General features: G+C 40.4%; 2 protein-coding genes across 14 annotated transcripts in view; one reads left to right on the plus strand and one right to left on the minus strand.

Moving 5' to 3' along the window:
- The first annotated feature begins 11,327 nt into the window (after nucleotides 1-11,327).
- SESN1 (sestrin 1) lies at nucleotides 11,328-70,067 on the plus strand. Of its 7 annotated transcripts, none has more exons than XM_015858663.2 (11): nucleotides 11,328-11,653; nucleotides 61,729-61,794; nucleotides 62,656-62,856; nucleotides 63,808-63,990; nucleotides 64,785-65,027; nucleotides 66,284-66,431; nucleotides 66,881-66,993; nucleotides 67,180-67,370; nucleotides 67,611-67,755; nucleotides 68,438-68,491; nucleotides 68,933-70,067. In XM_015858663.2, the coding sequence occupies exons 1-11, from the start codon at nucleotides 11,390-11,392 to the stop codon at nucleotides 69,017-69,019; spliced, it is 1,695 nt and encodes a 564-aa protein (XP_015714149.1). In that variant the 5' UTR covers nucleotides 11,328-11,389; the 3' UTR covers nucleotides 69,020-70,067. The 7 variants fall into 7 exon arrangements, with proteins under 7 accessions (XP_015714149.1, XP_015714150.1, XP_015714153.1 ...); XM_015858667.1 differs by lacking the exon at nucleotides 11,328-11,653 and adding an exon at nucleotides 11,671-11,692; XM_015858665.2 differs by lacking the exon at nucleotides 11,328-11,653 and adding an exon at nucleotides 34,692-35,025.
- A 2,852-nt stretch (nucleotides 70,068-72,919) lies between these two features.
- Nucleotides 72,920-144,179, minus strand: part of ARMC2 (armadillo repeat containing 2) — a 73,571-nt gene continuing 2,311 nt past the window's right edge. Inside the window, exons 1-20 of one of the 7 annotated variants that reach the window (XM_032443223.1) lie at nucleotides 132,298-132,404; nucleotides 128,477-128,542; nucleotides 127,325-127,502; nucleotides 124,165-124,386; nucleotides 123,035-123,107; nucleotides 120,636-120,804; nucleotides 119,223-119,430; nucleotides 106,555-106,625; nucleotides 106,073-106,165; nucleotides 104,691-104,866; nucleotides 101,812-101,914; nucleotides 100,322-100,542; nucleotides 96,143-96,288; nucleotides 93,642-93,741; nucleotides 82,090-82,411; nucleotides 81,067-81,189; nucleotides 79,365-79,478; nucleotides 77,819-77,951; nucleotides 76,523-76,680; nucleotides 72,920-73,284 (exon numbers count right to left, since the gene is read on the minus strand). In XM_032443223.1, coding sequence (XP_032299114.1) covers nucleotides 73,133-73,284; nucleotides 76,523-76,680; nucleotides 77,819-77,951; nucleotides 79,365-79,478; nucleotides 81,067-81,189; nucleotides 82,090-82,411; nucleotides 93,642-93,741; nucleotides 96,143-96,288; nucleotides 100,322-100,542; nucleotides 101,812-101,914; nucleotides 104,691-104,866; nucleotides 106,073-106,165; nucleotides 106,555-106,625; nucleotides 119,223-119,430; nucleotides 120,636-120,804; nucleotides 123,035-123,107; nucleotides 124,165-124,358 — 2,556 coding nt within the window. In that variant the 5' untranslated portion in view covers nucleotides 124,359-124,386; nucleotides 127,325-127,502; nucleotides 128,477-128,542; nucleotides 132,298-132,404 and the 3' untranslated portion in view covers nucleotides 72,920-73,132. Of the gene's footprint in view, nucleotides 73,285-76,522; nucleotides 76,681-77,818; nucleotides 77,952-79,364; nucleotides 79,479-81,066; nucleotides 81,190-82,089; nucleotides 82,412-93,641; nucleotides 93,742-96,142; nucleotides 96,289-100,321; nucleotides 100,543-101,811; nucleotides 101,915-104,690; nucleotides 104,867-106,072; nucleotides 106,166-106,554; nucleotides 106,626-119,222; nucleotides 119,431-120,635; nucleotides 120,805-123,034; nucleotides 123,108-124,164; nucleotides 124,387-127,078; nucleotides 127,294-127,324; nucleotides 130,038-132,297; nucleotides 132,405-144,179 lie in introns of those variants that run through there. The other 6 variants (XM_015858662.2, XM_015858661.2, XM_015858658.2 and 3 more) reach the window with 6 other exon arrangements.

Below are 144,179 nucleotides of genomic sequence, written 5' to 3' on the forward strand. Positions count from 1 at the left end.
TGTATTAATTCCTTTTCTGCTCTACCCTTTCACATCCTTTATTTTCTCAGAAGCACATCTGAAGCCTTTTTATGCTCTGTCAAACAGCGGCTTTCTTTCCTTGATACTCAAGACATGGACAAGGAAACTTGCACAAATTGTCTTGGTATAATATAAGCTCTAGGAAAGCAGACCCTTAGAGATCACTACATTTGTACTCTGTGACAAGTCATTCAAGCCTTATTTTGGTGCTTACATTGAGAGTGCTATGACAACCAAGCATGGCTTATAGGTCATACAAAGAAAGGCTACAGGTCATCTGAAGAGAAAAGGAGGAAAAGAAACTAGTTTTAAAGACACCTTGAATATGTTTGGACTTACTGATACTCTAAAAATTAGCTTTTCTTTTGTATTCTTTGCTCTTCTACTCATCTACTAATTCTACTTAGGAATGGCAGAGACCAATTCCAATGCTGCGCAAATGCTTTCATCAAAGTACAAACCCTGTTGCCCCTTACTAAGGGTCCTATCAATTCAATTTAAAGTAGAAAGAGTCATTCACTTCTGAAAGCTCTTACTAGGTCTTGCAAGTACTTGGAAGTGTAAACACAATGCCAAGAGAAGGAAGTTAAAGCACCTTTTAAGTACACCATGGCTACCTACCAAACTAGGCAACAAACCAAGCACCTCACTTGATAAATCTAAAATTTTTAAAAAATGAACATTGTATACAGCTTCAGTTGCTGGAAAAGCAGCTTGTGTGAAGGTTCAGTGATACAACAACTATGGTAGCACTCATTTTAAAGTTTAAAACGTGGCAAATTCTTCTGACAGAACAGCAGTGGTGTTGTGTTCCCCCCAGGACTTGCTTCTTTGTGAGATCCCCAAAGAGGGGGCTTCCTCCTCATGCACAGCTATTAACAGTTGCTGATTCCCCAAAAGTGACAGAAAGAAAGAATCTAGTAACAGAAGGAAGGAATCCTTACAAAAACCAGAAGATATGACAAAGAACACCCTAGGAAAATTCATTCCTACAGGGTAGGGAAGAAAGTTTTCAATGAAGGAAAAGTTTTTCACCAACAGCTCTTCCAGTACTGTTTCAGAATACATACAAAATTGAAAAAAAAAATCACACCCATCCACACCACCTCTTCAATACATGCAAGAGGTACATGGAAACACTTTCCCTCTCCCCCAGGCTGTCATCACAGAGACACTGATATCAGCATCTCTTTGCCAGGGCTTGCTTGACTTCGGGCCTCCCACACTCTGCTGCTTTTGCATGCTAGCACCCCTGGCGCAGATCCTGCATTTCAGGGTGGTCCACCCAGCACCAGCACAGCCCCCTTTGTCCATGCTAGCAGCAACCCTTGCACCACTGGCCTTTTCCAGACACCCTGGGTGGCCCTCAGCCATTTTGTGCTGGCTGCCCGCTGGGAGCCCAAGCAGCTGCCTCTTGGGGTTTGGTGGCTGTCTCTTGGGGGCACGCTGCCCTCATAGGCAAGAGGTCCCACCTGGTGGCCACAGGTAAGACCAGCCTGGTACAGTGTGGGGTACCAGCATGATTTTTCACAAAGTACCTATTATGGCACAGAATACAAAATGAGCAACACTTACCCTTCCATTGCTTCTCAATTCCTACACATTGGTGATGAAAAAGACTAACAAAAATGGTCTGTAAAAATGTGCATGTACACACACACACACACAACAAACTTCCTGCTGTCGCTGCTAACAGAGGAACACAATCTGGAAACAGAACCATAAGAAGGCCACTTTTGTCTACATCATCTGACCCTTCAGCAGTCAGCACAACTGAAAGCTCACTTTTCCAGGAGTTGCCATACTCCCCTGGAATGGACCGTGCTTTCTCACAAGTCTGCAGCTGCTACAAATCAATTAGTTTCCTCATTGCCTTCCCATAAACAACTTCTGCTGTTTCCAAGGAGATGGGTATGCAGGCAGTTGTAGGAAGGGCAGTGATCCAAAGCAAAACAAATAAAGAGGGGATAAAGCACCAGAAAATTTGAGAAATTCTAGTTGAGCCCAGTAACACAAAGGTGGGGGGACCTATTTGGGAGAAAGGGAAGAAAACAATACCTTTTAGTTTGGCAGGTGAAGAAGAATGAAAGTGAAAGGGATGAGGGCAGCTCAGCAGCCCAGTGATAGTGACCCAGCTGATCCTGTGTGGGCTTCAGCATGCACATCCACCATTTCACCAGCACAGCAGAGAGCAATGTGCACCTTGGGGCAGCACTGGCAGCGAGAGCTCCCCAAGCTGCTTCTAAGAGCAGGGACTTGGCAAAGGCTGTGAAGGAAGGGAACACTGCACAACTGAGACAGTGATGTTTGCAGAGCCCCTTCTGTGGACATAGTTATGGATGCCTTGTTTCGCCTCAGCTTCTCAGATGCAGAGGCTAGAACAGTCTGAGGGAATGGTTGCTATAGCATCTGGAGGCTCTGCCAACATAACTGCTTCAGAAAAGGTGTTCTAAAGTAGACAAGTCCTTCAGTATCTTCGGAGGTAAATATACATTATAATACCCATTCTACTCAGGCGCAACATCTACAGTCCTTCAGGCCTCAGATGAGGACCTGGTCAAATAAAAGGACCAAGTCATTTCCACCAATGAGACAGCAAACAGAGTGAACATTTTCAGCCCACTAGAACAAGAAGCTTCTGAGGAAGTAATTAAGCACCCAAAATATATTTGGATGTCAGCTGTCAACTTGCAGGCAGCAGAGAGCTTGCATAAAGGTTGCTGGAAGGTGATCATGCCCTTATTCCCTTCAACTTTCATATCCCAGAACAGGGCAAACAACTTGGAGTTTGTTACAAACATATGACCATTTCCTCATGGTCATCTAAGCACTAATGTGATTTATCTTTACACTATCTATATTTGTTTTTGCTGAATATGGCCTGCATTGAGTCCCAGAGTACTGGATTAGGCTGCTGTATAAATAACTGGAATTTCAATTACTTGCTATCTTGGGCTATCTTGCCCAAGACCAGTTATGATTTTCCCACTCTTCTCCCCTCCTCTCCATTCCACCCTTCAACTTTTGGCATTATTTTCTACTTAAGTCCAAAAATGTTTTGCCACATATACAATTATGCCACATTCCATAGAGCAGCACAGGGAAATGTATTTTAGGAGTGAATTATAACAGGCCAAGGGAATAATGCTGACCTAACACTTTCTCAAAAGATATACACTGCAGGAATAATGTGACAATGTAAGGGATGCAGCCACTAAGTTCTCCAGCACTTGTTATCTCAGAGAGTCCCTGGTTTCTTCAAATTGCCATGAGAGTAACCTTTTAGAACTAAGGAAAAGAGATGCTGTCAGAATAGATCCAAAGAGGGGAAAAAATGGAACAAATACGGAAAGAAATACAAAGATAACTACCTTTTGACCTGGCCTACTGGCATGCACAATTCATAATGTTTTTTCCTTACAGAAAAACAAAGTCTTAGATGAATTAAGGAAAGATTCTCTGTTTACCTGACATATTCTAAGAGAAATGCTAAAAAACTGCCCTAACACAGGCTATCCCAAGAAAATCCCCAAATGCTGGCTGCTGCCTTGTCCATTTGAGCCAAGTATTGTTGGCAAAAGGCTATGTTAGAGGCCATTGTCCATGATACAATTCAAATTAGTCTATTTTTTTCTCCTTTTGCTTTCTTTCAAGAACTAGGGGAAAAAAAACCTCTATCAGCTGTACTGGCTGTGCCGCAATGCTCTTTTAGCCTCATTCCTGACAGACAAAGAACAGCTTTTTCACTGACCAAAATAAATAAATAAAGTTGCAGGCAAACCGCATTGTTGTTTTGGGAACACCCAGTGTCTAGCATCCTGACACAGCCACTTTAATCAGCTCGAAACATATGACCTTGCTTGTGCTGCATCTAAGGAACTGGTACATATGTGCCTGCTTTGATCTAAACAAGTTAGAAATGCTATGGTGACAGCTGCAAAACTAATAGGAAGGGAAAAGCTAACCGAATCGATAAAGCATTTCAACCTGTCTTTAACTTCACTTGAGCCTCACTTAATATTAGTTTAGAACCAACAACTAAAACTTGTTAGAACAACTAAGGAACCTGTTGGCAGTATGTGATTGTTTTTGAAAAGCTGACCCAGGCAAGTCCAGTTGTATTCTTTTGCTTGTGAGATAGAAACAAAAAGTCTTGGAACTTGATATATAAAGGCCTGGTGCTCACTTTTTTCCTTGAGACTTCTGTACCAAAACCTATTCATTCCTGAATTTCAAGGTTCATGCAGAACTTTCATACAGTATCTTTTTTTTGGTCTTAGAAGAAAAGAAATAACATCTTGTTTTCTCATGGCACTATGTACTGTAAAGCACGGCAAAGCCTGGTACCTTAATGAACAAAATTCCATTGAGTCAGTCCTGCTAAACATCCATGCTGCTATTTCTCCAGTTCTTGTTTGCTCAAGATAAAAGAGAACAAAAAAAGAAGAATAAAGAAAATGTACTTTGGTCCAGTAAGTAAATAAATAACATGGTGGGGAAAAAACGGACCATTTTTGAGACATTTACTTTTTTTAAGGAAAGGGTTCTAACCTGAGAGTACATGAAACTAATCTCATGTCATAATGTCTTAATGAGCTTTGCTGTTTTCTTCAGTCAGTACAGGAGACCCAAATCCTCATTAAAACAGGCCTTTGGTCATATGTACATGATGAAATCATACCTTTGTGGGGAAGTTGAGCTACTGCAAACTGCTTTAATCTGTACGTGCAGATGATAACTGAACTTAACGTTCAGAGGAACAAGACTGCAAGTTCCTACCAAGTAACAGCTGATATGTTAGCATGAAAACATCTGGCCTGGAACAGAGTGTTATCAAAGCAGTTACATTTCCATGCTTTTAATCAGTCCAAAGTAATTAAATACAACCTTTTTGTAGTAAGCTTCAAATGCAAAAGTGAATATTATCAGTGGTCACTAGTACACTTCCTTAATTCCCTAGTAATTTGGTTTCTCTTATCTTCTCCTTTCATCCACCCCCATGCTACAGTTGCTTTTTCTCCCTCACTTCCACTCTTTCCTTGTATTTATACCATCTTATGCCTTTGTTCTTTGCTATTCTCCCTTTAGACTTCTTATTCTCCCACCCCCTCTTCTAGCCTTAAACTCTGGCTTGTTTTAGAATGTTAAAAAGACAATTTCTTCCACATAGGAATAACTATTTCATTTCTTCCTTTCATACTTAGGATCTGTTTCCAACAGATACTGTTTGCCTTTAGTACACTTGACTGATAAAGAAATTGATGGTGCTCTCCTCAAAAGTGTCCATGACAAATGCAAAAAAATATTTTTTCTACCCACTATTATTTTCTGCTGCTGATGCCACATGCTGTCTTTTATATATAGTTAGGATAGCTAGGATTGGTCACTTCACTTTACCAATCCCAAATCCACTTTTTTACTTATCAGATTGAAAGCAGCTTTTCAGAGAACAAAGGAAGGCAGGAGGAAATTACTGACTCTGCATACTGACTCTCAATTCAAAAATTTCAAATTCTCAATTTCAAAAGAGGAAGACCTGGCTGTTGTTGTTGTGCAAGAGGAAGGATTTCAAGGGAAACTGTCTCCAGTATGGAAGACTGTATCTCTGAAGAGGCAGAATTATTAGAGATTAGAAAGGCAAATGCAAAAAAAAGAAAAAAGAAAAATTAAAAAAAAGAAAAAAGAGAGACATTAGGGTAGGGCAGGGTAAATGTATATGTGAGTAGAAATTACAATTCTATTGAAGAAATATAATAAGGCAGGGGATAGTTGCTGCAGATACTGACTCATTCACAGTAAACACCTTTGACTGTGTGATAATTTTCACCTTCTATGTCTCAAACACTTAATGGGATCATCGAAAGATGCTTCTGAATGTTTCAATGTGCCCTCTAGGTAGATAAAACAGACAGATTGTGTCCTCACCATTTTTTACCTTTTCTTTTTTCATCATTTTTTTCTTCAGGAAAATATCTTCATCCACCCATCCTTCAACCTAGTACGGAGAAGAGGTAGGTGGTAGATTTTGGGCCAGGTAACCATAACATCATGACAGGGATGAGCTGAGAAACACAAAGAGAGTTATTGTTCATAGGATTTGTCTCCTTTTACATACTGCCACCCATACTACTTTCCTGTGCTGCTGGTAACTGGGTACCTGGCAGGGAACAAGAATTCTATTCTCCATTTGTACAGCTTGCAACCTAAGAAGGAAAAAATATAAAGAAAAGAAAAATATTAACAAAGAAAATATGTTTTCCTTCTGGCAAGAAATGTTTCTCAAAGTTATCTTTTATCACCAATAGTTGTTTTAAAGATGCAGAAAAACAGCAAGCAAATCTGAGTATAAGAACAACTCCTCAACCTTCTTTCTGAGATCTATTACGCTTAAGATCAATTTTGAATAATATCATCTACTTACATGACTTAGGATACGCATATCAACTCCAATACATCCAAATTGTGCATTCTGAGCAGGTACAATATCCTAAGTATCAATGTAAAATAAAGTTTGGATATAGAATGGCATGGTGAGTACTCAGAAATGGTGTGTAACTACTTCTGTCCTGAGTTGTCAGGGAAAACTTACAACACTCAAAGCCATCCAGCAGGATACATATGTCACATAATCCGAATATTTCAACTTCCATCACTTCAGTGATACAGGAGAAATCTGAGTAAGATGCTCTGAAATCCTGCACAATGTTGCACGTATAAAGCTAACTTAAACTGATTATAAATTAAGAGGCATTTCCCCCCTTTTCACCTGATGCAATTTCTGACTGCAAGGCAACTCAGAATGCAATTGTGGATCTCTATGGACATGATGAATTCCTGGTGTTCTACGTGACCTTAGTAAATCACAGAGGGACAGGACTGATATAGGACTGATGTATCAGGATACCTAGCCTTTCAGCCTCAGGGCTGAATTCTATGTTTGGTTATGACTGGCTTGCACTCCCTGCATGTAAAGAAGGTGCAGTTATAAGGCCAAAACAAGCAGTATTCTCAGCAGGGAGCTCATAAGAACTGTTGCAGGGAAATGCTATGAACGTGGATGTGTGTGAAGTCACTCCCTGGTGCTTGGCACCTTTCTCCTCTTGGGACTCAGAATTTGGAGCTCTCTTATAGTGGTGAGTGCCAAAATCTGTTCTTTAAAACAATGAATAAAGAGTCCCTGTAGGTCTGTGTCTTCATTTCAAATGGCTGCTAGCCACAGCATTTTTCTTTGTGTTATTACTGGAAAATACTAAAGTCTGTGTTACAGCACAGCCCAATGAAGGTGTTTGAAAGTCCTATTTGTCTGTCAGCAAATAAAAAAAATCCCAATAAGCAGCATTCATATTCTTCTAAAGCGTAGCTGGAGGAAGCAGTGTCCAACTTCTCTATGCTGTCGCCCAGCAGTTAGAGCACTGGCCAGGAAGTGGGAGTTTAATGGCTTTCCTGGGAAGCATTCATATCTCATCCCTGACCACCATGGTAGACTAGGAAGAGGAAGAGCAGGAAGGAAGCAGGGAGTCACCACCTTTTCGTTTGAAGTTATGACCCTGTTCAGACAAGCATAGAAGAGCATAGGGCAAGGAGAAGGCAGCTGACGCAAAAGACAAAGTAAAACAAGGATACATCTCTCTCCTCTAGTTTAACCACTGGAAGAGAGTCCTGGGTTTATCTGTGCATTTTTATTGTAAATAGTCCCCGGATAAAAAGACAGCACTGGCCTGGGAATGACCACAAAGGATCTCCTCTCCCAGGTCAGCACCTATGGCTACACCATACTCCCTCCCTGTACCCCCTTCCTTCTAATTTCACACCAGTACCACATGTTTGCCATCTTCTCTAACAGGGACATAATTTCAAGTGATGAGGGGATGAATACTTCCCTCCCACTTGTAGTCCTTCTGAGCACCTACGACACTTCCCTGGGAGCTACCAGGTGTTGACATAAATGCCCCTGAGCTGAAAGCTGCTTCTCTCATCACTGCGTTGTCACACTGAAGATGAGCATTCTGCCAAATGCAGACAGGCACCAAAACCAGTGGTGGCTATTGACAAAAGACCTTACTGGGGTGAATCTGCTGAGCTCAGAGAACTTTGCAGTGGGACCTCTCTCGGAGCTACTCTACCTGCTACCCAGACCACAAGTGGGCACAAACAGCAGAGTAGTTCTGGTTAATGAGAGCCAAACTCTCCCCAAAGCAACAGAGCCTTCAGCAGTTTTTCTACCAGGAGGATTTGGCCTCCTAAGAAGCTGATGGCTCACTTCCCCACCCCTGCTGTATTGCTGACCTCTGCAGATGCAGGCTGGCAGAGTTTGGTTCCAGTACAACTGGTATCAAGCCAGAACACACTGTAGATTTACAACCAGTGCTCAGAAGTAGAGTGAGGCCACATTTTCTTCTGCATCACACACTTTAGCTTGTTTCATCAGTGAGGCCAGCCTGCCAGGATGGAGCTTGGTTCTCAGCTCAAAGACAGTGCCAGAGTACCCTCTGGTCTTCTGGTGTCTCCCTGCTAAGCCTGTAGAACAGAGAGATCCCATGCTATGTATTTACTGCTCAGAGTTAAATAAGCCTCAGTGAAAATGAATGTAAATGAAAGCACTTAAAGGAATCTGATTTAAAAAGCAGTTCTCTCTGAGTTGCGCAAGTTTTACTGTGTTCATAATACTGGTTCTGCAGTACTTGAATAAACAGACATTGCAGCATCATATTTTGTGACGTGCAGAAACTGGTTAAGAAAAAAAGGTAAACAAAATATAATTCAGATCTTTTTCTAGTTCTGCAGTTGGATATAATTTACATATAGCTATAGAAATCCGTGTGTAATTAAAATAAAGGGAAGTTGATACACAATCAAGGAAGGAAACACTGAGGTTTAAACCAGCCACAAATTTGTTTTACTTCAGCTTATCATTTGAAAAACTCAAATGCTGTAATTCTGGATGAGTTGCCAGATTGTTTCCTTCATAACTCTGTCTTTCTCTTATCCATTCTTCAGGGATCAAAACCAAGCATATTAACTTCAGCCAGCGAACACACAAATCAAACAAACATTCCCCTAACTTCAGGCTCTGATTCATTCTGCTCATAGCCTTTGACCTTGATTTCCACAGTGTCTTGCAGTGAATACAGAAGCTTGACCCAGTATCGGAAAACCACAAAGATTTGGTCTGGAAAAAATAAAGCCACCTTCATCTCCATTACCAAAGCGCTACATTAAAGTCTATCAAACAAAGAGCTGAAATTTGAAGTTTGGGCCTCAGAGCCAGTTTCACAATCTGTTTCCTGTAGCCAGAGTTCATTTACAGTCAGTGGAAAAAACAACTTCTAAAAGATAAAAGGCAGTGCTGTGACTTTCAATCAATCTTAGCACTCAGTGTGGGAATATGAGCCGTATTAACATCTGACAGCAACGCTTCAGCTTTGATTTTATTTTGCCTTATTGATCTCTGATGTATGTAGGCATTGTCTGAGACATTTAGCAAGTACAAGCTTACCATGGGAAAAATGAGACACATCCAACCTCTGCAGATCTAGATCTAGATGGGAATAAAGCAAGCATTCGTGACATGCCTGTGCACAGGAAAGCTGGGAGACCATAGAGAGTGGCAACAGAACAGGACAGGAAACTGAAGTGAGAGCTAATTAAATTTAAAAAAAAGGAAAAAAAGAAAACTTAAAAGGCACTGGCAGTGTTATTTTCATTGAAAGCACAAGATATGATGGGTGGAGGCCCTGAGTGCTCAGAGAAGCAAAGACTCGCTTTTATTACAGGTAGTGATGACTTTGGTAGATATTTTCTTCACATGGATGCCAAAGGCCCAGAGGAAGCAGCTGTGTGGTTCAGCCCATACACACTATGAGCAATGGCAGCAGCCGCACTGCAGAAGGCTTTCATAGGAGGAACAGGGAAAAAAAAAAGAGATTGGTCTGCCTTGAGAGCTGCAGGTAGTGATAGAATGATGCTCCTTCTGCAAGCTGTGGAGAAGCTGTGCCAGGGTGAGGAAAACGCCAACTGAAGAAGCCAGACTGGCAGTGAAGGAGATGCTGGTTGCTGGTTGTGGTGAGCAGCCCAAGCGTGGAGCCTCTGGTCAGTCCTTTTGCGGTGCGCAGCTGGCTGGCTCTGTGTCCAACTGCAGCTTTGAGTTTTGGATTTGAATTGTGAGAAGTGTGAAATAACCGTGCCAGGTCACACAGCTCACATCTTGTTGACTTTGCCCTACCCTTGCCCTCACGCCTCCCACTCTCCATCAGCCCCAGCGCTGTGCTTGGGGCCGGCTCAGAGCAGGGAGCTGACTTGGCTGAAACAGAACTCAATCTCCCCCCAAACGCTTGTTTCCTGTAGAAAGGAAGGAAGGAGCCTGCACGCCAAGGATCAGCAGAACCAGCCCACCCAGCACTGGGCCTGGATAACAGCCCTGCGGAACATGGGAATATCCCAGGGACTGTTTTCATTTGACGTTCAAGTTGAGAAGGTCATTGTACTCCATGCGCAAGGGCTGTTTTTCCTCCCTTCTGCTGATATGCTCGCTTAGACAACTCCAAAGGCTCCTCCTGAAGTGCCCATTCGATAAGTGTTTCATACATTTGCCAGCACACGTTTCTGAAGTAAATCCTAGCAGAGCCAGAGCCCTTTGAATTATTTTACTCCTGGCTGTTGACAGACCTCTTATTTGAAAACAATCCGAGGTGACAGGAAAGATAAACTAAAAGTCAAGGACAGACCCTGGTTCATTCAGCATTGCTTTCTCCCTTACCAGCTCCCACCAACACCCCTCTGCAGGCCGGACTCCAACCAGCCCCGGGGGTCGCGTTACCCCCTGGGACGCGTAGTTCCGCCCCTCAGCCGGACTACACACCCCAGCCTTCCCTGCCTGCTTTCCTCCATTGCTCCGCCGGCTGGGAGCGATTGGCTGGTAGGGACGTCCATCATGACTCTCCCCGCGTTTGGGCGGGGGGCCAGCCGTGGCTGAGGGGCTCTTCTGGGGGTGGGCGGGCTGTGGTGGTCCGGCCCTGCTGGAGCGCAGCGGGGCGGGCTGAGGGGGCTGCCCTGCGGCCTGGGGGAGAGGCAGGGCTGGGAGCGTACCCTCCCCTCTTCTCCATGCCCGGGGCGGGGAGGAGGAGCCGCCGGCGCCGCGGGGTGGTGGCCGCCCCGCTCCCCGCCGGCTAAGGCGAAGCCCTAGCGGCTGGGCTCGCGGTCGGCGGGGCCGAGGGAGCGCCCGCCCTCCCCTCATGCGGCTCGGGCCACCGGCTCTGGGCTCGTTTTCCCGGGGGGGCGGGCCGGCTGCCCGCGGCCGCGCGGCTCCGCCATGGGGCGGCCGCGCCGGGGCTGCTGAGGCGTCGGCAAGGAGGCGCCGCGCCCCGGCCCCATGGAGGAGCGGGACGGCGAGCTGCGCTGGGACGGGCTCTGCAGCCGCGACGCCGCCACCCGAGCCGCAGCGCTGGACAACGTCGGGCAAGCCGTGCTCCGCCGCAGCCAGAGCGTCGCTCCCGGGCGGGCTGCCGGAGGGCTGCAAGCTGCCGCCGTCCGAGACGGGTTGAGCGAGGCGCTGGTCCGCCTCCTGATGCTGTCCAAGCGCTGTCCCTTCGGCGACGTGAGGGAGAGGAGCGAGGCCATTCTGAGCAGCGTGCAGGTGGGCGCCCCGGGGGCGGGGGGCTCTGAGCTCTGAGGGGTGAGTGCTGGGCGGGGGGGCGGTGGAAGTGCTGAACTGACAGCTTTAGAGCTCTGCTTCGGGTCTGCATTGCTGGGGTTGCTTCGTGCCAACTCAGGAAAGGCTGGGGGATAAGCGTTGGAGGCTGCCAATGACACAGTTTATCAATATGGGAAGTTTCTGAGCTTTTAATAGCTGCGTCGGCTTCAATGCTGTTTAAACAGAGCCTGTTAAAATACTTTCTTTTTTTCTTTTTCTTTTTTCTTCTGTATTGGAATCGGGGAGATCCAAACTCCTTTCCAGCTCAGTAACAGCCCAGCCAATGCGAGATTTACCCAGTGACCGCCTGAGCTAACAAATAGAAGTGTTACTTTGTACTCTTCTCCTGTTACAGCTTAATTATAGTTACTGACGCTGCAATTCTCTTATTCACCTCAGTTTTTTTGTTTGGTTTTTTGTTTTTTTTCCCTTCTTTTTTGCAAAAGTCCCGAAGCTGAGGCTTCAATCAAAGGGGTGCAGCAGTACTGCTAAAAATACTACAGAGTAGGAAGAGGAAATTAAGGTGTTTCTTTTGCTCGCAGTGCACACACAGAGCCGTGCCTGGAGTTAGTTCCCTGATTCCCACTATTGTGCTTTTTCTCCCTGAACGTTAAGTCTAAATATAGGGGACTTGAGGGAACAGAAATGTTTATTTATTTCACTTTAGTTTTGAATGAAATTGTCTGTAGTTCTGTGGTTTGCTCTGTTCTACTTTGAACTGGTTCAAAGCAATTCTAGCTTTGGATTACTTGGGGTGATAGGCTCTGTTTTAAGTTGTAGAACTTCTCAGTAACATACAGTACAGTTTAGGCTCTATGGGGCATTTTCTCAAGGCAAATTTGATCAGTAAAAGCTGTAATTACATGTGTATTATATGTATGGGAAAGGCTCAGTATTTATGCTGCTTCTCTTAAAAGCAAACAATAGAAACAACACATGATAAAACCCAGTTTCTTAAGTTGAAAGCTCTGTCTGGCACCTTTCAATCACTGTCTTCCCTGTTAAAGATTCAAATGGGAAGAATAATGGCCAATTCCCATTGAGGGCATGATGAGGCACTGGAACAGACTGCAAAGGGAAGACCTACTTTTATTAGGTTAGGTGCCATTTATCACTCTTATCAAAGGGAGAATACATGAAGATGTCTAACCTCAGTTTTGGAGGTCAGGCTGTGTGATCAGGTGACTATTTCAGTTCTATCACTGTGAAGTTCTTGACATGTTAAACTACAAGTCTTGATTAGAGGCTTATTTCTAGCTTTTTTTAGATGGGACAAATAGTTCCAGTTAACAATCGAGTCCACTGCTTCTCCATACAGCAAGTGTAAATCCAAATCCTATGGCCATCAAAATACATATGTGGATACAAAACCAAATGCATATACACAATCACAGTGAAGGTTTTCTAGCGGGTTAAGGAAATAAAATCAAATACAGCATTGCTTTGATAAAGTCTTTAGAAGCTGCTATTGTTATTTTTCTCCTTGGGAGCAGATCTAAAAGAAGAATTAAATATGATTACAGAGTGGCAGGCCCTAGTTCTTGTGGTTGAACTCTGAAATGTAAATGTTTATTTTACTCTTTGGTTCTGCATTTGTGGAAGAAATAGTCCAGTCCACATATTCCATTTTAGATGCTGCAGACAACTGTGGGTATAGAATGGGTTTCTGTTGGCCTTGTGGCCAGGAGGAATTCTATTCAAATGCCTGCAATGAGGATATCAGATAAGCAAGCTATTAATTTAAAAGTAATTAGCCCATAGAACTTTCAGCTCTGATTCTAAAGGTAAGTAGCTTAGTGAAATTATAGATGTGCAGTCCTGTTCAGAGCAGTGTCATTAGTTTGAGAAGTCACTTGAGTTATGTAGCCTGTCTGTGTTGGGCTACCAAAAAAAATAATTAAGTCCACAATGATACATATCATTTTTCTGCCTACACCTAATTCTGTACCAAGTTACAAAGGACAAAGAGTCCAGGACAGGATGAGGCAACTTTGAACCCAGATGTTCTCTTGTGAGGGAGAACTCTTTGAAAGGGCTGACAATAGCAGGACAAGGGGAAATGGTTTTAAGTTAAAAGAGGGAGGATTTAGGTTGGATGTTAGGGGGAAGTTCTTCACTAGGAGAGTGGTTAGGCCCTGGAACAGGCTGCCCAGGGAGGTTGTGGATGCCCCGTCCTTGGAGGTGTTCAAGACCAGGTTGGATGGGGCCCTGGGCAACTTGATCCAGTAAAGGTGTATGTTTGGTGGCCTTGCCAGGCAGGGGGGTTGGAGCTTCATGATCCTCGAGGTCCCTTCCAACCCGGGTCATTCTGTGATTCTGTGAGCCATTGCTGCCCTCTTCACGTGGGATGCTCCGTGTCAGACTTGTAGTCTGAGCCCAGACTGGATTTGTTGAAATGCAGACTTAGGAATTTTGCTTTCTTCATCAGTCTGCTCTACATCTAGGATAGACCAGTGAGGAAGTCAGATCTGAATTTTCCATGTGGCCTTATGCCATATTTCTTTGTAGGGCTAGGGCCTTCTTGTCTGTTGGGGTAACCACCAAGTATTTATCCATAAGCAGTTATGCTGCTCATCTTTGTGTGGATTTCTGTCTGGAGCAAGCTGGTAGGATATAATGTATGGCTAGTGTGAGCTGCAGGCTTGACTTAAAATTAAATGATTGCTTTAAATTAAATCCCATTTCTCTGGCTTGTATGGAGCTTGATGAGTTCTTTAGTGTAGGTGCTGCCTCATTACATGCATATCTAACAACAGGTTTTTAATGTATGAGAATGTATGTAATTAATCATTTTGATGTGACAGCTTGTTTTTGCAGGAATTATTACCAAGAAAATGGAATCATAGAATGAATCACAGGATGGTTTTGATTGGATTGGAACTTTAAATTCTATAGTTCCAACCCTTCGGCTATAGGCAGGGACACCTCCCTCTACATCAGGTTGCTCACAGCCCCATCCAGCCTGGCCTTGAATGCATCCAGAGAGGAGAAAATAGCAGCATGTTGGCTCCCATTACTCTAATTTAGATGTTCTTGCATTTATTAATGATATAAAGCTGATAAAGTCACTTTTACCCAACTTTTAAAGTTATTTCAAGTTATTTCAATTGCAGTGTTTCTACCAACTGAGGAGTTTCTTTGTGCTTTTATGTTTGAAAATAGTTGACGCTAGTGGCTTTTGACGAAAAACCCCAGATATATCACAGCTTTTTTGATGACTTTCTGCATATTCAGTATTTTGCATGTATTTGTAGCATGCTTCTCCTGCAGAATAGTGGTCTGTTCCACCTGATGTCTGCATACCAGCATGGGGGTTGAAAAGCAACGGAAGGTATTAATGCATGATTGTCAAAACTCAGAACTTGGTGTACAAAACTGGTCTCAACCTTTTTGAGAAGTAAAGATACTGCACTAAGCACTTTCATATTAGTAATGAGAAAGGACCTTGGTCTCCATTTAACATGGACTGAGCATAGGAACAGGCTGCCCAGGGAGGTGGTGGAGTCTCCTTCTCTGGAGATATTCAAGACCTGCCTGGACGCCGAGATGTGTGACGTGGTGTAGGGAGCCTGCTTTGGCAGGGGGGTTGGACTTGATGATCTCTAGAGGTTCCTTCCAACCCCTACAATTCTGTGACCATAAGAAATATAGAAAATGGGAAACCGTAAACTGCTGAGGATGTCCATGAAGTACGGTAGGAAGTTTTTGGCTGTCCTGTCTTTTGCTCACACACTGTGAGATGCGGCTAAAAGGGGTATTGGAATAAAGTAAGAAAGAAAAGATCCACAGATTAATGGATTAAAAGATGATGCTGAGGTGATTGAAATGTTCTCTGAAATGGTTAATCCAGCCAGTGTAGTTAATAGCCAGGACAAAATGGTAAACAGTGCTTGGCCTAGATTAGGGAAAAGACTGCAGATTGCTTAGATAAGCAGTGGATTTTTTTCAGTCTGTTAGGGCATAATGGCATTCATTCCTAGGTGCTTTTATGCAGCTGAAGAATCTCAGACCTGGCAGCAGAAAGGAGGAGTAGGCTGGAAAAGAAGAACAGTATGCACCTCTACAGGATGAGTTTGGTGGGGTTAGATGAGGTGGGAATGGGTGGGTCCTAATTTAGCTGTGAAGGATATCAGAGTAATGATGAAATGCATTTTCAGTGCCTAGGATAAAAGTTGTGCAACAGAATAGTCTTAACCAGGATAAGTTATTTTAAATTTAGCATTTTTACTGCTTGTGTGATGGAGTAACAGGCCTTGTGGTGCAGAGAGTTCATAACAATATGCTGACACACCAGAGTCCTCCATATTCATGTAGGATTATCATTTACAAGCTGGGGAATTATGATCTAGAAAATACTGCACAGCAAGTGAAACTATGTGGAAAACCATCCTCAGAGGGTGAGAGAGGTCAGGTAGCAAGTGCTCAGTGTGGTTTGGGCAGGTTCTGCCCTGCACCACCTCACTGAACAAAGATGTGCGTGTGTTTGATTGAAGATTACAAGCTGGCAGGGAGGGTGAGAATGCTAGAAAGCAGCCAGAGAATTTAAAGTGATGCTGATATTGGAGTGGGGGGTTGTAGTGTATCCTCTAGATCTTGGGTTTTTTCCTTTTTTTTTTTTTTTTTTTTGTGAAGAATGGTTGAAGGAATTGGTGGTACAGTCAGCTGAACAGGAGGCTGAAGTAGTATGTTCCCAGACAAATGGTGGGTGGAGGGGGCTGAAGATGACAGTGATCTGAAGTTCAGCAAGGCACGGGTTAGACCTTTTAAGGGTGGGGAGAAGACAAGGATCAGGGAAGTAAAGGCAGAAGAATCACATTCATCACTAGAACTTGTCCAATCAGTTCTTAAGTACCAGTTGGAGGTTTCTTAGTGAAAAGCAGAGGGTGGCTTTAGAAGAACTTCAGGTATGTTGGCATAGGGTTTTTTAGACCTGCTGCTTTTGAGGAGTGTAGCAGTCACCTTGCACAGGGGGTTGTATAGAGATGGGACATAGCGGCAGCCAGCTAAGTACCCTCTCATGCCATGACCTAGGCTTGTGTGGCAGAGGGTATGGATGAGAATGTTCTTTCCTTCCCAAATCTGGGCAAAATATTTGGATGAAGTGACCTTTGAGAAAGATGGTGAGCTATTTGCAGCTAGGGCAGGTGTCTTGCCCCCTGGTCCTCTACGTGTGTGGAACAAAGGAAGCCTCTGCCAGGAGGAAAGGTGTTTTTTTGCCTTTTTGTTTGTCCATAAAGGACAAAAGGGGAGTTGCCTTTTTGTTTCACTGCTGTGTATTTCTCATAAGAATGTGCTGGCTCTGCTTTGTGTGCCATCACTGAGCTCTGTGATGCATACTTGGAAACTCAGCTATGTTTCTTGTTCTCACATGGCTTATCCTTATGGCTGTTAGAGGAAGCCAACTTTACACCAAAAGCAGACAAAAGATCTGGTGCCTTTGATAAATGGCTGTGTAGTTTTGTCTTCAGTCTTCTTGAAATAACTCCTTAGTCAGCTTTAAAATCTGTAACTGGAATCTGTTAGGAAGATCTACTTGGTGGTAGGGTTTGTCTGCTCTATTTGTAATGCCCTACTGCATGACACCGATGTTTCCCTGTGATGCTCGCTGTTGGTCAGTTGCTGTAGAAAGTTGTCTCAGGCAAAATTTATCATCTGTTTAAGGCTATAAATTTATAGATTCCTAACTGGTGGTGATGCATATGACCCATCTGGAAGCCGACTGGTTTCTTTGCATAATGCAAATACCCATATGGGTTTCTGTTTCCTGCAGGACTCTTATGTAAAGTAACTGAAAACGTGTTGTTGTTGTTGTGAATTCACTTCAGTGTAAAAGTTCTTTTTCTTCCAGACATGAGGTGGAATGGGTTTAATTATGTGTTGCAGGGCACTCCTTTCAGAAACCACATGTTGCTCTGCCACATTGCTAATTTATAAAAAGTTTGTCCCTTGGCTTTCTTTGTTTGTCATTCACATGCTCTTGTTCTTCTCAATATTGGGAGAAATGGTGAAGTCATGATAGGATACACTTAAATAAGACTTATTTACAGCTTCCACTAGCCTGTAAGAACAGTAGCTCTACAGTGCTTATAATAAACATGTTCAGATCATGGGGCTGTATCATGGGTGCCTGGCAAGGCTGCATGGAGAAGTTAAGGGAGAAGCCCTAATCTTGAGCTGCCGGAGGATGGGGTGTGAACATACTTTTTAGAACTTGAATTGGTATTAATCCTTAAGTTGCCTTTTCTGATTTCCCCCCTACTGGCCTGCTTTTGAAGGCTTCATTCTGTTTGTTGAGAGATTTAAAGAAGTTTTCTGTTGTTCAGCTTGTCAGCTGCAAAATTGCCTGACCCTGAGAATGTCTTTGGCTGGAATAAAGGGCTGTTTGAATACAGCAGAGCTTCTCAAAGTGATGTGAAGTGAGGTATCTGGGTCACTTCTAATGCTGTTCTGTTGTATTTGGAGCCCTTCCATAATTTTCCATGCTAGCTGTATACCATTCTTCTTGTACGGGAATGTACTCTGCTTACTCAGCTTTTTCTTATAATTGTTTGGGATAACTCAATCTACAAACTTACAGGTTTATGAGATTCTGATTTTCAGTACATCAAAGTGGAAGTTTTCATAAGAAATACGGAGTGAAGCAGTTATTTAATGCTGGCTCGGTGGGTTTTTATTTTCTGAATGAACTGAAATGCTTTAAACTGGAGAAACTGAACACAAACACTGCTTCATCTTTATTTTCTACTGAGGTAATCAACCTCAGTAGTAAAGTAAGGGAGAGCATTTGTTGCTTATGCAAAAAAAGGGGTGGGGGGAAGTGTTGTTTCCTACATTTTTGTGTGTGTAGAGATCTGCAGAACCAGGAATAATTGATCTTGAATGCATTTTCTAAGTAAGAGCATCTCCTCTTCTGCTCTAGCAGGTGTTTAGTTGTGCTTTAGACTTCTTTTTTGCTTCTGCTTATCTCTCTAGATGTTATTGCAGAAGTTGCCTGTGCCTTTGTCTCCACAGAATCACAGAATTATCAAGGTTGGAAAAGACCTAGAAGATCATCCAGTCCAACCATCACCAATACTTCCCAGCTAAATCATATCCCTCAACACAACATCCAAACGTTTCTTGAACACTCCCATGGTCAGTGAACTCCACTTAGGAGTCTAATCTTTTCCAGCCTATGCTGATGTATTCTAATGTCAGCTCAGGCCTTCAGTTACTTTTCACATCCTTGTGCAATTGTATGGACAACCGTGATCCTTTGTACCTTTACTCTGATTTTTGCAGTTTTGTTTTAAAGAAAGTTGTGTGGTGTCACTGCCGCAAACTGAGCACTGGAGAAATGGTTACTGTTCTGGCTCTTGTCTCTGTTTCGAGTCAGGATTTCACCTTTTTAAAATAAACACGTGGAAAAGTACTGAATATACCATTGTGGGTCAGAAAATAGTTCTGAAGGCTTGAGTATATTTTCCTGTGGACACCGAGTGTTGAAACTTCCCAAAATATGATTTGCTGTCGCACATGTTCCAGTAAGCTGTTTACAGTTTAAGGATGAAAAGAAAAAATAGAAGACATAGAGCTCCCTCCAGAAATCAACTCAGATTTTCAGATCTTCTTGGACCTACATACATGAATGAAATCCAAAAAGTTAAGTGGTGGTTTTTGTTGTTTACCACTTGATTTTTTCCGACAACTTTGACTTTATTTTTTTTATTATTATTCTTTGTATGTTCTTCTGGAAAGCTTGGACAATATCCCTGCCAGAAGCTGGGCTGGGAAGGTGAACCAGTTTACTTCTATTGAAGCAGAGAAAGCAAGTAACCATTTTCAGTACTCTGGTTTTCTGTAGGAACCGAATGTGTTCTTTCAAGTTGCTTTGAGTGGAAAACACCCAGTGCTATTTACTAGTGCCTGCCTATTACCCCAAAGTACATTGGGCTGGTATTATTTTTAAAAATAGAGACAGTGCATACTGCTAATTATGTCTTGTAATCTGATATAAGTTCTTCCTTTTGTGCATCTCTGAGGGCTTGTTTTCAGTGTATGCACCGTATGAAAGGAAAGCATGGTGTTTCTGGAAGCATGCTGGTGGTTGTTCTTCAAATATTCACTGGAAATCTATTAGAAACTGTAGCTATTCCTTACTTTTAAAATCCTTTCTAGAGTCAACAGTAAGATTTTCTCGTGGTTTTGCACATCCTGAGGTGTGGGGGCCATAGTGGTGAGGCTGGTCTCTTTCCAGTAGTGCGTGGGGACAGGACTAGGGGTAATGGGATGAAACTACAGCATAGGAAGTTCCACACGAATGTGCACAAGAACTTCTTTACAGTGAGGGTGACGGAGCACTGGAACAGGCTGCCCAGGGAGGTGGTGGAGTCTCCTTCTCTGGAGATATTCAAGACCCGCCTGGACGCCTACCTGTGTGACGTGGTGTAGGGAGCCTGCTTTGGCAGGGGGGTTGGACTTGATGATCTCTAGACGTCCCTTCCTACCCCTACAATTCTGTGATTCTAAGTTTGAGACTCAAGGTATTATAATGTCTTTGTGTAATTTTCCTCCCTTGGATGTTCTTGCTTGCTGTTGGATTGTTTTTAAACAGTTTTCCTTCTCAAATGAGTGTTTTAGTAGAGGATTCTATAACTCCTGGAGCGTAAACACAAAATAATGTATTTGTTTGAAGCAGGAGCAAACCTGAGAATGGAAACTTACTGAAAGCTCCAAAGCATCTCGTCTACCCTTTTATATTATTCTTTTTTTCTTTTTTTTTTTTTTGTTTTGAAGAAGGGGAACCTCTTTTCCAAAAGATTTTTCCATTGCAGCGTGTTGCTGAGTCTCTGCTGTTTCTGGTGTTCTGGTGCAACAAATTGTCTAGCAGCAAAACGCAGCCCATTTGCCAACAGCACATTCCACTCAGATTAGCTGCTTGTTTGGATCTTACATTTGTTTAAATTTTAGTTCTAATTTAGATTTGCATTGATTTCCATGTAGAAGAAAGATGGAGGAGAGGAAAAAGCTTTTTCCCAAACTTCTTTTCTCAATTGAGTGCAGAATTATGTCTGGTACTGTTAAACAGTAAACACTTAACAGTTGCTGTGCGCTTAATGTTTCCTGAAGCTCATCATGCTATAAAGATAAGTCCTTATCAGGGCACGATTGAGATGCTTTCAATGCTGCTCTGAAAATACTGCTTCCTGTTTTATTATGTATTAAAAGCAGGTGTTGGTGGTATGGTGGTAGAGACTGAACCTTCCCACCAATATTTTGCTGTGTGACAGCAGAGGGGAAGTCTGACAAAATGGTGTCTGACATGGAAGTATAGATGAAGCAAAGGTGTGTCACTGAGCCAGAGGTCTGTGTTAGAGGAACCAGCGATGCAAAGTTTGTGACAGTTTTGTATGTTTCTAGAGCAATGCAATTCCCAATACCAAATCTTCTTGAGTAGGGCAGCCATGAGGCTCAAAATCAGTTCCTAGCAGTAAGAAATGTTAGAGATCTTCATGTACATGCATAAAAACATGTCAAGTTATCAGTTAATAACAGATCACATGGAGTTCATAGAATCATAGAATGACTTTGGTTGGAAGGGACCTCGAGGATCATGAAGTTCCAAGCCCCCCTGCCTGGCAGGGCCACCAAACATACGCCTTTACTAGATCAGGTTGCCCAGGGCCCTGTCCAACCTGGCCTTGAACACCTCCAAGGACGGGGCATCCACAACCTCCCTGGGCAGCCTGTTCCAGGACCTCACCACTCTCCTAGTAAAGAACTTCCCCCTGACATCCAACCTAAATCTACCCTCTTTCAACTTGAATCCATTTCTCCTTGTCCTGGTATTATCAGACCTTTCGAAGAGTTTACTCCCCTCCTGGATATAGGTTCTGTGTCTTCAGAAATAAGCTGTGTATGAAACAAGGACAGAATTCATTTCCAGTTAGTGTCTTCAGTCAAGAAGGAAAGATTCTTGGACTTTAATGTTTGATATTGATTTACCTCCCAATAGAGCAGCAGTGGCATATGTCCTTCAGTTAGTGTAGCTTAAATAAATAAGAATGCTATCAAGGTTGGATACTGGTGTGCTGCCTGGGGATTGTTTGGAAACCTTTCTATTGGGAGCTGACTGGACTAAATGCATCAGTACTTTGATAGAACTAGAGGGAGTGGCCTCAAATTGTGCCAGGGCAGCTTCAGGTCAAATATTAGAAAAAATTTCTTCTCAGAAAGAGCAGTGAGATATTGGAAGGACTGCCCGGGGAGGTGGTGGAGTCACTGTCCCTGGAGGTGTTCAGGGAATGTTTAAGTGTACTGAGGGACATGGTTTAGTGGGGAAATATTGGTGGTAGGTAGATGGTCTTGGAGGTCTTCTTCAACCTTGGTGATTCCATTATTCTGCTTACGTTTTCTTGATAAACCAGGGTAATGCTGCAAGTCCATTGAAGCATCTCTGACAGATGACTTTTCAGTACCTGCTTTCAGTACCTGTCTCAGTTGGCAGTCATAAACTGCATTTGTGGTATGTCTGCCTTTAACTGAAGATCCTGGCATGGGAGAATCAAAGCAATTTCTCTCAGTGGTTGTCTACCACCTTGTGCTAAAGATATATCTTTGTGACAGACTTACCTCAGGTCATTCTTTGTTAATATAGCTCATCTGGCTCTGTCTTGTGTAATGAAGTCTGACCTGCTTGTGGACGTTCTGCAGCAGTAATACTTTCCATCTCTTATTTCCTCTTTGCATGCAGAAGTCATCAGCAAGACTTCTTGAATGAAATGGGTCAGATGCCACTGGTCATCTGCCGGGGTGACCTTCACTGTGCTTTTTGCCTATCTCAGATCAGTGACTGCAGCAGGCAGTTGAATAGACAGAGGAGATCTCAAGCAGTAGGAGTTGCATATTTTTCTCCTAAACAGTGATTATCTTTTTAGAACGTTTGCCTTGCATGAGTGAGTATCTCATTTTAAGCCTGAGTAGGATCTGGACTGAACAGGAATTTAAAACCTGGTCTTCCTCATTTCACATAAGAGACCTAACTCAGTTGGGAAGGTCTCATTTGTTGACAGGATGTCAGATGGTGAAATAAGCATCCGAGGCCTTAGTACTTCCTTGGGTTAGAGGAGAATACCTGCTGTTCAGCTGTTGCAAAATAGATTTCCCTCAGTGCAGAAGTGCCTTATAGTGAAGCCTAAGTTGTGAAGGACTTTCTAAGACCTTCTGAAGTGGGACTGTGGATTTTACCCAACCAAGCAGTTGTAATAGTTTTAAGATTAATGAGGTGAGCTTAAAAAAGGTTTTGGTTAGGTCTGACATGTGATAAAATTATTTTGCCAATCATAATGTTCAGTATGTGAATAACGTGTGGCTGTTTTTAGAACACTTAATTATTTATAACTTCAGAAAACCAGGACTGGCTTATATAGCTTCTTTAAAGCTTAGCTACAGGGATTTTATATATATAGTTGTTGTGCTACGGGAGTAAGCATGTAAGAAATGTTTAATTGGAGGACTGTTGTACACAACTCTCTATGTTTTGTTTTCCTGAAGATTTTCATTTGGAACTGGAATATTTGTTGTCATAGCAGCAGTACTTTGGCCACCTTGGTCACATTTGCAATGGGAACTGTTTACAGAAGGTTACAATCTGTTCAAAGGGTCAAGTTGTGGTAAAGGAAAGAGTTTGGGGTTGTGCTGCATTGAGCCTGGAAGCATAGTATCCCTATCTCTATGGTGTCGTACCTTTTAGCAGAGCCCAGGAGGTTAATACATTGTCATATGAATGCTGCTGCAGTATTTGCAGGACCAAATTAGTTCACTGACCAGGAGCTGCCAGGTGTGCCAGTTGCCATAGCAGCAAGGAGATAAACCCAAGGCAGCGCTTACATTTAAATTAGTTTAAGCAAACTCTTGCTAAATTGTGTGCTTTTCATCAGGATACCACACACACATGATTTCATAGCAGGTAGGTGCCTTAAGATGAACAGCCTGTTACTGCTCAGCTTTGTCACTCTTCTTGGAGACTGGGACAGTAGTTGCTCAGATTCCTATCTGTACTGGGACAGGCCATTTTCTTTGAATGGTATCTGTATTCTTTTGTTTCTTACGTGTATTGTGTTTTAACTTTTAGCTAATCTACATGAATTTAAGCTGAGGTACTTGCTGCAGATAGATGTAATGAATTTGGAGGAACACTTGGGGGAGTCTTCATGTCTCATTTCTAGTTTTTGATTGCTTGAAACAGCATCACTGTGAATTGAGGCCTGTTATTATAAAGCTCTTGAAAAATGAAACTTCTGTCCCTGACTTATTTTGTTGTGCTATTTCTAAAGTTTTTGAGAATCAGAATCCTAGAATTACCCAGGTTGGGAAAGACCTTGAAGATCATCAAGTCCAAACACAGCCTAACCGTAGTACCCTAATTATATGATAGTGACTGATTTCTCTACTTAGCTATGAAAGCAATGACGAGTGATACCTTTGTGAGGTATAAGAATAGAATGCATGAATAAAAATGTGATAGCAGGTGAACCAGGTGGTTGTAGCACTTCATATCTTATAGTTATGAACACTCACTGCTTTCCTTCATATTTAAACAAACAAATTCCACACCTCCAAAATAATAATCCCTCTGCCCAACTACAGGGATGTTTTCATGGCTGAAACAGTTGGGATCAGGAAAATCAGCCTTCTTGGAAGGTATGACAGCATGTTCTGTTGCCGGACATGGAGTAGTAGACTCTTACTAATGTAAGCAGAAAATAATAGTGGAGGTACCGGGGGGGAAAAAAAGATAGACTCCTAGCATACATTAGGATCTTAACAATGAAGAATTTCAATTGAAGATATGCAGCTAAAATTTTCTGAGTTGGGAAATCACTAAACAGTAAGTAAACTTTAGTTTGTGGGTGATAAGGCAGATGTTTAACATTCTGAGGCTTCTTAGCTCACATTAAAACTGCTGAACTATGTTATCTGTAAAATCATGTGTTGCATGCTAGTGTTTGCTGTTCTTTTTTTAATCTCTTGCAAGCAGAGCAAAACTACTTCTGCATTGTCCAGGCTGAGTTTTAGAAAACTCTACTGAAATGCTGTAGATCTTCTAGAATTGTAAGGTAAGATAGTGGAAGAGAGAAGTTTGTTGCCCTTGGTGGGAGAAAGAGCTAGATTTTGTTCTGTGGCTGTTCCATTACATAGGTCTTGCTCAGATGTGCTCCAAGTGACCCTGCAAAAGGTGATGCTTCCTGGCTTCTGTGCAGTATTTTGGCTTCCCTCCTGCCACGTGACTTGATGACAAATGTTCTTCCAGCTGGAGTGGTGCTATATGAAGCTGAGTCCCAGCTATGGCTGTGACCTACCAGACCATGTGTCCCCTGGGTGTTACTACTGGGCACTAATGCATCATACCCTAGCTGTTATTTCTAAATAAAGAAGGAAAAAGTGTTGGAGCTTGTAGTTGCCACTTAAAATACTCCTCCAACTGTTTCAGTTCCTTTATTACATGGGCTGAAAGTTGGAATAATCGAGGGAGACTTAGTTCTGATGCAAGGAAATACCAGAGTGCTTTGCTTTTTCCAAATTGGTGGGTTTATAGCATAGTTTCTTTTGAAAAATGGAGTCAGAAGTCTTAAGGTTTGTGGCACTTGTGGTCAGCAACATGGGAAACTTTCTGTTTTGTTGAATTCTCATCATACAGGACAAAAGTCCTGTTGTTTATTAAGTCACTGGAAGAGAACTCTGCAGCCCAAAGACAGGAGCTGAGTTCTTGAAGGTTTATGCTCGTGCCCTGAGTTCTTCAAAACTCATGGTCTTTCTTGACCTTCAGGTAAAGTCAGCAAGCACATAGGCAGAACCTCAGCAGCCATTCACCCATGTGTGTTTCAGCTTTGAAAAGGGGCAATGGTTTCACGCTTGTGCTCAAACTCGCCCTGGATCCATAGATTAAATGGTTTCCTCTCTATCTCCTCTCGGAGCTCAGGGAACACTGTGTTCCTGCAGCATGTTTATAGCAAGCCTATCAGATGGGCTTTGCACAAAACAAAGCAGCTACTTCTCCCACTGCCAAAAAACAGTTTAGTGGTGAGAGTGTTCTCGAAGAGGGAGGACTCGAGGTTCAGTACCTTTCCTGCCTGAGGTGATTCCAAGTCCTGCCTTGTACATGCCTGGGCTCCCAGGGTGAGTGAGTTGTACTGGCTTTTGCTCTCATTTTTGGGCCACTGAACAGCTTAAGAATTGCATGTAAAACAGACCTAGTGCAGTAGAAAGTGCTGACAGTGTTGCTATCATTAAGCAGCTGAACTTTGTGTTTTAGGGAGGAGAAGCTGAAATCACTTTGGGCTGCTTAATTACTTGAACTTGGCTTGTCTTGCTTAAGCAATGTAATGACCTGACTGCTGAGGTGAATGAACCAGTCTCTGGGCTTCTGAATAGATGCAGGTGGTGGGCAGAAAGCCCCATCACTATGAGAGATGAGACTGAAGGTGCACACCTCTCTTCAGTGCTCTATGGTGGCTAAGACTTTGAGCTTGATTTACAGGCTTTTGTGAATACTAGTGAGGGTAATGCACCTTAGTCAATGTTCATGTATTCCTTAGTGATAGAGCAAAGTGCTATGTGGTCCAGGCACTAAGAGTGTTGTTGTCTAGAGTGGCATTGGACTTGTCTCTGCAGTATAAAATTTCCTTCTCTACTAAGATACTCCTTCTTCTTTTAATTACTGTTTAAGGCTTCTGCATCAGATACCTACTTCTATTTTGTTGCTATGCTGAGAGTGTACACGAAACTTCCAGTGCGCAAGCATTTGAAAAAAAAAGAGTTGAAAATGAAGATTTGTCATTTGCTTGGGACAGTCTATAAGGACAGGTGCAGTTGGGTGGGTTGGGCTTTTTGTTAAAGAAATACATTTTTTCATCAGTTAAGGTTATTTCCAAAGACTCAAGAGCTTTTCTCTTCCTAAAGTATTTCTGTCCTTCTTCCACTTCACATTCCCTCACACTTGAGGGCACTGTAGATTCATTGTTCTTTTACACTAGACTGGCTGTGGAAGGTCTTAGTGGAGGTTTGAACCAGAATCTTGAATCCTTTCCTTTGAGTTTTCTCTCTTTATCTTTATAGAGGAACATGTTCTGATCTAGCAAAGAACAGTACTTCAGCATTTCAGTGTTGTTTGTATATGACTGTTGTACAGTTTAGCACTTGGAAGGGAAATACTTCCTCCTTAGTGGACTTTCAACTTGTTTTTGAAACCCAGGTGCAACAAAATGTCAATATGTAACCTGCACTAACACAGCTAAGTGACTGAAGTGAAGGTGCAGAACCAGCATGGAGATCTGGAGGAAGAGCAAAACCACGTCAGCAAGTGCTGTACAATGGAGGGAGTTTAATGCAGGGTAAAGTTTAAATTCTTCTTGAAAAGTGTATTCTTGTTGCTGTTTAAGTTTAGCAATGCCAAGCTTTTTTTTGCTTGACTGTTCTATATGTGAACTAGATCATTACCATTAAAAGAACCTGAAGTTCTTCCAAGTTTATATTCAGGCCAAATGAAGTAAGCCTCTAGCAAACATGCAACTAGATGACATAATAGCATATAATAAATGTGCAGAGGCCTCCTTGTTTCCTCACCCCTCTAATTATATCGAACAATAGGAATTGAAATACATGCCTCTTTAGTGACATGGTGCTTCAACTCTGTTTAATAGAATTTCATTCAAACATAGATCTGTGTGCAGTTGAGTCTTGTTTACAGTGGATAGCTGCAAGTAGCACGGAACCAGAGGTTCTGTCAAAAGTTCAGTGAAAATCTGGAACCTGAAGAGCAACCAAGTCTTTCTCTGAGACAGATCTCACGGGGTATGTTGCAACACTTCCCTTCCTACTCAGGCTTTCTGAGTTACAGGTTCTTTGCTTGAGTGCATGTGAACTAAACTACACGATTTTAATGAAGTTCTGAGTAGCTCATCTGTAAAGCTGACTTTTCTAATTTGCTGTGTAAAATGTGTTAAAGGGGGAATATCCTGCCAGTTCCTGTGGCTGAATTGACAAGATTTAACTCACAGGGCTGCGGTGAATTGACTGTTTGCAGTTGTGTGAGCTTATTCTGATAAGAGGTCTTATTAATGCATATTATGTGTTAAAGCACACCTGCATGCTAAGGCATATATTCCATCATTTTCAAATATTTTTCTCAAAAGATTTTGGAAGGAAGGAAACCTAGAAAACGCTAAACATAAAGTGATGCTGCAGACAACTATTGGTTTAATTTCTTGGCACAAGATTAAAGAAGATGGCAGACGCTGGTCATTCTTTCCCAATTTTCCCACGAGACCAGACTAAGTTTCCCCCACATCCTCTAAGTGACATGAATTAGCTACACGATTCCTGGGGTGCGTGTTTAGTGTGTGCTGATTGTACAAACTTTTATGAATGTCAGAAGCCTAGAGTTAAAAATTATAGAATCGTGGAATGGCCTGGCTTGAAAGGGTCCACAATGATCATCTAAATCTTGGACTTCAAAATTATGTGAATATTTCAGAATTGTTTGTTATTAATTTTTGTTGTTGTTTTTTAATAGCTGGTATTAAAATGAAGTTTGACCTGCGGTTAGGCTATTAGACTTCCTTTGGAGTAATTCTTTTCCTCCTTTTTTTGAAGTTTTAATAACAAAATAGCAAATGAAGAAATGAGCAACAAAAACATAGAAAAACAAAGAAGGTAGTTTTCCTGTAAGGTGAAATTATCAGCCTCTTTGAAATGAGGGTCAGACTGTTCATTTCCTTATTGTGAATTGTTGTAATGAATCTGTGGAACCAGGGGAAGCAGTAGTTTGTGTAAAGTGTGTAGCAAGATTGTGCTTGTGCAATGAACCACAGCTAGTGTTTGATTTCTCTATGCTGGAAATCTGGGAATCTCTTTATCCTAGATTTTGTATGTTTTTTTAAATGAATCCATGCCATGTTGACTTGAATATCTTAGGCCCACAATGGTACATTTCCCAGGCCCTTTGGACTTGCTGGACCCAGCTGAATGGGAAAGGAGTGACTAATTTATGAGCTTTAGCTTTTTTAAAAATATGAAGTTACAAACTGAAGGAGAGGATGTATGCATAAGTCTGGCAATAGACTTCCATGGAGTAACAATCTCGAGGCAGAAGAATATGTTTTGAGTTAATGGTAGTCTAACAGTTGCACCTCTAGCTCAAGATCCAGCCTGTGGAAGGACTGAGGTATGTGAATTTCTTCATATCACTTTGGAACTGGGCAGGGCCCTGTCCAGCTGTTCTCAGAAGAGAGCAGGGATGTAATGTATGCTCCTTGCTGTGACCAGTGAAGATAGAGCTGAAGCAAGATGAAGTCTGTTTGCCATTTCTGGAGTGGAAAAGAGGCCTATGTTGGCTAAGGGGGATCAACACAGTAACTTGGGAAGTTAAGAAGATTTTTCTGTAAACTTGTTAAGAATCATCTCTTTCACCAGTGTGCTTTTTCTTTTTTACTTTTTTTTTTTTTTTCTTGAGCTCATGCTCAAAAATAAGCAGTATTTTTCAATTTAGAGCTTCATTGGTGTTTATATGGAGCAGTAAGGAAAAGTATAGGGGGGGAAAGCATAACTAATAGTAATATTGTAAATGTTCCTTGAAATGTATCCATCTTTATCTGGTTGTTGGGTGTTCTTTTCCATGAAGGGTATTCTGTGGAATGTGCAGGTTTTGGTAGGACAGGTTTTCTTTACTTGTTTTAGATTCTTAATAGTCTGATTACCAAATGATGGGGAGTTCACTCTGTGCTGGTTTGTTGTGATAACCAAGCAATGAAATGTATCACTCACACCAATTTCATGCCAGCTGCAAGATAACACTATCCTATTGGAATGAAGTAGTGTGTATATAAAAATAATCTTGCTAAGACAAAAGAGTACTTGGCAGTTAGCAATCAGTCATTTCACATCTCAATAGCCAGGTATGAGTGAAGATTGGAACCTATAAGGTTTAGCTTGGTAGAATCTGGAAATGAAAGGAATGTGAATGTTAACAACTATTCAGTAAATGTCTCTGTGCTTGGCTAAAAACAGTTCTGTGTTGGGTTTTCTTTTAATGGTTGTGACCTTGTGTAAATTCTGTCCATGTTAACTAAGCTTGTAATATGTCTTATGGCCTTCTAAGCACTTATTCTGCAGCAATGTTTCCCCTGTAACCTAATGTATATCTCCTGGTGTCTGATTTGCCTATTGTTCGGTCTGAACTCTGCATACACCAATTTCATGTTTACACTTAGTGCCTAACAACTGGCAGATCTTGAACTGAACTTTTAGTCTTCCCCTTCCCAAGCTTCTCATTATGTTCTTCAGTGTTCTCATGACTTTTGTGTGCTTACAACTTCTGCCATCATCTTAATGGTAGTGCTATTTGTTCTGTATATGCAGAACCTATGCTTAGTTCCACTGGAGCTTACAGCATGAAGCTGTTGATTTCTGGACTGCACAGACAGGACGTGTGTCACTTGGTGCATCTCTGAGGTGTGCTCTGTGCTGGGCCTGTATCAGAACCTGTCCTTTTTGATTGCACATACTTGCATCATGCAGGTCTGCAGCAATGCGTGCTTCTGACGCATGGCAGAGTAACAGAGGAGGTGAGGAAATAAGGTAAACAACATCTAGCTGTCTGAAATCACAAATGAAGGAAAATCTTTTATGCTCTGGGCAGTGACAATTTGTAAGTAACTTTTGATTTGTCTGTGGGAGATTAATACTGAGATGTGGTCATTTATTCTGTTGTTGAATTGTCATAGTGGAAAAGTTTTACAGTAGAACTATGAACTTGTCAGCTTCAAATTCTGCCAATAAAAGCTACTGTGGATGACTTCTAAGATTGTATCTTAACTTCTGAAGCTTTTGCCAACTTCTTGTGTCCTTCCATTGAAAGATTCTTTCAATACTGGTTGGTCTTATGGAGTGGAGGGAAATATAATAAGGCTTTGATCTTTCAAGGAGCTGACAAGTGAGTGTTTTCTTTGACTTCTGAGGACTCCTTATGAGGAAATCCTCCTCTGGTGTTTCTATCTAAAATGCACCTTCTTTAGCGATATTGAAGCAGACAAAGAAGCTCTGGGATCGGGTAGGGGGCAGATGAGTTAGTGCCCCATCTCAGTTTGCTTACACGTAAAATGGAAATTACTCTTATTATTGATAAGTGCTATGTTATGTGGAAGAACTGCTAGGATAAAGTTTTGAGGATATTGTTATTTGAAGGAGCAGTATTTCCAGTTAACCTTTTTTACACTTCAGAAAGCTTCTACAGTGTGACAGATGCATGTGAAGAAAATTAAATATAGATAGAACGCAGTGGAAATTGTAATGCCTGAGAGGTGTAATAATCTCTTTTAAAACCATGAACAGGCAACCTGCAGTGCTGCTATTTGCGTTTTCATTTCACTTCATTGCTGTTTCATTTCAATATAAACTTTGAATTTGCTGTAATTCAGAAGTAGCTCAAACATACTAGACTTTCAAAGGAAAATTAAGTTGGAGGAGAGGAAAAGAGAACAAATAATAGGACTTGGAAGTAACTTTTTGTTATAGCCTTTGCATCCACATTTGCCTGCTTTTTATTTTCTTAGAATCCTAAAACTATTTTTTTAAATTATTATTATTTTATTTTTTTTAGGGTGGTGATGAGCTCATCTTTTAACATGTTGAGCTTTTCTCACTTGCCATAGCAATGTAGCTAGCTTTAGGAAGTAAGGATGCTATTTAACAGAACTCCACGGTATACAGAAAGTAGCATACTGGAAGTGTACAGGAAAGCAGGATTTGACCAAAGTGGGATCTGACCTGAAAGCCTGGGCTGAACTTAATTAACTTTGTTTTTATTTCCAAGAAAAACTTCTGCTTGTCTCAGTGTATTTGCCAGCATCCTCAGCTTAGGTAATGATCTGTATTTGTAAAGCAGTCCTTTGAAATGGTGACCTTTGGAGCAAAGCAGCTGAGTGGGCATACCTTATATCTTATGCTAGCACAACCTCAGCGCAATTGCAAGACGAAAAGGATCATAGATTGGCTTAGCTTGGAACCAGCCTTAAGGGCCATCCAACTCTGCTGCCACCCATCAGATCAGGCTGCCCAGGGCCCCATTTCCACCTGGCCTTGAAACCTTTGAATGGGTAAAGCAATCTCTGTGCCAGAGCTTCACTGTCCTCTGAGTTAAAGAATTTCCTCCTGCCTTCTAACCTAATCTCCCTTGTTTTAGTTTTAAGCCATTCCCCCCAGCTTGTCCTATCACTGACTGTATAAAAAAAGTCTCTCTGCTGTTTATAAGCTCCCTTTTAAGTACTGGAGGACTGCAGTGGGGCCTTCTGGAGCCTTCTCTTCCCCAGACTGAACAAGCCCAGCTCCCTCAGCCTTTCTTTGTAGGAGAGGTGCTCCAGCCCTCTGATCATCTTCACAGTCCTCTGGACCCAATTCAACAGCCCTATGCGTTTCTTGTGCTGAGGGCCCCAGGCCTGGATGCAATACTGTAGGTGGGGTCTCAGGGAAAAGGGAACAATCACATCCCTCACCCTGCTGGCCATCCCTCTTTTGATGCAGCTTAGGACACAGCTGGCCTTCTGGGCTGTACGCACACAGTGCTGGCTCATGTCCAGCTTTCTATTCACCAGAACCCCCAAGTCCTTCGCTTCAGGGCTAAGTAAGGTTTGTGGTGTGCCTTTGTATATTTGAAGGGTATCTCTCAATAAACATGCTCTGTTTGCCTGTTACTTCTGCCGTCTTACAAGCTGCATTGCAAAGTGTGACTAGCAGCAGCAAGAAGGGTGGAGAATGCCATCATCTGGAAACCTGCTATGACTGCAGCAGTGACCACCTCATAGCTGCAAAATCATGTTGGCCAGATCATTGCTTCCCTAAAGGTAAACAGAAAACAATAGTAAACTTCCATAACTGCTTGCAGAAGTTCCCATATTCAGTTTAAGAATAGAAAGATGAATCTAAGCCATGTTTTCACTTACATAAATGTTTTCTCTTGTGCAATTCATGTGTAGTTAATGTAAGGTGCCTGTCTGACCACTGCAGATGTTTAAAATAGAAAAACAGATGGGACAAATAGAAAGATTTACCACACAGCTTGATCTCTTCCCCTGAAGCAGCCATCCATCAGCAGTGCTGTCGACACAAACAGCCCAACAAGTTTCCCTTCAAAGTTGCTACAGGGCCAGGAGAAACGGCTCTGTGCCACACAGCCTTGGGATTGGCCCGGTAGGAACACACCTCTGCAATCTGTTTATTCCCTAAAAATAAGGTACAATCTGTAGCATTTGATCTAGAGATCTTTTATCTTGCGTTCAATAGCCAAATAAGCTTGAGCAAACAGTTAACCTCTTTAGAACTGCTGCAAGACTTAGCTAAATGAGTGGAATGAGTTCAGGCTTTTCTCCCGAGCACAATGAGACCTGTGTGAGTTCTCTAGATCTATTCCTCATGTTTTTCTGGGTGGGTATATGTGTATTAAGTAACTTGTTTGCATCTTTACTGCAGCTGAAACTGTTTTTAAGACTTCATAATAATGTAATGGCTTCACCTTGTTGAGAAAGGAGTTATTCTTTTAAAGCTGTTTTATGTTCCTTCTGTAATGTTCTGTATGCAATTGCAATCATGTTTTGGTTTTGTAAATGTAGTAACTATCCCTGATCGTATTTCAGTGAACTGTAGTTTTTCTTTTCTCTTTTAATCAAAATCAATTTAAATAGGTCTAGAATCCACTTTTTATTATTTTATTTATTTGTTAAAGAAAACTTGACTTAAAAACCAGCACTTCTTTAGACTGTTGCTGAATGAGAGACTTGATCAGCTGTAGTGACTGTTCTAACTGAGTAAGTATCTGGCATAACTGAATACATCAGGACTCGTTAACCAAGGGAGACAAACAATGTGGCAAACACGTACTACTTTTGTTGTGGTTCAAATGAGATGTTCTCAGAACCAGAAGGTTGCGAAATTCTTGCTCATGAAAGAGGAACCAACGTTTTTATCAAGTGATCAAAGTTTTTATGGGCACTAAATACAGGAATATTGACTTGTGGGGTAATTGCTTTCAGGAAGAAGTAGAGACCATAGGAGAATGAGGAGAGAAAAAGGGATCAGGGAGAGATTATAGGCAAGAGAAGAAAACTTCCACAAAGTTCTTTAAACCTAAGCTTGTTTTTGTTTTCCTGAATAATTGTTTTTCCATTTAAACCTGAGTAAATGTTGTAGTTGTTGATGCTTTAATTGCTACTTTCTTTTGAATAAGCATCTATTATCCTTATGTGGATAGATTTAACATCAAGATTTTCAGAAGGCCTGCATTGTTACGTTAGTACTGGTTAGTGTAGCTTAACCCATATTGCATGTTACATTCTTAAGTTCTGCACCATTAGTGATGATCTCGTAAGCATTCAAATGATCCCGTTTAAATTCATTGCTTTTTGGAGAGAAGCAATGAGGAAATAAGACCTGTATTTGTGTGGAGGGAACTACCAGGAAATATATTTAAAATTGTGAGGCACAGGTCTATGTTCTTTGTTTAAATTCTTAGCTCAGAATGCCACTTTACATATAGCGAGCTGTATGTAAGGCACTGACATGCTGATAATGGCAAAAGAGTATCCTGCACAAAATGTATGTAAATGGGCTTCAAGTGTACTTTATTAAACCAGAAATAGATCATATGTTTTACATATTGCCTTCTGGTTCTTCAGCCTGTGGGATTCTTGCTCTACAGATTTGTTTTATTTTTTTCATTTAATGTTCTCACACTTACAGATTTTCTTACAACCTGGACAATATCTGCATAACGTATGTACTAAGTTGAGAACACTGAGTAGCGTAGCGTTTCATCACACTGACTGTATTGAATAAAATGGCCGATTGAGTAACACTCAACACAGACAAAAACATGTAAATGTTTAACCACGGTTGCAGTATTTTATAGGAATGTGTTCACACAGATTGTGAACAGCCTTTTGCAGGCTCTCTCTCCAGCCTGCTTTAGACCAAGTGTAGCCTGTGTTTTAGATAGGATTCTGAATACATCTATCTTACTCTTGTCTTAGTTTTGTATTTATCTTTTCTTCAATCTCTGCGTTTTAATCTTGGAATACCTAATGTGAATGCATAACTCAGAATGAAACAAAAGCAAATCTTTTTTAAACAGAAGAGACAAGCCTCTGCTTGTTGTGATTCATTTTATCACCTCTATTTAGCAAAGGGGAGAAACTGGAGTGATAGAAATGAAGGAAGGCATCCTCATTCAGGAAAGCACCAATCCATTGTCTGGTGAAACTGGAAAGGAAGCTGCGGCAATTAAGACGGTAAACTAACTCCTTCAAAAGGAACAGATGGAGGAGGGCAGTTACAGATGTTTGGCTGAGAAAATGGAAAGTAGACTGGTTGAAGACTGCAAGTAACTGATTGATTCCTTATGTTGAAAGGACGCTGTAATTTATAAATGATAAAAGTAAATTTAAGAGGAAAAAAAGAGAGAATTGCTGTTGTGTACAAGTATCCTGTTAAGCCTTTAAGGAAAAAATGAAGTCTTTTTTTTTTTTTTTTTTTTAATAATGTTGGATTTCTTTAGAAGGTAAAATAGGCCAAAAGTTTACCCTTGAACGAGGGAAATGTTTAGCTTAGATTATGCTTGGCCAGGATCTTTCATCACACAGCCCGGGGAATAGGCAGAGCACAAGCGTTTAGTGAATTGTGAGATTAAATTACATGTCTCCTGGAGGAAGTAGGAACATGGGCTGTTCGGTCAGCAATTAAAAACTAAGTAAAGAAATAGATTCTGTCAAATCTGCAGTGACTTCAAGGCTAACATGAACTTGGTACAGGTTTCTGAGGTCCTATGAATTAACTTCATCAGCTTCTTGCAATTACGTACCTCAGTCTAGAAGTGGAAGCCATATAGGAACTTTTGGGATAGCATGTACCGCACATGTTAGATGATGGGTCTGGGCAAAGGAAATACAGAACTTTAGTAACATGGTGTAGGGTGATGGCTGTATACATTTGTGCATGTACGTGAATGTCTGTGTGTCAGTGATCTGTGTATGGTTTGATGTAACTTGTTGGTAGTATTGTGAACAGTCTAACCTGGGGGAGTGAGGAAGAAGCTATAATACCTGAAATCCATACAGTGCTGTGGCTGAACATACAGTATAACAGTGCTTGTCTTTGGTGGGAAAATGTTCATAGCTGGAAATCTGTCTGGGTGGGTTTTTAGAGCTGTATTCCCTGCTCTCTGGGGCAGTTTGCTTTCTGAGATATCCTTTTTATCTTGTGTTTCTTGTTAAAATAAATCGTAAGCTGCTGTGATAAATAGCTGAACAGGAAACACCTTGGTACCCTCAGTGCCTTAAAATAAGAGGTACAAGAAATCTTTGCCAAAAGGAAGCTGATAAATAGTTGCACCAGCACGCAGGGATTTGGCTGTGTTAGAACGTTCTGCTTCAAGGGGAAACTAAGGCAAAAATATGCAAACAGTTTGGAGATATTATTGTGACTGAAAAGGTACTTAAAACCCCTCCCACCTGTCTTTACTTATGCAAGCAGCTTGCTGTAAGCTCACCTTGCTGAAAAGTTGAAGAAGTCCCCAGAGTAAATGTATTTAACAGTAAAGAACGACTTGAAACAGTAGGACAGGTGACAAATCTAACACTTGTGTCACGGAATCAAACCTGGAGAAGATACTGAATACAGTTTAATTTATGGAGAAGAGGTGCATAATTAAGTAAAAGGTTGGTTTTCGGATCACCTTTGACTGGGGGAGATACAAAAAGGTCAGAGTGGGCTCTGCCCTCAAAGCTGCCGGCTGTCACATAACCCTGATAGATCATCTTTTCCCCTGGAGCTGCAATGGAGGAAGGACATGAGAGTTGGGCAGTGGGTGTGAGAGTTGCTATTCACTAGAATCCAAGAGTTTGTGATGAGTGAAGAAGTTTCTGCCCATGAGTAAAGTTATCCCTGCACCTCAGGGTACCAGTAGCAGCATTGTGCCGTGGTGACAAAGCTTGCAGGAGGATCGATGTTTAGTGAGAGTTTCTGCAGGGTGCTGTTTGTATTGGAAAGTGTTTATGCACCCTGAACTCTGTCCCCTTAAGTGCTGGCATGACACCGTGTGTTATATGCTGAGAACAGCCACTCTGTGATTAAATTCTGGGAACGTAGATTAAAATTGTAGTCAAGGGCAAGATCTGCATTTCTTAGTGCTCAACTTATATCTTCTCAATTTTTTGATGTAGGATATTATGCGGATCAGGGAATATCTGGAATTGGAAAAGGGAAGTTCCTGTATTTGCCTACATTGTCTCAGATCTCTGGTGGAACTCAGTTGCATTGTTGTAGTCTATTTATGCCTTCCTGCAAGTTCTGGAAGTGCTGAAGCTGCAGAAAGCACGAGTGTGGTTTTGAGTGGCTTTACAGCATGTTCTATTTTAATCACTTTCATCAGCTTTATCATGCAGTGAGAGCTGAGTGCTGTATCTCCTCATTGTGGGAGGAGAAGGGGGAATTTAAGATGTAATTAAACCCTATTTTAATATACGGTTTGCATATGAAAATCATAAATGTAAATGTTACAACCTTTCCTAGGATTGTTTGAGCACTATGAAACAATAAGTGGTGGGGTGAACAATTCCACAACAGCAATTAAAATACAAGCCTATGAGTGGCACTTCCTTGTCCATAGTTTCAGAATTAGGTAAAAGAGGATTTTTCAGTTTGCATCTCAGATCAACAGCTTCATAACGCTAATTTAACACTATGTAGAAAACACAAATTGTTCCAGATTCTGCACAACTGCATATTTCAGCTGCCCCAGGAATTTGGTATTGGCTGGTTAAAGTAGTTTGACTAGGAAAGAGCTATGTGCTGCTGGTACTGGGACAGATACTGGGGTAAAAAACGAATGCATTGTCTGTCTGTTCTACCCTGTTTAAGATTGTTCTTCGTAGGTAGGCTGTGTATGCTCTTAGCTTCCATCTAAAATTGTAAGTATTGACCAAAGCAGATGACTTCTGATTGCTTTGTTCAGCTGATGAATAGCATGCTGTAAGAGTACAGAGGTACTGATGCCAGAGCGGCCCTTGGATAATAAATTAGCAGGAGCTTTGAATTTCACGTTCAGCTTTAAAAGTGGATATTAAAACATTAGAGGCTCAGGAACTATTAGCTAGTGTTAAGTATCTACATTTAAAAGCAGTTCTCCAAAATGCTTTTGGAAGGTGATAGTTCTGTTTGTCAGTGATTGGGTGTGCTGCTACTCAGGCTTCTGCATTAGTTATGCAATTTTGTTCTTCCCTGTAGCAAGCACTGTTTCTATGACATTCAAACGTCAATTCAACGCTAGGAATGTTTAAAATCACATTTTTAGATATTTAAGTAACCTTAGCAATTTTATTAGAACATAATATTGATTGCCAGTTGTTTGAGTGACTGTAAAGTAGCCAAAAGTTTCAAAAGAGGAGCAGAAATTACCTTATGTGAAAAGTCGCCCCTGACTCCTGACCAATGATTGTCTCCCTATGCTTTGTGCAGCATATTTTTCTCAGAACATTTCCCGTGTTTGTTAGATGGCTCAGCTCCAGCAGTGCTTTAATGTAGTCAGCCTGCTCTTTTCTTGTGTGTCTCACTGATAATGTTTTCCTTCTCTTCATTATCCAGGACTGTAATGTATGCTGTATTATTCCTTTTTCTTCCCTGATGAATGTATTTCCTCGCAGATATAAACTCTCCCATTTTCTGTAGCTTCCATGCTATGTATAAAACAAGATTTATTTTTCTGTCCTGTGAGCTCTAAATTTGATTCAGGCAGAAACTGGACTTCAAGATTGAGTAGAGCTGTACTTTTAAAGAGCACCTTTTCATATGATCTGAGGAAGCCTGGACAGGCAGCACTCCTAGTGCTATGGTATGGTAGATACACAAGATTTCAAACCCTAATTATTTTATTACAGAGGCTAATGTAAGAAAATTGTAGTTCTAACTGGTACAATGAAATCATGTTTTCACTCTGAAGAAACTTGAGATCTGCTGTTACTTTCTGCACTTGACAGCTCCAGATCACAGGTGGGTTTTTTTCCTGTCTATAGCTGTTTTCTTGTCCAACAGGTACCTCAGTTACTTAATCTGTCTCTTTCTCTTGCATTTCCCTTTGTCTCTTAAGGTTCTCAAGCTTTTGGACACTGCTGTAACATCACATCCTTCCATTCAGCTACTCAGGGACTTTCCAGCCCTCACAGCGCCATCCATTAGGGCTCCTTTCCAAGTGTTCCTGTCCAATCTTGGTTAATCTGTGTATTTCTTTGAATGTCACTAATGCACTTACTCTAAGCTAGAGAGTTTGACTGTGTTCTCTATCTCTCTCGACTTCATTTATTGTAAAATATTTTCTAAAACAGCAACAAAGTCCCAATATTCCCTTCCTTCTTTTACAAGTAAATATCTTGCCTTGGCTGCTCTGCAGTCATGTATGTGCTTGCAACACAATAAATCTCTAAGCAAAGTTTAAATTCTGTTTTCCAACCAGTGATGTGAGATTTCATTATTGCTGGGCTTTGGTTGGTTGATTTTATTTGGTTGGTTTTTTGTTTTTGAGAACATTGTTGCAAAAATCTTGATGCCTTAAGCTCAGGATCTGTAAGTTATAAGCCTGTCAAATGTGTTTTTTTGCCTATAGAAAAGAACCAGCTGTACTAGTAATTATAAATTTTCTCTAGCAGACAGGTGCCATGAATTAGTTACATTGCTGAAGTTTTCTGCTGAACATCCAGTAGCAGCCCTTGACAGTGTTTTGGAGCACTACTGGATGCATTGTTGGCCAAGGGGAGGATTTGTTCTAGCAGCAGTTGTTAGGATGGGCTGAAGGTTAAGTCCTTATGACAGTAACCATGCTTGGAAACATAATCTATGACTGGAAAATTCTCTCTTGGTTGTTAATATAGGAAAGGGAAAGATTCCTTTGGAACTGCTAATACAGTAATTAAACATTGTCAACATTGACAGTGCATGATGTACAGTGTAGCTTTAGACGTGGATTAATCAGTGCAACAGTAACAACAAAATTCAGCCTTGCTTTTTGTGACTTCCCTAACAGTAAGGTTACTTTTGAACTGTTCTGTCAGGCCTCACAGCTTATAAGGGGCTGCAATTAACACAAAACATGGCAGGAAGCCATGAGAGACTGCGGGCTGTCTTTTTAAATTCTCTGTGTCCCTGGGGGAAGATGAGTTTCACTTCTCTTTGCACGTATTTCATGCCCAGGGCCTTTTTAGAAGGGAACTTGCCACTTCTGCCTTCCCTGATGGATAGCAATGTTCATATTTCTCCTTATTTCTTCCCTCCCCTTGTGACCCTTTGAGTTTTTTAATTTGCCAAGACTTAAAGCTCCTTTCTTTCTCTGTGGAATTTAAGGAGTGGTCCATTTGTGGCTATTAGCTTTGAGGGATCTGAAGCAGTATTCTTTCTACCTGTTTCTGCATCAGGTCACTTTTGCATTCAGTCCTTTTGACTCTTTTCTGCTGCAAAATGCAGAGAGTAGGAAGCGTCATGTAGAATAGCTGAAGGAAATAGGTGTTTAGGCTGTTAGGCCAGGTTAGATAATTGTGATAATCTGATTTGATCTCTTGTATATGTAGGTCATGGAGTTTTGTTTTTCTCCCAGTCGCTGAATGTAAGCCTATCTTTCTGAAAGATCTCTTGCTTAAAAAAAAAATTGAAGCAGTGGTCCTTTTTCCATAGTAAGAGATGGTGGTGTTTGTTTGCTGCTAGGAAATGGTATCTCAAGAAGAATTTTTAATATCGGTTTCCATTCAGAATTTGTAATATCAGTTTCCAGTCACCGTAGTCTTCTGTGATTTTATGAATCTGAAAGATCTCGTTTTTTTCAGTCCATTTCTGTTTTCCTGTGATCTTAACAAGACTGGCATTGTGTGTATGTACCGAACTGTAATATGTGTAAATACATATCCAAAAAATCAAGCCCTCTTTCAACCTTCTCTATCATAACAACTTTACTTTAAGCTGTGTATTGAGATGCCTCTTGTCTTTATCAACTCCAACTAGAGCCTTAACTATCTCTCCAGTATTTCCAGATCATTGGAGACACCAGGAAAGTCTCCATCCTCTTAAATGATCTTATCAACATAGCGTGTGGAGGACAGGTTGTTTTTGTTCTACCTGCTACTCCTATTTTATATACTTGAGGTCAAATTCGCCTCCTGAGCAGCTGATCTGTACTGTAAATGCGCAATGGAGTCTGGCAGTTCCCAGTGTTCTTTTGATAGTCTGATTTCCAAATTACTTTCCCATGCGTACATGTTATATTTTCCTTACGTGTGGGATAGCTTGCTATATTAAATTATGTTTTCATAGAACCATAGAATAAGGAAGATAGGAAAGGATCCAAAGAGATTTGTTAGATATGTCAGCATGCCCCAGGGAAGACCCAGTTACGATATCTAGGCCATGCCTGAGAAGTTCCTCTGACTGGCTTTAAGACAACCATCTGTCAAGACTCTACAGAATCTCCTTTTTCTTCTTTGTTTCCTCCTCCTTAGGTTAAATGTCTGTAGTGTTTTGGCTTTACTTCCTGTTCCCGATCTTTCTCCATCATCTTTTCTAGGCCTCAATTCTTGGTGAGAGTACAAGGTGTTGTATTCAGCTCACATCTTTGATATACATTGACCAAAATGATGGGGTATTCCTGCTGAGCAGAACAGAGGCTGGCTTCCTCTGTCTTGGAAGATAAGTTACTCCGTATGAATCACAGTACAGTATTTGGGGCTTTGTTTCTTTCATGTTTACCTCACCATGCCATAATCCTTGATGTTTCACCCTTCAAGCAGAGCGTCTCTAGCATCTTGTTTCCCCTTCCTGTCTTTGTAAGTAGATATATTACACTTCATTAGAAACTATTTCTTAGCTGTCTCAAAGTCTTGATGCTAATGTGCTCGCTCTTCCTTATTTTCAGACCCGCTGTCCTGTAGAAGAAGGCAGTTGAGAAAGGTTTGTTGAGGATCTGTCCTCACGTGTATGTCAAACTGATTTTTGGCTTTCACTCAGCTGTATGTTATCTTTCAGGCAGTTACAAACTGCTTTGTGGAATTTTTGTCAGTTTTGTTTTGTTTCAGTTTTTTTTTAAGGAATTGAAATTCAGTTGGTTCCTTTTTGTTTCCTTCTTTAAATAGAGGCACTGCTTCTTGTTTCTCTAGGTTTGGATCCTTCTCCCATTCTCTGTGGATTCTTGAAACCAGTACTGGCCAGTGCTGACTTCACTAGCCAACTGACTTGAGTCAGTTCTCTATGCATTTAAAGTGTCATTAATGAAGCTCTGCCAAAGATGTAACTTAAATTCTCTCTAGCCTGACTTTCCCTTTTCTGGTCTGATACTTCATGTCGATGTAGAGCTCTGGTGGTTAAAATAGGAAATTCAGATGGTTTTGTATGAGTAATGTTACCCTGTTATTTTCCGCTCCGCTTATTATCTCACTGCCAAATTTCAAAGCTTTTGCTTTTAATTCTAGGTTAGGAGGACAAGAGATGCTGAAATACTGAACCTGATGAATTTCTGAGTGTTTGGCACCTCTCTGAATTTTATCACCTTTTGGGGTTATATAAATCTGTTTTTTGTAATATAGCCATATAAATTATGGTGCCTACATCACAACATCTTGGTATGTCTTGATTGTGCATGTGAGTCAAAAGAGCAGCTGTAGCAAACAGAGTGTTTTTGTTTTGTTTTTAACCATCTACAATATAGACCAAAAGAAGATAAGCAAACAATAATAATGTATCTAATTGGAGTATGGACAGATGATCCAAATGAGGCTTATTGGGATAATAACAGGTTAGCTTGGCCTCGATACCTGGACTCTTTAGCTGAATATTAGATGGCTCGTAGCAGTGTTTCCCTGGACAAGCAGGAATGTGTACTTTTATTTGCCTTGACTTATTTGGATCTAATGCAAGAGCAGGAAGTCAGTGGTGGCTTTTGTTGCTGAGACCAATTTCCTTGTCAGGAAAATGCTTTAATTTTAAAAATACATGCAGTGCACACACATGTGCATTCTGGTATAGCTAACACAAAAACGTTTGGCTGCTCAACAGGTTTAAAACCTGCATGTAAAATATAAAAACATAAAGTATAAGAACTTCTGTGGTATAAGCTTTTTTTTTTTTTTTTTATGGAGAAAGGACTTCTCGATCTATAAATGTGAAGTGCAGTACCTGAGTGCGTCCTACCAGCGCAATTATCTTCCACTTCATTCATTTATATCCCCTTTTTATCCGGATTGAAATCCTCTCTAACTGCTCTGTGGTAATTTTGTACCTGGGTGTACCCAAATGAGTCATACTCTTCAGCAGTCAAGTTGTGTGGCCCAAGACTGGACCAGAGGACCGAGGAGTCTGGAGGCCTTGTCAGTGAGGTTGATCCTTCAACCAGTGAAATATCTACTCACAAACCATGTGCCCAATGGATGGTATTCCTGGGAACAGGCTGATTGGCATGGCCATGTCAGTATTAAAGCACAGTGGCAAAATGGGTGAGTCAGACCAAGCTTAGTTATGTATGCAGTAATTTATCATCACTTTTATTTGTTTAAAATTGCAGCGTGGTTGTATTATTTCTCTAGGGGCTCAGGTAGACAAGACCTGAATTTCCAAGCTTAGCAATTAAAGCTTTTTTACCTTTCCCATGCTTTTTAAATGGGGAAAGGAGAACACATCACATAGGCTTTCTCCACTGCTTTAAAACTTGTCTCACTGAGCAATGCAGCACATTCATCTTGAATAAGAAGATATAACAGATGTCAGCAGATAAGAGCGATGGACTCTTGTATTTCTTTCCTGTCCTCTCCCACTTATGCTTAATGTATGAAAATCTCATTTCAACAATAAATTGACATCGGCAGAATTTTTTGAATGCCTTTACAGGGAGCTGCTCAGTAAGCCTGGATCACAATCAAACAGCATGCAGATATTTGGATTACATGTATACTAATTTGCTAATTTGGAAGCTAAGCTTTTCATAGACTTATTGTCTGACACTGGAAGGAGGGAGTGAGGTTTGGAATGTTCGGCTCTCACAGTATTGGCAGGTAGAGTCAGGTTCAAATACTTGAGCTTTTCAGACTTGTTTTCTTGTTGAAAGCCCTGAGTTCCTGGCACTTATATCACACAGGGCTTTTGTTTTCATAGCATATTCATTAGAATGAAGATTTGAAACTGAATTATGCCTTTATTATAATATACTCCTACAGTGCCTCTTATCAGATCTCAAAATGCTTACGCTTTCACAAGGAAACCGCAGCAGTAGCTGTTCTCAGGCTGACTTGACAGCAGTGCATGGACAACAGACAGCGTGTGTGCTGCAGGAGTCTGTTTTGCAAATGGTCTTCTGTACATACCCAACTCATTGGTAAAATATAAGCGAGCTTAAGTCCCGATGTAAATACATGTGCGTTGCTTATAAAAGCTTCTTATTGATTTAGTTTTATCTCTTTCTTGTTTAAGCCCTTTATAAATAGTGTTGGAAAAGGCACGCACAGTTTGTGACAGTTTAACCAAAGGGATTTTAAATAATTGGTGGCAGTTTAGCTGTATGCAGTCCTTCTAGTTAAGGCTAGGAAGAGGATGCTTCCTTAGGAAATCTCATCTCCTCTCACCATGTAGTTACCTGCTGAGCACAGCAACTTACATAAACACTCACTGCCTATAGCTCCTCATGGCTCTATGAGCTGGGTGAGTGATTTGGGTGGTGGTGGGACAGGAGTGAGAAGCATTGGCAAAAGCCAGCCGGGTTGCTTGTAGTCAGATACCATTTTTAGATGGCATAATTGCTAATAAACTGAACAGAGTGATATTGCACATATGGGTCTGGGCTGCGACTTGACCTTCACTATGGTTGGGTGTCTGCCAGGAGGTGCAGGCCTGTTTCTCACATTAAGAGACACGGTTTATTAGCTCTGAAATAGTGACAGCAGTGCTGTGATTGTACAGTTTCAGGGCCAAATCTGGCTTGTGTTCAGGCACCTTTGTTGCGCTGGCACAGTCCGTGTCAGCCTGCTCTCTGCAGACATGCCCCATGCCCTTTAGACTTTTGAACCAGGTGAATTGGTAAGCTTAGCTGTATAAGTTTAAAAAGCATTTGTAAGAACTTTTGTTTATAGGCTGAGTGTATGTTATATGGGATCACTGAGATGTAACGCAGGGACTACCTGTTAATGCTGCTTGAACAAAATTACATTTTAAATTAGTAAAAAGAACTGTTTTAGACACAAACTGAATAACAAAAAGAGCTGCCCTTGGTAAACTTCTAGTTTTGGTTAGATACAGTGCTTTGATAAATTAAAAACAACGTAAGTGGTTAGGCCCTGGAACAGGCTGCCCAAGGAGGTTGTGGATGCCCCGTCCTTAGAGGTGTTCAAGGCCAGGTTGGACGGGGCCCTGGGCAACCTGATCTAGTAAATGTGTATGTTTGGTGGCCCTGCCAGGCAGGGGGGTTGGAACTACATGATCCTTGAGGTCCCTTCCAACCTGGGCCATTCTGTGATTTAAAGAGGAGAACAACAGTGACAAATCTTTATCAGATATTTGTACAGTGGGGCTTCACACTGAGCTTGATGACATATGTAAGCATTTTTCCTTGGTGGATTAGTATGCTAATTCATATTACCGTTTCCAAACAACAGATTTCAGTCATTTTCCCTAGGTATTCATTTGTTGTTGTTATGTTACAGCAGCTTCCAAACATTGCAGTCATTGATGGGGCTCCCACTGTAGTAACTGCTCCAGCGTGATGTTTTCTTTTTGCTTTTCTCTGATGAGACCAATAGCTTGTAAGGGAGAGAGGGGGAGGGAAGTATCTTTCTAAGACTTTGTCTTCATGGGAAGTTACTCCTTGTAGATTGATGTGCCTGACCATCACCTAAACGGTGGGTCAGCAATTAACAGAAGTTATGAGCCATAATGATGAATGAACAGCCAGTTTAACAAAGCATTGGTTCACAGATAAAAGAGAAAGACACTGTGTGCTACAGAGACCTCCAGTTTTCTTAGAATGTTCTTTCCCCATCTTTGCTCTGCCCTTGTACATGTATCCTCTCCCCAGAGCAAAAGTTCATAAGTCAGTCCAGGACTATGCTGGAAGGAAAAAGTACTCACCTGCATTACACAACTCTGACCGAGTATTCTTTCTTATTTTTTTTTCCCCTCCCTATAAGATTGATTTTGTTATTACATAAAGGGTCAGCAACCTGTAGCATCCCTGAGCTACAGTATTCAGGCAAAGAGTATGTGAGGTGTGTGCTGAAATGTGTCAGCCCAGCTGAGTCACCCTCAGTTTCCCTCCCTCAGCAGGCTGTCCTATCTCTTTCCCTTTATTCCTACCATGGCTTTCATAAATCCAAGCGCTTGGAATCTTTCATAGGTGTTTACTTTAGACCATGTGGCTTAGCTCTCTGTGCCTCTTCCCTAAGTATCTGACAAGCTGTGCTTTAGAAATTTTTCAGACGTGCTTCTGTTAGTGGTTACCCGGATTAAATCATTGACAAATGCATAATACTCTTCTGTCAAATTGTGTTCCCATCAGACAACCCAGGTAGAGTTCAATAACTGTATGTTGAAACTAAACAGCCGCTCACCTTCCTATGTTACCACCAAAATAGCAACGCCCTTGGCTAAAGCTCTTTATCACTTGGCTGACACAAAGTTTTTCTCTGGAATCCTACTTAATCCAGAGCATCTATCTCCAAAATAGTATTTCTTCTGCTTTGGTGCGTATAGCAGTGCAGCCTTCAAGGAAATAATTAATTGCTGTTTTGATGGGGGGGTGAGGGGGGAAAGCATCTAAAAGCTTTTAGCAAATGTTGTAAGCCTGGTTTTGGTGGGTTTTTTATTATTATTATTTAAATAGAAGTAGTGTTGTAGCTGTGATAAGAGCAGCCCAGACTTGTGGGGAGAGGTAGTGGCTTTTCTTAGATCAGCTCATACAATTGGGAAAAGCAGATAAGCTTTTAAGCCTGATCCGAAGCAGAGCTTGCCCCCCGTGGTTTTCCAGCTACATTAGTTGGTCTAATGGAAGACGTTCCTTCTCCTGATAAACCTTATTTACTCCCAGGTGGTATCATTTTCTCTCCACCTGTCACAGATGTTTTTCAAACCAGCGACTTCATATTCAGTGAAGGAACTGATGTGTTTTAAGCATCGTAAATCAGGATGGGATAAGAACACGAGAAGTGGCTTCTGCTTTCTAAGAAACGCTGCCCGTCAAAGATATATTGAGCCATAGTTCACATTCTTCCAGCTGTTTTCACGGACTTTTGGTTGTAAATCTGTCACAGTGAAGTGTCAGCATAGGATCTCAAGTCTTGATTACACTTAACAAAACATGCCATCGCTGTGGTGTTTCTAGGCAACTAACATGCACTTCATGTTGTGAATTTGCTAAAGGAGCAGCTCGATTAATCCTATGGCCCTCCTAGAGATCTTTAGCCCAAACTTAAAACCTTTGGGTTGGGGAGCTTTTGTTATAAGTGTGAAGGATTTGGATATGAGTTTTAAAAGTTTTTACCAATTATTTTATATTTAGAAGACTGGGGAGTTTCTTTTTTTTTTTTTTTTTGTTTATTACTTTTGTTATTATTTTTATTAAGATGAGATTTCATTTCCTTTCATCATGGCAAGGTAACCACAAGTCAATGTCCACACACCTCTTGGTCACTGTATGTCATTTTGTATTTTGGGAGGAAAGGTGCTGTTTTGGGAAATGCTGTTTAGAAAAGTTATTCTTCAGAGTACGGGATGGTGATCTACCACAATAGCAAAACCTTTCTTTGACAGGATTCTTGTTCTTTCCATAAATTTCAATTATGGAAAATTCTGTAGTGGGGTGAGAAGAAGAAAAGGGAAACTCCCATAAGCCCTGTTTGTGTGTTTCTGGGCAACACAGTAAATATTCTTCATAGAATAACCTCAAGTACTGTCAAAAGCTTGTCATATTTATGTCTGTGCTGTGTTTACTCAGGCTGCCTAGGTGAGATCACTTCTGTGCTGTGCGATGGGTACGTGCCCTGCTATTAGCAGCTCTCCTGCATGAGGACCGGACTGTTGACCAAAGCCCAAACAACATCATGAGGTTACTGTGACAAAGCCAAACTGCACTTTTTTAGCTCATAGCCCTCTAACTACGTGCACTGAGGCAGAGGGCCTGTGACTAATACTCAGCAGGAGTTTCAGTAAGGTAGCTGCCTGAGTGCATTCAAATGCAAGTCAGTATATAAGGTTTAGATCGCATTTCATATCCCTTATAGAATGGCAGTCCCATTCTTTTTGCTGCCATATAAACAGGTAAGGGCACTAAGGAACAGAGAGATGTGACTTCCTGACCTACACTGACTCTGCAGCCAAACAGAACTAAGTACCAGTAAAACCATCTTTTTTCAGCAGCAGGAACTCTCAATTAAAAGGGTGATAAGCTCTACAGAGGAATTAGTTTTGCTACATTTATTTTCATCTCCTTAAGGTAGATTGCCTGGGTTTGTCCTCCAAAGTAAAAGCTGGACTTAAAGATGGACTTTAACCATGTTGCTGCAAAATGAATAGTCACAAACATGTTTTGAATGACCACGTCAGTGTTACTCTGCAGGATATGAACCCGTACTTGTAAAATGCAACGATTAACACGCATGAATGCCAAGGGGACTCAGTAACTAGATAACAGTTGTGTGATGAAATCTGTTGAAGGAGGCATGCAACAGTATTAAAGAGCTTTTTCTTTCTCGCCTACATGGAGATACAGGAGGTGAGAGAAGTTCCTGCTAACACAACAGTTTCACGCTCCAGCAGACCAGTGGAAGCAGGGCTGTGCTGACTTACAGTAAAACTGCATTTAGAAGATTAGCTCTGCGGTCATCAAAGTTAGGGAAGTACATCTCCATCAGAATCTGAATGTTTTCTGTGGTTTACAAAATGCAGTAGGTAAGCTGATGAGCCATTTGAATCTCCCCAGGGCTGTTGTACGCTGATGTTCTTCATTTCCGCCTAGATTTGCATGGAGGCAATGTACTCGCAAATATCCACAGCTTGTTTGTTTCTTGAATACGACTCCACTTCCCAGTGGAATACTGTATTCTTCCATAAGCAATATTCTGGTTATGTTTATGTAATTCCTTGGAGGAAAAAAAAAAAAAGAAAGCATCAAATGATAATCATCACAGATAAGCAATCAGAATATGTTTACAGCGTGTTTTGTGGTGCTGTGTTGGGCGCACCTGCACTAGCTCTGGCAGGCAGATCGGTGCAGGGAAGGGCTGCACAGGGATAACCTCAGGTCCCAGAAGCTTGGTTTTGCTGACTTGCACCACTCCCCTGAAATGGGATGCTGATTGCAGGGCCTACTTACTGAGCGGTGCTTCTCGGTGCTCTGTGTCACGGCTAAACAGACTGTGCTCAAGTCAATGGCCCAGATTTTTGTGAGGCTCTTTCATAAAGGTCTTATTGTACCCTGGATGAGACCAAAGGAAGCAAATGAAATGTTAAGCTGTGTTATGGGCTATGGGAAGCAAGACAAGAAGTGGTATTGTACCTTCTCACCTTGAATGCTCCTTAGCTTTGGCTGTCTTACAAAAGGCACATCAGAAATAGGCAACTTCAGTTACCAGAACAGGCTGGAGTTTGGAGCAAAGATGAGAAAGAATAGCGGAGGGATTAATGGAAAAAAAGAACTAGCTGTATGTTCCCATCTTCTTATTCGAAGTAGTGATGCAGAAACTGAAAGCTTTAACAACTTTTGTCTATAGCAGAATGATAGGGGATGCTTCTGAGATGAGAAAAAACATTAAAGCCGGCTTCTCCTCTCCTACCCATTGCTCCTCCTCCCAGAAATCCCCACTTGCCTCCCCCAGTGTCAATATTTAAACTAGTTCAGTTGAGGGTAAGCAGTTACAGAAATCTGGCAGAGAACAGCAAGATCATCTGTTACATAAAGGAGGGAAAACACCGAGTTTCGTGGCATGTCTGGACACACTCTTGCAATTTAGCAACTCAAGGAACTGGGGCTGTTTAGTCTGGGGAAAAGGAGGCTGAGGGGAGACCTTATTGCTCTCTTCCAGTATCTCAAAGGTGCTTACAGTGAGAGCAGGGCAAGTCTCTTCTCACTGGTGACAGGATGAGGGGAAATGGCCTCAAGTTTAGGTTGGATATCAGGAAACACTTCTTTACAGAAAGGGTTGTTAAGCACTGGAATAGGCTCCTCAGGGAGGTTGTTGAGTCACCATCCCTGATGTGTTTAAAAACCATTTGGATGTGGTGCTCAGCGACATGATTTAGTGGAGGGTTGTTAGAGTCAGAGCACTATGGACAGGATGATCTTTAAGGTCTTTTCCAGCCTGAGCAATTCTGTGATTCTAACTCATGCCTCTTTTCGGTATCTGTTCCTGATTAGAATGCTACATGATGATTTTTGAGTAAGTAGCTATACAGGGGGAAAGGGATGGGACAGTATAGCTCCAAGCACCACGCAGGCATTAAATAGGCCTAACTTGGAGCCTGCCTCAGCAGCTATGCCCGCTGCTTCTTGCCTATCAAAAGTCTTTGTTTGGGGACTTAACTGCTGGTGTTAAATGGTGTTAGCAGGTACTGCTACATCATTTATCACTGGCCTGCAGTGTTAGGTTGTGGCATTTTTGTGTTGCTAGTGCTGCATGAACCTGTTATGTAACCAGCTGGAACTGTTCCAACCTTGGGTGAGTGTTTGTCCAAAGAGAAAGAAAAAAACAAATACAGTAGCCACAGTGCAAGGAATAGGCTGCCGCTTTTTTTTCACGTTGAATTTGTGCTATTCTGTTGGCCAGCAGCTCAGCTTCATGACAAAACTCGATAGCTCGGTTCTAAGAACTGCATCTATCTGCAGTTTACTTAGCAAAGCTCTCAGGCCACTGGGAAGGATTTAGTTGCAGTTTGGTCGCACAAATAACAGCTTGCTTTTTGTGAAACCCCTGCCCCCTACCTTCAAACTTTCACCATCTGAAACCTGAGTGAAGTTGTTCTGTTTAGCAGTCACGTAACAAACCTCATCCCCACAAACTGCTTCCAGTCTGAGGTGCTTAGTTTCCATCAATTGCTGATGCAGGACATGACAACTCACGCAGCAGCTGTTCTGGTGAGTGCTTACTCACCTGTACTAAGGGAGTGGACCGTCCCTAAGTCAGACAGGTAGAGGAATGCTTCTCCTGAGGACTCCTTAGCACAAGATGCTCTTCCTTACTCTTCCCCATCCTTCAGTTTCATAATCTGCCTTTTGCCCTCACTGACCAGCAGATCCAGCTGCCAGACACTGACAAGAAGCACAGCCTTATTTCTTCTTTGAAATGTACAGAATGCAAAGGGAGAGTTTTTAAGCTTACCCTTCAGAGGCAAAAGGAAGTTGTGGTGTGATGCTGGCTGAAACTCAGTCTGCACTTAGTGACCTCATGCCAGTTTCAGATTCATAATAATGTGCTCAAAGCCAGGGAAATTCTGACAGACTTTATGTTTTCTGGGGCAACTCAGACGTTCTCACTTTCTGAGGGCTCCTGATAATGAACCACCAACAAAATAACAACCTGTTCTTGTAGTGCAAGAGACCTCACAGCAATAGCAGCAACTTTTGGCACAGCAGACACCAGCCTCTCAAACCTTGCAGCAAGGTGAAGTTTAGAGGGGTGCTGGGGGGTCTGCTTTGCTTGTGGGCATTGAAGCTCTAGTATGTCACTTCATTTCCTTTCACAGCTCTAGTTCTCTTGTCATGGAAGAGCTGAGATGTCCTCATTTGGGAGGAAGTGAGGGCAAGAGAGCCTGAAAACCATAAAACATCAGAAAAATGTTATCCTGATTTATGCTGGTATTGCCTGGTTTTGACTGACCAAGCACGGCTTTACGTTTCTGTGCTTGCTGAAACTTGACTGTGCTCTGCAGAGAGGGGAGCCTCTATTCTCAGTGTGGCACTACCAGGTAACCACTGTGCTCACAGCAACAGAGACACAGTGGAGAGAGAGAGGTGAAAGCGAAGGAGGAGATGAGGTAGGAAGGAGAGAGCTGAGAGGGAATTCAGCTTGCGACTGAACTGTGGTAGCATGCGCTGATCTGAACCTAAAGCCCAGCTGTTCTATGGAGGTTTTCATCCCTCTTAGGTGTCTACTACATGAACTGTCTTTTCTGTTCTGAATTTTGTGACCACATTTGCAAAACCAAGGAAGAAGTTTGTGTGCAAGCCATCGGTATCGTCTAAACATAAAGTGTTCCATTATCCACAGCTGATCCACTCTTGTCAGCCTGCTCTCCGTGTTTGGCTGTACTAGGTGCTTTTCAGCAATGCTGAGCAAAGGCAAAAGCTGGAAAATAATTGCAAAGCACGGAACAGATGTGCTAATTCCTAGAAGAAGCAGCACAGAGAAATTAACCAAAGACCTTGGAAGCGCTCCTTCTGGGCCTTTCCACACCCACTGTAACTCTGTTCAGTCAGCGTTCAGGCTGGGGTAAGGGCAGCTAAGATGGCTTCCTCAGCTCGGTGTGAACTGCTCCTGATAAGCACCAACCCACAGAGGTGAAGTGTTTTTCCACCTCACAACCTGAATGCTTTCCAGGGTAATGTACGCGTGCACATTAACATTGGACGTTGTTACCAGACTGAAAATATGCTCTGTTTCTCCTGGCAGCTCACTTAAATCTTCAGATCTGTTTTGTTGACTCCATGAGCCTTTCACAACACGCTGTTGGCTACAAACTCCCTGAGAAGCTGCCCACTCCCTTTGCCCCATGAGACAACTGGGAACAACAACACAGGGTAAAGGTTGGTGTGATCAGCAAGTTCACAGTAGTGTCATGCAATAGCAGAGCCTCATGTTTTTGTGAGGAGAGGAGGGAAGCTGTGTTTTTAGTAAAAGAAGCTTGTATAATACATATGGGAAAAGTACATGCAGCTGTATTTCTGCACATTTGATGGCGATCGAAATAGAACAGTAAATGCAAGTAAACATCTAGTGATACTGCACTGTTTGACAAAGAAAACATGAAAAAGGAGTGCAGGAGGTATTTGCTTGCCAACTTCGGGCTTCTGTTTCTCCTGCAGCTCTTGATGATATCCCAGGCTTTTCAATGGGCTGTGGTCCTGCCCATGCCCTAGGTGCTGAGGCTTGTCTGCAGCTGTTCTTGACTGAGAGCTGTGGATCGGTAACTCACAGCATGAAGGTGATTGCTTGAAGATTGGCTTGAATGCCTTTGCATGCACCATTCCTTACTGGTGTGCTTTTTTTTTCTAAGAGTTTTGCCTAGTGACTTGTTTGTAGCTGTTCTGTTTTAAGAGCTGAATACATGTCAAAAAGCTGGCGTGCAGAGCAGTGCAATAGCAGGGCTGTAGGATGACTGGAGCCTGCACCTTTCTGTCATTCTTATACCCAGAGGCCTTCTCAACTCGCCCTCTCTTAGAGAGGAATCTTGTGATTCTTCTGCAGTCAGACCTGGCCTCCTGCCATCTATTCCATACATGCTGGTTGCTTATTGCCAGGCAGGCTTGTCTGTGCTTGAGGATTGTAGCGTTCCTCTCTTGGGAAACTTGTGGCCAGTAAGGCTTTCTTAAAACAAAGGATCATTTGTTGATATATACAGCAACAATTCAGAGGCAAGAATGCTGAGCCAAAGAATCTAAATGTATGTTTTGTTTTACGTGAGCGTCTGTCTTGTTAAAAGGCAGAGCAGACAGTTGTGTTGGTTTTTTCTCACAAGCAAATGCCCTCGCAGAAAGTTGGTCTGGTCTTAGGACCCCATAAATAGCACTGACATTACCCACATACATTCCTGTCCCTTCTGCCTCTTCTTTCCTCTCCTGTCCTGGATGATTGTATAGACAGGGGAAAAAGGAATCTGATCGCTTGTGGCTTCTGGTAGTTGGTTGGGAAGGCTCTGTGAAATGACTACTGTGTGCATACACCCAGGCCTATGTCTTCCTTGTGAAGGAGCAGCACTGATCTCTCTGGTGACTGACAGAACCTGAGGGAACAACATGGAGCTGTGACAGGAGAGAGTCAGGTTGGGTGTTAGAAAAAGTTTCTTCACCAGAGGGTGGCTGAGCCCTGAAACACGCTCCCAGGGCAGTGGTCTGGACGAAGCTCTCAGACATACGGTCTGAGTTTTGGGTGGTGCTGTGTGGAGCCAGGAGCTGGGCTCCTCAATCCCTTCCAACTTGGGATGTTCTGTGACTCTAGGTGTCACACACAGACCTACATGCAATAGCAGGGTGGGCAGGCTGTGCCCTGTGAGCTACGTGCGTTCTGCACGCACTGGAGCTACTTCTTGTGGCTTTTGTATTCCCAGAATTTGTTGAGCTACATTGTGTATGCTTGGCTGCCTGGGCTGTGCCTGCATCCCCCTCCAGAAACACAGGGCCTCTATCCAATGACTTTATATTGAGTCTCCCCTTGGGAAGCAGCTTGCCCTGGCTTCTTTCTTCTTCCCTCGGTCATTTGGAGCAGCTACTTTTAGGAAGTGTTCACAGCTGTGGAGACTTTGTCCAATTGGTATCTGTGAAATAGAGCGAAGTCCATCACTCCTAGTATATTTGCTGTACAGAAGAGGACTTAGCATGTGTAAGAACAAAGAAATGGTTCTGCATGCAGCTCAGTGGCAGGCTGGGTTGTCTTGGGCACTGTGAGCAATCTTTCCAAGCTCTGCAGAGCTCTGGGATCTACAGAGATGTTGAAACATTGCTGCGCTAAGCAGAGTTTAAGTGTATAACCAAGCACTCATCAGTAGTGTTTGGAAGCCCTCAGTGCCCACCCTGGGGCTCCTCAGAGCTGCCTCTTCTACTGGGTGCAGGGCAGGGATGGTCCTCAGGGGGCAGGCAGCTCCCTGCTGGGCCCACAGGGACCTGGAGCAATCGTGGGTGGAGAATAATTGGGTTTTTTTAACTGCCATAATTAGATAAATGATGTGGGATAGCCTTCTAGGATTATGCTGCTTCATTTTTGTGCTTTTTTGCCAAGATAATGTTCTACATGAGTTGATAAATCCTATGGTATTGCTGTACTTGGCTCTGTATATTAAATACAGAGATGGAATCAATCAGGCTCGAGGAACTGAGAACCTTACAACATCAAGATAGGTCAGAAGATGCTAGGAGGAATGCAGCTTTATAGGCATATGGATTTTTGTCCTAATGAAGGTCTGATGGCTTTCCCAAGCTCACAAACTTAGATAAATATCACGCGTTGTGTGGTTCACAGTTAGACCATGGAAACTGAAAGTAACACGACTGATATTTGTTTTCCCGTCTGCTGCTCTGTTAAGACATGTGCCTTACAGTGCAAAGTGTCTGAAAGCCACAAAACGCTTCCCCAAACTGCTCTTACTGATTTAAGGGTCCCTGAATCTCTAGGAGTGCTTCCTATATTCGTTTGGTACCGTTTCATTTGATTTTATCTGACTTTAATAATCAAACTCTAGAAAAACAGCTGAGAATCTGGAAGCGTGTTGGATGATGTGACATTCTTTCACTGCATTCTGTCCTTGTCACTTGTAGGTTTTTATGGCAGGACACTGGCACCGCATCTGAGGCTATTTTGGGGGTCAAATGCAGTTCTAATGAAACAGGGAACTAATCCACATAGAGATGATTCAGCCGGCCTCCTCTTGCTTTGAAGGGGCGCATTTGCATTGTGTGAAAGGTTTTGTTTGCAGTAGATTGCCCGGAGTGATAAGGCAACTTCCATCCATGTAGGACAGGCGTTCCAGCAGCATCTTCACACAAACAGTGGTGAAGAACAGCCTGACAGCATTCCAAATAGTGTAGCAAATAAGGTATTGCATTATCTCCTTGCTCTTAATTGGATCAATTACAAGGACTTGGAGATGCAGACAGTTCCCAAGGGTGAATTTTCTCTCAAGCAAGAAAGGTTATTTGTCTCCTTAAATCCTTCATCTCAGGTAGAAAGTGCCTGAGAAAGAGCAAAATGGATCCCAGCCCCAAGTGTGTGAAATGCCATGGGTGTTTCTGTGGCCTGGCAGTCTGGAGAGACCAGGGACCTCTGTAGGCTAAACCTGGTCAGCTATATGTTTCATTTAAGAAAAGGAAAATGTTATAAACTCCAACTACCCTCTTTTACTAAAGTAAAGTGAGGGGAGGTTAAATCTCAAAGTTTATTTACTCCTGAGAGAGTGTGCAGGGCAGTTGGCCTGTAGAAGAGCCCATATTTCTGACATGGAACGTTCACAGCGAGCCAGGCAAACAACTCCTGTAGCTCAGTTGCTGTTTATCAGCATCAGAGGAGCTGTGTACATTCACACACACACACACACAAAAAAAGGGAAAGAATAATCTAGTCAGGCATTCTTTCAATCTGTTAAGCTTTAATCTGCCTATTTGGAGTAGTCTTAGAAACCATAAATCTGTTTTTGTCTTTGCCAAAGCCTGAATAATCTCAAGATCTCAACTTCTTGTAGCTCCCTAAATTAAACCTCATACTCTGCTACCTAATAGCTGCAGAAGGGGAGGTTAAGGGAGGGAAAGAACAGAACAACGTGGTTTAGAGATGAGAGCTGTAGCAATCTTAAAGGCAGAACAAGCTAGAAGAACAACTGGTCTAAGAGTCCTGAGTGGCCAACCAAGTAGTTCAGAGAACAGATAAAGCCACTGGAGTTGCTGGAGCATGGCGGGTTGGAGTCGGTCAGATGTGAGAGCAGCTCAGAGGTGACAACTGAGCCTTGCAGCCCTAAAGACTATAAGATGGAACACTTCTGTGTGCTGCTCCGAACCTGCCACTCAGCATGGCCCATTTTCAGCCCTTTTTCCTCCTAAACAACTGGTTTTTGTCCCTGCTCTAAGGGTGTCAGGTGCTGTGGCGTTCCTCAGAGCTGGTTCCTTTTGACACACACAGTGAGAATTTAGACTTATGTTTATCTATCAAATGCAGTTGACCCTCCTCCCCGGAGTTATGTACCACTCCTAATAACAGAGTGCATGTTTTGAAGACTGACAGATCAGAACGTTAAGATTATATAAAAAGGAATGCTTTGAAATTCTGATCATTTTTGCTTGACCCGTTGATGGAACGAGATATTCTTCTATTTAATTTCAATCCTTTCATCGCTGTAATGAACGGTTTAATTGCTACGCCTCCCCTGCTGTTATCGCGATAAACATTTCTGCTATTTTAGAAAGAAGTAAATAACAAAAGGGATAGGGGAGATGAGGAGCAGTTTGCTATGAAAAGGGCAGTGGCTGTGGACGGGCAGGAACGAGAGGAATCCACTAAGCAGCTGTGGGGCTGCTTAGTCACAGCTGAAGCACCAGGTGAGCTCATCGCGGCGCAGGCTTAGGTGGGGCTGTGCCAGCTCTTCTGCTGGCTGAGGAGATCATTGCCCCCATGCTTTTATTCCTGCTGCTCTGCTAGAAGTCACTGTCCCCTGGGATATCTAAGAACTAATTCATTTACCTCAGAGTAGCAGGGAACCACTTGTTTTTAGTGCTAGGTTCTTTGTGGGGAAGAATCGTCTGATCATCCTCAGAGATACTGATGTGATACGTGGGTCTTTGCAGTAACAGGCATTTAAGTGCTCCTGCTTGGATAGCTTTTCTGTGGAAAGAATGTAAGATGCTGGTTTGCCAGTTCTTCAGAGCCATCTGTTTGTGCTGAACTTTACTCCAAAAGTCACTGTTAGGCTGAAATGGCACCACTCTCCAGTGACAGAGAGGTTGTGGATGCCCCGTCCTTGGAGGTGTTCAAGGCCAGGTTGGACGGGGCTCTGGGCAACCTGATCTAGTAAGGGTGTATGTTTGGTGGCCCTGCCAGGCAGGGGGGTTGGAACTACATGATCCTTGAGGTCCCTTCCAACCCGGGTCATTCTGTGACTCTGTGATCCTGCTTCAGGGACATACCTGGGCATGAGCAGAGCTTGCAGACCCAGGCTCTATGGGAGAGCTTTAAGAACACCCTTATTTGTTTGTGGCAGCTGCGCGACTTCCCCTTTGTGCATGCTTGTTCTGACATGTCCGCGTCTCCATCTCTCCTGATGCTGTTTGGTCGGGAGGAGAAGTCCCTGGGATGGCAGCAGAGAACGATCTGCATCTGCCGTGCTCCTCATCCAGGTGCTGCCGCGGAGCGACGGGTACTTCGCGGTGCACACGGGGCGGGGCGGGCCGGGGTTGCCCCGCCCGTTGAGGAGGGCGGCCCGTTGGCGTTGTGCGGTGCGGCAGAGCCGAACTGTAGGGCAGAGCCGAACGGGGCTGTACGGAGCGAGGTGGAGGCCCGGCCCTTGGAGCCGGTATGAGGCTGGGCAGGTCGGGCCCCCAGCAGCAGGTACGGAGGGTTGGGGGGATGTAGCCTCGCGCTTCTCGAGATGAGCAGCGTTATCTCAGGGAAGGGATAACTGCTCCTGGGAGTCCGCTTTGGGAGCTCCTTCAGTTCTGCAGGACGGGGCTTGTATCGTACCGCGGTCGGTGGGGCCGTGTCGGTGCATGTGCGGGCATGTCTGCTGCCGGGCTGTGCCGCGGGGCGGGGGGATGCGGAGCTTTCTGCCGTCGTACCGACTTCGTTGTGCTCCGAGATGTGGCAGCTTTAGGGTGGATGCTTTAGGGGTAGGTAAATGAATGGAATAGGGAAAACAGGCGGTGCTGTCAAGCGCCGTCTTTAGAAATGCTATAGGGGGGGCTGGGGGATGTTTTCTTTGCCGTTTGAAAGACAAGGAGTTGCAGTATTTAATCCATTCTCTCTTTGCTTCCGGATGTGTTTATTTCCCAAAGCTGCCCGTCTGCTAAGGGAGCCCCCCGGGGCTGCCATGTCGGCACAACCCAAAGTGCGGCTTTCAGGCCAGTCAGCCCGGAGATGATAAGAGGGTACGGGGAGATCGAAACAGCAGCTTATCTTTAGAGGCGAGGGAAACTCCGGCTCCGTGGCCCGCCCATGGCACAGCACGGAACGGACAGCGAGGGCTTCCTGAGCCTTAAGAGATGATTCCCTGCTCCTTGGAGATGTCAGGGAGATGCAGCGTTTGATGCTGGTGCTGACTGTACGTGAAGAGAGCGGGTTGTTAGTTCAGGGCAGCCTGAACGTTGTGCATCCTGGTCAGCACTGAGAATTTGCGCTTCAGTGGCCATCGCTACTGATGCTCCTTTTGAAGAGGTTCGGAACCAAAACTGATGATGTTCTGTTCCCAGCAGTGCTGAGGCGCGTTGTTCTTCAGGTATCAGATACACCCCTTAAACGTTTGCCATTCGGTTTTCCATCTGAAGACTTTTTTTCAGTGTGTTAGCACTGCTGTTCCTGACAAGGCATTTCAAAACCTTCCCCGAAAATGGGCTTGATTCACAGTCTTAAAGATACAGAAAAGTTTCTCTTCTCTTGTTTTCCAAATGGGAGATCGTTCCCATGCTGTATCTCACAGGAGTGCTGCACAAATAAAAGAGGTGAGATGCACAGATATGGCGGTAGTGAGGGATGTGGAGATTCAGACATGTCAAGCATCCAGCATATGTGGTCCCAAACAGTGGCAATACGGAGATGTGAACTGCATCACATAAGCCACCAGGGGTGGCATTTCTCTGATCAATGAGGTGATCTCCTCTGGCCTCGCAGCACTGTTATGGCCAAAGCCTCACTTCCTTCCAGTGGTGCCACTTTGGTGTGCAACCAGATGGCCTGGAATCACATTAAAGTCGCTTACGCTTTTGTAATAAGCTGAATAAATAGTGGCTGTTTGCAGTTGCTGCTCAGCCTCGCTTGGCTGAGTGCGGCTTTTGGGGTTGCATTGTTATGGGAAGATTTGGATGCTGCACCCTGCCTTGGCCATGGCATGCCTGGGAATGGGGTAGGCTGGGAGTGGGGCTCCTTGGGCTGAACATGTTTGGAAGAGCAGCTGTAAGCATAGGAATGCAGTATAACTAAGGGGAGAGCCTCTGGGTGCACTCTGAGAGTTACTGCTGTGCTGTTGGTATCGTATGGAGATGCTGAGAGAACTTGGAGGTGTTTTGCAAGGGTGGGAAAAACGTGGCTAAATGCTGATTCTGGGGGGAAAAAGTAGTGGAAAAATGGTTTCTGAAAGGTCTGTTGTAGGAGCAGGTTGCCCAGGGAGGCTGTGGATGTCCCATCCCTGGAGGCATTCAAGGCCAGGCTGGATGTGGCTGTGGGCAGCCTGGTCTGCTGGTTGGTGACCCTGCACATAGCAGGGGGTTGAAAGTGGGTGATCATTGTGGTCCTTTTCAACCCAGGCCGTTCTGTGATTCTATGAGTGACTGTTTTCAGAGGACTTCTGATGGGCCAGAACTTGTACAGCCCCATGGCTGTGGCAGCCAAATGCCCCATATCGAGGTGTATTTATTTCTGCTTTCAGCATTCAGGAGGATTTTTCACCCCCATTTTGCAGGTTGGAAACTGAGGCAGTGAGCCGTGCAGTGTTCACATATCCTTTGCTACGTCCCTACCAGAATGGAGGTGCAGATCCACACTTCCTGAGAGCTGGGCTGGTGCCAGGATCTATGGACCAGAGAGAAAGCAAGGCAACTTCCTCAGCCCCCAAGAAAGCACAGTGTCACCCTGTGGGGGCCGGGAGGTGGGCTGCTTTCAGTTCAGCCTTTCTGATGGAGCCATCACATGCAGTGTGCTCGTTGTAGTTTGGGCTCTTCTCTGGGGCAGAAGAGTAAAATGTACTTGTCAGGAATCAAACTTCAGAGTGTTCCTCTTGGAGTGCCGAAGCTGGCAGATGCTGCAGCCCACCTGCTCAATGGCAGCGTGTGCACGGATGTCTCCTTCACGTCTTCATGTGAGATATCCCTGATTAGTTGGTGCCATAGCAGCTGGGACAAGGAGCTGTACCAGAGCTTTGCAGAGAGGACGTTCTAGATGCCATTCCACAGTGACAAGCGGTCTTGGCAGCTTAGCAAAAGCAGTTTGTGAATGTCAGGACCCTAAGGAGGAAAACTACCTCACGGGCCTCGCAGTCACGTGGAAAGGCGAAGAGGTCGCAGTAGGAGCCATTTGTGGTCTCCATTTATTCTGGTGGAACTGGAGAAATGAGGGCACCTGGCTGGGGACCACTGCAGTCCGATGGGCTTTGGCAGCTCTGACATAGATATGCTCAGATTGTGAGCTTTTGGAAGCTGGTTTTTAATCTTAGGGGAAAGTTCAGGGGATAGTGACTGATTAATAACATCTCTGCTCGTGCAAATAGAAACCTCAGCTAAAGAGAGAAAAAATGCAACTTTGAGTGAGTCTGGGATTTCTTGCTTCTAACAGCCTTTATCTATGTGGGGAAAACGTAGCTAAGTTTGGCAAGCGGCTGTTGGGGGCTCAACAGAGCCTGGAGAGCTGTGGCTGCTCTGCTGTGCCCAAAGTGCCCCAGTGCCATATGTGGGTGCAGCCCCAGCTGGAGCAGGTTTGGGTCTGTGTCGGCTGTGGAGTGGGATGGTGCCAGGGCAGCATGCAGGGAGCAGCCCCTTCCTCTGCCAGCAGCCACTTATCACAAAAAGAAAGCTGGTGGAAACACAGAGCGTGTGCTTTTGGCAGTTCAGGACCTCTTTGAGGTTGTGAAAAAAACGATCCGATGAGGGTTACAGCTGTTTGGCTTCCTGACATGCACAGCACCGCGCTCGTTCTGTATCAGTGGCACAACCACATGGCGGCCGGCTGTGTACTGAACAACGTGTCCTGGACACCCTGCCAAAAATGCTCTGTGCAACTTTGCTGTGAACCAGGTTGGGGCGCATGTGCGTATGTATATTTGTGTATGTTTTCTGCAGCTGACAGGGCCTTTGTTGTTGCACTTCTCTGTTGTGGGAGCAGGGCTGTGAGCTGTAAACAAGTGCGCTCCTTATGAAGCACTTGGAGGAAAATAATTAGCATTTGTACAAGCGGTACCAGTAAAAGTTCCCATGGCAGAGGACCCGAAGTACCCAAATAAGCTCTGCTCTGAATGACATATTCCTTTCTTTCTTGCAACCGCAGCTAAAAGCTGTTTATAACCCAATGCTGAGATGGTGTGTTTTTCTTTTCTAGGAACTCGGCATAAGAATTCCTAGACCACTGGGACACGGACCAAGCAGATTCATCCCAGAGAAGGAGGTGCGGTGGTGTTTTCAAGTACACAATGAACTTTATGCTTTTAAGGAACACTCTTTTAGTAGTAACCCACACTTGGTTTCAAGATAGCTGCCGAACTGCGGAATATTTTCACTTGTGTTCACACTGGGTCCTGGTGAGATTTTGGCCACGGTTCTGATATGCAAAAGCAGTGAGCCCTGGAATGGTTACAAAACATCCTGTTCTGCTGCCTAGCAGTGGAGAAACCCAATACTGTTCTGGGGAGGAGCATCTGTTCCCTTGTTAATGTCTGGACACAGTTTCCTACTGGTCCACGAGGTACCTGCCCCTCTGCTCTGGGGTTAGATTTTCTTGAGCTGCCTCTGCCATTCCAATCGTCTGTCAGACTTTGGAGAGCTGCAGCCGAGCATTTCTGGTGCTGCTCATTGGCTGGTAGGAGGATTTGGAGCAGAGGAAAAGTTGCTGATGTGCCTGTGGTTTCCTAGGAATTCTTGAGCCTTATGCTTCAGTCTCCTTTATTTCTTCCTCACTGTCCTAGCTAGCTTCTCGTTTCCATCCTTTTTCCCTCAGTGAGGTTGTTCCTTTTTGGCTAGCCTGCTGTTTTTATAGAAAGCTTGGATGAATTTGGAGCATTCAAGACAGTGAAGGTGAGAATTAGAAATGAGGAGTCAGTCAGTGTTGCAGGAGAGGAAGCAAAGAGGCAAAAAGTCCCTTTGCTGGTGGTATCAGTGTTTGGCATTTTGTGTGCTGATTTAGTGCTATTAACATCTGTCTCATGTAATTCCTTTCACCGGGGCTCTGGGTGCTGTGGCAATACATTTGTTTACTGTTTCACTGGCGCCCCTGAGACAACATTGCTAATTGTTCTTTCTGTTAAATCAGACCGTTCAAGTGGGAAGCGAAGACGCCATGATGCACACGCTGTTTGCAGACTCTTTCGCTACGCTGGGCCGACTGGACAACGTTACCTTGGTGATGGTTTTCCACCCACAGTATCTGGAAAGCTTTCTGAAAACTCAGCACTATCTGCTGCAGATGGACGGCCCGCTCCCTCTTCATTACCGGCACTACATCGGGATCATGGTATGTTGGAGCACACGGCAGCAAGCAGAAGCAGCTGCTTTGGCAGTTATCTCTGATCTCTTTACTAGCAATTCTTACTGTGTTGTGCACTTTCTCGTTGGTGAGGCATTTCACTAGAAGCTGAGGGGAAGAACAGAGTAGGTTTGTTCCTGTCTGCAGAACAAATTGTTTTGTCAGACTAGTACTTGATGTTCTTGATGTTCAGAGCTTCGGTGCGAATGCAAGGAAGAAAAAAGTGTTATAAAAATATAAACAGTTGCTTACTTTTGGTTTCCTTAGTATCTCAGAAGCTGGTTCTCAAAACAGCCTTTTTTGGGGTGCGTGGTCCATCAGATGCGCCTCCCTCTGACTTCACGGTCCCATCCTGTTTCTGAATATCTGTTCTGAGCAAGTTGTCTGCCCAAAGGGATTGAATTTGTCATTTCCATTCTGACAGTGCAGTGGCATTCACCTGCTGAAGTTAAAGTATTGTTCTGCAGCTTAATTTGATGGGCAGAGCATCACTATTTGAGTAAATGGCACTTTTCTCTGCTGCAAAGCTACCATTTAGTTCTTCTTGCTCCATGTGTTTTTAAACCCACTTTAGTTCTGGCTGGCAAAGATCCATCTAGAAGCACTGTTGTTTCCTCTGCTCTGGAGACCACTGTGCAGTGTGGCACTCTTACTGCAGCAAAGCAGTGAGTCTATGCTTGTACTTCTCCCTGGGTGGAGGCATGTTGCATCTGTGGCCAGCATCATTGGAGTGTATACAGACAAGCAATATTTATGGTGTGAGAACAATCATCAAAACAGGCAGATGTGTCAGTCTTTTTAGTCTCTCCTTTTTCTTTTTTAACTCGATCTTTGAACCCTGCAGTTCTTATTCTGTAGTATTTAGAAGATGACTTACTTTCAGTAATTGCCATTAAAGCACAAACTTACTTTGTATCACAATTGTGATTTCCCTTCTAGGCTGCAGCCAGACATCAGTGCTCTTACCTTGTTAACCTCCACGTGAATGACTTCCTGCATGTTGGTGGAGACCCAAAATGGTTGAATGGCCTGGAAAATGCACCGCAAAAACTGCAAAATTTGGGAGAACTGAACAAAATGTTGGCTCACCGACCCTGGCTTATCACCAAGGAGCATATTGAGGTACATCTTTCACAGAGTAACACGAACCTATGCTTGTTTTTCAGTAAAATGCAGTCACAGATTCTCAGGGCTAAGAGCCAGACAGGATGAGGGATGTTCTGTCCTGACGGTGGCTACTGGAGCAAGTTCTCCTCCCCTGCCCTTCCCTCTCCCCCTAGCACAGAGGAGGCAGGTGCTGGGGCTTGCTCAGTGCTGCCTGCCAGGTGCAAAGTGGGGGAATGACAGCAGGCTTGGGGGTAGGATGCACGCTGTGCCAGGAGGCCCCAAACCTCCCACACTTTCCTGCCTGAAGGGGAAGTGGGGGTTAGAAGCTTCTTGCCAAATGTAGAGCATTCCACCCACAAGGACGAGACAGAGCCCAGCCCTGGTGCTAAGTTTTAACACAGCTGGTTTGCCAGGAGTTGCCAGGGTTTTCCAAGTCTCTAAGGACCAGCAGAAGAAACGTGAAACTCTTGTGGTTGCATCTTCATCAGAGGTGTGAAATTTCAGCACAATTCAGCCTGGCTTTGGTGCAAACCATACGGTGCTAAATAGAAACTGCAGTGGTTTCAGTAGCTGTTTAGGGGCTGGGGAGAAGAATGGAGTCATCTGTGTGTGTGTGTGTGGCTTAACCCCAGGTCACCTGCAGCTGGGACACAGAGCACACTAGTAGCAGCAGAGAGTTAGGAGGCAACTGTGGATACAGGGAAAATAACTTCAGCGGGCAAAGACATGCGCTAATAAATTGGATGGAGGTGGAATCATCTGAACCCTTTTTTAAAGTTAGTGCTTTTGTCTTGCATTATTTTTTAAAGCAACTTCTGAAGACAGAAGAGAACAGCTGGTCCCTGGCAGAGCTGATCCACGCTGTTGTTCTGCTGACACACTACCACTCCCTTGCTTCCTTCACGTTTGGCTGCGGAATCAGCCCAGAGATCGACTGCGAAGGCGGTCACACCTTCAGGCCACCTTCTGTCAGCAACTACTGCTTGTGTGATATCACAAATGGCTACCACGGGGTGGATGACATTCATGCCAGCCCGGCTGCAAGTATTCCGGTAAGTGTCTGTCTGAACAAACAACCTCTTTCAGTAGCAGTAGTTTCTTTGTGAACTGAATACACCGAGGATGCCTTTCTGTTCAGTGAGAGTGGGATGGCTTAGCCTAATCTAGATGAAGAGCAACCAGTTGAAAAGAGACATTTAGGAGGTGCAGAAATGACGCTGCGGGAAGCCACCGAAGGAAGAGACAGAGATACAATCTCTCTGTTGTCGTCTGCTCTTTATGTCTCGTCTGTTTGCTTAACTGAATGACTGCTGCTGACCTCAGCTAGACTGCGATGCATGGCCTGAGCAGCTGTGACCAGGAGTGCTTTTTTCTTTTCCACGTGTACACTGGAAAGTTGGCTCTTCCTTCGAGTGCAGCTTTTGATGCCTTGAGGTGTTTTTGATGCATCACGCACCAGATCTTTCACCATTTTCTGATCCTGTGTCTAAAACAGTGCTTCCTGCCTGCAGCACTGTGCTCACTGATGTGTGCTCGCTTCCAGTTGGTGAGAAGCATGATGTGAGTGTGGTGATATTTTCAGCGTGGGTTCCTTGCGGGGTGAGACTTTGCTGTAACGGTGCAGATGGCATTCAGGTTTTGTCTGATGAGCTTGCTGGTTTTCTGAAGGAGCAAACTGATTGCAAAGGGCAAAGAGGGAAGGGGGAAAACAGCATAAATTGAAGATAATTTCATCTTGCTTTGTACAGGTGGATTTTTACAGAACCAGATATTGAATTAATGGTGTCTTGTGGTGGTGACAAAACAACTCTTGTGAAATAAGATTATGTCCCGCTAGCTGGCCTCTGAGATTTCATTGCATTTACACTTACACTCTGACTGTTCTCCTCCATGATTTCTTCAATATGTGGGCAGAGGAGGGGAAAAAATAACAGTTGGGCAGTAAATTGTGATTACTTCCTCTATCAGAATTTCTGTTACAGCCCCTCGTTTTTCAGTTGCTAAACATCTAGATTAAGTAAGAGAAAATACTTCAATTTTAGTACAACAGCCGCTGGTTTCGAAAAGCTGAGGCTTCTCTTAAAACCTACCAAAACCACCAGGGGTCTGACTGAGAAAAGATGATGACTAAAGGTGAACTCTGAGGTCGGTGCAGATCTCTCTCAAGAGCCGGTTTCCTAGAAAAATCAGTATTTGGAGATGTAAATGCAGGACACAACTGTTTGAATTTTCTGGCTTGATGATTTTCTGCCATACTCGTCAGTTTGTGTTACACAGAGAAATGAAATGTCCGTGTCTCTTTTTCAAGACTACAGAGTCGGTCTGTGAAGTTGAAGCTCTTATGGAGAAAATGAAGCAACTGCAGGAGTGCAGAGATGAAGAGGAAGCCAGCCAGGAGGAGATGGCTACACGTTTTGAAAGAGAGAAGAGAGAAAGCATGTTGGTGTGTTCTTCAGGTAGTGCAATGTGGTGTGTCTGCATGTTTACACTGTTCCAAATTGCTTGAAGACATGCATACCATTGCAGAAGGAAAAAAGGTGTTAGATGTCACAAACACCGTACCATTGCTTTGAAGGGATTGAGATGGGGAGTGCCTTGTTTTCTTCTGGAAATGCTTAAAAAAAAAAAAAAAGCGAAGTAGTGCCAGCACTGAAGATAGGTATGTATGTAGAAGAAGGGAGAAAAAATGCTTGTCTGTAAGAGAGAATCTGGATGTTCTTTAAGGAGCTTCCTCTAGGGAGTCATAGGTGCAGCCATACTAAGCCATACCAAAGATTTTTAATCTGGGTAGTCTGGTGAAACTGTATTTATGTTAAAGAGTACAGAAACTCCCATTTTGCTGTAATAGTTCCAATTCCAGTTTGATGTTACTGAAATTGTGTGGAATTCTGTTTGAAATTAACAGAAGATGAAGAATCGGCGCCAACAAGAGATGTGTCTCGTCACTTTGAGGACACCAGCTATGGTTACAAGGACTTCTCCAGACACGGGATGCACGTGCCCACCTTTCGAGCTCAGGTAAGCAGGATGGAGCTGCTCACAGGACACTTCAAGTGCTCTCCACTTGGTGCACTGTAGTTTACTGCCCCATGGGTGAGAAAGCAAGCAAGCAAACAAAACCCTTACAGTTATCTGCCCTGAGATAAATGACTCTAAAGCACCAGACCTTCACAAGTTCACGTCTGCATTTGTTCTTCTTTTAAGGATTACTCTTGGGAAGACCACGGCTATTCCTTGGTTAATCGTCTTTACCCAGACGTGGGACAGCTACTTGATGAGAAGTTTCACATTGCTTATAATCTGACTTACAACACAATGGCCATGCACAAAGACGTGGATACCTCAATGCTAAGACGAGCTATTTGGAACTACATTCATTGTATGTTTGGAATAAGGTCAGTTTGATTCCTTTGTTCTTACATACGTCAGATTTGCTAATACTGGCTTTTTTTTTCTAACTGAAGCAGAGCTCTTATTAAGCAAATATGTGTGTGTTTGCTTGCTTTTTTGTTCTCTTTTTAAACATCCAATAGTGGTACAAATTACACATGTATGTAGGAAGCTACAAAGAAAAAAATGCAAGTGAAATAAGTGCTGCTTGAAAATGAAAGTGTGTTTCTTTCAATTCCAAACAGATACGATGATTACGACTATGGTGAAATTAATCAGTTGTTGGACCGCAGCTTTAAAGTTTATATCAAGACTGTGGTTTGCACTCCCGAAAAGACCACAAAAAGAATGTATGATAGCTTCTGGAGGCAGTTTGAACACTCTGAGAAGGTACAGTGCGCGTTCGTTCTGAAGGGTGGGGGTGGGAGATCTGTTAACCCTGCTACCAGCGCACCTACCCAGACAGCATTTGGCTAACAGCGGTACTGGGCTTCCGCTTGGATTCCCAGACTGAAGTAATTTTCATGATGAACGTTTGCTAGATAACAGCTTAACTCCTTGTGAAAATAGCTGAGATACTCAGTTATAATAGGGGTACTATACGACTTACTTAAAGGTGGAAGAAAAATAGTTCATATCATTTTTTTTGTTACATTTACAAGCTTTCAAGCACACAAACCCTTCTTTAAAGCCCCAAACTTCACATCTCCGTGCCCAAACCCAAGGCCTGTACACATACACAGTAGCCGTTCCCACACCATCCTTATGGAAGTGCTGCCAGGGCAGCCAGGCACAGCCATTACGTGTGGAAACAAACATTTCTCACCCCCCACCACCGCATGGCTCTTTATCACCCCTCCGCAGAAGTGCAGTGCTTGCACTGAGAGATGGGCTGGGCAACTCAGATTCTTGCCTCTGGTAGCAGCTGGGAGCCTCTCCCTCAGCAGAAGCAAAAGTTGTATGGCATGTTAAAGATTTCCCCTGTGCTTCACTGCTGCTTCCCACCCCCTCATTGTCCAGGCAATAATTACCTGTGTCTAATTAGCTGTGTGTTTCTCTCTCTGACCCACAGGGGCAAACGACCTTACCACCTCTTCCTTTGCTAACAACCCCCTCCGCTCCACAGGTACCAACCACCCTTTTGCCTTCAACTAATTAACTAAATCAAGCTAAACTTCCACAGTCATTTCCAAGCTGCACGTAGTCAGCTACTGCTGAAGGGCTTCTGTGCTTGAAAGCTTGTCTGTTTTTTTCCAGCTAAAGCAGTTGGCCTAACTACAGGTTACCCACATCTTCTTACCGCCCTGGCCCTACTTGAACCACCCCCCACCCCATGCCCCACTGCTGAGTTGCGCTGCAGCAGTGGAGCACCTCTTAAATCTTTCCTCCTGCAGCAAGCTTTACTGATAGAACTAATGTAGTTTCCTGGGTAGCTGAAGCACGCAAAGCTCTCCCCCACTGCTAAGGCAAAAGCTAATCTGAAAACCACAGCCCCACAGACTTCCTCTTCCTGAAGTACGTTTCTGTGAGCACTGTGCTCAAGAGTGACTTCTTTTCCTTCTGAAAGGTCCATGTAAATTTGCTTCTGGTAGAAGCTCGGATGCAAGCCGAACTACTTTATGCTCTGAGAGCTATTACTCGCTATATGACCTGATGTCTCCGGCTGCCTGTCGACGCTGGAATGTTCCACAGCTGCAGTATGGCAGAGGAAGATACGAAGCCTCAGGACCAATGGTAGCTATAAATTAAGATGCCCGTTGTGCCATAACTCCCTTAGTTTCAGCTCTTTCCACTTTTGGAATGTCACTGCTGCCACGGGGCAGCAAACGCTTGGCAGTTGAAAAGACGGGGCTGTGCTGAAGTGCTGCCCGATGGGGGCGGTTTGGCTTCAGCCAGCACGGGACGCTCTATGGACTCGTGGCAATATCGCAAACCATAGCTATATAGATCTTGTAAGGCAAATGCAACAGGAGTTGGAGCGTGAAAAGAAGTGGGACTTGACGACATTTGCTTTCCCCACGAGAATAATTTTAGAAAAATCTCGATGCTGCTATTTGTGCTGGTGGAGCAAACAGAGGCTGTTCCAGCTGAGCTCAAAGTGAAAGCGAGCACTGCTATTGTCTGAGCCTTTATCGCGCGTGGTTTCCAAAAAGCCTTGTTATTTAGATTGATTTTGAATCAGAACTACACCTCCTCTGTCCACACCGATGATCTGAAAGATAGCAGTTCATTTTCTCAACTAGTTTAGCCTTAAAGATGCTGTAGGACGTTTGTTCGGCGTCATTTGGTGAGCTCCAAAGTGCAATGGTCTTCCTATGGAAAGAACAGGACGTGGTCCTTAGAGCTTTGTGCATATCTGACCGTGTCCGATGTCGCGCAGCCCCTCCTCCTGCTTCTCCAGGGTGAGCTGATCCCTGCTCAGGGGCTGCCACATGGGATGGGAATGTTGTTCTAGGCTGCCAAACAGTCCTACTGCGTTACATGCCCAACGCTGGTCTTACTGATTTTTTGCAGTTGCTTAAATAACTAGGCTAAAAACCATCTATTTTTAGTAAATTCAAAACATGATTAAAATGCTGACATTTAATATACAGTGGTTTTGGAGAACACATGAATACTTTTGTATGAGTGTGAATTGCTTTTTAAATATGTCAGTATTATTGGTCTTTTTTTAAATAAAGATAACAACTTTTTCCTCCTGGTGTTTTTGCGTGGTTTAGCTTTGCGTTTCTGCTCTTCCTGGTTTAGACTGGTTTTAAAGTGCTTGAAACGGTAACGGAGCAGTGGTTCAGAAAGTGACAAACCATGGCTTTTCCAAGTCTAAACCAGGGGGGAGGTAAAGTTTAAAAAATGAAGTTCTTCACTATTCATGAAGACCTGCCATCCATCTGCCCGCCATCCTCCCTCCTTCTTTCCCTTAGTTCTCTACCTGCTATTCAGGCGTGCTCTGCTCTATGGGGTTTTCTGTTTCCTCACAGGTTTATCTCACAGCTGGGCAATGTGTCCAGTAGGATACTGGGAGAGAGGGATCCAAAGGCATCACAGAAAGTCACAGAGCTGTGACAAACTGCTTTGGACGCACTCCCACAGCTGTGATGGGGTTCTAGTAACCTCGTGTGTCAAAACTTACAGTAGTAAGGCAGGAAACAAATGGAGGTACCCAGTCCCACCAGTAGAACTGAGCTAGCTCAGACTGGTTTCTGCTGCTGCAGGACATTCTGACAGCAGTTTTAGGCTTGTAGTCCAAGAAGCTGAAATATCTGAAATGATCTAGGGGAGAAAGATTAATAAACTGTCAAAAATGGTGACTAACAGGAAGCATCTGCTGTTTCCTCTTCACTAAAAATACAGGATTTCTAACGTTCCAAAAACAGAGCAAAACTTTCCTGTCTAAAAATCACAAAACTAAGCTGTGACTAAAGACGTATCAAAAAAAAAAGGTGTCTTCCCACTTTGGGAATTGATTTTCTGCAGCATCTGTTGCTCCTGGTGATCATTTGTTGGCTCAGAGGTAAACACGCAGGCTTCCATGAAGCCTCACCTGTCCATTTCCAGCCACAAGCTGGATATGCAGGCGCCCTCTTCCTTTTCAAAGAGCAAATTGTGTGTATGCACAGAGCTTCTTCCTGCCACACTTTCAAACAGTGCTCACAGCTGATCCTAACTCCACACAGAGCCGCTCACCTGAGAGTAAGGGGTCTGAAAACATTTGGGTTTTCCCATGAATGGTGTTCAAGGCATTTGAGGTTTTAAGAACAAGAGGAGCAAGGCTGTTAAGAGGCAAGGAAGAAACCGCGACACCTCTGCAAATACTAATCTGTGAGTGGCTGCTGTGGGCTGTCAGCCCTGAGCAGCTCCTGCAGTGCCTCAGCCCATAGCCATGGAGTGCAGCAGCTTCTGTGCATGCAGGAACAATATACCTCAGTGCTCCCCACACACTGTGGGCGCATAGTGGCAGCAACGCAACTCACTCCAAAAGATGTAGGTGGGGGAAGCTGTTCAAAAGGCCATGGACAGAGACTGGCTGTGGCCTTCCTCCCAGGACAGCATCAGCACACCCGGTCTGTGCGAGCAGGAGGGGTGGGAGCTAACAGGTGGCTGCCTGCATGGGCCCACATGAAGCACTAATAAAATAAACAACAAAGCCAGCATTTTCTTCTCAATCTCCACTTACTTATAGGAATGTGACAGTCTCATCTGCCCATGGGCAATTCACAGTCCTCCCTAGCAGCCCCTGGCTTTATATCTTCAGAGTTTCAGTTCAAATTCACACGTGTGCATGAGAACACACTCTCCCAAGGCAGAAAAAATAACCAGTGCAAGAGGCTGTGTGCTTGTTCTCTAAAATAGAAATGGCTCCTTAAATCACAAGAGAATCCCTGCATTGAGGTTTGTCATAAACACAACCACATGGTAGAGGATGCTATAAAAATACACCAAAAATTCAGCATTCTGGGGCTTGCAGTTATTAAGAGTTTTGCTTAGAAAAAGACACAGACCTGTGAGGCTCCACGGGTGCTCTGAGGCCTCAGCTGTCCTCTGCCAGCCTTAGCATTACAATGTGCCTCTTCCTGAGTGTCACAGAACAAAGATGGGGACAGAGGTAACACCCGTGGGCTGTCCCAGCTTCCCCCTCCAGTTTGGGACATCCCGTTCTGCTGTGCTATAGGACACCCTAAACTGCTGAACTACTTGAACTTGAACTACTGCAATAACTCGCATTTACTGAAATAACTAACATTTTCTTTGAACTAATTTTAATTGCCTACATTTCTGCCATCACAAGGACTTGAGCAAGAGGTCTGTTTCAGGGCTGCCTTCTGAGAGACATACACTGAGGATTTCTCAGTTCTGATTAGAGCTTCTGACAGGACTTAGCCACGAGGTCTGTTCGCTGCATCCCCACCCAGCACCGCGCAGCATGGTGTTCTCCTGCCTTCTGCCTTGATGCGAATGCCAAGAACAAATGCCTCCAGCGCTCTCTTACCCATCCTGCTTTCTTTCATATCCACTCTTTTGGCCAACGAGCAAATGGGGCATTGAAGCTGCTTATCTCCCCTCTCAACTTTAACCAGAAATTAAAATGGCAAAAGAAAGAAGAATAAGAAGGAATAGTAACAGATGTGAAGTACTGATTCAGAAAGGCTCCTTACCTGCAACAGCTGGCCTGCATCCTGACAGCACCGCCACAGGAGCTGGGACATTCCAGCCACATGGCATCAGGTAAAGAAAGGGAGACCTCTGAAGAACAACTTTGCTCCTGACTGTGAGAGCCTTCAGTGAGAGGAATTGATGCTGTGATGTAACACTCCGGAATACCTACCCTAGCACTTGGGCTGTTCTGCTGCAGGATGTCATATAAAGTGTGTCCAAGTCTTTGAGTAAGAGATAGCTTCTAATGAGCAATATTCCAGTCTTTGAGTAAGAGATAAGATTCTAACGAGCAATATCCTTTCCAGTACATAAGATCCAGGTACCCACCTTTTAAAATGAGAGGTTCTGCAAACAGCTTTCTTTCATTTTGCCAGCTAAGAAAAATGTTACCAAATGGGTGCTTGAGAAACTCAAAATATATTCTAAAAGGTAATTACACATGTAAAAATTTCAGACAAGCCCCTTTAAAAGATAGCATCCCTTATATAAATACTAGGCTTTACCAACTTTATAAACATTAACTTCCCGTGCTGTCCAACACGCTTACCAATGGCAACATATATTGGAAAAATATAACTGTACAATCTACATCACAAAAAAAGCCCCAAACAGATTAAAACGCAGCAATGATCGCAGTGGAAACGGAGGAGCGATGGGTCTGAATTCTGTCAAGAAGTTTTTCTGCCACAGGTTTGAACTCCGTTTCCCAGTACAGTTTGTGGTGGTCCCCTCTGTCGAGGCTGTAGCCTAATGCCAGCTCTTCATCTGTAACCAAGCAAAACATCCTCATCAGTTTTGAACGCATCCAACGATGTCTTTTATGACTACAGCACATACAACTTATCAGCTGTTGATGCTCATAACTTCAAACCAGCTCTACACTTAAGAAAAAATGGAGCATCACTGTCTGAAGGACGCAGCTTTACTTGGAAATGAAGGATGTTGAAGCCAGAAAAATGGCAAAAAGCACATAGCAGGTTATAGCCTTTTCTCAACACTACAACTCAGCTGTGGCTCTGAGCCCAAGCATTTGTTGTGACTATCAGCCTGGAAACTACATCAGTTTTAGCATTACCCAAAGTAATTCTGCTAGCATCAGTAATCCTATTCATCGAACTATGGCTCTTTTTTTCTGAGGCACAAATTTCTTTGGCAGTTTGGTTTCTGAAGACTTTATCAAGCTACATCCACTCTTGTACTTAAAGCATTTGAACCACACCAGTCAATATATTACTGATGGCTTTCCTAATTCACATACTGCATCAATAATTGGGAAGACTTAATGGAGACATTAATTGCTGAGTTTGGAAAATCTCCAAGAATGGAATCTCCACGGTCTTTGTGACCAACCTGTTCCTCTGCTCGGCCCTTGACAGAGTTGAAATTATTATTTTTTAACTAATATTTAATTGGAATTGTTCTTACTACGGCTTGTGCCCTTTGGCTCCTGCCTTACTAATGGCACGACAGCCCAGCATATGCAAAATGAATCTCTGCAGATGAGCAGTGAGAGATCCTGAGGAGAAAGATAAGGGATTATGGTTTTTTCTCTTCAGGCAGAATTGCTTTGCCTGCTCCTGAAATTACTTCCTACCCAGAAACTGGCTGTGTCTTTATAGGTCTAAAAATGTGGAATCACTGAGATCAGCCTACAGCAAGAAGGGGCAGAACCATTCCAAAGCTGAAGTGTTAAAACGAAACAAAACAGTACATTTCTCACAACAGAACATGAGTAATGCTGGGGATCAGTGAGGGCCAGTGTCCCACATGCAAGCTGTGCATCTTCAGATAATAGAAGTTTCCCACGACCCTCCTCAAAACAAGCAAAATTGGGTACTGGCCAAACAGCATATGAGCTGGCTGCACGCCCAGGAACAGGACATGCACACTGGGTCCACATGCTACAAGGAAAGATGAATAATAGTGCACAGACTGGTCTGCAAGGGCTCCCCGTCCCTACAGCTCCATCAGGACAGGGGCTGGGAGTCCCGGCCTTGTAAGGATTCACAGGTACAATGACTCTAAAATAACCTCCTGGAATTGAGAGGGGAGGTACAAATGTGCAGAAGAAATGTCTGTAAGAAGAGAGAGAGAAAGGAGACTTCACTGAATGATCAGACAGAAGGATGTTCTCAGGATGGAGACTCATTTCCATTGCTAATCCTGAGGGAGCGGGGCAAGGCAAAGCCACTGCATGGGGCCAGGAAATGCCAACTGCAAGGAGCTCTGAGCCAAAAGAGTGACATGAGATTCAAGAGCAGCTGAGAAAAGCAAATGGCAGAGTTACTGGAAAGCTCTGCCATGGCAGCTCAGGCTGCTGGGAATAGGCAGGGAAAAAAGAAAAGTGATGCCTTTGCTCCACTTTCTTGGTCCTCACATCTTTTCATGCTATTTCCACTCCCCTTTGGCTCGCTCCTATCTCCTATCGTCTTGTTCCAGGTATGGAAAAGAAAAATAAAGAGGAAGAGGTCAAGCCCAGCAGGTGAACAGAGGTATCTGCTTTGCCATGCGGTACTTGTTCAGCTTCCTGAGGGTGTGCCAATGCTGAAGTACAGTCCACTGCCTGTCAAAAGCTGCCTCCTGCTTCCTGAATGATAGAATCAGAGCAATGACAGTTCAAGGCTGCTACTGGATACAATGGGAGGAGGAAGATGTAGGACAATAGTGGCCAGATGCTATTACTAAAATTTTGTTGAGATATTAACACACAGAGGAACCAGATCCAATGAGCAAGATGAGCTGGCTCTTTTTTTCCTACAGCTACTCTTCTGACTACAGCCTGCAGGAAGACCAGCCTTCTGATTTACTTCTCACCTATTTGCAATTAATTGCTGCTACATTCTGTAACTGGAATGGTGATTGTACACAAGTATCCAGTTCCTGAAAGCCATATTCATTAGTGAGAGTTCCAACTGCTACACAGCCTGGACTCTGCAGTCAAATTCATTGCTGGAGTAAGCAACGTTAAATGTAGAGGAAGAAATATTTCAGAATTATCCAAAACAAAGATATATTTTCACTGCTGCATGCCGGAAAATTTAAGTATGATTATGGATGTAATGTTTCCAGTTGCATTGCAGTATGGGAAGCAGAGCACTCATGATCTTGAGGTACTGAGTATTTTCAGGTAAATAGATGAAATTGTTGCTTGTATTAAGATACGCTATAAATATCACAGCAAGGCATCCAATGAAAGCAATGGCTTCTAAAGGTGAATTACAGTAATTTTGCTGTAACTGAAAAAGAAAATCCTCACAGAACCACCCACTGTTCTGATTGTCTAAACCAAAATATCGTGGGGATCTCAATTCATATCTGGGTCTCACATACAACCTTCTCCACAACAAGCATCACCCCTTACTGCACTTCCCCCTAAAATCAAATCAAAACTAATTAAGGCCTGCCTCAATTTCCTTTGCATTTTAAAGATGTTTTTAAAGGTAATTTCAAATGACTTACTTCTAATAAAAACAGTGCCAAAGTAGTGTTCATAATGTAAAGAAGGAAGAATAAGAGTATTAAACTGCAAAATCTGAAGCAAAAAGCTCATGGAATCATATAATCATAGAATTACCCAGGTTGGAAAAGATCTTGAAGATCATCAAGTCCAACCGCAGTCTAACCAGTACCCTAACTAAAAACCCTCTGCTATATCATATCCCTGAGCACCACATCCAAATGGCTCTTAAACACAACCAGGGATGGCGATCCAACCACCTCCCTGGGGAGCCTATTATGATGCAAAGATCTGACTAGGTAAATGAGTTCAGGCCTTAACGTTCACTTGCAGGCACCTTCCAGCATATGTATATGTGGAGAAGGAACACACCCTCCCCAGCTTCATGGAGCACATTCCCCAGACAGCCCAGGAGGTGCTGGACAGTCTATATTGGCCAACCCACTTACAGATGTATGACAGACTTCCCATCCAAAGGATACCACTTTGATTTTGTGCCTTCTATTTCTCTTATTAAGGAAAAGACATCAAGAATGTGAATCTCACCTAAGAGTGATGTGAGCAGCATCAGCAATGTGTCAGTATCTTCTCCAAAGCACGAGGCTGCACTTGTGATGTTTTCACTGTAGTTCCACAGGGTTTTGCATATCAAACAAGCCAGCTGCAAGTCTGCTGGCCCAAAGTCTCGTAAGCAGTCAACTAACCTGTCAGTATCAATCAAAGACAGTGTTTTTAAGTTTATCCCTCTGATGAGACCAATTCCTTGTTTTATTAGGAACACTCTATACAGTATGAGAACCTAATTTCCAAAAATCCATAGGGCTGTTTTTCTTAAGGAGGTCATCCTGACCATGTAACCACTTGGTGTGTTCTCTAGATTCATTCCACACTGTTAGCTTTTCCTTCCCTCTTCTCCAACTTTCAGACAATTCCACATTTTACATAATTGCACGTAACAGAAATTCTACTAATTCCATTTTATATAAAATTCAATATAGTAGGCATTTCTCACATTTGTTCTTCAAACAACCTGTAATTTATTTGTATTCCTGCTTTCCAGCTTTCAAACTCTGAAAGTTAACCAGAACACGGGAAGGAAAGATAAGCAGACAAAAAGTCTTGTTTACACTGTGTAAAATAAGTAATTATGTGATGTATGAACAGGAAAGCATTTCAAAGTTTGACATATTGTTTCATAAATGTGGGTTGTATCAGCTGCTTTACAAGTGTAAGAACAAGATCTTTCATGTTGCTCCAGTTAAGCTGGATCCGCTATTATCTGAACATCAAAGCCACAAGTGTTGCATCCACGGTGCTTTTTCAAGATCTTTTCACTTATAGTAAAAGTGCCTGAACAATGAACTCTCAGAGAGAGGAGACACAGGAGCTTTGTTAACCAAGCATGGATACCTCAGACTGTTCTCTCTGCGGTATTAAGTAGTTATCAAAATTACAAGAGACCATGGGGGTACCCTATTTCTTTCACAGATACGTACTAAAGGTGTCTATTAATTGTATATTTAACTCGCATAGGATTCAGTTAGGTCAATCATAAGTGGCTACTGTATTGCCATGCCTTAGTTATTGCGCTGTACACTCCTGTATATACCAGGAGGATCACTGGAAGATTATTCTACTAGTCTTGGCACTGTAGTTGGCTAAAGCACTCCAGTACCCTTGCAAAAAAACATACTGAAGAATATGAAAGATTCCCTCTTGAAGCCCATTAGACCTTTGCAATCTTACTACAAGTTCTTGGTCCCAGTGAAAAAGATTCTGATTAAAGATCTTTGACCAAACTACTGGAATGTGTCTTTTGGTAAAATATAATCAGGAACTTACTTCCCAATTCCTCCTTCTTCCATCAGAAGAGCTCGTCTGTCCTTATTTACTGTGAGATTGAGCAAGACTCCACAGGCAGAAAAACAGACATCTTGATTCTTGGCATCAAGTAAAGCAATCACAAACTTGTGTACTGGGTTGTAAAGGAAAAAAGACAGCATTACTGAGGAGACAGATCACCATGCAAGTGGAGGTACTGCATACTTGCTAAAACATGCACACTCACAAAACAGTCAAATATAGGATATCCAACCCCAAACTGTAACCTTGTAGCACACTAGTGTGAAGTTATTGCATTAGGATTATGAAACAGGATAAGAGTCATTAATACAAACTCAACACGATATACTTCAACACAACACCTACAAAATTCCACATCAAACTACCATGAAAATCAAGTCAGAAAAAGTTAGGCTGCCCAAGCTGAATTACAGGTAACTTTTTAGAAGTATCACTCTCATTTCAATTGCAGCCAGAATAAACCACTAGGATTTAGTGTCTGGCACTCACAGAGGGAAGTTCTAACCTCCACATGAGGCAGGGTTGCCTCAGACTGCATCAGATCCAGCTGGGACTGCTGCAGCCTGGGGCTCCTGCAGGAGGTGGGCAAGAAGTAGATGCTGGGCGTGCAGTATCTCTCAGCACTTGCTGAATCTAAACTCAATAAGCAGTGGAAGGCAACTTCAGCCAGAGTCAGTCCTGTCTAGAGGAGCAGCAGTCTCCCAGCTCCTCCTGAACTAGGCATGTCTCACCAAGGTGTAAAATTCAGTCCTTTGACTGAGACAGCTCATAAGCAAGCAGCTACTAAGTGTCAGTTCTTTTGCAGATACCTTTGCCTCCACAAACCTTTATATATTCATCCTTGAAAGAAGGAATTGTATATTGCTGCAAATCACCACACTTTGGACGCAGGCAGGTAGACAGAATATAAAATAAAATAAAAATAAAAATTCAGTTAATTGGTTTTTAATTAAACTGATTTTGCACCTTCTCTGTATAGCAAAGATCTGCCATTTTTCCCCCAAAGATCTTCAGGCACCAAAGCAAAAGGACTTGAGAAGACTTGTATCCTACTTCACCCTGGGGCAAAGAGGAAGCCTCTATTGAGGCAAACATCTTAACCGCATGTTACAAAGCACTAACAAGCTGTTGAACATGGGAATCAAAAGATTATGAACCTAAATGAGAGTTAAGTTGGATATTCATTTTACATCAAATCAGTACAAACCTGTATGACTTCAGGAAATGAAGGAGCAAAGGGAAATTCAAAATTACAATCTTTAGGGAAAACAGAGGGCTTCTTGTACTATTTGCCTTTGTGAAGGTAGACCGTGGCACATTTTTCCTACTCCAATACTTCCACCTTAATGAAACTGAAATAAAACAGTCTTTAAAATGACTACTGCCAGACTCTAAGATTGGCATAATATGCAAAACTTCAGATAAGACTGCTTCTGCCCTTTAACTGAGACAGCTGATCAAGAAACTTTTTCTTTTTAGAACTATGGACATTTAAAAACAGGACTCCTACAAATGTGAAACTCACTCTTTTTCTGTACGATGAACTCACAGATCTCATGATCCTGGGAAAGATTGCCAAAGACTCTGACAGCTTCCACAACTCCATCCATACTGTTGCTCATCAACAGCTTTAAAAGCACTACAGGTTTGCAGAGAAATGAAATACAAACAATTACTTGTATATCAGAAATGCGCTTGGCTTTTTATCAATAAGTATCAGAATGTAAGAAGCAACAGCAATACACGTAATAAATGGGAACATTTATCTAACAGTCTGGTTGCAGTGAAGGGGATGAGCAGATGGTAGAAAAAGAGCTAAATTGTGTAAAGCTTTGAAGATGAGACAAAGAGCTCCAATATGGGGCTAAATGCAAAGGAACAGATGAGGAGTTATGAAGATAGCCTACAAACAGTTGTAATAATGGGAACCAATCTAGCTGTACAGTTTTGAGTGGGCTCATGTGACAATCCAGGAAGACAGAACAAAAAAGTTGTAATATTTAAGAAAACTGATTTACATCCTGAACAGATGGTCTTATGGTGGGGTGCCTCTTTAAAGAAAAATTATTTTCTGACATTAGCTCTATTTTCAGTCAGTGCTGCTCCAACAAGCAAATACATTTTCTCTGAACAGCTACTTAATATCGCCCCTGGTCTGAAACATTTATTTGCTTTCTGCTATCCTGCTTAGCAGATTCACTTACAATTAGCATCAATCTTCAGTGGATAAAACAAGGCCTTCAGCATTGCCTAGGAAGAGCTACCATCATTTAGATTTTTGGTACGTGGCAAAGGAATTACGCTACAGAAAGCACATTTATCAGCCTTCTGTGAGGAAAAAGTGAATCACCGAAATCAGTGTACCACATAAAAGGTCTCAAATTGGTGAACCGTTCACCCTTCCACCACAGAAAAGTGAGAAACACAAGATGAGAAAAGAGGTTGGCTTTATTCCCATTACTTCCTTCTTGGAATGTTACAATACCAAACGTGTCTTGAACTTGTCTTAAAGAGATAACAGAAATGATTTTTTTGTGTGTGCATCTTTGGGATCCACACATTTGTATCAAACAGCAAACATGCTCAAAGTGTCCTGAAGGAAGCATGCTGGTCTTGTGTTAAAAGGTTTTCTCTCTCCTCATTCCTCACAAAAGAAAGGTGATGGAACTGCTTCCACATTTTAACAGTAAGAACAGAAGGAGAGCAAATAGGACTGAAAGAGAAGTCATTTGTTTCCACATTTCTCTGACCAGCATTAAGAGAGAACTTGCTTATGGGAGATAAAATCAATTATGACAGAATATCAGAACTGTTAACCTAGAGATGTAACTCTAGGTTACTACTACTATGTGTAGTAGTCAGGGCACTAAGTAGAGAGACATAATACCTTTTCCTACACCTCATTCTGCAATTATTATTTTGGCATACAGATCCAGAACGAGTCTAGCAAGAGCTGCTAAACAGAAAACTTCACAGCAAATTCATCTGGGGAGGGAAGGAAGGGGCTCTGTCAGCAACCTAAATATTTTCCACACAAGTAATATGATTTATAATTCTAAAAGATTCTAAAAGAATTATAAATCACTATGGGAGTAATTTAGCCCTACAATCTTCATATTCCTACAATATAATGCCACAATACCCTATCAGTGTCTTCATTTTCTGTAGTGAAAAAACACAGCGTGCATAACTTTCACTTTCAAAAGGCACTGTTTAGAAGTCCTTACTTTCAGCAATGCGTAGTTTCTTGTCTTGAACTGCAGAACTCTTCACTTTGTAGAAAGCTAAATTGTTGATTGTTGTTGCAGTATTGATCACCAACTCCTCGCAGACGTCAACTGACTTGTATTCTAATATATACAAAAAAAAGCACACATATATATGTATATGCACATATTGACACATAACTTAGAAGCATATTATAGCTCAGAGGTGAACTGAATTGTAGTTAACATGTAGTTAACTATTAAAGTTCACTTTTATTTTTCACTAAAAGGATGCAGAAAGTCATGCTTTCTGACTTCATCTACAGAAACGATCGCGATTAACTTAACATGTAAAATCCAGTTAAAAGATATTACAGATCCTATTTGCTGCTTTAAGTTGGAGCTGAAAAGGATTTGCATGCAAAAACAGGCCTGTATTATAGCTATCAGACTGCTGACAGAGAACAAAGACTATTACTAAGCTACTACAAGACATTAAAATAAAAAAAGTAGTCTTTAACAATATCTGAGACATTCTATCTCTTAAAGAGCTCCTGACAATGTTACTGATGTGCAGTTTCCTTTTACACTAGCAAGTCTGAATTTTTCTGAGGTTTTTGTCCTCAGAAACCAAGGGTAAAGGAAATAAAATTTTGTGGTAAACTGATACAGAGCTCACAAAAAGAAGAGAGGGTCAGAGAGAAGCTTTAAGGCTCAAAGGTGCTTACACAGTTATTACGGCAGTTCCAACCCTGGTAGCTCCTACAGGGCTTAAGACAGACTGGATGAATTTGTGAGTCTGCCTGTCTCTAAACCGCAAGCAGTGGCAGGTCAGACTTTGCACAGACAATGAAAAGTCAATGCTTTCACTGCCCCAGACAGCATTTTATATGATACAGTTTATGAATACCAGAAAATTGTCTTATTTTTGCTACAGAATCCATTTAGGTATGGCTCAATCTAGATAAAAAGCTTAAGCAGAAATATTCTAAACTCCTCCTGCAGATTGAATGAAGCTAACTCATACAACATAGATTTTATTACCTAGTACTGTAACAAGTAATTCTACAACATGATGAGCAGCTGCCAGAGCTGCTCCTACGCTGGGATGAACGGACAGATTGGCCAGAACACGTATCAGCTTTATCAGAACATCTTCTGCTTTGGAAGGATGCTTTGGATTTTTTTTTTCTTCCCTTTCTCTTTCATGTTGCCATTTCTCTTCATTCAAATCAAGTTCGTGGTAGGTTTGGAATAATGACATCAAGGTATTAACACTTCCTTCTTCTTTAAAAAACTGCTCACGGGCCTGGTTATTCTTTGCTGTTAAATTACCAAGAACAAAGATGATACGGATAACCAAATCCTGCAATAAAGTAAATAAACTGTATTTATTTAAGTGAAAAAGTCAGAAGCGATCAGCTGCTTAAACAGAAGGCAATAATTTGTTTCAGAGTTCATCTAACAGAAGGTCCCAAAAAAATGGAAGAAATGGCAAATATAGCAAAAAGTAGTAAATTGCTCTGCTACTATTGTTCAGAAATCAGTTTACAGATGAAATTAAAAAAAAAAAAAACAACAAAAAAACAACATCTGATAGATCTACCACAGCAATGGGGCAGCTCATCAGTAATAGAATATGCTTAGTTACCTATTTTTATCAAGTCCGTAGTAATTTTAAAACATCATTTTATACACCAGAATAATCTTATGAGCTAGGTCTTACTAATCTTACAAGCAAGCAAATGCCTGCCGTATGGCCAAAGACCACTAACTTCCCTTCATTGGGCCTGCTGCCCTTCACAGAGGTTAAACTACTTGACCTTACTCTGCTACTGTTAAATCCACATCATTGCCTTGTTAATTTCAATTGCTAAGAGACTGCCGAATTACTTGCTCCAGACTTTTTAACCAGAAATATGATTGGTTTGTTGTTCCCCATTTCCCCCTTTCTTCTTTCCCAGAGAGGTGTCCTATGGCCTTGATATCCCACATAACTTCTCTGGAACTCCAGAGACATTAACCCTTTCTCCCCTTTCTGCCCTTCAGTAAGTACCAGAAGTTAAATTTATTGAGGTCTACCTGATCTGAAGACACTTAAATACACTCTACTCTAGCTCATTATTCATTGATAAAAGAACTCAAGCTGGAATGGAGATTAATCATTTGATCATACTTAGACCATTTAGAAAAAGATTTAAAAAAAAAAAAAAAAAAGCATTCCATGCTTCAGTATTCTGAAGCAATTGCTTCCTTATTTTCTTCTTGCAATTAATATTCTACAGTAAGTTCTCATGCTTCTTTTTATGTCCCCTTCTAGTTGTATCTCATTCTGCGCTGTTTTTTTCCAAATTTGATTTTAAATGTTCTTGCCACCCTCTTATTTTTAACATTGCTAAATGAGACCTACTTTCTGTTTATAGATAGTATCTCGAGATCTCATGATTTAACCAAATTGCTCTCTTAAAGCATTTTCTATCCTTGCCCTTGAGTGGGATACTGAATTGCATCTCTTTTTGCTTCATTTTGGTACAGACAGAGCTACAGCTATTTTTTTCCAAGACAAGTGGATATTAATTCAATGCTATTCAACACTCCCCCATCTTTTTCTGACCCACCTGTATGGGAGAAGCAAAAAAGATTCTGAAAATCTGAACTAATCCAAGTACAACTAGATAAAACATATTATTCAAAACCTACTTATTTTCAAACAGTCCATAGCTGTATCAAGCAGAGGTAAAAGAACAGCATTTCTTCAGGTATAGCACAGCCAGCATCTTTTACCTGTTAGACTGCTGTATTTTAACTGTTAGACTCAGTACTTTGGTCATTCTCCTCAGATGCAATAGCTATAATCACAGACATTCTAACCCTTGATGGTATTAATAATGCAAGTTAACCAGACACTCCAACTGAAGTAGACTGAAGGAAAAAAAGACATGTAAGCAGCAAATCCTTTTTTCACATGTTTCCTCATCAGCAAATTTCAGGCTCCAAGCCCCTGCCACAGAAGCTGATAAGAACATCAACCAAAGGTAAAGACAAATGCTATCTCTGAATTCAAGAGGCAGTTTCCTAATGGAGACGTGATCTCTCTTCCTCGCTCTGTATAATGTGACCACTCTGTAAGACCCACTTCCACTTTTTTTTTTCCTCTCACTAAACCAGGCATCATATTTTTGCTAGCTTCTAAATGTCATTGAGACAATTTTTTTCTGCACGTTCTTACTGACTAACCACTAAGAGCTTTCACCTTTGCTGGCACAGCCCCCATTTCACAAAGGCTGTAAGAATTTGAAACAAACAACAGATGAATCAGAAGAGAGAACTGAAAAAAAGAAAAAAAAAAAAAGCAAAAAAAAAAAAAGCAGGCAGTCTCGTTTGACTCGTTTATATTGACTTTCTAATTTTGGTCAAAACAGTAGCAGCCCAGCAACAGCCCTACCCAATCAGCAAACAGACAAACAGGTATAGTACAGCAATCCATCGATATTTTGAGCAGTGTGATCTCAACTGTTCTTTCCACCTACAGGCTAGCAAAACAAACTTCTAGAACATAACTTCTTTCTAGCCAAGCACATCTGGTTTTAATTGCATGTTACTGAACTTTCCTTATCTTCCAGTGACAATTTAACTAGAACAGTCAAAGAGAAAAGCATGTACAACTTATCTTGAGTAACACGAGGCTTTAAGGTTCATGTTACTTTTAGCTCTTTGTGTTTAAAATGTTTTTAGGTAAGAGCTGTTAACACTGGCTTAGAGCTGCTCTGTAAATAAATGCATGTAGAAATGAATGGCATTTTGAAACTGCTTGCAAGACTAAGCCTGTAAAAGGCCCAAGGGGACTTTTCTGTACATGGTGAAAAAATAATTTTTTAAAAAAATGTAAAAAATAAAGTTATTATGCATCTCCAAATATTTGGAGTATTAACAGCATACGGAACTTCAGACTCTTGGACATCTGCAGAAAAATTACATACTAGTCATCTTCCTACATTCCCCCTGGCTCATCTTACAGTATTTGTTTATTTATTATATTCATGTATATAATATATAGGTTTTTGTATGTTTGGCATGAAAGGCAAATTATAGGTGGGAATTATACTCAGTTACTTCATCTTTTTATATAGAGGCATTCATGTGAGAGGCACTGCTCATAAAGGGCACCCAAACTTGATGGAAAGAATATATGTGAAATCACACACAGCTTCACTTGGAAAAACAACTCTGAAGAAACCTGTCAAGAAGAGCTCCAGAAGGGGAAGTGATGCTTTTCTTTTCTTCCAATCTGTCAAGAATCTGTAGTATTTTCATATTTCAAGGGGTAAAGACACCACTTACTCCATCAACATCTAACTCCTGATTTTCTGACATGTGGAGTCATATAATTTTATTACTGGTAATAAAATCTCTTTATTTCTCTAACTCTAAAAATCTATTCCTTGCACTGTGCTAGTACCAAAGGTACTCAATGTACTTGCTGAGTCACAGAACTTGACAGCAGTTTATCTTAGCAATTAAGATGTATCTGCCTTTCCACGTATATCATGATGAACAGACCTACAAATAGCACAGGTTTGCTAATTGGTAAGAAAGGACAACCAATTAGATCAGTAATTTCTAATTAAAACAAGAGAAACAAGGGAAGGAAGTCCATTCTAGAATCCGTAAACATTGGCCAAATACCTGTTAGTCCATCTGGATCCATAAGAAGAGGAGGGTTGGTATGAAACAAGAAATCAAGATGCCAGCAGCTCCTATTAGGACTCCCACTGAATCTCCAGCTATATATGAATTATGTTTTTTCATATAACATGGAATTAGTAGCAAAAATAAAAAATTATGTCACCTGCCCAGCAGTATCACAGAATCATAGAACAGTAAAGTGTCGGAAGGTATTTTACAGATCATCTGTGTCCAGTTCTGGGCTCCCCAGTTCAAAAAGAAGACAGGAATCTCCTAGAAGGAGTCCAGCAGAATGCCACAATGATGATAAAGGGCCTGGAGCATCTCACTTACGAGGAAAGACTAAGCAACCTGGGTCTGTTCAGCCTGGGAAAAAGATGACTAAAGGGGATCCAATTAATGTTTTTAAATATCTAAAGGGGGATCAGAGGCAAATGGATGAAGACAGGCTCTTCTCGGTGGACAAAGAGTAATGGCCTAAAATTTGAATACAGGAATTTCCATATAAACATGCAGTACAACTTTATGGTAAGGGGACAGAGCACTGGAACAGGTTGCCCAGAGAGCTTGTGGAATCTCTTTCCATAGATGGGTCTTCCATTCAAGACCCATCTAGATGCCTACCTGTGCGACCTATTGTAGGGAACCTGCTTTAGCACAGGCACTAGATTTGATGATCTCTCAAGGTTCCATTCAACTCTGTGACCTTGTTCCAACCTCCGTTCCATGGGCAAGGACACCTCCCACTAGACCAGGTTGCTCAAAGCCCCACCCAGCCCAGCCTTGAACACCTCCAGGGATGGAGCACCCACAACTTTTCTGAGCAACCTGTTCCAGTGTCTCACCACACTCACAGCGAAGAATTTCTTCCTTATATCTAGTCTAAACCTACCCTCTCCCAGTTTACAACCATGTAAATGCTCTATTGAAAACATATTTCAGAAATCACTAACTGAAAAAAGCTGAGAACTATATTCCCCATAGTATTGCTCTAATGATTACTAACATCCTTGGTTAAAACCTTGCTTCTTATTAGTTTGAATTTCTACAGCTTCGACCACTATTTCTTGCAATCACCTCTCTAAGCTGAAGGACAAATTGAAGAAAAATGTCTTCCTTTACAATTCTATCCAATAGGCAACTTGCTGATGGTCTGATCTTATACATTTATTAGATTTCCAAAGAAAACACCCCACAATTAAGCAAATAAATTCATCATCTTTATAGCTCTTTTCAGAGTTGTTTGCAAGCTTTCAGCACGTTTTAAGAGTATCTGTCATCTAAGCTGTAATATCTCCTTATCATCTGTTAGTCTAACGTTCACATATCCAGTGATTACATTTACACTGCTGTATCCTCTGATACACCAAAACATTTTGTTTCCATTCAGTACATGCCAACGAAGGCTGCTTGACTACAGAGTTGTAGACTCCTCACCATATCACATTTTCTGCGTTCTACTTACCTCTTTTTGCTTTCAGATCAAAACAAACAAACTATAAATCATGGAGTACTATGAAGATACAAATAAACTATCAACTCAGCACACCGTCACAAAAATAGTACTATAGAGAATGATCTTATGCGGTCATTCAGATTTGTCAGCAGGTTGCCACAATGTTTATTCTAAAATGGTTATTTCTTTCTTGGGAAAATATTCAGGAAAGAATGAATGATTGGTTACAAATATGCAGGAAATCTGTGGAAAATCAATCTTATACTTTCTTTTTCCAGTGGTGAATTTCCATATCAATATCATGCCTTCATTTATTTATTTATAATTTCCAGGACACTATAGTAGAGCAAAGATACTGTTGGGCAAAAGGAATACAACTGAAAGTTATTTGTAAACACAGCAGAAAAGTACCACATTATCTAGAAATGCATTTCATAGGATTACCTTGCCAAGCATTTCAGCACCCACTCTACTTCCCATTTGCAGTTTGGTTCCCGCCCCATGTTGTTTCCTCACTATTTGTGATTGAGAAACTATCTGTGTGGCTGTTCAACAAACTAGACCAGGGAATGACAAATCATAACCCAGCAAAGGACTGAGGTTCTTTTAGTATGGCTTTTTTCCCCTCCGTTCTTAAGATTATTAGAAACTGTGTTGGTTCTGAGCTGATGCATCATACACTCATACAAACAGCTGTCCTCATCTCAAACCAGGGTTAGCACAGAGCAGAAAAACAACTCACAGAAGCTCAATAAACACAGCAATGAGGCCATTTCTTTAGGGGCAAAGCTATTCACACAAAAATACAAACATACAAACATACACCCTAAAATATAGAAATAAAAATAGAAAAATAAAATATAGAAATAATTAAGGAGAAAAAAAAAAAAAAAAAAAGGAAAATCTCCAGTATCTCATAGGATAATGATGCCACTGAGCAGAAGGCCAGTAATACTCCCAGAACATTTAAGAAAAAAAAAATTGAAAATTTGAAATAAAAATGGCTGCATCATTGGATTCTTGTTAAGAGCGTCTGGTTGTATGAAGTTATTAGGTTATATGACTGACTGAAACAGATATTGAGTTCCTGGGAGCTCATCACAAAGCCGTCCAAAAGCCAGGCAAGAAAAAACCATCCAGAAACGTCAATCAGGGCATGCAGATAAGTCTTTCCCTAATAAATAATGCTAGAAACAAAGCAGAGAAATTCTCTGCATTTGTAGGCCCCATTTGTAGCGATCTTCCCAACTGCTGCAATCCTAAGAGCAAGAAGGACACTCAGAAGCCCTAAAAGCACAACTTTTTTTCAGAGGGAGACAAGAAAAATTCTCATAAGCAGAAGTATGCTTGCTCATGAAACTCATTTGATACTTGCTGCTTGGTAGATGCTCTTGGGAATAAAACTATGCAGATCCAGGCAGAGTAAACCCAATAACTGTGGACATCTCCTTAAAGAGGATGACAAAGCAATTTCAATCTATTCTTCATTTAACAGAGTAAATTGTTTGTGACAAATTGATTGTTAAATCAAACAGGTAAAACAGCATGCAAATTATAATTGTAAGTTAGTCCAGTTCTACTGGCTGATGCAAGAGATACAAAAATAATAACAAATCATTTCATGCATATCAGGACCAGGACGTTTGCCAGAATTGGCAGAACTAACTGATGATCAGTAGCATCCAGTGAAGAAAATGTAATTCCAGAGAAGCTAGATGAGTTCCTTGCATTGATTCCTGCCCACTATGGAAGAAACGGAGATCTCAATGCTGTAGTCTTCTCTGGGGAAGACTCATTAGAGAATCTGATGAAAACCAAAGTGACCACAAACAATTCTAAAGAAAAAAAATGATGAAACAAACAGTGACAAATCACCAGGAACACATAATCACTGAAGAGTTCTAACTCATTAACTAAATAGCTTAATGACTAACAGTGATGAGCAACCTCTCACTCAAAGCTGCTTTGATTTCTTAGAACTGGAAAGGTAACAAACATGAAATCAACTATTAGAAAAGGAATCTAGGATATTCGAGTCTGATACTAGATGAATCTGAAGAAACCACTGAAAAGAACAACACAATTAGTGAACAGTCAGATACACGCAATCAGTTTCAAGATTCCCGAGTCCTGACACTCAACCATTGAGCTCTCTGAAGAGATCAACAGATATAAAGGAGACCCACTTGACAGAACCTACTTCGCTTCCCAGAAAACTTCTGACAAGGTCGCTCACCAAAATCTTAGTGAAACTAAGCAGTCATACCATGAGGGGAATGCTCTGTATCAGTAAATGTTCAGAGGATGGGAAACGATAAATTAATGGTTTCTGGAATTGCAGAGCACCAGCAGAATTCCACCAGGTTCTGTGACAGGACCTATTTTCTTCAACATGTCCATAAAAAACACTGAAAAGTGAGTGACAGCAGTGATACAGTAGATTTTGTTGATGATAGTAAGGTACTCAAAATAGAAAAGACAAAGGCTGACTGAAGAGCATAAACTAGTAATAAAATAACAGATAAAATTCAAGTGTGGATAAACATGAAGCAGAACAAGACAAAATTACAGCCTTTGAACCAACCATAAATACCTGGAGGGGTATTTTGCGGATTCTCCTCAGGGTTGTAGTACACACAGAAGGCCAAAGAAGCAAATCAAATTTTTAACTTCACTGAGAAACAAATTCATGCAAGCATGGAAATCTATGATCTGGTCATATCTGAACAGCTATGTTCTAGTCCCCTCATCTCAAAAAGATACAGGACTAAAGATTGTAAAAAGCTCAGAGAAACACTATGTGGATGCACAATGATATGGAATATATATCACAAATCACTAAGCAAGCAAAAACTCTTCAGTAAGCAAGGAATTTTCAGCATGGAAAAGAGATAAGTCAAAGACTGTATGACAAAAGTCAAAGAAGTTAGGAGTAGTGTGAAACGAATGACTAGCGATTGAATTTTTCTCAAAACAAGAAGCAGAGGGTATAAAGATAGAAAATTCAAAAGCAAATTTAAAAAACTTATTTGTGCTACAGTTAATTAGTACAGCAACTCCTTGCCAATGGATGCTGAGGAATTTAGTTTATGTGTGATATATAGTTCTATAACAATTTCTGCAGGGGAGACTAGAACTTGAAGGAAAAGGCCACCACTGAATTTTATTTTGAACAAAGAGAACCACATCTGGCTAAGGAAATCTCCAATCTGGAAAGAGCTGGAAGTTTGGAAAGTTTGCATGTGAAGTATCACATAGTCCTGTTCTGGTTTTGCTGTTCTCTAGGCATCTGATTTTCACTATTAAGCATCGATACTAGCTAGGCTGGGTGAACCTTTCATGAGACTCAGTGTGATCATTCTTTTACTTAGTAGGCAATTGCTGCATCTAGTGATGGTACACGCTTCACAAATGTTTTCTAATTAGAAAGAATAGGCTAAACTGAAGTATAGACTCTTTACAAAAAATACAAGATCCCTTTCATGCAAGTTTTAGCATCAGACTCTGCATTTGTGCACTCAAGAATGAAAACAGACTCTTAACTGTATACTTATAGAAGACAACAAGTGCTGGCAGGGCTCTGCTATGCCACCTAAGCTCAGGCAGTATTTGACCTACTGACAGAAGCTACTGCCCTAGTTAGGCAATCTCCCTGTTCCAAAAGCACAGCCTCTTCATGAGTTGTAACATCAACCACAAACTGAGAACACTAAACTTTACATTGCTTATCTGAAAAGCTTGCGGATGATAATGATCTGGGTTAGGGGAACAGCATCTTGTTCAAAAATTTCTGGAGATGGGCAAAACACCAGACTACAAAGCAGAGTAGAAAGTGAAGCATGCAAAACTCACCCTACAACATAGGTGCTCTATAAGAACACTTCTGATAGCTTTTATGATATCTGGCAACCACCAAGGACTTTTTTGTTATTTCACAGAAGTCAGCTCCAAAACTGACCACAAGTTGGTCTAACAGAACATACTTTCAGATGCCCAGAAAAGCACTGCTGAACTCCCAAGTGCTACCTTGCAGATCCAAGTTTTCTGATCTTCAGTACTCCTCTCCTTACCTTATGACACACGGAATTAAGTAAGTCCTGCCAACTCAATTTCAGTCTTGCTCACAGAGATAAATTCCTTCTCTCCCATTCCTTCTGCCTCTTTTACTCAAGGGAGTGCATGAGCTGAACAAAAAGTTAAATAGACTTGGAACTGCAGCATGGTGAGAAGAACAGAGACTATTTGGGTGGCAGCCATGGAATTTAGCATATAGTGTTGGAGCAAGTCATTAGTCCCATTTCCAATGCTCACATTTTTATTTTCACAACATTTAATGCTTATTTTTACAGTCGCAGTTATTGAGAAAGTACTTGAGAAAGTCTTTTTTTTTCCCCTCCTTTATCCCAGTATGTTCCTAGCTGTCATGATTGCCAGTAAATAAAAAACCATGAACTTTGCAACTTTAAAATTCAAAACACATACATACTTCCTCTTTCTTAACATATCAGTTTTCAGTCCTAAGGATTTTGAATGGCTTGAGCTAATAACGCTGATTTATTCCCCTCTTTACTTCTTCCCACAGCAAACAATTTTACCCGCACCACTGTTAGCTGTTTACTTTTCAACAGACACCAACTCATTCTATAACTCACTAGCTGTCAGCATTTTACAGGATTAACAGTGCCAACTGTACCCCAGGAAAAGCACTCATGCTTCTCACAGCTCAAGTGTTTATTACTCAGTATAGAAAAAAAAATGGTGCCTTACATTACCCACGGCCCTCTTCTTGATTCTGCAGGGCTTCACTAAGCTGAAAAACTGCAGTTCAGAAATAACTATCCTGAAGATATTGCAAATAATCATCATAATGTAATAACCAAGTTGTTTTAATATACAAGTTTGTTTTTCACTAATTTGTACTTCAATAGAAAGTTTAATACAAAAATCAAGGTTAACCTAGTGACAAAACTACTTTAGAAAGCAGACAAATGAGAAGCTATATTCTGACAACTACCTGAAAAAAAAACCTGAAATTATATATGAGCCTAGAATTCATTAAAACACAAAGCTATTAAGTCAACATTTCCTTTTAAAATTACAGATGAAGGCTGAAAGGAAGATGTTACTCGCTTTAAGCTCCTTACTCCCAGAGGACCATCATTTGTTGAGATTTTAATACAGTGCTCACAAGGAAGCATAGCTACAAATCTAGTAAAACATCTTCCAGATTTCTCATATTATTTACGTAGTCCTTTACTAAATGTCTTCATAGACTACACAGTGCAAGAGCAGTCTGAACCCAGAAATATTCAGGTGTGCTGCTGAAACATTAACCAACAGATGAAAGTAATTCAATCTTCCCCTCTCTTTCATATGCACTATCACAGAAAACAGAGGTGGGTAAACGGAAAAGGGAGAAATTATTTTTGTATTTGGCAAAAGAAGGAGTAAATTGGTCAGCAGATGATATCATTACCTTTATTAACTGCCTTTAACAATAGCAGCAAAAAGGATCTACCAGCAATTGATCACATACTACTAAACTTGTGTCAAATTGTGTAGGCTATTTTAATGTGCTCAAGTCAGTTTAGATACTGGAGCAGGTAAGAAAGTTCTTCACTTTTAAAAATAATCTTTACGCTCAATGTTCTGAAACCTCATTCAACATTTGAAACATTTATGCTTTACAAAAACATTTTCTTCATCTCACCTGGCAATACAGCTTTGTAATTTGCCATAAATGGGGCGCTGCACTGTTACCAACATGTCAATCTTTCAAGCTGTGATCTTACACCAAGTTCCCAGAGCCTAGTGCTCCAGTAAACATAAGAAAGATGCCTACAATAGAGCAAGAAAATAGAGCAAGAGACCTTTCAAGTTCTAATGAAGCTGGTAACAAGTATACTCATATAATTTCAGCTAGTAGAATGAGGCATTTTAACAAGTTCTAAACATTTTTCTAGGTGCAAGATTCAAATGCAACCTTACAGGCATCCAGTTTTCTCTAACAGAAGAGAGGCATTGTGATACCTCATGCAGTTACCAAGGAACAAGTTTTCCTCTGCTTTGAAACTGTTCAGCTATGGAAAATGTACACTCCTTTTGTAGGCGAGGAGGGCAGAAGAAATCCCTACAGTTTCCAGCTATCAAACACACAAACTATTTTCTTTTAGAAGTTTACTTTTATTTTTTTAACAAAGAAAAACAAGTATCTAGAAGATATATGTGACCGATAGATAAATGAATCAACTGCCTACCCTTGGTATTGCTTTGAATACTTAATCTAAGTGATTTCATTTCAATTATTTACTCCTTTAAATTCCGTCAACCACTTAAAATTTTTATTTGGAAAATGCCTAAAAGTAGGTCATTGAGAACAGGCTTACACACAATAATGCACAGACACATCAGAGGATTAGAACATAAAAATGGAGAGATGAAAAAAAAAACTGACCTGCTGCTGCTGGTGTTTGTTTAGTAGAGCTAAAAATAAGATGTAACATCTGGAGCAGTCTGCTAAAGCTGCACAGAAGTCATCGTACGAAGAAAGTTTGCTATAAAGGTACAAAAATAACATATAAGTGAATGAAAGCACTTTTTTTCCACAAAAGATTAAAAAAAAAAAACAAACAAAACAAAAAAAAACAACACTCTGCTATTGACTCTTATAGCCCCATTTTCCAACATGTTAAATGAATGCCAATACTTCAACTTCTAATAGAGGCACACGCAGTTATATAAGAGTGTAAATAATTGAAAGAAGTAAACATGGGAAGTTTCCCAACCTGCCTGCCACTATCACAAAGCAAGCCCATAGTATAACCAATACGCTTAAGGTGAAATGTGAAGTGAGACTCTCTTCCTAACATAAGGTAGCAGATTCTAGCAACAGCACCAACAGAGGACATCTGTCACCACCAAACACAGAAATCAGATATTTTTGCAGACACAGTATTACCTCTGCATTTTCCCTTACTGCTCCAGTCCTATGTTGCTCATTTTTAGCATTACAAAAAAATAGAATCTGACATGCTTCGGTCATACTAGACATATTGCAGTAACTATGGTAATGTCTTACTTCCCATGTAGTCAAAACCAGCAAACATCTGTGCTGATGTTCAATTACCAGCAAGACTTATAAACCTGGAGCAATGAAGAATTTGAATAGATTGGAATGTATTCTCTAAGGAGAAGCTGTGTAAAAGTTACTGAGAGAAGAAAAGAATAATTATTCTGTATTACTAGGAGACAGAAGAAAATTTAAATGTGTTCCATACTGCATAGAACAATTATTTTCCTATGAGTACAATTTCCAGGAAGCTAATTAAATGGATTGTGTGGCACATTTTTATCTTCAGAGCCTGCAGTTCACTGAACATAAGAAGAAAAAAAAAAACACAAAAAAAACACACAAAAAAACCTAGGAACTGAAGCAGCAGGAAACTTTAAATAAGACAAATTACTTTTGCTCCACATTGAATTCTAGATCAAGTAAACCTCCTTGTCAGAATTATAGTCCAATTACAAAACCATTACCTAACCAGCCACAATTTCCATGGCATTTTACCAAGTTAAAGAAATGCCCTCTCTCTGGAAGGAAATATGCTGAACGTGCTGAGATCTCTGCTAGAATTCAACTCATTTTCAGGAGCAAATTTAGAAACATAAGTGGACAAGGTGGCAGGGGACTGAATCACAGAATGGTCTAGGTTGAAAGGGACTTTAAAGCCCATCCAATGCCAACCCACTGCAAGGGCTGCCATCCAACCTGCCTTCAAATGCTACCAGGGATGGGGCATCTGCAGATTCTCGGGGCAGCTTGTTCCAGTGCCTTAACACTACAAGTAAAACAATCTTCTCCTAATGCCTAACCTTAACTTCCCCTTAGATTGAAAATATTTCTAATTTTCCTATTATGTTTTGCTCCTGTTTGTAAACTCCCTTTAAGTACAGGAAGCTCATCTGAATGGTTTACAGGGAGCATACATGACAAAGACTCAGACTTAGCTTGCTTTTACCTGAGAATAGGAAGGAATGAGAGACCCTTACACAGCTGCTCTTCAAAGTGCAGCTCAATCTCATCTATCAAGGAGAATGCAACAGATGATTTGGAGGGTCTGAATAAGGGGAAGATTCCATAGCTGGGCACCTTCTCAATGCACATAGTTTCACAAGCAACAGAATTCAGGTAGGGAATAAAGCAGCAATGACAAATATTTCAACCAGAATGGCACTCATAAATTGTGTTCATAATCCAGCTTCACCTTAAATAGCCAACATCTAATTCCACTGCTTGTACAAAATCCTCAGACTGTTATCAAGTCCATTTAGCACTGGGTATTGCAAGTTTGTGCTTAGTAACTGGGAGCTTTTCAGCTTCAGATTACAAAAGAAACCTTTGGGATGATTCACTCATCCCAGTCGCCCTCTAAAAAGCACATGCTGGGAAGAAGTCACTTAGCTGCTCATAAAACAGAGATTCTTTCAGCACTTCCATCTGCACACTCAAGTCTTGATCCTACAGATTAATCTCAAACACTCTGTAAAATTTCAAAATTATGAACATGGATCATATTTTTCCCTTGTGAATTTTACACCACACAGTCCCCCTAGAAAACATGGCCTAGAATAGGATTCGTATCTAATCATTTATGCAGTTCTAAAATTTAAGAAATGGCATTTTAAAAATCTGAATCTATGTGAATCAAGAGTGACACAATGCAACAAAACATTTTTACAAGGGACAATGACTCCAAGTTGTATGCCTGCAATAAAACAATTCTGTCGCTATTAATAAAGGCATCATTATCATATGAAATCAATCAAAATTAATCCAATGAATGCAAATAAATTCTCCAATTTTAGTGCTTGATCCTGCTCTCTTTGAGGTCACCTGATGCAGAAACACTGACCCGACCGCAAGCTGAAGTCAACAGAACTGTATTCACTACACACCTGAAAATCCTGACAATGTAGGTGCACACATCCTTGTCATTCATACGCTGCTCCAGCGCCACACAGAGCTCAGAGGCTGCACCACTGCAAACGAGCTGGCATCTTGCCTGAGGTAAGTCGGCCAAGTTTCGTAAAGTAGCTGTCAGCTGCATATAGAATATTTAAAGATTCATTAACCACGGCTATTTCCTACAGAATCCACATTGTTTTGAAAATGTCATAAAGCTCAAATCTCATTTATAATGCCTCAGGCAGTCTGAATATCCTGTGAACATTCTGCAGGTATGTATTTATCAATAACTCTTAACGGAAATGTGTAAGTGAAAAAATAATGCATATTAAATTAATGTTTGAAAATGAAAGATTGACCAGTCTTTGCCTGCATGCAAACTCTTCCTGTGAGGAAAACATCATCTTCCACTTATTTTAAAATCTTCTATTCACATATATGATCATATACCAACTGGAAATTAAGTGAAATCCTGTGGACAGTTAAAGAGATATTTTGCTTAATGTCTGATCTTGTAAAGTTACATCTAAGCCTTGTAAGTTATACTGACATTTAACACATATTTTGTTAACTGTGAGTTACAAATGATGAAGAACTGATTTTAAAAAGCAATATAATTTATTCACTTCGATTAACGCATTTCAAAGTTAACCTAGATCAGGAGAAATCTAGTGTAAAATCAGTATAGAAAATGAAAAGCTGAAGTTTAAGTTTATTCTGGAGAAATCAAAATATTTTCAGAAGAAACAGTTCTTTTTCAAGGAGTTTCAAACAGGAAATATTCTATCACCTATACACATACACAGCGAGTCAGCTGCTGCATATTTTGAGATGCTCTGGTTCTCTTCCATAACAAGGGTATTCAAATACCAATGCCAGGCAAGCAATGACAGGTAACAGTTAATCTAAACCAGAAAGTACAAAATTAAAGCGAGGTCAAGACTAAGTGTTCCAATTGTTCTCAATCACATAAAACTTGATATGTAATATACCGCTGAGCTGCACTGATTATCTAGTGATAAGTAATTCATCATTGTACAGGAAAATCTGTCAGAGCAGGTCACGTTGTTGCTATTGAGCAGCTTTTGCTCAGAGGGTACTATGCGCTATGCTACCATTTTTCAACTGCTTTTAAATTTTCTGTTCAGTTTCAATACACTTGAAAAATGCATGTCTGCAGTCACCACAAGTTTCAGGAAACAACAACCAACAGTACAGACTGCACAGAAAGTGAGAAAGAGCTCGAGGGCTGCTAAAAGTAGCTGAAGTTGAGCAAGTTAAAAGGACCTCTTGCTCAGGCATGTAAGAAGTAGATGTGTTCAAAACCAGCCTTCAGTGATCGATGCATATAAAACACTTTACTCCCTTCAAATCCTATGGGCCATTTATTTTTATTAGTACAGGACAAAAATCAAGGTAATAAACTATCAGACTCCACAAAGATCCACAGTAATTACTTCTGTTAAGGGACCATTTGTGAACCTCCAGATTTGCAACACTGAAATGAAAGACTACCTCAAGTAATTCATTCTTTAAAACAAAAAAAAAAGGGCAAATCTACAACAATTCAGACCAAGGCTGAAAGCCTTCTGGAAAAGAAAAACATAAGAATTGAAAAGACTTAGGAACCAACCCACACTTTCAGCTCTGAGACTGACTCTCTAAACCTAACGTGAAAGGTCTCTACAAAAATCAACATACTGCAACCATCCGTCCACTATGTTCCAGTCCTGCTGGATAATTACCAGGGCCTTTATCTGCACTACGTCCACAGCTTTGCACATCTTCCTTTACTCAGGTGATATTCTGTTATTATTTTATTAGAGCAGTTCCTTTACCAGTATCATGCAGCCTCTGCATGGCCTAGGAGTAAACTCTACTAAATGCATGAAAAATACAACAGTAAAGTAAGCATATGTGCAAAGTTACTGAAAATTTACTCCCATTTCTCCTAACACTCGATCAGGGAAGCTCAGACAGAACTATAAAACTACCTTAGAAAGTACAGTAATGGCCAGTTAGAAAAAACAGCTGTATAGAAAGATGGCGCAGGTAATACAAAACAACAGCTGGTACATAAGTGAAATACGAAGACAACAAAGCACAAAAATAACAGAAGCCAGGCAAACAAATTCAAGAACTACTCTAATTTCTTCAAGCAGACAACATAATTCATGGAGAAATGCAGAACAACTGACTCTAGCAAACTCCACCAGCTTTCTCATGTTACCACATGAATGATCAAATTAATGTAAACTGGAAATTTAACAGCAGATAAATGCTATTTTTAAAGGGAAAGACATTTTAAGTGCTTTTCAATTAGGGAACACAGAGTACTTGTTAAGTCTTGTCAGTGAAACTTCAAAAGCTTTGGCTTTTGAATAAGTATTACCATAATTCATAGGAATATGATCAGCTGCAGCAACTTGAGTCAGAGATTGTCTTGGTTTCTTGTCTTCTATTAAGGAAAAATACATACTACAAGCATTTTTTCTTTTTGTATTGTGGAACTTCTGCATAATAGATACTTCGTAGAATGAAGATATCTGAGGGAAAGTTTATTCCCATAAAAACAAGCTGGCAAGATTATGTATAACACTGCCATCTGGTGATTGTGCAATTATACAGTTAAAGAATGAAGGGTCAGTCCCACTTAATTGAAACACTTGAGTTTTCGTGATTTAGAGCCAGCAAAGACTCCCTCAGAGATCATCATGGATATTTAACATGTTTTTCTCCTCCAATGTAATTGTCCTCCATTCCTGAAAACCTATTTCTGTACAACACCACATATTTAATCTTTTGCTAGAAGTATGGCACAAAATTTTCTTTACTCTCAAGATGTGAATCATTGAAGACGAGGCCTTTGATACCACAATCCTGAAAATTGAGCAGTTCCTGTATTTATTACAGTGACTGAACAGTTAATTGACACAAATAAATTATGCACATTTATGTAGATTATGTAGATTTGTTAAAATGGCATGAGAAAGTCACAGAAAAATTCCATAGCAGCAGGAATCGCTGTGCTGCTACAGAAGACATACGGAATACAAGTTACAAATAAAGAAAAGGCAATCCTGCAAAGTTGCAGGGAAGTTCAGACAGCAGGTCAAGCAGCTGAAAACGCTCTGATTCATTTGTTTTGCTAATTTGCAGCTTGCAAACTCACCCAGTCTGTTTATGTTTATCTAAAGATTATACACACTGTTATGGAGAGACATCGCTCCACTAAAACAAAGAAAAAATCAGTAAGGGTAAGGTGATGGTATAAGCTATTGGTTTTCTCATATAATTTCAAGTACCAAATCCCACATTTGTATGTGATAAGATAAATCTGTCATTTGGCATAAACATTGTTTCAAAAAGCCATCCAATCCATTTCCCTGTGAAGGGCCAGTAGTTTACAGTTACCTCACTGGCTAATCTTTACCTCAGACTTCACAAATCTAGTTGGCAAATTTTCAACACATACATAAAATACCCATAAGCTAAGCATAACTTAAGACATACTTACCAATTTTATCTATTTATTTTTCAAAACACCTCAGTTTAAACAGTTTCAAGGCAAAGGAATATTTTTTATAGTCATCACACACTAAGATTACCTTACCAAAATAATTTTAGGCCTGCTGCCTTCAAAAAGTTGCTCTACTGTTAGCTTTTATATTATGCACCTTTTCCTTAAGTTCTATTTCTGGAAAAAAAAGCACTTCGTCAGACTAATGGAGATGTATTTTCCTACTTTTTTTTTTTTTTAATGCATTTTTCTTGTAATAAAAGCTTTTTTTTTTTTTTCTAGCATAACAGGTTTTTACTTATTACTGCAATTTAAAGGATCTACACAGGAACACATTTTTATCTGTTTACTATACAAACCAGAATGTTGTCAGCACCACACAGTAATAATGAGAAATTTGTTATATAGAACACCTAAAAATATTTATATTTATTCACAACTTCCAAAGCCATTAACATTAACTACAGATAATATGTGCAATAATTCAGTTTTGGTGCTCAACAACTTAATTTAAGCTTGTTAAAAATAATTCTATCCAAATGCAGGGACAACTCTTGTCAGTGGTGCAGAAGGTTTGCTTATCTCCTCTGATTCAGTGTTTTATTTCCCTGTGAAATGTTTACTTTTAAAAATGAAAGTAAATGCTAACCTGGACTAATAGGTGGCCCAAGCTGGAGAAATGTGAGTCGTTTTCTTTTATATTATTAATCTGCTTCAATAATTGCAGCAACATTTCAACTGCTCCTTTGTTGACCATTTCATTAAGGAACACTGCATTTCCAGACATAAATTTTATAGCTCCCAAGCAATAAAGGAGAGCTTCATTGTTTTTTTGTAGATCTTCAGTTCTCAGGACCTCCAACAAACAATCTAAAACAAAAATTGTCAATTTTAGGATTTCTGAGTAATATTTTAATAGTTGATATAGTTCAGTCAACAAAGAGATTAACAACCGAAAAAACAAAAACCCTCTTGTTGAACTCCTTACATACTTTTCTAACAAATGAGTTAAAAAATGGGTATTTGGATTAAAACCAAGGAACAATTATTGATGAATAACAGAATGGGCCTAACTGCTTTCTCTCCAGACTTCAAGGTCCAGTGTCAGTTGTAAACAAATTGTGGTAATCATTAAACTCTTCAGTCAAGATTTGAAAAAGTGTGTATGCCTGAAACTTTGTGTATTAGACTTGAGACATTCAAAGGGGTTTATTCTTATTACTTGCTGAAAAAATCAATTCAGCATTAAAAACCACAGATAAGCAACTCAAATCCCACACTTGAAGCCTGTCCGTAGAATTCTTAGCATTACTTCCTATGCAGATAAAGTTACTGTATACTTTTGCCTTTTGACACCATTGACAGACATCTGTTAAATGAACACTTGTTAGTAAAAGCCTAGTGTATCTTTTCAAAATGAGATATTCTCAGTTTGGTGGGTGTATTTTAAATAAGTAATTCTAGCCAATATCATACTTTTGAGCTTCTAGTAACTGACTGAAAGCTACATATACTTCTTTCTATGTTCCATCCACTTGAACAGAAATATTTTCCCTCCTTATTTGAGATTAGAGATTTCTAAAGTTCTTCTGTCTGCACTGGGTTTACACTGCAAGTTTCCAGTAGCAGGGATGCTGCAGGAATGGCCTGTGTGGGCAAAACCCAGCACTGCCCCATGCTAGATCTAAGCCAGCTCCAGTTGCTCCAGAAGGGACCCGCTGCTGCCAGAGCTGAGCCATGAGTGATGCTGGGTGTGCTCTGGGAGAGCAGATTTAAGAAAGAAAAACTGCTGTGTGACAGCAGCTGGGAGAGAGGAGTGAAAAATGGGAGAGAAACAGTCCTGCAGGCACCAGGGTCAGCACAGCAGAGCAGGAGGTGCTCCAGGCACCAAAATGAAGTTTCCAGGAGAGGCCCCTAGAGGATAAGCCTGTCCCTGTGCAGCCCATAGACACTGTGCAGAGTAAGTCTCCACATGCAGCCACATGGAGGAGCCTGAAGAGCAGGTGCAGAGGGCGACCATGGAGGAGTGAAAGAAACGCAGTTATGAATTGCTCCATTCCCCTACGCTACTCAGGGGCAGGAGGTAGAAGACAGCGGATGTTTCAACATCTAAGATATAAATAATAAGAAAATGCATACCTAGTAATGTATCGTTTTGAACGAGGTAGTCATTCATTCCATTCCTGCAAACTTTAAATGCCAGCCTGCAAGCTCCGAGAAGACTTTTTCCATCCACTTTCATCTGCAAGAAAAAAGTCTGTAAGAATCATAAGAATCACAACTAATACCTATGTACTAGTTCAGACACCGCATTCTCACAGTAAAACTTAAAATCCTGCTAAAACCCTAATAGGATACAGAGCCACACTGAAAAGTTTGCAAAAATAAAAGGCACTGAAACCTAGCTAGCTTAAGCTCCCTTCAGCAAACTGCGCAGACTGACTTTGAAATAACAGAATATACATAAGCTTTTTATGTATTTTCTGCAGGTAGTATATGACCGTACATCTTTTTTTCTTTTTTCCAATTCACTCATCTAAAGAAATTCCACACAGTATTCACTGGTTCTGCCTCAATGGCCATACAACAAAGAAATCCAGTGCAAGAATATATTTTGTAACCAAAGTTATTCTCAGATATCAGAAAAGATTTTACAACATGCTAAAGGTCACTGAGAGAAAGGAAAGCAAGAGTTACATCTGTAATGCCAGTCTCTTCCTTGTCTCTGCTTCTGAAGTTTTGAAGGGCAAATTCCTGCTGCTCGAGATTTTTAAAAGACAGAAAAAGGAAAGGAAAGATGGAAAATGTGAAGGAAAAAATGTTTGTAACAGAGCATGTTTTTAAGCATCACATAACATCTATATGGTATCTACACTTATATCTTCTGATTGAAATAATGTATATCTACTCAAAGAAGAAAATTCCTAATATGTATATAATGCAATGCCAGCTGTTATCACTTCAGTAGTGATAGTCCATACATACTTTATAGAATTTGAACTAGAAGGTTTAAGAACATCAACTTAAGTGAGAGTCTTAACCAGCAATATTAGGAAATACAGTCAGCATGTTATGTTGAATCTTACTACACAAAAACATTTTGATTAAATTCAGTTCTTAAAAATTCTCAGTCAGCAGAGATGTACTAATTCCTAAGGTAAATCACATGCCTGAAATTATATAGATTATTAAGGTTCTACATATAATCTTTCATATAATCAGACAAATAATCAAATGCTGATTGCTACTGAGGAAAAAAAAGCAATCAGTAAGGGATGAGAGGACAGCTTCTATGGAAATGGGTATGTTCAAGCAAGATCACACTATACACATACACATATAAATTATGTTAAAGCTAAGCACAGATTTCAATATTTTTTCCATAATTTTAAACTTCTAATCTATTGATTATACTCAAAGACATAGCATGACTGAGATTTCAATGTATAATATTGATGTTAAGACTAAGTAACCATTTTAGTTTCCTGCTCCTTGTAAAAATATTGTGATTCTGTAAATCACAAATCTATAAAAAGAAAAGGAATCTTAAACAGAATGGAATATTGCAGAAATAATTATCAACTATTAATTAATAATCAATTATTGCAGAAAATATTATCAAGTTTATTAAGTACAACTACATTGATGAAAGTACTGGGACATGGAATTCTCCTTCGATCACGGCACCAGGTGATTCACCTTACCATGAATGAAAAACAGATAAAGCTTTTAGAAGCATACACCTGTTGTGTCACACTTGAATCAGAGACAACTTGTCACCACACTGACATTGCTAGCAACAAAAATGATGAATTCAAAACAACCACTTATCAAACCTCTGACTCATACCAGTGCACTCTATAAAACTGAGCACTTGTCGACTTCAAATTCTACTTACAATTCAGTCTTACTTTTATATTACTTCTGATCTTACACCTTAGTTTTAGCATTAATTGAAATTATTTATTTCAGACTCAATACATGTGTCTTAAAAAAAAAAATCACTTAACTGTGCTTTTGGATACATCCTGTTCTTTCTGTTGCTTTTTTGGTTTGTTTTGTTGATATATTTATTTTTAATAAAAATTGCTAGCTCTATCTTAAAAACCTTATTTTAACGCATTCACAACTCTCACAATCAACCTGTGCCTCCAATGAAAATCTCTGAAGTCTATCCTAGATACCCTACGATTCAGCATTCAGCTCTTCCACAGAGATTTTAGAAGAACAATTTATTTCCTTTCTTTTCAAAAATATTTGAAGACAGTTAGCATGTACCTTTCTTCATTCTACTCTACATCAGACAAACTTGATAGCCTCTATTAAATGCGCTTTTCAGATCTCTGACTATCTAAGACATACTTGTAGGCTTCTACTCATTATGTACTTTAAATGACTTGACTTCACTTTGGGTATAATTTTCCAGCTTATGTCCATCCCCCTTAATTATCAGCTTCATTTAGACCATGTTTCCCTAGCTCACTTATACAAATATCTCACAAAATGATAACAAAAGCTTTAGAAGTGTGATTCAGCATGAGGGCTGCCACTAACATCACCTCACCTTGGAAAATGTCCTTGGCTACTCTAGCTTTTCACAAAAATAGGCAGAATGATACTTAGTTAAAAAATAAAATAAAAAAATTAAAAAAATTTTAAAAATCAATATTTTCAGATAAATGTGTTTAGTAAAGTCAATCAAAACTAAACTTCAACTCCACACCTAACTTCTTAAGTTGTTATTTTATTAAAATCCCAGTATATATATCTCAGCTTAGGACAACACCTCTTTTCCATGCATAAGCAAAATACCAGCCACAATACACCAACTACCCTACTTCGAGTCCCTATTTCTTTTCCCAAATGCAATATAGGCTCCAACAGGTGCCCATCTGAATGAATGGGTGCATTTGTAAGGCAAGAAACAGCAATTAACAAACTGGATGAAATGAAAATACAAGTTGTAATCCACAGTTTTGATCTTCACATTCTACCAAATAGCATTTTGAAACACTTACAGACAGAATAATCTTTGCCAGCTTCACACAAAGTGGATCCGAATCAATTTCTACAAGTTTATATAATGTCCTCAGAAGCATACGTCTTCTTTTAAATCTTCTTCCAAGCATATTTCCTTCATTCAAGACTTGATAGAGTTTGGTGCAAGCCAAACAAAGACTTTCTACATTGTCTTCTAATTGAAAGGAGTGGGAAAGGAGAGAAAAATACAAAATAATAATCAGTGTCATCTTTTCCAGAGCATCTCAACAGACATTCATAAACACAGGATAACAAGATAAAGAACGCGTTGCATAAGAACAAAAATAAGGCAATCAATAAATCCTGAAAGATGATAATGCTGTTCTCAGAAACAACTGTATGTTGACCTTTTAAAAAGAAAAAAAGGGCCAAAAAAAAAAAAAAAACAAACCAAAAAAACCCAAACAGAACGATTTTCTGTAGTTCCAGTCATTTCACGGGAAGGATGTGATTAGATTTTACCTCTAAATAATATTTTGCTTACCTATAAAGAACATGTCACTATGAAAAAGTTTAATTCAGCAACTCACATTTCACCGTATCAGCACTAAGCAAGGAAAGGGGGAGTTGCACAGCTGTTTTCAAGTTCTCTGACAGCTGCCTTTTCTACACATCAGTTACAGGTGTTAGAAAGAGAATCCTGCCTTTCTACAATGACAATTTGGTTTGGAATCACTTAGAACTGTACAAGTGTTTCACACTCCTCTACATCTGCAAAACTTTGCAAATAATGATAATAATATCTGTAGCATACTATATAGTGAATGCTGCTCAAGATGCTGTAAAGTAGAATCAATCCCTTAATTCGACATTTACTTTTAACTACTTGTAAAAATAAAACTACTTTCTATATCCTATATAATGTTTATACAAGGCAACTGAAAAAACCTTGTTAATAAAACTTTAAAATGGACTTCAGTGTTAAATCTTCCAACCCTTATTTAATTTACTCAATTTTGCTTCATTATTCTGGGTCACTGTACACTTTTCTGAGTCATCTACACTTTAAGCACAAGGGGAAATTTTCATTAAGACTTCCTCACTTTTCTAAACTTAGTTTAGACTTTCAATACAGCCCACGCTTAAAATAGTGAATCTATGAAGTACTTTATTTTTATAACTATTACCTCATCAGAGACTGTTAAACTGGCAGAGCTATGACCTCTAACACAAGCTAATTTAATTAGACAAGATGTTCTCTTAACCAGCGTTTTTTATTTTGCACTGCTAAGTTACTGAACATATTAAAGCATAAATGACTATAATGTTCAACTACAGTTATTCTTCTGCAGTAAACGAGTCATGTCACCTCAAAGAAGTAAAATAGAAAACACATACTTTCAACAACAGTGTTACCCACCACTTTCCAGTTCATGCAGAATTGGTAGGACCTTCACATGCCAAAAGCTTTTTTCCTCTTCTGATTCATCTGCTCTCGTGTCATCCTCTAATCCTTCAATATAATTCAAAACAGAAGCAAATATTGAGTGAAGATTTCAACTTCTACACAAATAAATCATTATGAGCGCTTCATTCATATCTCAGGAAAAACCACAAGCTAAAAATGTCTGATTTTGTTACACTCTGGGTTATTCTATCAATTCAAGCTTTTTTTGTTTGTTTGTTTAGAATTCCTCAAAAGAAGTTTCAAGAAAAAGAAAAAAGCAGCAGCTTTAAAAACATACAAATAAAAATAAAAATCTCCAAATCATGATATTTATATCATTTATATTTGAATGCATTTCAAATCTGCAATCAACAAAAGGAAAAGATGTGACAAAGAAAAGAAAAAGAAGTTTATTGACCGAAGGTTTGGAGACTGAAATGCTTTATATGAAGTACCTGTTAATCTTCTCTTCCAGCCTATGCTCCTTGGCAGTGATTCAACAATGCCGTGTTTTTTCATCTGGTTACTAAAAGACACAACACATGTGTACACAGAAAAAGTACATCAGAATACAATGTCCACTTCACATGCAATATAAGGTCTGTGTATTAATAACTAACTGGAAAATATACATTATTTTTACTAATGTGTTAATTACCCGCTCATTAAAAATGATACATAAAAACAACTTTCTCCAGTACGTATTACAAAAAGCTATTTCAGAACTACTGACTTATTTACACCACAAGAGGTCACCCTTATGGAATACAAGCTAACACATTTCCACTTGAACAGTAAGGCTGAAAGCTAACCAAACTAAACTCAGAAATTCAGTTTTTATCATCACTTTCATTAACTGAATATGAGCTCAACCAATTTTAAACTGCAAGTTCATTTGTTCACAAGGACAATTGCTTCTTATGATGGAACTGACGCTTCTAGGAAAATTAATGAGAAGAATTTTCAAAGAAACAAACCCCTTGATATACCTTAATGTAAACATAAGAATTTTCAGACCAGCATGTGAACTGTTTCTAACCATATAACAGTCACCGGTTTTGTTAGTAAAAGAATCATGCTATGTTGTATGTTGTATCCTTTTCGTTTGCCTGTTTGTTAGCAATACCATAATCTAGTTGATTATATCATTAGTCTTTGGACAAAGGAAACTACTACGTACACCTTTGACAAATTCATTGTTTGTCTAAGTAACAATGATCTAAATACATTATTAAATATATTATTAATTTGCTATTAAAATAGAAAATATTCTTCCTTTAAGTTATATAGATGAAGTCTTCAGTACATTTTCTATTCTCAGTGTATGTTTAATTTAGCACTCCCAGTTCCACTTACAGTCCATGTACCAATGCAACCTAATCCCCTAAATTTCCTTCTAAGGCTAATAGAAGCGTGTTAGCAACATTACTTCAGTTTTTTTAACCTGTTAATTTAGTTGCTACAAAGCTTAAAGCTAAACTGTTTTTTAAGTGGTTTGCTGGATTGCCGCCTAAATCCTGTCTGCCAGTCCAGACAGAGCTGTAAGTCATCCTATCAACAGATGGAGACAGAATAAAACACAAAGCTCATGTAAGATCACTTCCCTACCAAAGAGACTGGAAAACTGACTGCTATCAGTCAAAATTTCCCAAGCAATCATATTACAGAGGAACATTCACTTCATTATGGCTAGCAGTGAGTCATGCTTTCCTTTACAGCACGAATATTAAAGTTCTCTAAAATACAAACGCTTCTACAAACTATCCTGACATTCTTTCATCTCCTGTATGGCAGTTCATAGTCAGCTGAGGAAGCAACACTTGAAAGATGTGAGGAAAAAAAAAAAAAATAGACAAGCATTTGTATCCCTAAAACAGACCAACATGTATAGATACATAGTTTAACAAACATGGTTCTATAGCATATGTAAAATACAATTTAGTGTATTAATACAATTCAACACTTGGTTTCATTGATGTGAGTTGTCCTACAAACCTCAGAATTTTCAGTAATGATCCTGAGGTTTTACTTACCCTGAAATGAAGACTATAACCTCGGCAAAGGGCACCAAATAAGATAATAATAACTACTTCAGTCATCTAACACAGATATACCCAGAAATCGGTATAATAACAATGATATGTAGGCATAGTGACACTACCTGCCTATATGAATGTCTGAGCTTGCTCTCCTCAGAAAAAAAGTATGAAACTTTATCCCATCCACGTCTCTTCCCCTAAAACATGAGTCCATAGGAAGAATCTAGAAAACTTTGACAGAAACAATCCTACAAGTTTTGTAGGATATAAGATGAACTGAATAGAAGGGATACTGAACTGAATAGAAGAGACACTGAACTTGTCTCTTGAACTTGGGGAGGGAGGGGTAGGAAAGAAAAAAGAAGTTTGTTTGGAATCTATGCTTCCTTAAACAATAGTAGGTTTAAAGACATAGCATGCATAAAAAGAAGATTGCTGCATTGTCAGTATTCACAGCATCACCAAGATTGGAAAATGTTTCCAAGACCAAGTCCAACCATCCACCTACCACCAGTATTTCCATACAAAACCATGTCCCTTAGCTCTACATCTAAATGTTTCTTGAACATCTCCAGGGACAGTGACTTCACCACCTCCCTGGGCAGCCTGTCTATACTTTTGAGAAATGTCCTCATAAATTAATTAGCTTACCAGGAACTCTCATTATTTGCAGAAAGAGAATAACCTGAATCTATACATAAATGCGAGCAACTAGTGGGCCTGCTTGTCTTCAGGGAATATGTACAATTCATGAGTTTTGTGAAAGTATAAAATCACTTTTATGTATCTTTACCATGCTGTCAACTCCATTTTAGTCAGAGACTTTTGCTTCTTTGTTACCTTTCTACTTCCACTAAGACTGAAACTTAAGTAGCAAGATCTTGTTAAGAACTTTGCAGTTAAAATGTAATCAACCTACTCCAAAAAATAAGTTAACTAATATTGAAGGGAACTGGCTTGTCAAGAGAGTGGTTGCCTTGGAAACAAAGTCAATTGGCAGAAATCTGATCAGCTGAGAAGGGACTCATCAAGAAAATCAACTGACAGACTTTGATGATTTACAGAAGAGAAATAACTTGTCAACTGGTTTGTCTATATCCCTTTCATACAAGGGAGATGATAGCATTCCCTACGAGGAACATTGCTTTCTTGAATGTCCTCTGACTATGTTGACTTCCAAAAAGAACATGAGCCAGCACTGCAGCAGTGGTATTTTTCCTCTGCAGAACAGTGTACACTGAATTGAAAACAGCATTCGTTCAAAAACCATGTTTATGTGTTTGCTTGCTCTTTTTAACTGTGATCCTTTGTTAATGGTATTCCAAGAAATAGTACATTTCTAATAACTGCATCCTGAAGGCAAAGAATTAGGCTACCTCTCTCTAAACATGCTGCTTATGTCAGCAAAGTCTGGCTCACAAATGTAAGAGCCCAGCAGAGAAACAGTGGTTGGACACCTTCCTCATACCACAGGACTTTATACATCTCAGAAACTGGTTGCCTCTTTTGCTTGTAAAACAAAGGAGTCTGGCACACAGCACAACACTAACATACATTAGTGCTTCTCTCCAGAAGAGAGCATGTCTGATCTGTGAGGTACCAAAGCACAACTAGAAAGAAAACTGTGATCACCTCTATTTATTTTAACCTGACAGCATTTCTCTTGGACATCACCCTCTCGTCACGATGAAGTCCTTGTAACACCTATATATTCTTAAAACTGTGGTAGACAAAACTAAAAGAAATATGGAAATGGAAAAAGAGAGGAGTACAGTAACTGAGGTAATGCAGTAAAGGATGGGGGATGAGGGTTAGTGTTCAAAGAGTAGGAACACTCGGGAATGAGAAAGAGTGGGTATGGAAAAGGCCATAAGCCCCTCACTATCCACTTCTGCAAGTGCCAACATCTCATGCATCTCTGCTCCCCTAGAAATTATGAGCCTCTCTTCTTGCACCCATGTAAATTATCTCCTGTAAGACAGAATCTCAACAGAGCCTTGTGAAGGCAGTGAGCTATTACCATACATACAGTACATAGATAGCATGCACTGGGCAAGTGCTGTAAGGGAGTCGCACAAAGCTAACACTAGGGGTAGGGAAATATTTATTTTTTCCATTTTTAATCAAGGAAATTAAGATGAATTATCAACTTACGTGATCTGGAAGATAACTAGATCCCACAGAGCACCCTTAACTTTGCATTTGTAAACATCTTTGGTTGTGAATTCTATGTGGCTGCATAAGAACGGCTCTTAGGGGACAGGAGGCATGTGAAGATTTCAAAAGAACCAAACTGACTGACAAAAACAGAAGGAATTCACATGCAAGGAGTTTCTGGACACTGACTAACAAAACAGTATTTCCCTCCCTCTGCTCCATATAAAACTTTTGAAATATTAGTAAATCTCAAACATTAACAACATTTAGTCTAGAAAAGGTAACTTAGAAGAAAGCTTGGAAAGACCAACACCACGCTGTCTGCTCAAGGTGCCATCTGCAGAATATACAGTAATACTAAAATTTATAGAACAAGCATTTTACACACATTTTATAAAAATATGAAACAAAATATTATCTAGTTTGTCCCAAGGCTCATCTTCAGCTACTCTTTATAGTATACGAGAAGACAACATAAAACTTGTAAGTATGGATGCTCACAGAAAGACCTCATTAAAAGTTATTTCCTGATAACAAGCCCTGGTCTATGTTGCTGCCTCACAAAAGATCTCTTATCACCCATAAGCTTTCATTGGCCTCGGTGCTAACCTACAGTAGCCAAAACACTGTCTTCAAATATCCATAAGAAAAACAAACTTTTCTCAAGGCTCTGAAAGTAGAATAGGGGATGAAATAAGATGCTGACTGTTTATAGACTGAACAAACATATGGTATATGCACTGGGAAGTCTGGCTTGGTATAGCTAATATAAAAACCAAGAACCCTTGGTTCTAAGTAATGAGAAGAACAGATTCAGAGCAATGCTAAGCAGATCCTGGCAGACCATTCAGGCAAGCCAGAGGTATCAAGAGGGCTATGAAGCACAAAGGGATTCCTGCCAGAATAGATCACAGCTATCTCCTCCAACAGTGGGTAACCCATTTCAGCGAGACTGTTTGACATATCATTGGCCTATCTGTTCAGAGAGTGATTACATCTACACTATAATTCAGGTTTAATTTTAATGCTAGCAGTATATAGAACAATATACCTCCTACTGATGAGGATAATTTAAATATTTAAGCAAGTCTATATTTTCCTTTCAACCAAAGATTCCAAATTTCTGTATGGGCTATAAACGGAAAAGCTGTAAAGATATGCTGTGAAAGTAATACAAAACCAATAAGTTATTAATAAGAACATCCATGGGTAAGTAAAGTAAGTAAGTAATAGTTTTCTTCTTTTGAGTGCCTGTCATACCATGTGTGATTTCATAAAAGGAGTCATACTGTGATGATTTCCACAGGCATAAAAAATACAATCTAGACTAGCATCTCAGTCTCTGAGTCTTCACTCAGCTGGACAACATTACACTGTGAAACTTCAGAAAGATCACATTGCCTATTAAAATATGTACAGAACAACAGAACTTCTTGACAGCAACAGAGAACTCATCTACAGGCATGCAGTTACTTGCACTGTGATTGAAAAGACTTAGCTAAAATCAGGATGGTGAAGGAAGAGCTCTTATCATACAAACCAACAACAAATTCCCCTGGTCAAGTCAGTATTAGAAATAAATAGTGCATACATCTGACATAATTTCCTGCTTAGCTGCGGTACATCAACAGAAAAACTGAACACTTTTATCAGATAAGGACCTTAAGACTTCAAAACACAAAAATGTTCCCTCTTTATCCTACGGGAAGGGCAACTTTTTTAAGGCTTCTGGATGTCAGGAAAATTGAAGGGCTACAGCTGTACAAAACATTAAGTCAACAGTTGCAAATTTGACTCAGAAGAGATGATACAATTTTCATTGAGTAAACATTAAGAAAACAAGCAATTCAGAAGTGTGTGTGTGCTGCATGCTTATTTCACACATGGCTCAGAGTCACAATGGCTATGAACAATACTGTCCATCTGTGCTAGAATATTCATTAAATCTAAAAGTTACCTTTTGAGGCAGAAATGGCTTAGACACTAAACAGTCCAACACTGCTCTCAGAGCTGGTGATATTTATAGGGAAACTAAGTACCAAGTCTTGCAACAAACAACTTAAGAGGTTAAGATGCAATACAGCAGTTTTTCCATTGCAGCGGAAATTACAGCTGCTAAAATTTCACATTTTGAGTTTGAAGCAGTACCACTCAAATCACTCGGATAGAAAAACAGTAGTCGGGAGGACTAGACCTGAAAATGATACAAAGGGAGCAATGTGGGCGATCAGTATTCCAGCAACAGAGCACCAATTAACATCCGTAGTTCAACTCAAATTTCACACCAGTTGAAATACAATCAGAATTTGACGCCCTGGGAAAAAAGATCAATCAATCAAAAAAAAAAAAAAAAAGCCACCACTCAAGCAAAGCAAACAGTAACTACAACAAAACAGGGGAACACAGCACCACACACCAAGGCACTCAGTTTTGCTTGATCAAGACTCACACACACACTCTACTTGGAGCCTTTTAATAACAGCAGGTGTACTCCACAGTGGAATCAATCATTCAAACACTGTGAAAATTACAGACAAAAAATGGACCAGAAATTCAGCCCGTCACTCCAGCCATGTATTCTGCTGTAATTCTTGTCTTAACATGAAGAATATATATAGAGAGAGAAGCATTATATATTATATATTATATATTATACATTATATATTATATATTATATATTATATATATAATAATGCTATATAGAAGCATATATATAATAATGCTTCTAAAAAAGTATCTGAAAAACAAACAAAACAAAAAAACCAACCTGAAGAGTAGGAACAATTACATAGGTTCTTAAGAAACTACTCAGATTATACATGTAAAAAACACTTTATGATATGCAAATCTTGCTCATTAAAAAAAAATTCAGTTGATATTTTGAAACTAAGCAACTTATAGGAATATCTCCTGGTAAAAGGAGGAAAAAGGAGTATTTTGCCTCATTACTCAATCTGACAGAAAAAAAATTGCCATATACCAATTAATATTTGCATTTCCTATTAATCTATTTATTATTACTTAATTATACTATCCAGATATTTTATGTTGTCAAAAGCTTTCTGTGTTGTCACTCATTGGTTGAACAGGGTATATGGCTTTAATTTGTTTTATTTTAAAGAAGGTGATTTCTTCATGACAGTACTTAAAAGCCATATACAAGGTGCTACTTCACTGAACTACTTATGAGAATGCATTCCTGTTTAGCTCAACTACTGAACTTTCTATGATGTCACCTCAGGAGACAAACACTGTGGATATAAACACAAGAAAAAAAAAACAAGTAATAAATATGCCTCAATGAAAAAAAGAATTTTTTCTGCCTGATTTTTAAAGACTACTTTTCTTTTAGTAAACATAAAGGAGACAGTGCATTACTTGCAGACATATAAAATAAGCATAATTTATCTAATTGGTTTAATACTCTAAATCTCCAGTCTTCTTGGTTACGATTTTCAAGAGCATACAAATAATTGAAAAAGTGTACTTGATGATACAAATGTCCTGAAATTATTTCACCACCAGAAAAGACAAAAGAAGAAAAGGAGTGAAAACTGGAACTGAGATTCTGATACCATTGATATGAGAAAAGATAATAGTACAAAGGTAACATAATTTGCAAAAGTACATTGACAAATAGGCCGACTACACTGAGTCATCCTGAAGATGAACAAATAACAATTCCTCTATAAAAACAATCAAGAGCATAGTCCATTACTTACGACAGATCCAGCAATAAGAAGAATACAGCATTCTGTTTATACAGGCTATTAAAGAACTTTGTGTACACGTTAAGTAGTATGATTTAAAAGAATAATAGAAGATGATTAAAACCCTTTATCCTCATCTTTCTTATTCTTTAGTCTTTGCATTTTATACCTAATATAAAAGATACTCTTCCACAAATAGATACTGTTAAGAGTATCTTTAAGCAAGCAGACAACTGAGAGATGAAAAGCCTAAATATATTTCAGTCTAAAAAGCATGGCATCTTTATCTACCTAACTTCAATCTTGCATAAGCACCCTTATTCTAAAGAAAATGTCAATCTAAATTCATTATTATTAAAGCCTTACCTAGACTGTAAATTGCCATTCCTTCCTCACTCCTTCCATGGCACACCCTTCCACTCTGGCAACTCAATTTCAATTAGTAATAAGGACTCTCAAGACCTAGGTTTCCCAAATCTGGAGACTAACAACTTTACCCTGAATTTAAGGACTAGAATGGAAAGACTCCTTTTGTACTAGGCAGCGAAAACAAGCCTAAACTCTGCTCATTTGTGAGTGAATATCACGGATAACTGCTGCTTGATGCTCTTTTCTTCAGCAATCTATACCATTTCTGTTCTGAAAAAAAGAACTCTTCATTTCTAATTTTCTCTCAACATCTTCTAAAGCTATATAAAAACAGATACCTTCTTGAAGGAGGAAGCATTACACTTTCTTTGTTGAACACTTGAGAAACTCCTGTGAAAGTTTTTGCACCACTTTATTATTTCCCTCTTAAATGGTCTTAACAGCCAGTGGAACTGAAGCACAACTAGAAAAAGATTATTAAGCGGTAGAATAGTTTCCTGTTTCCATGTCTCCATAAGAACACAAAGTTGAGGACAAACTAATGAGAAAAGACAAATGAAGGAAGTCTGGATAATATGCAGCAATATCAGCTAAACTATACAACATGCTGATATTCATATGATGTTATTAATGCCAAAAATTCAAACAGAACAAAACAGATTTCTTTCCTGAAAGAAGTATCCATTCTACCTCCTCTGCAGAATTCCTATTCCTTGAGGAGAAAAGGAAAGAATATTTGGAAGCCAGTTTAAGCTATCAAGTAGAAATTATTTCCAGTATTAATTTATCTACAATATTTTTTGTTTTTAGGTTTTTGGGTGGTATTAAAGCTCACAAGAATTCTAAAAAGCACAGAAAGAGAAACTAATTGTGCAGAAGTTGTTGAATACATCAGGACTGTGTCAAACTAAGGGCATTTACTATGGACAGCAATAGTGATAGAAAATAAGGCACGCTACATCTTCCTTAGAACACCTTCCAATCCTTTTGTAGATGCTTATAGAAATCTTTAGTTAATAGAAGCACAGATCAGGCCACTTGGAAGTAAACTGTTTGCCACCAAGCTCTTACTTGCTGAAGGCATCTATGTTTTTAAGGAGCCCTTAAATGTCATCTAAGCTTTCAGAGTATTGAGAAACTAGAGGAGGAGGAAAAAAATATTCATCTTTTCTCAGTAGGGAAACATTTGCTCTTCATCAGCAAATCTGCCATCACCAGTTACACTTTTGCTGAAATAAATGAATGCAGAAAACATTTTGTAAGTTTCATTTCTATAGCAATCACAATAGATGGCAAGACACAATACCTGGATAAAGATATAAACAAAACTCAGCTTCCTTATGATTGTCAGAAGTTCCTCCTTCCTTGTTTTCCTAAGGCAACATGTCAAAATGTTCAAATCTGCTTAAATTAATACACCTTTTCTATTATAACTAGATGGTTATTCAAAAAACAGTATTGCAAACCAAATGGCAAATAACTCTTCCCTAAGAAGTCTTAGGGTTTCTCATTTGTCGCTGTTGTTTGTTTAAAGCCTCTTTATAAAGCTGCAGTGACTTCATTAGTGCTGCTGCTTCTTTCCACCAGCCCTTGGGACAAAATAATTTGAGATGGAAAGTGAACAATCCTCTTGCTTGAACAAAAGACTTCCTGCTTGTTCCCTTTGAAATAAGTGAAATAGCACTAATAAATGGGATCTGTCATACTATTTTTGCATGCTTTACAGTTTCATTATTAACAGAAAAACAACTATTAGAAAAATTACTCTGGTGCATATATAGGAAAAGAAGGCAAACGCTAATGAGGAGTCTCAGACACCTTTTCCTGTATTTCCTCATGCTTAATTCCTGCAGGGCTTCATAAATCACTAGGTTATAGAATTGAGGCTTACACAACTGCTTAATACGACAGATGACAGGACTAATAAAGTTTCCACATTCCTGTAAGTTCAGTCTACTCCTGAATATAACGTGCAATATATCGTTTAACTTTGTACAAGATGGTTTAACTATGTATGACACAGAAGTAGCTGCAATCTTACCACAGCCATCACCTAGTAGATATAACATTCCATTGAGAAAGAACACCAAAACCCTATTGCAATGATCCCTCTATGGTAATGCAACCTTGCAAATACAACTCCTATCCAGAAGAAACTCAAGGAAATATACTGAGGGACTGATTTGCAATACCTTTCAACTGCCTTGCCAGATGAAGAATGATATCTCTGAACTGAGAAAAGGATATAGATCAAAGCCTGCCTGGCTCATGTAGTATCATGTGAGTACTGAACTTATGTGTTTACTGGCATAAGTCTTAGTAATTACTTCGAATGTATGGAAACAGCTGAGATTACCTAGAGTCACTCCATCATAGAATGGCATGAACTGCTTGGGCTGATACATTTGGGAAAACAGCCTGAGGGACATTTGTACTTTACTAAAGGAAAAGCACCTGGTATTATTTTCACACACATTGTAGTACTGCAGGTATGTCCGGTAATCAAAACCACATGAGCTCCTAAATATTCTTAGCGACCTCCATCACAGGGGCATAAACTGCATAGGCAGATCTCTTAGACTGCATTGGCAAAAATAATCTTCTCAAGTTCAGACAGCGTGCACAACACAAAGCATTCCAAAACACAGACCTTGTGTTCAACACAGAAAAGAGGGAAGGATGTTATGATATTTTTCTGTTTTGAAGAAAGGAGATCTGGAAAAATTTTAGGACAATATTAGAAAATATTTTTTTGTACTTGATATCTATCTAATTGAAGCAATGTGTTAGATTCGACTACCTTAAGTATTATTCTCCCTGTCATGTTTGAACACAACACATGACAAGCTAGAAGCATTTGAAGGCCACTTGTTATAGTTAGAATCATTGGCATCCTAACTATAAGAGTCAGAAAATTACGTAATAAGTCATAAAGAAATTAAGCAAGTGGAGCTTATGAAAAATGAACACTGATAACCTATCCTTCAAATGTGCATAAGAATATTTGAAGAACTGAAAACACAGCATTTTCCCCTTTCTATTTTTTCTGTGTTCTCAAAATTCTCTCACACTGAGAATCTGAACTGAAAACATCCATAAGACATTGCAAGGAGCAAACTTGTCAGCAATGGGCCTTTTTTATGAATTCACAAAAATATTTCAAGAGAGAAGCCAATAATTCTCTGAAACTATTTGCAAAGTAAGAAAAAAAATCACAACATTCTGTGTTTCAAACTACTGGAAAACTCAATGACTATGGCACACAATGCCATATAAAAGGGATAACTGTGAAAAGCATAAGTACCAGAAACCCAAACCAAAAACCTGTGGAGCTCTCACAAGCAGATATTTTATGAGCAGATAGCAGAAATGCACAGTAAGCTCTAAATAACCTATTTCAGCAGACCTTAGAGATTTAAAATTAAAACTCAGAAGAAATGTTATTGTCTCTAGTTAGTAAAAGCAGCAAATGACCTTTTCTTATTAGAGTCGTTTGGACACCATTAAGTAACTATCCGTTTCAACTGCTGTACCAAATTACTTCACGCTACAGCTTTACTAAGTAGAAGTCAAATTACAGTAACTCATGTAGTGTGATAATTCATACAGTCTTTAGCTAGAAAGTCCTTGGGGTCACTGATTATAATGGGAGAAAGTGATTTCACACCAAAGCTTTCTTTGAGTTTTACATATATTCACTCACATTTTTTCCATCTCAGAGCTTTCATCCTTCTCCCTTCCCTTATAATCATGAAACCTTTTGTTTCTTCCTTCTTGTCTCAAGTATTTTAGAATATTTTTTTCTTATTTTGCTTTCAGTTTAATATAAAAGAAGAACATTAGATAGCCCTGCTACGTATCAGTTCCTATAACATCTTCAGCAGACAGCACATTCTGAAGTATTCAATATCATCACCATGTAAATTAATGAACGGCTTTTTATTTTATAACTTTAAAAAAATTCTCCTTGATAATGAAGAAGTGTTAGAATATCCAGAAAAATTATTTCTTCATAAACCTAATAACGAGCTAGAAAGAAGATATTCACTGGCAAGTATTTATTTTTAATAGTGACCAATAGTTTATGGGATGTGTTATGAAGTTTAAGTGTTATTTATTCTTTACTTTAGAGACTGTTAGATCTGTCAATATTATTCACAGCTGTCTGCCCAGCTACTAACACAGCAACTAATACATCTACTGATCACAAAGCGTAACGTTCCTCCCTGTGCAATAGTTCAAATCTGAATTAAAGAGAGAAAAAAATGACTTCTGAATTACAGAATGGATGTAATCTAGGTTCAATAAAATGAAACATAGTAAATGCAAATCTCATTAATCTGTTGCAGCTGCTTAATCACAAAAAAAAAAATAAATAAAAAAATTCAAAGCCCACAAAAATAAAAATCTGCCTGCATTTCCAATGGATTTAAGCTAATTTTTGTGTATGAACATATATCTTCAATACTAGAACTAAAATCTTACCTCTACTCATCAGCAGAGATGAGGCAAAAACATGTAGTATATTAACACAACAGGCTTGAACTAGGAAAAAATTGAACTTGAGTGTTCTGTATGTGATTACTAGAATACTTAGATTTGAGATGATGAAAAAAAAATAAAGTTTTGTACACAAAGCAACTCCTTATATACAGTTTTCGGACAAATTATTCTTTTGACTATATAAACTTAAGAATATTTTGTCTAGTAATGCGAACAAAGTTTTGTTTTAATGTTTTAGTGCTACCTTAAAATTCCATCAATTCTGAACCTCTTGATACACAATAGAGTGGCTAGAAAGAAAGGTTGTGTGGAAATTGCACAATACCATACTCAAACAATACTGACCTTTCACCTGTTAGTTGAAATAAAAGTCTTCCTGCTGTGCCTTTTAGAACATCTTCCCTTTCCGGTTTAGCACTGTGCTCATTACAAATTAATTGCTCGCTTTTGTCATTAAATGCTGTGTACGCCCTTTGCTCTGTTAAGCAGTTATCATTAGTTCTGTGAAAACTACTCATCATAGCTGGTGCTTCACAATCAACCTTCTCTTCATCTGAAACAGACAAGGAGAATATATTTTGTAGGAGTGTTCTTACACAATAAATACACAGGAGGGAGCTCAAAATGAACTACTTGTTTCTCATGTTATAGTATCAAAATTTTCTTGCATCAGCTTGAAGTGAGAGCACTTGAGATTACGTTCAGCAAAGCATTCAAAGTATTTTTAAGAACATCAATCCTTTAAGGTTTAACTTTATTTTTACTTTATGTTTTCAATCTTACAACTTCTTTATTACCCCCTTACAGACAGGAAGATTGTACCTCATAAAAGAAGTGATTATTTTTCAGGATCTGAATATTATGAAAGCAAGCAAAAGGTAACTGGCATTCTTGTACCTCATATCTACCCATTACGAAGAGAACCTGAAGAAATCAAAGGCTACACAAACACTCACAGGACACCAGAATGGCCAGAAGAGGCAATAAGAGCTAATAGCTACATTAGGTTCTCAACATCTTCAATTAGTAGCATCAATATATCAGGGCTAATGGCTTCTTGTAAAAGATGTACACAGTAACATAGTAAAATTTAGTACTTTTGTATAGGACTTATTTTGCAATAAGATTAGAAAAGTGATATTCCATTTATCATATAAAGTAACAATCCCAGGCAATAGAAGAATTGCCATTTTTTGTAAACGAGTCTTCATTAAAGACAGAGTTATAGCACATTCCATAAGGAGTTAGCGTGCAGGAAATCAAGAACACAAAAGTAATTTTCTTGCAGATGGAAAATGACTGAAGCAACATGTTTAGTGACCTTTATTAAGTCTCCACTAATGAAAGTTAACACTAAATATGATGTAGCTGGAGACCTGTCAAGACTTATTACTCCTATTTACTCTTCCTTTTATGCTCAAGAATCCATCAAAGAATCTCCTTAGAAGATGCCATCTCATTATCTCCTTAAATATTTCAGCATTTACTGATCATTTAACCCACTGAAGAAAACTTTCAGAAAAAAACCTCTGTTACTTAAAAACTCATAGGAAAAAAAAGGCACCTCAGAGTCTTCCAACTTATACCAGCTTTCATTTCTGAAAATAATTCTTGGAAATCATATTTTCAGGACTGGCTTTAAGCCATTCAGTATTTTTAAAATTTACTTTGAAAGGACAGGACGGCTCTTTAATGTGATAATTAATACTATATCAAACCACATCAGGCAGTTATAGTTGTAGGAAGTAAGATTCTTACGGTGATCCAGTGGAGCCATGCTAGCAGGAAAGGCATCTCCCTGAGAAGTTCTTCGAAATAACTGTGCCCGAGCATTGCTGACTTTTCTAATCTCTGCAGCATCCACAGCAGGCTTTGGAAGGGAAACAGAAGAATCTTCATCTTCAGATGAAATAACTAGTATTGGCTTCTGTCATAAAGATAAAAGAAATGTTTATGAAAGCAAAACATTAAATATATATATATATATGCAAAGAGATATATTCAGAATAGAATAGCAAGAGTTACATAGGTTTACTCATGAAGAAAGCACATCCAAAATCTAAAGATAACATTTCACTGAACAAGCCAGAGCACTTCTACTAATATTACCCCAGAAAGCCATTTAAAAGCACTCAGGGGTGCAAAAAACAAACAGAAACCAGCCAACTAACCTATGCTGTTCAGCAGAGTAATTGAAACTTGAAATTCTCTCCCTCAGAAATACTCATTTAACATTATCTGTAGTGTGTGACTCTAGAGACAAATCCCTTCTTTATGATTTCCTTTTGAGACCTAAAGTAGCATTTCCAAAACACTTCAAACATGTTCCTATCACATATACCACTTCCTATCACACTGTGACAAGTCATGCAGACCCAGAAACATGTAAGTTCTCAATATCTTCAATATCTTGCATCTTAGAGTATACAACCAACGCTCCAAACATCTAAACATTTTTTCATGCTTTACATAAATATATTACCATCCAATACCTGGCTTCTCTACCTTTTTTTTTTTTTTCTTTTTTTCCCTTTTTTTTCTAATAAAGAATCCATGTGAAAGTTTTCAGTTCAACCCTCTGGCGCTTAAATGAAGACAGCCCAAGAGGTGAGACCCCACTGCCAACAGCAACTGCAACTACAAGCTCTACATTTACAATGTGTGAAAAAGACAGCTTAGCTACTAATAAGATCAACGCAAAAGCCTTCCTTTTTTCCACTCACTCGCACACAAGCTAAACAAAAATTTAATACCAGCACTTAAATCCAAATTTAAATACATTCCTTTTCTATGTAGGTATGGTATTTTTAATCTTATTGATGTAAACACTCTATTACTTTATCAAAATTGTTGAGGGTTTTTTTCTTACTAACCCAAGAAATACCACATTTAGCATACTACCTAAGAAATGATATATGCAGCAAGCATACTTTACTGTTTTAGTGCACTTCCTTCTCCTGGATGTGAAACATATGATTGTGACAGTATTATATTTAAAGATTAAACGTAGAAGACTTACAGAGAAGATTCACTTATAAATGAAAATAATTCAAAATTTTCATGGAGGGGAAAAAGGGGGTTTTTTACAGGTACCTCCACCCAATTTTTAAATAAATGATTATCAATTACAGATCTATATAGATTTCAGATGTATATAGATTAAAAGATCAGTTACAGATGTGTAGTCAAATACAAAATACAAAATTAATTGACTTTCAAGTTACTGATGATAGAATCATGGTTGTGACTGGAGTGGATCTCTGGAGGCCATCTGGTCCAATCCCTTCCTTATGCATGGCCACCTAGACTAGCATCACCCAGTACCTTGTACATAAGATTATTCTGAATCTTATCAAGCAGGAGACTCCGCTGCCTCTCTGGGCAATCTCTGCCAGTGCTCTGTCACCTGCCCAGCACAGAAGTGCTTTCTGATGTTCAGAGGAATCCTTCTGTGCCTCAGTTTGTACCCGCTGCCTCCTGTCCTAGCATCACTGGTACTGAGCATGACTGAAAAGCAACTGGCTCTGTCCACTTTGCACCCTCCCTTTCAGGTATTTATATACACTGATGGAAGCCCACTGAGCCTTCTCTTCTCTACACTAAACTGTTCCATCACTCAGCCTTTAGGGTGCTTCAGTCCCTTCATTACATCTGTGGGCTTAACTGGACCAGCTCTCCAGATGCTCTGTATCACTGGGTCCAGCCTAGAACTGGACCCAGCACTCCGGGTGCAGCCTTGCTAGTGCTGAACAGAGGGGAAGAACCACCTCCCTCAATCTGCCAGCAACATCCTTCTTAAAACAGATCAGAATACCACTCAGCAAGGGCACACTCCTGACTCATATTGATGCTTATGACCTTTTGCATTTTAGTAATCTTAAATGAGAAAGCTGACAAAGCTCCATCTTCTGATTCTTGTTAATGTCACTTACAATTTTGATGCAATACAGCAATATTTATATAATTGACATTACTTCCAGCCTCATTTTTTAAAAATGACAAAGCCGACTCTATACGTCTCAGATTAATATTATGACAGGCTTCTTTTTCTCTCCAACCCATTTCAACAATATCAAATTCCAGAATTACATTGCACTGCATAAATTCTGACTTATTTTTATGTCAGCATTGCATAGAGTTACGTCCAGAGTACTCACATAATCCAATGGGCTAAGACGAACACCAGAAGCAGGTCTTGATTCAGCCAAATCAAAACTGGAAGCATGAAGACTAGGATAAAGAAATTAATCATAAATGAATAAAGCAGATGCATGCTTGCCACAATACAGTTTATTTAATACACATCTATAACAGATATAAGCCTAACCTCATGCACAAACACAACCATGGTTAGCACCCAAGCTATCTGACATGAGCTGCAGAACACTGCAGAGCAGAAAACTCAGGCTTGTACAGGCATGAGCACACACCTTGCTGTAGCACATACAGAACAAGCATGGATGCCAGCCTGAGCTATCTTATTACCTGATCATCAGTGAACAGCCAAGACATTCTCAGGTTCTTGTCTTATGTAAAGACATACTACGTAACATGAAACATAAGACACGTAGAGTGCCTGAAAACAGTATGGCCACTGACTGACTTGTACCATGATTCATATATTGTTTAGCATCCTTTCTGGCATGCCTCAAACTTAACATTACAAATAGAGCTGACATGCCCTCCCCATAGCCATTAAATAATTGTCATACAAGGAGGGCTAAAAAATGACCAAGGAAACAGATTTTAAAAATATCAAAGATTCCAGAGCCCAACGCACAAAAGTTTTTTCTTTTGCAACAAGACCGACTGCATTCTGCAAATCGTGTTAAGTAGTAAAGTCATACACAGGTAAGAAAGAAATACTGAAGTACTCTGTTTAAAGGTAAGCATTATTTAATTTCAAGGGCTACAATTTTGTATTTAAGGGATCTGAGAAAGTGCTGAAACACAGTTTATGACAAAATAAACACACTTCCTCAGTTTCTAGAGAAAATACACTTTCCATTTTTAAAATATTGTCTTAAAAAGAAAGGTGTGCTACAGACCATGGGTTTTTTATACTATTCTCTGCATATAAAACTAGTGTAATGACTGCTACTGGTAGCTCTAATCCACAGCAAGTTCTGGGGCACACAGATTAACACCAACAGTAAGCATCATTAAAAGAAGGCAAAGGATGCGATTAGGAGTACAGATTAACACAGGAGAAAAATCACCAGAAACATAATTACAGATTCCAATTGTGCTGCTAAAGGATGTTTGAAAAATCTTAAAGTCACAGTACCTAAAAACCGAAGGTGGTCTGTTTTGAGGAGCTCGTGAAGATTCAGATCCAAAAAGTTTCCTCTGAACCTCTGCAGGTGTAGACGGCCTCTGAGTTCTTAGTGTTCGTAGAACACTTCTGGCTTCATTTATAACCTCAGAATTGGTCTTCTGCTTCGACACTGGAAGTCTGTAGGATGGCTCTGGCTTTTCCATGTTCCCATTCTTTGAAGCTCGACTTCCTCTGTAAAGTAACATTCAGGAAGAACAATGAACAATAGGTAAAGGCAGAGAATGCAATGCAACTTTTAAGTTACAAAATATTAATATTTCTTCTACCTTAAGGTATCACCACAAAAAATAATAAAGTCTCAGACAATAACAAAGTGGTGGAAAATAAGCAGTTCTTGATACTATGTTTCTCTCCTAAATTCTCAGTTTTGTAGGAAAATGCAGAAGCAGAGCAGAAAGCATCTGACATGTAGAACCTTTATTTTTCCAATGGGAACTAAAAATTGCCATGTTAGTACCATAGCATTTTCTTGGCAAAACAATGTATTCCCAAAAACAACAGAACATTTGTTTCTAAACACCTGCACCAGCACTTCATCACCTTTGCAGTAAAGATGACTCTTCCTACCACTACCCTAAATCTCCCCTCTCTTAGTTGAAAACCATCCCCTCTTGTCCCACTACTATCGACCTGCTTAAAACATTAGTCCCCCTCCAGCTTATAAGCTTCCCTTAAGTACCAGAAAGGAACCATGGAGAAAAAGCCCTATTTCTCTAGTTTCTTTCTCTAGTTCATTTCTTCCTATACCACAGTTTTAAGTTTCCAGCTGCCTCTTCTGTTCTAAAAGCAGCCTGTCAGTGCTTTAAGAGCCTCAGAGCATTGACATTGGAATGTCATAGAATCATGGTGGTAGGAGAAGATCTCAGATCATCAAGGTCAACTGTAAATCATCATCACCATGTCCACTAAAATGTGTATTATATTGCATTTACACCCATGTTTTCCATAGTTGTATTAAGAAGCCACCTGAGAGTATGAGTGGCAGCTGGCAGACCTCTGCTTTCAGGCACCCATCAATAAGGTGGCTTGGGAGCTTCATGGGGAGAGGGAAGCCATGAGCACAACTTAAGCTTAGCACCGATCCCATGACAGCATTAATTCCTCCTAATTTTGGCATACAGTACTATTATGCACATTCAGAATTGTACTGATAGGATACAAATGTATTACTAATTGGTATCCCATAATTATTAGCCAGAAAAATGTAATAAAGCACAGGGAAACAAGTAAGCAATGTCATAAAATAGAAGTAAATGTACATGATAAGATAAGAAAGGTTATTATCTCTTGCAAGCAATTAAGAACCATGGAAATTCTTTATCTGAATTTGGCTGCCATGCCAACACGGTGTGCCATCACAAACAGTACAACCACCGTCTCTTTCTCAAAAGGCTGACAGAAAGATTTATATTCCCTATTTTATCATGCCTAAGGCTGAAACATTTAAGTATCAAGCAGCTGCAGCAGTGCTCTGGATTGAGCAAGTACCAAAGCTAGTTACATTGTGCCAGTTCCCTTCTGAGAAAAACACAAATCAATGCAAGGAGTAGAGAGTAGTAACACAGGATGAAGGAAGGATGACTGCACCAGCTGCCTAGACTACCACCTAGTTTTACCCTTGTTGTTTTTTTTGTTTGGGTTTCTTTTAATGACACTATTTCTATTTGTTCTGTGCCTCTTTCTGAAAATCGACCAACATTCGCATTTTGTTCAGCAGGGACACATAAAGGCAATGTTGTAGACTCAAGGTCAGCATAACTGATATGTGGCAGATCTGGTCCCTGCTGTTGTCACCATTTTCCAGGTAGCCTTTAACTTGCACAGGTGATGCTGCTCTCTGTTTCAAATCAGCCTCCAAAAAGCTGTACTCAGTCTCTCCCCTTTTCCTCTCACTTTCTTCCTCCAGAGGTCTTGTCTTTACTGCACAGAAAGATTTAAAGCAGCAGATAACAGCACAGAATCAGAGAGCCCCAGCTCAACAGAATATGGTTCAGATGAGACCCAGCTATCACTAGCAGTGATATAGTTGCACCCTCACAGCACTCTGGGTCAAGTAGCAAAGCCAAGCCTGGCTGAGTGCACTAGGATAGCAGTCAGTGTACATATAACTCAGATCTCAGAAACAGGACCATTTAATCACTAAAGTACTCGCAGAGCTCACAGCTCTCCTAAGCACAGCATTGTCTTAGACCAGTACCAGCTTCAGGCTTAAAAAAAGCACCAAATCACCACAGCAAATAACCCTCAGTAGACACCAACCTGATCTGGAAGACCAAAAGCAGCTCCAAAGCCCAATAAACAACCACAGTGGATAAAAATGAGATATTGCAATGGGTTTTGGCCATTACTTACAGGCAGCACTTGCTGCCTCACCACACCAGTGAGGAGAAAGCCTGTGCTGTAGCTATCAGAGCTCTCATAGGTGAACACTGAACTCAGTGTCAAATCAGCCAGTGGGTTAGTTAGCGCCCAGATGGGGTTAATAAGAGTGAGCTATGAGGGAGGATTATTAGACAGTTTCACAGAATCACAGAATGACCCGGGTTGGAAGGGACCTCAAGGATCATGTAGTTCCAACCCCCCTGCCTGGCAGGGCCACCAAACATACACATTTACTAGATCAGGTTGCCCAGGGCCCCGTCCAACCTGGTCTTGAACACCTCCAAGGACGGGGCATCCACAACCTCCCTGGGCAGCCTGTTCCAGGGCCCAACCACTCTCCACTCCCCTGGTTTAAAAGCAACCATTACCCATTTATTACTAGGATTACTACAGCAGCAAACAGCTGTTCACAACCGACAGATTCTCAGCTCAGAGAAATTCCCAACAAGTCGTTACCAATAAAAAATAAAGACGAACGAACCCAGAGCGAGGCCTGGTGATGTCCCCAACCTGGGAGCGAGACACTCCCTCCTCAGCCCCTTCGGCAGCGTCCCCGCGCCCCGGGCCGAGCATCAAGGCCCAGCGGGGGGGTGGCTACCGCCGGCAACAAGCGCTGCCCCGCTGGCTCCCCTCCCGCTTGCCGGCTGCTCCCATGGTAACCGCACACATCATATCATGGCCGCCGAATCCGGGCAGCGTGCGGGTGGCGGCCGGGCCCCTCACTCACCAGCAGCGGGGAACGGCGGCACCCGCTGCGGCCGTGACGCCCCACTCGCTGCCCTCGGAGACGACGCGGGTGCACAGACGCCGGGACGCTTGCGTGGGCGCATGCGCGGCACGCCGCGGTGGGTTGAGGATGCTGGGATGCTGCTCTCATCATCAACATAAGCCCATGGTGAAGGATGCTAAGGAAAGGATAAATCAGAATGGTTTTTTGGGGAAGAAGACATGGCTAGAGCAAAAATGAGATGCAAAGCCCCTTAGGAAGCTCCCCAAAAGCAGGTAGCTGATGTAGGAAGGGCATTTTTAGGAACAGCAGTTCCAAATGAGTGAGTATATGTCTTCAATAAATTGTTCTTTCTGAATTATAGCCATGAAATCTAAGACAGAAGTATCAGCCCATGTGCTGCCCAGCACATACACAGGCATGCCAGATCTTCAGTGCATGTGCTAAGCAGAGTATCTGTGAATGTGTGATAAAATGGATGTGTCCAGAACACACTGCACTCACTGGGTGCATGCTGCCTGCCTGCAAACAACAGGTGCTACACGTCCATACCGTGTTAGGGTCATTGTGCAGGTGCTCTGGTTACATGTGTGGCTTTCTATGCAGATCTGCAGGTTCCACACATGCCTATGGTCTCTAAGCTCTAGGTATCTTCCAGCCATCTATATATTCTACATATCCTACAGATAGGACAGAATTGGATACAAACCTTATTTTCTGTTCACCCACAGCTAGCAAAGTCCACTGTATCACGTTCATCTCTTGTTTCCAGTATGTTGCCCAGCATGAAAAGACCGTGCAGCAGGAAATACTTAACTTTATATACCTCACTGGAGACAGCCCCCCAGGTAATGCCAAAATGCCCACATCAGCACAGCTTTCCAAAAAGTTGGCACCTCCTCGTTCTCCTGTCTCCTCATTAAGCAGCTCCTAAATCAGAGTGGATATGCTGGCACAAGTTTAACATCCAACCCTGAATGATTCTCTCTTCCAGTGCTCACAGTATGGCCCAAAAATACAAGTTGTTCTTGTGAAGTAGTTTAGCTAACACTTACTGCAAATAGTTAGCTGCCATTCCTTGTCTCTTATGTTCCACTTGTCCCCACCACCCGATACTTTAGGCTGCTCCTTAGATAAGAACGGAATACTTACATCTGCCCTAAATGAACAAGAGAGTGATGCTGTTTGATACAATCTGGGGTTCTGGCAATGGGAAATCTGCAATATGGGAAAACGGCACATGTAAAAATAGGTTATTGCACAAGACAGAAAATTTTTTGAAAATCTGACCCAATATTTACACAGATTTTATGGTGTAACTGATGGTATCTCACAGTATACAACAGCAGCTCCACAATATGCTGCAAGAAATTACCAGAAGGCAATCTACCAAACATTGCACGAGGTAATCTGGGTTAGCCTTCCATAATGCTGTCATCTCTGCTGATAAAAGCCTGATGCTCTGAGGACATCTTGCATCGTTAAAAACAGCCAAACGTGAGTGCATCCTGCCAACACAGCAATGTCTATAAGTACATGCTAGCAGAACTTCTGCCAGTAAAACTTTCTAGTTCAAACAAGGCCAGCAATGGCCAAGCACATGGCATCGGGACCATGGTGGGCAGGCATCTTTGGGGCTGTTTGTATAGGCACAGCAGTATAAGAGTCAAGGAGGGAGCCCTTCTCACCAGCACCCTACAGATATCCCCATAAACCTCTCTCTCCGTGTGCTCTTGTTACTGGCCTTGTTTGAGAGGAAGGCAGTTTTACTGGCAGTTCTGCTAGCACAAACTGCTGACACTCAACAGTTGGTCTGCAAAGAACTTCATCTTTCCAGTTATACTGGTATTACATAGCACTTTTCTCTGGGCTGCAGTGCAACTGTCCAGCTTTGCTGTATTTCCTCTATGCTACCAGCAGCTCTCTCTCAGCAGCATTGTGCAGATGCAGCAAACAGAGCTTGCAGGAGGTCATTCCCTGCTAAATGATAACAAAAGGCCATTTACAGTCTTTCAGGAAAAAAAATGAGCTTGCCTTCGCTCTTCTCAGATTAATTAGCAACACAAATGTTGCGTTAAATGCAGCTGAGATAGGTATAAGCTTCAGTCGGTGTGCAATAAATGAAACTTTTATCTGCAGAGCTTTTTGACTAAAGACCATGTACTGCAGTGACAATCATTTTGCAAATAGCATAGGAACAGAAAACAAAATGTATCAATGACAATTATTCAGAGATTTTCTTTGATTTTGCTGACACCAAGCTAAGTGGGAAAAAAGGTAAGACATGGGGAAGTGTGAACAAGGCCGTGAATCTCGGTCCAGTGTTTCCTGCAGGAAGAATGATGTGGCTGCCCAGAGTAGGGAGATTAGAACTTGAAAATTCATATAGGGTAGAAATAGACAAGCAATGTTGTCTCAGGCTTAGGGATCATCTCCAGGGAAGCTGTGCTTTTCTGAAATAGAAATTAAATATAAGACTGGCAAAGTAGTAAAACTGACTGCAAGGGTAAAAATCACTCTAACAGCATCCTTAACAAAGAGAGTGAAATGCTAAAAAGTAATCAAATTCATCACCATACCATGAGTACAGTCCTTCCACTTACAAGTTTTTGTAGCTGCAAAAAGATACATAGATGGAATTGGGAAAATATTCATTCTACTATTGTAAGTAGCTGTTACTAAAATTTAGGCAGCTGTAGGTATTAAATAGTTCAGAGTTTAGAAGACAACAGTTTCAAAAGTTTATAACCTCTAAGATCTGAATTTAAGTTCTTCTAGGGCTGAACTGCATTTCCTGCAAGTGTGAAATGGAAGAAAGCAGTTCCTACAACTGTGAAACCGAGTGTTGGGGGTTATTTTACTAAGAATTCCACAAGGATACAACTTCAGTTGTATTTTTATTCACTACCTTAGAACAGGAAATGGAGTTTGTTAAAGAAATTTGCTGATGACACAAAAGTGAGTGACATCATTGATATGGAAGGCTATGGCAATATGATACAGGAAGACTTGAATAACCTTGAGAACTAGAGTAATAGAAACAGAAGGAAATTTAATAGTGTAAATTGCAAATTTGTGTCCTTGCAAAGTAATACAAATTTCTGTCATAAGTTGCAAGGTCATCAGTTTAGAAAAAAGAATTTGTCAATTGTTCCTAGATGTACAAGTTAATCACTGGTTTCAAATGCTAAAGGGATATGAAAAAGGCAGATTTGATCCTTGAGTGTATTTAGCAAGACATTTCCACTAGACAGTGCAAGTGTGACACTGGAGAAAGAAAGAAGGATGCTAAGACCCTCTGGAATGCCATGCCCTACAGAACACGTGCATTTAGACAAGAGGGATCCAGATGAGATGGGTGCGGAGGAGGGTCTCAAGAGTGATAAAGGGAAAACCTCCCACTGCATGACACATGGCTCATTTTTCTCTACCAAAATGACTGGTAAGAGGCACTCTCCATATCTTCACTTCAAAGACATGAAGAACAGTTTGTTCTAAATGACAATGTTGATTCAAGAACAAACAGGCATGCTGACCTGCAACATACCAAATAGCACTTTTGTAAGGGTTTAAAAGAGTTTACAATGGCTGGAGAAGTAAGATTTTGAAACAGCCTCCCAGGAAGACTGGAGGAGGTAAAAGCCGGACTGTATTAAAAGCTGTATATACAGAATGGTGTGAAGCAGTTACCTGAAGTAGCTGAACGCAATATTCCTGTGATCGACTTCACAGACATTTAGTAGCCATTAAAAAAATGCTCTACATTAGCACAAATTAGACTTTTTTAATTGGTAAGACTATTTTAATATTACTATTATTATTTTTTAATACACATAGCAGTACCATTTCCAAGGACACACTGAATACATGTGGAATTTTACATCTCTAGTTACAGGAAAACAAAAGCAAACCAACCAACCAAAAACCCCATTAGTATTATTTCCCACTCAGGTAATACTGAAGTTCTTATAGCATTACTTTTTTTCCCAGCAGATCATACGCTGTAGTGCCAATGGCCTTTCTTAGGCAATGGCACTGCCATTTGCAAGCTCAGGAACAAGGCAGCATAACACAAAGGGCCTTGAAATGAAAGCAACTGTTTCTGCTGTGTGTCTGTGTGTTTTCTCTGTTATGGTTTGTTGTGCAACAGCAGTAATCTCTACTGCTTTGTAGCATATTCACAATAAATGGCTTTTTAGATTGATTACATGCCTCAACTTTGCTTTGGCTATTAATCAATCTCAGCAGCTGTTTATTGCTTTGTATGCTACAAAGCAATAAAGATTATCCCTTAAAGAGCTGTTAATGCCACATGGAAAAGTTTGAAAACCATTATTTTTAGAAATAGTACTGCTGATATATAATTTTCTGGCTTTTCTTTCTTCCTTCCGTGTTATTTTAAGAAAGCTCATTGCTTGTGAAACATACAGCCATGTGTCTAACCATCTTTGTTGCTTTATTTGGATTCTTTTATATTGCTTGCCTGTCCTTCCTGAATTGCTGAACACAGTGCTCCATTGCTGACGATGGTTTGTGTAATGGTCCAGATTTGCTCTGAGTCAGCAGTGGATTCTGTATATAGAGGTGGCATCCCCAGGACATCCTAGTATCCCACTCTTCCTCAGTGATAGTTTTAGGACTTGTCTGCGCTAGAAAAATGAACTGGCGGAAAATCAGGCAAAATGTAGACTTCATAGGTGGACACTTTTTTACATCATCTAGATGTAAAATCTAGATAATCTAGTCCAACCGTCCTCCCATTACCATGACTACCCGTGAATAGTAAAGTAAGGATAAAGGTATTATTTGTTACTTCAGAACAAGGGCAGATGTCTGGAGAGTGCCATGTCCAGAAATAACCGCACCTGTAGAATCACACTGGCAAAAAGAGAATTTTTGCAGAACATGCAGTTTAAATACTTAGAAATATTCAAGTCATATTTGTGTGACCTTGCAATGTGTGCTAAGCCCACCTGATTTTGAAAACCTGCTGGTGTGCTCAGTACCACCTCTGAAGAAAGCTTGGGCTGCACTGTACCTTTGAAGTTGATGTTTTTCATCACTTCTTGTATTCTACAACCTGGCTTTGAACACACAAAGGAAGGATCAGGTGAAGTAATTATTTTGCCATCTTCTTTGTCCAGCAAACTATAGTCTGGTCCATCATTTCTCACCTACTGCAAATGATAACTACCTGGGAGATTCATTGTTAATGTTAGACCACAAGCTCAGGTTCTGCAAACATTTTTATGGTTCTGTCAATGAAGTCTTTGGTCATGATGTAATCAAAACCATTTCTGGGTCACATTTAGATATTACTTTTTCTGATGCAAGTATCAACAAAACCCCAAAGCGCATACAAAGTTTTGTAATAATAGTTACCAAAGAATTGACTATTACCTGCCCTTTGCTATCACTTATGCTAAGCTGTTTGTTGATGCTGAACTTGGTTCCAATTATATTAATGATGAATAAGTGTAAGTATTCATTTAAGTAAGACTGCAACATGACCATCAATGATAAAATATATGTATTTAGAAAATGCCTAGAAATAAATAGAAAGGTTTTCTCATATGCAAAGTAGAGAAAAGGAGAAAACAATACTGACAAAAAGATGAAATTGGCAACAGAAAGCTTATTTAACAAATAAAATGGAAACAGTGAAGAGGAGGAAATAAGTATAAAAGAGTGGAAGGAATTCCTCCCCTTGTAATTTTACCTGACATCTATCCTAAGGATTTTTTTAAACAGTCAGAATGTCTTTGGAGGATACATGTTTTGTTAGTAGGGGCACTCAGGCCATTCATCTTGTAAGCCTTCAATTTTGTTAAAGTAGTTACAGAATTAGATCCTGAAGACTGACACATGGGAGAGGAAAAGACTCAAATAAGAAGGGCTGCTTTTAATAGCTATGTCAAGTGGAATGGATAAATAAAGTAGGTAACATGCCATGATGTGGTGAAACTCACATGCATTTAAAGAACTTACTGTAGACAGAGGGTATATAGTGGAATGTTACTTATCTTTGAGGCATCATCTGTCATAGTCCCTTTGTTTGAGAAAAATACAAGCAGCACAAAAAAAAAAAAATTGCTCTTAAATGATGCAAACATTCCTGTTCAGCAAGGTTGAATATAATCAGAAAAGCCAGCATTGCCAAATGCTATGAAACATTAATAGCCAGTGTTTCATAAACAGAGCTGAATTCTAGACTTACTCTTTAAATGTAGCTGAAAAAATCTCACTAAGTGCGATGGAAGTAGAGGAGGTGCAAGTTGCTGAAAGCAACACAGCAATATGATCTAATTTACTTCAATTTCAACAACATAAATACTTTAAAAGTCCCTTGTTTTGAAAAGGAAGGTTATGCTTCTTATGGTAAGTACTGGCCACAGATAATGAGCTTTCATTCACAGCTGCAAAGTAGCCTGGTAAGAGGGACACTTCTAGCAATCCAGTGAGACTGTTGACAAAGATCAGCACTTCCTTTTGCTGTACCCAAGGTGGTCATGAATTTCTGTTTCCTTAGTGCAAAAATCAAGCTGGACCCTGGTATCAGACTGAAACTTGCTTGCTCTGCACCACTGGTTTAAAAGCGATAGAGTCCTTCATGAGTTTAAAGGATTTGGCACAGATTCAAGCAATGAAAACTCATCCAAGATGTTTAATCTCTCCAGGTACAAGAGGTCAGTCAGTAACAAGAGTCTCATTAAGTGTACTCCAGAGTCACAGTAGAAAAATGACCTTTCCAGTTTGGCAGATGTTTAAATGCAGTAGACAGACAGGAAATAAGATAATCATACTCTCAAGAGAGTCTTGCGACTGCTGACACTTTCATTCCAAAGCTGGAGTAACTTTGAAAGGTAGGCATATTTGGCAAGATAGACTGCGAGAAGCAGATGAAATTAAAGGTACAAGAAACAGAATTGCTGGGTGGGAGTCAATTTAAGAAATCCTTTATTTCTTCTAGCTGCCTTCTTTTTCACATCACTTTCAGCTATTAATTTACTACTCCTGAAGCAAGCCAGCATAAGGAAAGAAACAAAGAAATTCTGTTGACCATCTCTTGAAGGCCATGAACATAAAACAAAGCCAGAATGATGCACGAAGAGGTTTGGATTCCCCATTTTGTTGTTTTCATTACATTTGAATGTGAAGAATGAAATCTTCCCCCAGTAAAATCAAGTCAGAGGGAGATTCTCCAGCTTACAGCCGACATAGAGCTATTCCTTCCCTCCTCATTATGCAAGATGCTTTGATAACTACCCCATGATCCCAACACCAAGCCTTTGCAAAGCCCTTTACAGGATACAAAGAGCTGGAAGAAATAATATTCACAAAAAGACTTCTCTCACCTAGCAAGCACCTTAGACAAAACTTGCATAAAGTTGGAATCCATCTGGATTCTTGGCCTGTGTTGACTGGCTGCAAATTATTTGTGAAAGCAACAAATATCTCATATTTTAAACATGTGGTGACAACTCCTTTCATAATCCACATTTTGGAAGATTCCTGTACCCCTTTCTCTATTGTCTGCTTCATCCCTGACATCTAACATGCATGAATTTGTCTCTCACATCTGCATGGAGCCTAAGCAGTGCAAAACTTCTGCAACATTTGATACAGCCCTGTAGCACAAAGATTTGACTAAAAATGGTATTTCTCTTTTCCTGTCCCCAGAATAATACGGCCTACTCAGCTACAACTCCTTTGTAGTAGCTCATCCCAGCTATTCCCAATAGCAGCATTTCTTCTGTAGTAATACTACACTGAAGTGAAAAATTATCTAAATGTACCATACTTTAAATAATTTCAATTATGATACTATCACTTCCTATAATGGATGGTACTTCAGAAAAATAATAATCCATCACTGAAGCGATGTAAAGAAATTAATTGTGATTGGGTGAAAAATCAAGTACTTTTCCTATGATTTAGGAAGTTGGAGACAAGGTTTTCCATATAAAAAGTAAAAATTCACTAATAAATCTCTAAAAACAGCATTTAGACATGTGCTCTATACTTTCATTAATACACTTTCTTAGATTAGTTGAGTCTTTTTCTGTTTTGTAATTAACTTATCAAGGAGTAATAGCCTAATCTGAAAAAGCTGAATGGATGACAGAAATACTATTTGTTCTAAATTGAAAATATTTCAGCATTGGCCAAGATTAAATTCCCTTAAATTATCCTTTAAAAACATTGATTTCTAATACCGTATTTCCTTTTCTCAGTAAAATAGAAATATGTGTTCAGGGAAGCTGTTTTTAAGGAGACACTGCTGAAAAACAAAGCCATTCCAGTAATTGCAATCCTTCCTTAATGAGCAACCAAAAAGACAGCTTCTATTTAATGCTACAAGTTTGGTGGGTAGTCTTTTTTTTATTATTATTATCTATCAGACAGAGACTCTTAAATTAAATGTTCAGCAATATTCATATAAATGAAGAAAACTCCAGAGTTCTATACTTTGACGTAACCAGGCCACTCTAATATCTTTATATAGATTAATTCTCCCCCCAGTTAAAGCCTGTTAAAAACATATGGTATGTTGTTTATCAAGAGAAAGAGTCATATAGGAGTTAGTTACATGCACAGCATATAACCAACACCACATGAATAAAGCCATTTGTATATTTAAATGCTATTATCAAGGGGATAGGGAGCTAGATGTAATGTTTGAAATATCTTTTACCTGTGCTAACCTCATACTATGTGGTTAGTACTAGAAGTCTCATTAAAGCCATTTACTCAATTGGAAATCAGAAGTTAAAATGTACATAAGCAGACTAACCTCAAAGCTTGGCTTCCTCTTCTCCACAATGGCCTATCTGTGAATGCTCATGAAAAGTTCATTAGACATTAAAATTGATATTTTCCAATGATATACTTTAGTTCACAGCACTTCCAAGCTGGAGAACCCTCACTGTACAATAATCTTCAATGGACTTATCTCCCAGATCTCTTTGATTCCTTTTTTTTAGCTCATCACATATTTATTAGCCTAACAGAACATGTATTCTATATTCAATTCTATATTATGGGAAAAATAACTTCCCTTTGTTTCAAACTTGCCATATGAGAATTTTAAAGACTCCCATTCAATTATTTTACTGTACAAAGCTGTACACAACTGCTTGCTGTCTGCCTTTCCCTATACCAGTCATTATCTTCAAAGGTCTCTTTCACAGAGCCCCCTAAGTTATCAAACAAAAAAGTGTTAGTCTGATAGTAACAATAGTTTAGAAACCATCATTCTGTATTGAAAAGTTAGGATTTTCTGAGATCAACCCAATTCTGCCCATTTTTTTCCCCATGTAACTTACTCATGGGGTCCTTCTGCAACACTTTACAGCTGGTTTTTGATTTTAGTATCCTAAAGAACTTAGTATTATTGCTGAAGTTCATAGTCTTGTTCCTCACCTTTTTGACATCACTTAGTAATAAAGTAACAACATAAATCCCCAGTGAAATTGTAGCAAACCTCTGCTGGGAAGAACAAAACAACAACAACAAAAAATAACCCTGATATGCTTATCCATTTCTTTTTAGCTTTTAAACAATTACTGACCTGTGGAAGATTTTGTCTCATACCTAATCATGATTTCTCTTACCGCCATCAACATTTTTCTATAAGCCTTCACTCTTGGACCCAAACAGAACTCTTTTGGAAACCAAAGCGGATCACTCTCAACTCCTTGTTCACCTTTATACATCCATTTTTGCCAAAACACGCCTCTGTCAGGGAACTGATGCAGGTGAGCATGTAAATGTAGGACCACAGGTGATGCTGGCTACAGCTAGCACAGGAGAAGAATGCAGCAAAATAGACTGGGGTCAGCCTAGGCTAATTGCAATACTGCATTCTGATACTTCAGCTGGTGGTAGTTTCCTGTCATTATAGTCATTTTTGTGCATTAGGAAATTCCAAAGAAACCCACACCAGTGTAAGATTTAGTGGTCCTCCACAAACAGTACCACTATATATACATACATATATATAGTATTCCTTCACTCTCACAGGCACAAAAGAAATATACTTTGTCAACAGCTGAGAAAAGTGGGAACAATGTCCATTCACCTACTCATTCAAACAGGATTAGACAAGACACTTTGAACAGGTTTGGGTTCATTGTTTTTTTTTTTGTTTGTTTGTTTTTGGGTTGATTGGGTTTGTTTGGGTTTTTTTTCCATCTTCCTGAATTCTTTAGGTAGAAATTGAATCCACCTTAGCAGAGCTCTCAAGGGTTGCATGGATACTGAGAACAGCATTCAAATAAAAGTCTCTTTCTACTATTTTAACATTCCTGTAATTTTAGTTATAAAAAAACCCTGCTCTTTCCACATAAAAATTCTGCCTATATATGGGATGTTTACTGTATTCTGTTCACTGGCCTGCTATTTACTATCTGTAAATAGCAGTTCACCTCACATTTGCTCAGGCATGCATACACATACCTGTCCTTTATAATACACATGTGTGTACTTTGCATACATATGTACTTCTTAATTATATAGAAGTTAGATGTAGCATACATCATCCAGATGACAGAGTGCTGCAGATCATCTTAAATACCAAGTAACATGTAGTATGACTACAATAGAGTCCCAGATTTAATGTTTTGCTGATAAAGCTATGAGATGGAAAATATCCACATCCAGTTAAGTTTCAATCACCCAGGAAGACAGAATTCCTGGGATAATTCCCAGGAAGAATCAGCCACTTTTACCCTGAGGAGACCAATCAGAGATAACCCCTGAATAAAAGAGTATCAAAAAAGTGATGGAAACACAGCAAGAGAGGATAAACCTAAGTGCAGAAGCCATGGATGCAGAAACAAACGAAGAAAGGCTGCTTACATTCAGAAGGCCTCAAAGAGGCAGGGATCTCCAACAAGACACCCTCACCTCCACTGCCAGCCCCTAAATGAGCTCTGTGAAGGGGCTCCTGGCTCCACCCCTTCCCATCACTCAGGTGCACTACATACACCTGAGCTCCCCTGGGTTGGCCCTGCCTTCCACCAGGCACTCAATCATAGTCTCAAGCTGTGACTTAGCATTTCCACTACACTATTTAATAAAAAGAACTGTGAAAAAAAAAAAAAAAAAAAAAAAGTGATTAATATTGCAAAGAATGCTACACAGTCACAGAGGAATGGTTACCACTACTACCACTTTCTTTGCTGACAGTGGCTGTAAATAGTCAGGAAGAACAGAATATTGTGATGACAACAGCTGTGCAAGCTTGGTCCCAGCTATCCCTGAAGGTCCCTCGCAGTCAGGTGACCCTGACAGCAGTTTTATGTTGTTTCTCTGTGAGACAAAGAAGATGAGTTTTATGAGTTGGTGGTCCACTCTGAAAAGTTGCTTGCTGATTGGTTTAGCAAATCACTGGGCAAGTATTCTTCCATAATGTTAGTTCTGCTGCTTCTACCAAATAAGTTTTCTTCATAATACCTGACAGATTGTGCTTTATCTGACCAAAGTCACATCATCTGCCATCAGATTGGCTACTTGAGTGACATCAATTCAGTAGGCCAAGGCAGGAGCAGCTGAATAATGAAAGAGGCACTGCCTTCATCTTGGAATATAGAGCTTCTTGTTCTGGCCTAAATGACCCTTACCCACCTTCTGTCTCCTCTTTGCTTTGTAACAGGAGTTGCCCCTGGCATCCAGTTCTTTTAGGCAGAGAATAATTAGAAGTTACAGCAAAGCCATGAGGAGATTTTTTTTCCAGGCAGAGTTGAGTTGATAGAGGAAGACAGATATAAGGAGGAGTGAAGGGAGAAGGAGATGGCTGTGGGCTTTGGAAACAAGCTACAAACTCCAAGAACTTGAGGAGCCACCCTTGGGGAGAAAAAGATGGGGCAGGCTGAGATAAGAGAAAGATGCTGAGTTCAGATCAATAACACCCTTCTGGCTTTTCCCAGATTCCTTTCCCATCCCTACACACCTCTCTCAGTTACCTCACAAACACCCTCTGAAATTTCCCCTCCTATTCTTTGGAACCTGCTCCACTGCCACAAAAACTGAAGAAAAAAAAAAAATAATGCATCTGCTGCCAAGAAGCTTTAAGTTGCAAATTTCTATTAGCATTCTTACCTGGATGCTTGCCCTAAGCCATAGGTCTCAAGAACTTAAGCCAAAGATAACTCTGAAACCAGAAACAACATTGTTTGACAGCTCTGTCTGTTTGAACTACAGAACCAAGCTGAGAATTGAAACTCTTATCATCTTTAGTAAACCTCATCCCCTCCTGCTAGCCACATACAAGATTATGAGGGACTACAGACATCAGCATCTGCAGACCACAACAGCTGAACTGCATTTAGTGCTTGTCTCTGTGTTACAGCACAGCTCGCACTTTACATGTATTTTAGAAATACTACAGATAAAATAATTGGATAAGCAGGTCTGCCGTGCTAAGCAAACAGTACTGATACACTCCTCAGTTTCTCACACTATGCCACAATGATACACCCCTGTTCCATCTTCACATGCTTATTCGTTTCTGCCTCACTCTGTATCCCTCTGCCCTTTTTCTTAAGAATCCTCTTCTGTCTTCCAGTTGTTGCAGTGTTTACTCCAATTCAATGCCATTAAGATCCCCTTCCACGGAGTCCTTCAAATAACCTCAAAATTGCCACGAAACAGCACTAAATTGTCATAACAAATAGAAAATAAAAGTTAACATGAGACCAAGCATTCCACATTGGGCTGTTCAGCAATCACACAAAGGCAGAGTCTCTACCACGGCTCTGTCTTTGACATTTGAATTTTGCCTAATCAACAGCATGTAACACAAGTTTATATACAATACTTCAGCTAGTTTGAAGATCTTCACAAGATTTTCTAGCAACACATTTCTCTGCATACCCAACCAGCTTGTCTTACTGTGCATATTCCACCCACATCTACAGCCTGTCCAATGTTTTATCATAGCTCATTTATTGATAAATTTGTTTAAAGAATATCATGTGCCCTTAGATTTCTGCAGGGGACTATGGCTTCTTATTGCTTCTTCTTTCTCCTGAAGATGTCAGACAGATGACTAAGTAGGACTCCTGCAATCTTAACTGGCATATTCTTTAATATGTATGTAACATATTATCAGATATTGAATGCAGTGCATTAAAGCAGAGTACCATAGTATTATTAACACCAACGTACCCATAAATACCTGTTTTCTCTGTTTTCCTTTTTCCATGCGGGTACTTAGATATTAAAATTACTTTCTGCTCTAAGTCATCATTCTTGCCAGACAGCATGAAAAGGGTACTTCTCCCTTCCACTACTGTATGGTTTGCTGTCTCATAAAACCTCCTTTAACTTATCTATCATAAATACTGTTATGTGTATCTATTATGGAATAGGAGCCATTTATGCAAATGAGTTACGATCTCCTTGGAAAAACAAAAACAAATCAAGACATCACTCAATGCACAGACACATCTCTTAAACAAATAAGTAGTGCTGGATTCCCCCAAGGGTTTTTGCTCTGTCTAAGGACAAGTTAACCCAGTAGCTGCTTCTAGTTCTGTATTGCTCAGGACAGGAAGCCATAAGCGATCTTTCTTACAGGTGTTGCTTCATGAATAGCTGCCAATTCCACTTCAGTCCGTAAATTTGATATGCAATTCCCCTGCATGCTGAACTACAGAAATCAAAAAGCGACAAGTGACTTACAACTAGTGGCAGAAAAAGTATTCAGAAGATGCAAAAGAAGGTGCGGTAAAATGTGTAGACATGTGCAAAGATGTACATTTTAATCTCAGAAGTTAAAGAGAATCTAAGGATATAGAAGAAAAGAGATTTTCCTTTCTGTCAACTCAGGAGTCAAACACAACTATAGTTCTTGTGTCAAAATTATACCTTACACCAAAATTGAATTCCATAGAAACTAGCAGAATTTAGCATTTTAAGCACTTGTAGAAATAAAAACATTCCCCTGCAAGCATGGCAGAGGGTAACCATCAATTCTGAAGACCATGGAAAAAGCTGTGCTATGATTCTACTTATGCCGCTGAGTGATAACTCTCATTCAGTAAATGACAATTGTCTGAGAGCTCTGAAAGTCTCATTTTGGTAGCAAGTGCTATACTGGCCGACCATTATGCAAGAGCTGTGCAATAACCATCTCTGCTGGCTTACATTCTTGACTGGGAAAAGCTCTGTTTTGAACTCGTTAATCTCCATGTATGCTAAAAATGCATCTGTCTCCATAAAGCCATTCCATGTAAGGTTGGAATGGTGTCACAAATAAGGGAAGTATCTGCATATAAGCAGGGATGGTTTAAAACTGTAAGAGGGGAGGTTTGGATTAAATATTGGGGGAAATTTTTCAGGTGAGGCACTGGAATGAACTGCCCAGTTAAAGTGTAGCTGCCCCATCCCTGGAGGCATTTCAAGGCTAAGTTAGATGTGGCTCTGGGCAGCAGGTGGCAAATTGCCAACAGCAGGGGGTTGGAATTGGATGGGCTTTAAGATCCCAAGCCATTCTATGATATGGCTGATACGCTCATAGGATAAAGAGGCAATGAGTGGTTTCTGTGCATTTGCTTTCTTGGTTGGAACGTGGTGCTTAAACCCAACAAAGATAATACTGTAGTAACAACAGATACATAGGCATAATGCAGAAAGTAGGTTTAATAGCAGAAATTTTAAGGAAAGAGTCTGTATGAGATGTCATGTTGAAATTTACTGTAACAATCATCTCTGGACTTGCTTACATTCCATTCTAGCTATCGAGGAGGCTGTTCTTTGGGCCTTTGGGGAGAAGGAAGATGTTAAAGGTTTAAAACATTTGAAAACTTAAAAACAATCTACCCTTTTTCTGAAAATGATGCAGATTAATACTACCTACTGACATGATAACACATCTTGATAGGCTTAGTTCCAAATATAACAATATTTTAAAACAGGCCAACAGTTAAGAAACAGACTTCATTATATATGTGTAGATATCTACCATTAAAGAAGAAAGTAAAATTTTACACTGCTTTAAGAAACCTGTAACTAGGAAAAATCACATAGAATTCCTCCTTGTGCTATTTTGAAGACATTCTAATCGCATTCTTTGGTATTCCCACTATGTGGTTCCAAGCTACTAGAAAAACAAATAGCAAGATACTAGTCATGTGGCTTTGCTGCAACAGGAAAGCTACAGTTCAAGACAGTTTTAGAAATAGTGATCAATAAAGTTTTATAAGTCCCCTAAATCTTAGCGATGAAAAATAACCCTTCAGTTCTTCATAGATGGGTTGGACTATTTTATACTTCTCCTTTATTGTGACTGAAATGCATAAATGGTAAAGCATGCCTGCATGTCATTTTCATCAGCATCACTCTCAGCAACATTTTGGAGATAGAACAGCTTTTGCAAGCCACAGTGGGGATGCAAGAAACAAGTGTATCAACAGTTTGACTGCCAGAATGGAGAACGTGCTTTATTCAAATCCTTATCTCTTCCCTGCAATCCTAGATGGCCTAACTGGTGATCTGGCCCTTCTACTGAGTACCACCACAACCACCCTCTTAATAATCCCAGATGGTCACCAGTTCCTACATGTTTGTTTCTGGCAAACTAGTAGCAGGTTTTCTAAAGGTTTCGAAAGATGCTTGTCGCTAGAGCTAACAGGGCAACACTATAGAGGAAGCTGATGGGAGCAAAATATACAGTTGAGACACAGCGCATTCAAAAAATATTGTGCACAAATAATGGCTTTATGTGTAGCAGAGATAAGAAAAACTGTATTAGCTTTCAAAATAATGGCTGTGAAATTAAGCAGATGACTGTTTACAGCTTTGACCTACTGACACTACACCAAAGGAGGTGACTTAGATGTTAACTTGCACTCTAAGAGAACTTTTGTATGTTGTAGTCATATTTAGTTAATTAACACTTGTCTCTACACTCTAATCTAAGCCAATTTCTTCAGGCAGAGGAGTCCATGTCTGCGTTTTTGGCATATTAAAGTCTCCCACTGACTGCTAGAAAGGCCATTGGTTCCAACACACATAAAGATTGAAGCATTTTATTCCTCCAGGAATAGTGTTGCCAACTGCATTGCTAGAAGTACAAAACTGTCTCAGAATTCAAGACTTGTCTCCAAGACAGGACAGAACAGCTTTCAAGCAAAACAGACACAACAGTTACCATTTTGTGTTGCTTTTGGAGGCCTGCTGGTGTAGCCTGCTGGTTTCTGAAGCACTGAGATGTACAGAATTGTCTGCAGCAGAGCCATGAACATGCTTCTAATACAACCTTCCATTTGAATTCAGTCTCAACAAGAAGAAAAACCTGCTCATCCAAACGAATTAACAGCTGATTTCATGCTTCACTCCATAACAAGACTCATTACTGACTTCATTTCTATGAGGAAACAGTCAAAACCAAACAGGTTTTTGTGCCAAAGCCTGTTTTAATACAATTAGTGTCCAGCGGTGCCTAAAACTAATTCATCCAACACCAACTTTAGCGATGACTAAACAAGAAAAGAAAAACATCTAAGAAAAATTTACATTGAAGTGAGGAACAAGGCCATGCCAAAGGTAAAATAAACAAACCATTCTAGCCACTGTCAGCCAAGAAAATAGGATTCAACACTGCAACCTTTTGTACTGTTGAGCCACTCACTCCCTGGTTTTCACATTTTCAGTTTGTGCAGATTTTTTCTATGTAAACCCAAATGTCTGCTGTGATTGAGAACAGAAGGGAAGTTGTGGTTAAACCCTTCTGTCCATTCCTTGAATAACTGGATGAAAAAGTAAAAAACTACGTATTCTCTTTCAACAACCACAGAATCACAAAATAAACTGCAATTAACGCGCAGCAAAAGAACTGTCCATTTCTTCC

The sequence above is a fragment of the Coturnix japonica genome, chromosome 3 (assembly GCF_001577835.2).
Source record: "Coturnix japonica isolate 7356 chromosome 3, Coturnix japonica 2.1, whole genome shotgun sequence".
Lineage (NCBI taxonomy): Eukaryota > Metazoa > Chordata > Aves > Galliformes > Phasianidae > Coturnix > Coturnix japonica.

Coding starts and splice junctions, on each gene's coding strand:
- SESN1 (XM_015858663.2), top strand. CDS start 11,390: ATGGAGGAGCGGGACGGCGAGCTGCGCTGGGACGGGCTCTGCAGCCGC. Junction 66,432..66,880: donor CATGTTGGTGTGTTCTTCAG/GTAGTGCAATGT, acceptor TGAAATTAACAG/AAGATGAAGAATCGGCGCCA. Junction 67,371..67,610: donor CATTGTATGTTTGGAATAAG/GTCAGTTTGATT, acceptor AATTCCAAACAG/ATACGATGATTACGACTATG.